This window comes from Nycticebus coucang, chromosome 11 (genome assembly GCF_027406575.1).
Source record: "Nycticebus coucang isolate mNycCou1 chromosome 11, mNycCou1.pri, whole genome shotgun sequence".
Lineage (NCBI taxonomy): Eukaryota > Metazoa > Chordata > Mammalia > Primates > Lorisidae > Nycticebus > Nycticebus coucang.
Genome location: NC_069790.1, coordinates 114,375,066 through 114,479,408, shown reverse-complemented (window position 1 = coordinate 114,479,408; position 104,343 = coordinate 114,375,066). Strand labels below are relative to the sequence as shown.

Here is a 104,343-nt window from a genome sequence, read left to right as displayed (position 1 = left end):
CCCGTATAGTCCTAGACCAAACTGTTAAAAAGAAAACAATAAGCCTTAATTAAGGCTTTGGAATTTAATCATTAGGAAACTGGCACTCTGATTCGTTAATTGGTTATTCCCAGCACTTAGAGCAGACGTAAATCTTAGGGCCTCATAGCAACCTGGAAGTAAACTATTTCAGCTGGCTAGCAAAAGCATTAAAAAAGGCAAACTGCTAACTCATGTCAGTAGTGTTAGAGTGACCTTTTGGATAAAGCCTGATGGCTCTTTAGTACTGGAGAAGGAAGAACTTTTTAATGGGATGGGGAGGGGAAATACTCTCAGGTATATCAGATAATTCCCTGAGCCAAACACCACCAGAAACATACCTACAGCTGAACAAGTTCCAACTGTTATTTGTTGTGGCTAGGGAAAATGCACACTATACATAGGGAACTGTGGGCATCTCAGTCAAAGGATGTTAGAATGAACCTATTTTAGGATTTGGGCTTTGGTTTGATAATTTTGAGAAGAGTCTAAAAAAGCAAAGCTTTTTTCTGGATTAGATGCTGTCCAGAAGAAAAGATAATTCTATGACTGAGATCTCAAATTTCATCTTTAAGGAGGGCTGACTCAAGTGAGCATAAAGCTGTAATTGGTTTTATAATGGCACCAGTTATTCATTTTAGATAAAGAGAGAAGGATCTTGCACAGTGATCTTGTTTCTGTCTCACTTTATGATGGTCTCAGAGTGACTTTGTCTGCTCTTGATGTTTTCTGAAATTGTTTATGTATAAAAGGAGAACAATATAGATGGCCTGTGAGTGCCACACAGGTTCAAGGATGTCAGGGGCTGCTTCCCCTGCAAAATAATAAAGGCAGAACCTTTAATTCTATTTAACTAACTATAACTAATTATAGGAATTACTTCAAAGTTTCACTACTTTCAATGAAGAAGTGGGCAGGAACTTGACCTTGAAGATAGGCCATACTATACTTTCAATACAAGTTACTAAAATATACTACATAATGAAATATATAATGAGTCTTTCACAAGCACCCTCAAGTTAATATCTTTGCTTTTTATTCATAGCGCAACACAATTTTAATAAGTATACTTTAGTGTTTTTTTAATATGAGGAGATATGATTATGTTAGTACGTGTGTTATTCTTGATCCTCCAAGAAGCAGAAGCCAAGACAGGATCAGATGAACAAGAGACTGGTTGAGGTAAGGCATGAGAGACAGGGGAGAGAATAGAGGGAGATAGAGGAGACTGGAAGAGCCATTATTAGACTGCAATGTAGGTCTAACCCTTGGGAAGCAGAAAACAAAGAAAAGAAGGGCTTACACGGCTGTGCAGATCTCAAAAAATTTCTTCCAGGCTTGTGGGGAGTGCTTGAGTGCAAGTCACCCACAGGAAGAGTCCCATGTGTCCCAAGAAGGGTCCTGTCTTAGAGTCCCTGCCATACTTTATCAGTGGCCTGGAGAAGACTTTGGGCAACATAGCTTCCATGTCATGGATTCCAGAGCACAACAGCTGGGGCTGTCGCAGTTACACACCCATCCCTGCAGTTGGAGAACTGACAGGAGTATGTTCATGTCCACCACAGATCTTATTCTTAAAACAGCTGTAGACACCTGTTCTGGATCATCTTAAATAGTGACTTAGTAAACCTCCGTGGTGACTCATACCAGTAGATGCACATAGGTAGATTTGTTCATCTCTTTTCCTAAATTAGAGTGTGGCTAATCCTTTCCAGATTCTTAAGGCTCCCTGGGAAAGAATATATGGGATCACATTAGGTTAAGCTCATGACTGAAAATAATTGAAGAAGAATGCCAGTGACAATACTACCCCAATCTTGAAAGCACATATATGCAATAACCCCTGCACTTGGCCTATGGATAAACTATAATTACTGAAGAAACTGCCCCTCTATTTGATAAAAATGGTCTCATGTACCAACTGTAAAAACAATTCTGATTTGTGCATGACTCTTGTATATGCTGGACAATTAAGTATAATATTGTTTATGTATATTTATAAAATATATAAATACTCTATATGTATATTTATTTTGTATAATCCAGAAAGATCCATCATGGCAACACAAAAATATGAATTGGTCTTCTTGACTTAAGCTAACACATATTTACCCTTAGAGTTGGAAATTGTTATTACTATTTTTTCTTTTTTAGACAGAGTCTCAAGCTGTCGCCCTGGGTAGAGTGCTGTGGTGTCACAGCTCACAGTAACCTCCAACTCTCGGGCTTAAGTGATTATCTTGCCTCAGCCTTCCAAGTAGCTGGAACTATAGGCACCCGCCACAATGCCTGGTTATTTTTTTGGTTGCAGTTTTCATTGCTCAGGCCAGGTTCCGTGTCTGTGGTGACCTGCAGGCTCGGTGTATGTGGCTGGCGCCCTGCCCACTGAGCTACAGGCACCACCCAAAACTGAAAATTATTTCATTTTCCCCTGAATATCAAGAAAGAAGAGATGGATTATTGGGAAAAAAATCTTGGATATGGTTGGAAAGGACAATAGAGGTAGGGTGTGTAGTAGATGTCGATGAGAAGATCGCAGTGATTACTATGTGGCATTTCTTTCTTTTTTTAATTTCTTTTTTCTTTTCTTTTTTTTTTTGAGACAGAGTCTCACTTTGTTGCCCTGTGTAGAGTGCTGTGGCGTCATAGCTCAGAGCAACCTCAAACTTTTGTGCTCAAGCGATTCTCTTGCCTCAGCCTCCAGAGTAGCTGGGACTACAGGCACCATCTGCAATGCCCAGCTATTTTTAGAGTCAGGGTCTCACTCCGGCTCAGGCTGGTCTCCAACCTGTGAGCTCAGACAATCCACCTGCCTCACCCTCCCAGAGTGCTGAGATTACAGGCAGGAGTCACGGTGCCTGGCTCCTAAGTGGCATTTCTTAAAAACTTTCCTCCAGACTGTTGAATAAAATCCAAACTCTTTAGTATGACAGCCAAAGTCTCCCAAAGCCTAGCCCAAACTTCTTTTTAGAGCGATCACTAGGCAAGTCCTGCTAAACAAGTTTTAGTCACAATAAACGTTTTGTCTTTCTCAAATCAAGCCTTTCGCATTCATAGCTGCAAGGTTTGGGATAAGATACAGCCTCACACTGTAAAGCCCTACATTCTTCTCTGCCCACAAATACATATATCTCTCATAGCTAAGTTTTTGTGTCATCTTCTCTCCAAGTTCTTCTCTGATCCCTTGATCAGAAATAATTGCTTCTTCCTTTCTTTTCCCTTGCAGTTAATTTGCAGCAAATTTTGGCACTCAGATAAATTGATCAGATATTGCAGCTGCTCTCATGTCTCCTCTCTACATTTACTGATTGTAGTTTCACTTCAATGTCCCAGAGTGCCTCACAGAATATGTTCACTCACAGAGTGCCTCCAGTAAGAACATGTTCACTTGCATGGAATAGTTTCTATTTTCTCCTAGGTGAAGAAAAGATCTAGAAGTCTGCACCTCTGTATGAGCAACGGTCCTTTTACCAAAACTTGGGCTGGTTATCATCTTTCATCTCCTACTTTTATTTTTAAGACAAAGAGTCTCACTTTGTCACCTGTGGTAGAATGCCATGATGTCACAGCTCACAGCAACCTCCAACTCCTGGGCTTAAGTGATTCTCTTGCCTTAGCCTCCCGAGTAGCTGGAACTATAGGCGCCCACCACAATGACTGGCTATTTTGTTGTTGTTGCAGTTTGGCTGGAGCCAGTTTCGAACCAGCCACCCTTGGTGTATGGGGACAGTGCCCTACTCACTGAGACACAAGCGCTGCCCTCGTCTCCTACCTTTTAAATGGGCCTTTACACTGGTCCTCTGTTCCATCCCTCAGCCAGCTCCTGCTCTCAGATACCAAGTGCTTTGGTGAAGACAGGCCTGCTTCTGCTCTCTGACCCTGGAAAGACCAACATCTTTCAGTGCCCTTCTATGATGGCAATGCCAAAATATTGTCAGGAATCTCTTTAGAACAATCATGGTACTTTACCATAAAGATTGAGGGTTATGTAGGTAGACACCAGTTAAAACCTAAGAGTACAAACATAGGGAAGAAACACTGAGCCAGATTGTGGTGTGTGGCATTACTGACCTGCTCTTCTAGCGCTCACCTCCCATTTCTGTTCCTCAAGGTCAGTGATTTCCTGGTATTAAACCTAAGAACTCAACTTACTTTCCCTCACATTGGGTTTCTATCTTGAAGTATTCTGAAATTCTGAAAAGTCTTACTCAAACTTTCTTCCTTAGGTAAGTTTCTCTTTGCTCTTTCCTTTTTAAACTTGAATTTGGTCTTCTGCCTAAAAGAATTCTACTAGTACTCCAAAAGTCAGTTATTTACTCACAAATTCAACAAACCATTTTTTGGACATTCACTTTATACTTATCTGTATACTTATTTATTCAGTATGTATTTAGATATTTATTGAGAAACCAAAACCTAACACATGTCAGAAATAAAGTAGGCATTAAGGAGCTGATGGTGGGCAAAATACAGCACTCTGCATTTGTAGCCCCAGAGCCTAATGAGACAGAACAATGTCGATCAAATGATCATACACATAAATGCAGAATTACAACCATGATAAGAACTAAGAAGCAAATGCATTTGCTATAGTCAAGAGGAGGTTTTGGTATGGTCTGGAAGTTAGGAAACTCTTTCCTAGGGAAGTAAAAATTGAACTTAGATGAAGGGAAAGGAATAGTTTTTTAGAAGAAAGAAATTCAATCTGGGTAGGAGAGAGTGCTGCATATTCCATAAACTTAAAGAAAATCCCAGGGGCTCAAGTACTGGGAGAAAAAAAGGAACTATGGTGTCAACTGAGGCTGTAGCCATCCACATGGAGGCCATACATCTGGGTCAAAATTCTAAGGTTGATGGAAAGCTTAATTTTAAGCAAGGAGCTGATATGATCAGAACCGAACTTTGGAATGAACACTAACTACAGTGTCAAGAGTGTTTCAGAAATTACTTAAGGAGGTAAAGGGAGTTCAGTTAGGGACCATTGCAGTAGGAGAGATACTGGTGGCTCTATAGAGGGCCAGGGTGTGGAGATGGAGAACAGGGGATGAGAGGTTTCAAGACATTGGTACATGGAGTAAGACTTGATGATAGTAGTTTAATACTGAGAAGCACCGATTGATAAGTGCACAGTGAAGCCAATGAGAGGACAGGATGTGACCAGAGGGTGTAGACTGACTCTATACTAGATACAAAGTGCTGTTCAGTCATATAAGCTAGGATGAAATTTGGGGACTTTAACTAGTGATATTATTAACTTTTATGAGGTAACAGTGAAAACAATTTCAGAAGTCTTCATGACTCTTCTGTAAACAAAATGCGTATGAGCATTTCTTCCTAGAAACATTTATGCTTTTCGTTGTTTTTAGTGTTTTCTCTTTATGACACAAATAATGGAGATTAAAAACTATAAAAGATGAAAAGAAAAAGACTCCTCTACGTTTCCAAACACCCTGGAGCCACTTATCACAGGTGAATGATGAGGTTACTAAATTCTTCGGAAATTTTCAAGACATTACCACATGTTACACACACACGCTCACAGGCACACACCTACAAATGTGTGTATATAAAAATCTTTTTCTGTGTTAAGAAGATCATCTATGCACTACCCAAAATACATGTTTTTTATTATTGGGGATTCATTGAGGGTACAAGAAATCAGGTTACACTGATTGCATTTGTTAGGTAAAGTCCCTCTTACAATTGTGTCTTGCCCCCAAAAGGTGTGTCACACACCAAGACCCCACCCCCTCCATCCTTCCCTCTCTCTGCTCTTCCTTTCCCCCACCTCTCTCTCCTTCTTTCTCTCTGCTCTCTCCTTCCCCCACCCCCACCATGTCATTAATTGTCATTAATTGTCCTCATATCAAAATTGAGTACATAGGATTCATGCTTCTCCATTCTTGTGATGCTTTACTAAGAACAATGTGTTCCACTTCCATCCAGGTTAATACAAAGGCTGTAAAATCTCCATTTTTTTAATGGCTGAATAGTATTTAAACATTAAAACTTGTAAACATTTCCCTATTATTACTCACAGATTTAACTCATTCCTCAGTTGGAAAATGTCCCATTGTACATTTGGCTACATACAGGGTGGCCATAAAGTTGTGTGCAACTTTATGGCCATCTTGTATAATGTATCTTAAATTAATCATTAACTTATTGATCATTTAAACTTATTAAGTCCTTTTGAGTTGTCTATTGAAACTAATTCTCCGTTGAACATCTTTTACATATAACCATGTCCCGACCCGCGGGACAGCAACGGGGGACGCAGGAACCACCTAAAGGAGAAAAACAAACAAGGGGCACGAGAAAGGGAGACAAGACAGTTTTCTGATCAAGTCTCAAACTTTATTGAAAAACTTGTGCCTTATAAGCATTACGGGGAAGGAGGGTGTGTCTTGTTGGGAGGTTCAGAGGAGTTGCCAACTGGGGTTTGGCTAGAATAAGCAAGATGGGGCATAAGGTGATTGGTTGGCTAGTTTCCGGGTAAAGTTACCCGGTAACGGTAAAACTGTTTTTTACTTAAAGAGGCAGTAAGGCCGAGCTGTGCCTTATATGGCTTTGGACATAACCATTTGAACTCTTACATGAGATAAATTTTTAAAAGTGAGTTTCTGGGATAAAGAGCAAACAGATAAGTAGATAGATAAATGGATTTACATTTGACAAATACCTTCAGTTTATCTTAGGGAAAATTTCTACCCTTTCACATTCTCATCACCAATTTTGGACATTGTCTGTTTTCTCACAGTTTTGGCAGCACTCAGTATTAGCAACATTTTAAAACTTTGAAAGTCTGAGCAATGAAAATGCTGTTTATTCTTTTAAATTTTATTTGCTTACTAATTCTGCCTGGCAATAAATTTCTTGTTGTGAAAGTGAGACTCTAAAATTTATGTTTTTACTCTAAAAACAAATCATTAAGTCAGCACAATTTTTCTTTAAAAAGTAAGGTTCTGCACCTGCACATAAACCTAGACCATGATCTTTCTATTACCTGGCTTCCCTAAGAATCATCTTTTAAAGTTCTGTACTTTCCTCACAGAAAAGGACCATGAAGCATATAGGTGTATTAATTAGCTAGGGCTGCTGTAACAAAGTACCACAGACTAGGTGGTTTAAACGGCAGACATTTATTTTCCGATAGTTCTGGACGCTGGACATCTAACATCAGGCTGCCTGCAGAGTTCATTGTCTTCAGCAGCCTCTCTCCTTGGCCTGCAGACAGCCACCTTACTGTGTCCTCACGTAGTCTTCCCTGTGGGCTTGAATCCTGGTGTCTCTTTCTCTTTCTGGAGGAACACCAGTCATACATGACCAGGACCCCACTTTAATAGCCTCATTTTAACTTACTCTCTTCTTTAAAGATCTTCTCTCCAAATACAGTTACATTCTGAGGTATTGACGATTAGGACCTCAACACGTGTGCTTCAGGGGGATACAATTCAGCCTATAACAGAAAGCACTTGACAATGTATTAAAGTATCAAGATCGTATTCCTCAAATCCCCCACCCTCAAAGGAAAAAAAACACCTGCTTTAAAGTGCTGTGATACATTCAAAACTCTAGATAAATTAAACTTAATGGATTTTGTCTGAGCAAAGAATGATTCATGAACCAGGCAGCACTCAGAACCAGAAAATGTTCAGAGAACTCTACCCAGCAATATGCACAGGCAATATTTATAGACAGAAAAGGGAAGTGCCTAGAAAAAAAAAATATAAATATATTTTTAAAAAGGAAGTGCCTTACAAAAACAGTTTGATTGGTTAAAGTTCAGCATTTGCTTTACAGGGCATGGTGTGTTGGGGCATTTGTCTTATATGGACATAGTCTGATCAGTTGGTAGTGTGAGAATGTGAGACTGGCTGGCACACACCTACTATGATTGGCTGGGACTCACTTGCTTGTTACAAGTTCTTGAGTGAAGCTGTGGCCTGTTCACATCCTAAGTCAGTTTGCTGTTGGCAACGTAGACACTCAAAGTAGGAAGGCAACCTCAGGCCACATTTTGTTTAATTTAATAGATGAAAGTATATTTTGGTAAAGTTCTAAAGAGAAATACGGTAATAATATACCATTGTGTTAGTTTAAGAGAAAAGAATAGAACTGAGGGGCCAGGCAGTGTTGCCTGCTGTGTGCTGAAGTCAAGGAAATAAGGATGGAGTCTGGATTTTGGAAGAAGTCCACTGGTGACCTGGGAAGGAATGGAAGTGGTGGAAACAAAGGCTGACTTGCTGAGGCTGCCACTCTTCCTTGGTGAACAAGGGGTGACTACAGGAAAGAAATGACCTATGTATAGAGAGGCAAAGAAAGGAGTCTAACTAAAGCATATTTTATAAAAGAAATCAGAAAGAGATGAAAAACGAAAACACAAAAAGGAGGGGCAACTTGACAGCAAGGTCCTGGAGGAGAGGTCATGAAACTCAGCTGAAGACACTACCTCTGAGAAAGAAGAAAGAATATAAAAGTCTGTAACCTGTCAAAATGCAGTGGGGGTATCTGCGGTGAAAAACTGCTGCTTTTAAATAACGCTTATAAAAAGACAGCCAGGTACCTGTTTAAAAAAAAGAAAAAGCAAACACATCTGGTAACTTTACAAACACTTCGGTGATTTACTTGTGTAATCAGGGGTAGCCCCAAAGGAGAGCTTGAAAAAAGTAAGAAAAGCTCATTCTCTACAATGGTTATGAAGTGAAGTCACTTTTCAAACTTTTCCTGTCTCAATACTGTATGTGCTATACAAAACTATGCAAAAGCAGAGTCAGAGCAAATCTCTTGTTACTCTTCCACCTTTCGAACCCCAAGCAGCAGCCGTTCTATAGTTTTAGCTTAATTTCTTCAGCCATGTGCGAACGTGTCTGTCTCCGTGACGCGACAGGCACATTTCCTTCCCAGAAATACTATCACTGAGGAAGACTCCTGTGATAATCCACAGCAAAACCTGGCGGGGGTGCATGCCCCTGGGATGACCACCAGGGGGCATTCCTCCATACAGGAGCTAGAGGGGCAGGGGTGAGATGGCAGGCGCGGACTCTGGGGCGCCACACCCCAGGATCCAAGGGGAAGGGATCCCAATTCCTTCCATACGGGGTTTCCGCCCTGGGTTATGTTGTTTGGGGGAAATTGTTCGTCCAGAATATGATCTATTGAAGTCTTGGAGTTTGCTCTTCTCGTCAAGTGCCATAGCAATCTTGAGAGCTTCCTCTTGAGTCTACTAACCCTCGAAGGGTCTGGGGGAGCCGGTTTGGGTTCTCAAAGTTCGGAAGGGAGAGGGATTCCCCCCAACCGGAAGGGTGGGGCCGCACCCCTAGAAAAGCTGCCAGAACTTGACACACCGCCCAAGGGCGGAGGGCCGGAGAATTAGAGGAGGTGGCCGCCCGCGCCCCAGCCCCACCTCGGGGACGGCCCCGCCTCCATCACACCGCTGCCCCGCCCTGTCTCTGATACAGCTCCGCCTCTGAAACCACCCCGCTTACGTCACGGCCCCGCCTCTGAGACCGCCTCGCCTTCAGGACTGTCCTGTCTTAGATACAGCCCTGCCTCTGGGATCACACCGCCTCCAGGAAGGCCCTACCACACCTCCAACACCTCTGCGACCTCCTGCCTCCGGGATGGCCCTACCCCCATATGCTGCCCAGTCCCGCCCCACCCCGCCTCACATGTAGGCCCGCCTCTGCGATCGCCCCGCCTCTGGGAGCACCTCGCCTCCAGGACCGCCCCGCCTCCGGGACTGCTCCGCCCCCGACGCTGTCCCTCCCCGCCTCCCATGCAGCCCCGCCTCTGCGAGCGCCCCGCCTCCGAGACCGCCCCGCTGCTGGGTGAAGAGCCAGCCAGTCTCCAGGGACTTCGACCACCTAGGCGTGAGTTTTCTTATCCTAGCGCGTTCGGGGGTTGGAAATGGTGGCCTAAGCAGAGGCATGCAGGGTGCCATTCCCAGCAGTCACGGTGTCCATTCCCTCCTTAGGTCTAGGGTATTTGTTTCATTTCGCCTTTTTTTAGTCTGTTGCTATTCTCTGTCTGAAAACATACTTCTCTCTGTTCTTTGAATCCCGAATTTGACAAAGATATACGTGGCGTGTGAGTTCGCGCGCGCAAGCACATTTAGTTACAGAGTGGTGGGGTCCGCATTCTGGGACATATTACTCATCCAAGGGTTTTGTTTGTTTTTTCCTGTCAGATTAGGAAGTCCCATAAATGTAAAACTCCCCTTGTCTTCTGAGAGAGAGGTAGTTTACACGAACTCGGGCTTCCTGATCTCTCTCTGCTGCCTTTTTCCTACACCCTGAATCTGAGATTACGCCCCCCACAGGCCCGATGCTCCAGCTCCGGGTGAATTGTGTTAATGAATTCACCTTCCTGGGAGCCGTATTAAGAAAAAAAGTGGTAGATGGTAAAGGAATTGAGGAAGGAGAAGGAATGCTACGGGCAATGGGCAATACAGAGCATACTCAGGGATGCCGAGTCGACTAGAGATTTTGTGGAAGAAATTAGCAGGAAAAAAGTTTAGTATCTGCAGTAAAAAACAAGGGAGACACTCAGCAAATTTTACCTTTTACAGGAAGTGGTTGAAATATGGGGAGCTAAAAGCACATTGGCTTAGTCTAGACACGATTGCTAACTAAAGAGACTGATGTTTGAGGGAGATAGTGAGGGAAGGCTAACAGAATGATGTGGCTGATGCTGACTATGCATGGAAACAAGAGGGAAGGGGAGAGGTCGGTGTTACTCAAGGGATTGGGATCCGTCTTAGTTTAGATTCTTCCTGCAGATGTTGTTTTGGGAGGTGAGCCTAGAACATCTGGAGTAAGGGAGTAGAAAGAATGAGGTAAGGAACGAGAGAAAGCCGAGAAAAGGATGTGGCTGAATTGTCTGCAGTTCACTGGCATACCTGGAGTTTGGTTCCTTGTGGGACTCTGAAAAACTCTACAGACTAGGCCTCAGGACAGCCACTGGGCATTTTTCCTTACTCCCTCTGCCACTAGGTGAAGCTCACCCAGAACGTCAACTCACTGGCTCATCAGGGCTGCACTGCACAGCTGCGGAGGTGAGACGCAGCTGAGTCCTCAGGGAAGTCTCTCACAGCAGGCTCCTCTCAGGGCACCCAGCATATCTGCTACATTGCCCTTGGCACCTGGGGAAACCAGAAAGGGCAGCCAAGGCACAGGCATTCATGTTTACACACTGCTCACTGTGCGTGTGACAACTCTGGAGAAGGCATTTTTATATGTACTCTTTTTGTTGGGAGTTGAAACCAGTAGACCTGGTTGGATTACTTGTCTGAGCTAGAATGTTCAACTGAGGCAGTGTGAGAATCAAAAGCAAAAGTGAGTGGACATTGAAAATAAAACTGGAGCAGCACAGACAGCTGCAGGGGGATGAATGTTCCTATGGGCCCTCCAGACTCCGTTATTAAGCAGGCCAGGCTTTCCTCCCATTCCCCTTGAAGCCCCTTTCTCAGTGTCCCTTATCACTTTTAGTCTTCAAAAACAATCCTCCAAGAGCCATATTATTCTTTCTATAGCTGAGGCTTAAGTCATTTGTCCAAAAGGAGCTGTTTTGAAAGGAGCTCAGTCTTAGGGACATGGAATTTTAAAAGCCCTCTAGACACTGCAGGATGCTATCCAAAGAGAGGTGGGGAGGATTTCCCCATTAGGGAATTTTCAACTCATATGGTGGAAATTCAGTTTCTGACAGGTCATGCGACCATTTTGTCCAAAGAAATCTAACACTAAGTCTTCTCACAATGTCAACTTAACTGTCACCTTTATCTACCAAGCCCTGCAGGATCTGGCCTTCCCCTCACCCCGCTGTGAGTACTGTTCCTACCTGTGCCTTGCACTATGCCAACTTGGCCCTTCTCTTGTGCTCCCCACCCCCACCCCCAGCATTTTGGGCTTCAGCTTCAATGTCACTTTCTCATAAAGGCCTTTTCTCTCCCCAAAAGTAGTCATCCAATCATTCCATATCACATCATTGGTTCATTTTTCTCAAGCAATTAATGGTTACATTTTATTTATCTGTGCATTTTCCTATTTATTCATTATCCTTCTAAAATATTTGAATCACAAAAGTGGAAACCTTTTTTGTTTTATTTTTTGCTGAATACCCAATGTTAAAAGAGTGCTTGGTTCATGGTAAGGAGCCCAGTAAAATTTATTTGTTGTTTTTTCACTCATTCCTTCATCTGTTCTGATCAACCTGAATGTTTACTTTCCCTTGCAGCAGCTGATAGAACCATGGCAACAACCCCTGATACTGCTTTTGAGGCCCTCATGGATGGAGTGACAAGCTGGGATGTCCCCAAAGGTCCCATCCCCAGCGAACTCCTTCTTATTGGAGAGGCTGCCTTCCCAGTGATGGTGAATGACAAGGGCCAGGTGCTCATTGCTGCATCTTCCTATGGCAAAGGCCGGCTGGTGATCTTACCCCATGAGGGCTACCTGGTACATGCTGGCTTGGCTCCATTTCTTCTTAATGCTGTGGGCTGGCTGCGCCCCTCCCCAGGAACTCCCATTAGAGTCCACACATCCCTGGCATCACTAGTGAACATCCTGCAGAACTCCGGGGTTGAGGCCCACATTGCACCAGAACCAGGAGAGGGCCTGGGGGTTTACTGCACGAATGCCTATGATAATAACATGACTGCCACGCTGATCCAGTTTGTGAAACATGGAGGGGGCTTGCTCATCGGGGGCCAAGCCTGGTATTGGGCCAGCAAGCATGGCCGTGACAAGGTGCTGTCCGTGTTCCCTGGGAACCAGGTGACAAGTGTGGCTGGGGTGTACTTCACTGACATCTGTGGAGACAGAGGCCGGTTCAAGGTCTCTAAGAAAGTGCCCAAGATTCCACTCCATGTCAGGTGAGTGTCTGTTCCCCATTAGGGAGTTGATGCTCTCTTCAACACACTTCCATTTCAGTTCAGATGATTTTCCATTCAGTTTTGAAACTGTCACAAATCAAAAGCAGGATAATAAAATGTACCCAGATACAAGAGGAACTGAGTCCTCACTGCCACTCCTTCCCTGAAAGTTTCTGGACCCAAGGATAAAATTATTTGGAGATGCAAGGCGAAAGGAAAATGGAGATCCAATTCATGCAGTTAATGTGGCCTTTATTCCACCTAGAAGACAGGTAGGGGTAAGACTCCTGACTAGGGAGAAATCTACACGTGGGCAATGGCATACAGGGATTTAAAGGGTTAGGGCCGCCAGGATTGGTGACATTCCTATTTCCTGGGTGGGCCATTTCCTGAACCTGACCCTGCCTGGATGGGGCAAGTTTATTTGGGCAGGTACCTGATTCTATCACTCCTTATGGCCAAAGCAATAATCAGCTGAATAGAAAAGCTTTTCTCCCTCACCATGTTATCTCCATGTTCCTGGAATACAAATCTTAAATAAATGAAGGAACATGTTTTTATGAGCACCTTCCAGTGGTCAGGCCCTGTCATGTTCTAAAAGAGATCAAAGAAGATAAATCATGCTGTCCTGAGGCTTATATTCCAGGATAGAATTAGGCAGTTATATCAGGCATTGATAAGAGCTCAGAGGGAAAACAAAGCAAGAATTAGGGTTAGGGTACAGGTTAGGGTATGGTTAGCATAAGAACAAAGAAGGGAGGGGAGGTTATTTTATTTAAAGTCTTCAGGGAAGTCCTATCCATCAGACTGAGTTAGATTTGTCAGGATTTTTAGATGTTTCAAACAGAAGGAATTTAGTACAGGGAATTGACTAATGCAGATGATGGAAGAGTTGAGAAGCCACACAGGGAGCAGTGGATAACTGAGAGATTAGCAACATAGGACTGAAAGAGGGAGGTATTACTGGAATACAGGTGCTGTGGCTGCCTGGTCAAAGCTGGAGCCATCCTGGTCTGTTTAGCAGAAGCTGGGAACACTGGTAGAAGGTCGGTCTGGTGGGAGCCAGAGTCTCAGAGACGATACCATGGTTACTAGGACACTATCTGGAGATAGAAGCACAGACTTTGGCTCCTTCGTCCTTCCTTCCCCACTTCAGTCTTGTACCTCTGCCTCTCAGTCCTGGTAGACTGAGCCACCAGTATGCAAGGGGGAAGGCAGCCTGGGAAATTTAGTTCCCTAAAACACAGAGGATGACCAAGAAAAGTGGCAGAGGAGTGAGTGAAAATAAGCAAATGACCGGTGTGGGAGGCTTCTCTGGTAGGTGACATTTAGAGACCTGAAGAAAGTGAGGGAATGAGCCAAGTATGCATTTACGAAAGAGGAGCAAGGATGAAAACCTGGAACAGAAGCCCACTTGGTATGATGCAGGAGCATCAAGGAAGCCGGAGTGACACGAGCAGAGTGAATGAGAGCTGGGGTCATCTATACCAAATCTATGCATAGTGAGATGGAAAAGCATTTTGGATTCTGTACAAAGAATGGATAAGGTATGGCTTCTACAAGAAACCTTCTGATTGATGGTAGAGAATAGACTGTAGGAGGCAAAGGTTGAAGCAAGAGAGTGAAAAGGAAGTCACCAAAATAGGCTAGATGAGAGGTGATGGTGACTGGATGAGGGTGATAGCAATGGTGCTCCTGAGAAGCTCCTGAGAAGAGATTTGATTATGGACACATGTCAAAGATAAGACACAATAGGGGAGGCACCTGTGGCTCAAAGGAGTAAGGCACTGACCCCATATGCCAAAGGTGGTGGGTTCAAACCCAGCCCCGGTTATAACTGCAAAAAAAAAAAAAAAAAGATAGACACAACAGGCTTGGCTGATGGCCTGAATATGAAGCAAGCCTGAGAAAGAGGATTTAGGATTTTTGTTCTGAAATACTTACAGATATGTGATACCATTTGTGGAGCTGTGAATGATTATGAGAAGAAGGTAGATTAGAGGAAATCAGGAATTTAATTTTGGATATTTGGGGTTTGAGATATTAGTGACTAATTGCATGTGGCCACATGTATCAGATGCATCACTGTAGTGGATAACAATGTGGGGATTGATTTTTCTTATGTAGCGTGAAGCCCATGTAAGTAGTCCAGGCCTATAACAGTCACTCAAAAACATTCCATGGTCACTGTTTTTCTGTTTCTCCCTCGCTCCATCATCCCTGCCCCCATCATGTGCTGTATTTATCCTATTGGTATAAGATGGCCATTGCTACTTCAGATACTATAACTACACCCAGACAGTGATAAGCTGGGATGGATATACCTGAGTCTGCCCCTTCTAATTTAGAAAATTATATTTTCTGGGGCGGCGCCTGTGGCTCAAAGTGGTAGGGCGCCAGTCCCATATGCCGAAGGTGGCAGGTTCAAACCCAGCCCCGGCCAAAACCCACAAAAAAAAAAAAAAAAAAAAAAAGAAAATTGTATTTTCTGGAAGCCCTAATCATTAGATTTCCATTGATATTTTAGTGGCTAAGCCTAGATCATATGGCCAACCCTAGATGCCAGGGGTCTGAGGGGCCAGATATTTTTACATGGGTACTGGCATCTCTGCAGAAGTCAAGATTCTGTTACAAGGAAGAAAGGGCATACAAATGCTAGTGAGTAGTTGGCAGTGCCCCGGACCCTTAGCCCCAAGCCCTGAGCCTCTTGGAAGTCCTAATTTTCTGGAAGGGTAAGAAAGATGATTTGCATATTCAGAGACATTAGGGTGGATGTGTGTGTGTGTGGGGTTGGACTTGTTTTTGGTTCTAGTATTAAGGAACAAACAACTTAAATCATGTCAGTGTAATCTCTCTTAATTGCCCCAAGAGACTTTCCTCTCCAGAAAACTAAACCTGTTTTTCTACATCTATACCTATATTCTCCATCACTGAATCTGGAGCTTTAAAAAAATTTTTAATTATGGAAAATTTTAAACATATACAAAAACAGAGAGAGTAGTACAATGAACCCCCATGCAGCCTTTGCCCAACCCAGTTAGTGTCAACTCCTGGTCATCTCATCGATGGCCCAACCCCTTCCCACCCAAGATTATTTTGAAGCAACTAGCAAGCACCGCATTATTTCATCTGTAATATTTTAAATATAGGGTATATCTCTAAAGATAGGAACTCCTTTGAAATCACAAGGAACCATTATAACACCTAAAAGAATAATTACTCAATGTCACTATTTCTGTGATTGTCTTATAGTATTTTTCAAAATTTGTTAGCATAGTATTTAAATAAAGCCCAAATATTTTGATTTCTTCATATGACTTTTATATCTCTTGTGGGATATGAGGTACCTTTCCAACTCTTTGTCTTGCAGTTTTGTTGTTGTTGAAGGCACCAGGTACTCTGTACTCAACAGCGCAGTACTATGTGCTGATTCCATCCACATCGTGTCATCGTGTCATAATCCTTTTTTTCTCTATATTTCCTATAAATTAAAAGTTAAATCTGGATTTTATATCAAGATTGACAAACTAAAGCCTGTAGGCTAGCCGCCTTTTTTTGTAAATAAAGTTTTATTGGAACACAGCCACTCACATTCATTTACAAATTGTGCGTAGCCGCTTTCAAGATGGTGGCAAAGCTGAATAATTCCAGGAGACACCAAATGGCCTACAAACCTAAAATGTTTGTCTGATTATTTAAGAAATGGGAGGCCAAGATGGGAGGATCCCTTGAGCTCAGGAGTTGGAAATCAGCCCGAGTAAGAGTAAGACCCTTTCTCTACTAAAAATAGAAAAACTAGTGGAGTATTATGGCATGTACCTGTAGTCCCCAGAAGAGGCTGGGGCAAAAAGATCACCTAAGCCCAAGAGATTGAAGTTGCTATGAGCTATGATGGTGCCACAGCACTCTACCCAGGGTGACAGAGTGAGGCTCTGTCTCAAAAAAAAAAAAAAAAAAAGAAAAAGAAAAAAGATTCCCAACTCCTGATCTAGAGCCTTTATGGGTAATAGTTTGTATTTCTATTAGATAGAACATAATGTCTGATTTTTCTTTTTTGCTATGGTGTTACAATCATTAATCACTGCTTAGCCCTAGATCCATTAATTCATTAGTGGTTAATAAAATGATGGCTTCAAAATTCTAGTATTCCCTTTATTATTTAGAATAGTTCTATAAAACAAATTTCTATTCATCAACGATTTACTTACCTTGTGGTATAGTTTTTATAGGAAAGGCAAGATAAATGCTTATTTATTCTTGTCTTCCATTTTTAGACCAGTTTTAAAAATATTGAGTCATTCCCCTTGTGTCTTCCAAAGGTCAACAGCGTGTTTAAATTTTTTATCGTTTTTTTAGTATCATTATTATAAGAAATTAATTCAGGGATTGAAACACAAAGTGTTTCCTTTATTATTTTTATTGATGCTGAAATTATCCCCTGCTTGGCCATTGTGAGCCAATTCAAGTTGAGTCCTGAATCTTTTAGACCCAACCTTAAGAAGATTCCTTGCTTTTTAGTATAATAAGAGGTTTTTGTCTTGTTTTCTTCATTTCCTGCTCCCGGCCAAGGATCAGACATTTCTCTAAGAAGCCCTGTTATTTTCTTAGTGGGAAATTGAGTTTAGAAACTCCAGTCCAGAGTTAGAGGTGCACATTGCTTTTAAGTTTATCATTGTTTCTAGGTTTTCTGGCTAGGCAAAAAGAAATAGCTCTTTTTTGAAAGTAAGTCCATCAAGAGTTAATACTGATACTTCAAATTTAAATTTGGGGATACGGGGTTTTTATTTAATTTCAACACTCTTATATGTGTGTCTCCTTTTTTCCTGCAAGGAAAAAAAAATCTCAGTTCTGTAAGACACCAGCATAATAACTGTTTAATTTTTCCTATGATATGCATACAACATTTTCAAAATACACATGGCAATGCTACAGCCAGCAATATGATGAGTTTATTTTTTATTTTTTTGTCCTGATAATAATTTGTTATATTAAGTCACACTACTATCCTTCAGAGTCACTCAGAATAGTTCCCCCTTTGTGGTTATACCCCTAAACAGATGAACATGTCAATTCATTTGGTTATTTTACCTTTTATTTGTGGAATTGCTTTTGTAATTCAATTTTGTTTATAATTATGTAAAGTTCACCCAGCACCATTTGTTAAATAGGGAATCAATCCCCCAGCTGACTGTGCTGATCAGTGTATAATACAAATTTGAGCATTTCCTGCAGGACAGGTCTGGACTTGATAAATTCCTTCAGCGTTTGCTTGTCTGAGAAAGTCTTTATTTCTCCCTCGTGTAAGAAACTCAGTTTTGCAGGAAATCTAGGCTGGCCATTATTCTTTTTGTGAAGACTGAAAATGGGGCCCTAGTCCCTTCTGGGTTGTAAGGTCTTATTTAAGAAGTCTGCAATTAGTCTGATGGGTTTTCCTTTGAAAGTTACCTAATACTTTTTTGCCTTACAGTTAGTAGGAGTTCCTCTTTCATATTAATTTTGACTAATGTGCTGACTATATGTCATAGTGATTGCCTCTTGGCAATGAATCTCCCAGAAGTCCATTATGCTTCTACTTCCTGAATGTCCAGATTTCTAACAAGACCTGAGAAATTTCCTTAAGTATTCCCTGAAATAGGTTTTCCAGCCCTAGTGTCTTTTCTTTCTCACTCTCAGTGATGCCTATAATTCTTATATTAGTCCTCTTTACATAATTTCATATTTCTTGTAGGCTTTGTTGTTTCTTTTATTTTTCTGTTTTTTTTCCTTTGACTGACTTGTTTCATTCAAAGGTGTTGTCTTCTGTCTCTGAGGTTCTTTTCCTGCCTGATCTAGCCTATTATTAAGGGTTTTCACTGTGCTTTAGATTCCCTTGATTGACTTTTTCATTTCTAGAAACTCTGCTTGATTTTTTTTTAATTCAATTTTTTTAGTGAATTTTTTGTTGATTTCCTGCATTGTTTTAGTGGTGTCTTCATGTTTGGTTTCTGTTTTCTTTTGTATTTTATTGAGCTTCCTAACAATCCATATTTGAAATTCTTTATCCGTCATTTCAATGTTCTCATTTTGGTTGGTTTCCATTGGTACAGTCATTGTTTTCTTTTGAGTGTTGTCCTTTCCCTCTGATTTTTTATGTATATAATATGTAAATATGCTGTAACAAATTATAAATTTAAAAATAGAAATATGAGACAGGCAGAAATAACAGGGTGGAAAGAGAATAACACTCATGCCTGCAAGAAAAATGTGGTCCAGTGAATTGAAGCAGATTTCCTGAGAATAAAATAAATGAAATCAAATAAAATGGGACAGAGTTGGGGGTGGGGAGAGGGGATTTCAGAATAAAGAGAAATTAAAAACCAAACAACTCAAGTGAAATAAGTAAATAGCCACAAAGAAATAGAATAAACAAGGCCTATATCCATCAGTGTATAGCCAGGAAAACAAACCACTTTTGCATTGGAATGTAGGGAACATTACACACAGAGTTGACTGCATAGACGGTGGAAGAACAAATGGACCTATCAGGAGATGGTGGAACAACCCAGAAATAAGCTAGAACATATTTTTATCATCTCTAAGCTGGGGAACAAAGGGAGAAAATGATGTATCCAGATCCAGAAGCCTGAGTCAGCTGGCTGAAACTAAAGACAACATTCTGAAACATACCTAACTCCTTTTCCTTCCTGAAATACCCTGCATCAAGTGCAGGTAGCCACGGACAATCCTGAACTAGTGTGGTCAGTATGTTGAGCAGGGACATCTCTGAACAATTGTGGTCAGTATGTAGCAGCATATGACCTTCATCTCCGGGGAATACATGTCTTCTGCTGATACTGGACGAAGTTCAATTAAGTTTCAAACTTTCCTTAAACAGTCCCTTGGCCTTTTATTCTCTTTCCCTTCTCAACTAAAGCATTGTTTTAATGACTCCAATCTTGTAATGGAATTTATCATCTGTCTTCTTAGCCATAGTGGTATGTTCAACAATTATTCTGTCTTGTGGTGAAGGAATATCTTGTTTAAGCACTTCTCAGTTTTATTTTACTTTCCTATTCACCTGCAAATTCAAACAAAATTAAATGTAAATATTTTTCATTAAAAATTTAGATGTTGGGACCTCACTTATTATGCATAATGCAAGGGTACATGTCAAATCTATTAAGAGGAGAGTATAAATGTATTAACACAATAATTAACTAAGAGAGGTGAAGGCCATGTTAACCAGTTTGATGTAAGCTTTCCAAATTGTATATAAAATCAGCACATTGTACCCCATTAATGCATTAATGTACACAGTTATGATTTAATAAAAAATTAAGAAGGAAAAAAAGAAAAGTGAAGCTTGAAAAAAATATTAGAAGTGAAGTCTCCATCTTCTTATGTCTGCATAGTATTCAATGGTATACATATATCACAATTTGTTAATCCATTCATTGGGTCAGTGGGCACTTGGGCTGCTTCCATGACTTGACAGTTGTGAATTGGGCTACAATAAATATTCTAGTGCAAATGGCTTTGTTGTAAAATGATTCATCTGTGGAATTGCAGGTTCGAATGGCAGGCAAGGAACGTTTAGTTCCTTGAGTATTCTCCAAACTTCTTTCCAAAAAGAATGTATTAGCTTGCATTCCCACCAGAAGTGTAGAAATGTTCCCTTCTCTCCTCATTCACTCCAACATCTGAAGTTTTGGGATTCTGTGACATGGGCTAATCTTACTGGAGTGAGATGATATCTGAAAGTAGCCTTGATTGGCATTTCTCTGATGATTAAAGATGATAAGCATTTTTTCATGTGTTTGTAGACCATGCACCTGTCTTCTTTAGAGAAGCTTCTGTTCAAGTGTCTTGCCCACAAGGAAATTGGTTATTTGTTCATTTCTTATTGATTAGTTTGAGTTCTCTGTGGATTCTAGTTATCAGACTCTTGTTGGAAGTATAATTGCAAATATCTTCAGCTATTCTGAAGGCTGTTGCTTGCTTTACTTACTGTGCTCTTGGCTTTGCAGAAGTTTTTTAGTTTGATCAAATCCCAGTAATATATTTTTGGTATTGCTTAAATTCCCAGGGGGTTCCTCCTCATAAAAAATTCTCCCAGGCCAATTTCTTCAAGCATTTTTCCCTGTGCTCTCTTCTAGTAATTTTATAGTTTCCTGTCTTAAGAGTAAATCTTTTATCCAGTGAGAATCAATTTTTGTTGATGGTGAAAAGTGAGGGTCCAGTTTCAGTTTTCTATAGGTCACCAGTTTACCCAGCACCATTAGTTAAATAGACAATCTTTCCCCCAGTGAATGCTTTTTATTTTCTTATCAAAGATCAAATGATAATAAGTGGCTGCTGAGGAGGCAGAGCATGATGGCGGACAGGACAGATGTTTAGCCTAACTCTCCTTCATCATCAGGTGAGAGTGAGAAGGCTGGATCTTCACCGGAGTGGAGTGCTGGTGTGGACAGGCAGCTAGGGGTGTGCAGCGAAATGGTGGATTTCTGAACTTGAGGTGTAACCTGGAGGTGTGGAGTCTGTTGGAGAAATTTCAGTCCTTCTGTGGAAGTGGTGCCAGCAGCCTCAGTGGTGGCTGGAGGTGGCAGGAACTTGTCCCTCCCCCACAGAGGACTGCAGTTCCCAGTTCGTGGGGAAACTAGGTGTTTTGTGAAAAGTTTGGTGAAGTGTGGACTCCTGAGGGGAATTTGGCGGCCAGAAAGGGGTGCCGTTTGGGTGGCAGGGGGCTAGGCAGCCTGATAGAAAATTAAGGGGAAAGGATCCTGCCTAGGAAAAGGACACATTTTGAAATGTCGGAAATGGCGGCTGCCACGTGCACCTTTTCCCAGAACAGCAGATGTGAATGAATGGAATGGATAATTCCTGGCAGGGAATATTGGTGTGGACTGGTAGTTTGGGGTGAGCAGCAAACTGGCAGATTGCTGGACTCAAAGGTGTAATCCTGAGCAGTGGAGACAGATGGAAAAGTCTCGGCTCTGCTGCTGAGGTGGAAGGGGCCAGCAACAACCAGCCCCTCCCCCATGGAAGATTGTGGTTCCCAGTTCAGGGGAAACTAGGAGCTGAGTGGAAAAGTTGGTGAGGCGTGGACTCCTGCCCCAAATTTGTAGGTCAGATAGGGGTGCCATCTGGAGCAGGACAGTTGATGTTAGGTGGACAGTCAGGAAACAGAAATATTTCTAAACTTCAGAAATGGCTACTGACACAGGCACCTCCTCCTATGGGCCCAGTATGATGGTAACCCTGATAACAGCTACTGTAAATTAGGTATAAGCCTGGAAACCACTCACAGTGCCAGCTGGTGTCCAGAAAGTATATTGCAATATAAATATATTCCTACTAAAGTTGACCCCTACTTTGTATAGTTGTAAGTTTATATATATATATGAATAATAATTTTGTGGTTGGTGCCTTTTTTATTTTTTAATTTTTTCTCCTCTTTTTTCATCCTTTTCTTGTAGGAGTGATTGTTAATTTTTTTTATTAATACAATTTTTTTTTTCTCTTCTTCTTCCCTTCTTATGGTTGCTGAGAGTGCCTACATTAGATTTTTAGAGGTTTTGTTGTTGTTGTTTTTTAATTATTTTATGATTATCATTTTTGTTGTTGTAGTTTTTTGTCTGTATGTTTATTTGTTTCTGATTGTTCGTGCATCTGTGTGCTTGTATGTCTGCTAGCTTTTTTGTCTGTTTATTCACCTGTTTGGTTTCAATGTGTTTTATGTTTGGCTAAATCCATGGGTTGGCTACTTTCCCTAACTCTAATTTTCACATTCAACAAGAAAAAGGAGTATGGGGGATGACGGCTGACTGGAGCCAGCTTTCAACAGAAGCTCCAGTCCAGAGGAAGAGATAACAGCCAGAAAGAACCCAACAAAGCTAAATGAGGGGAGCCAAGCTGGGAAAAGAGATAGATAATTGCACATCTTCCCTGCTGAGGCAAGCTTTGGCTCCAAGGAAACAAATTTCAGATACAGATCTCATCCCAAAGAGGACATGTGTCTGTCCCCTCCCCTAAGAGAGTTGCTTGCTTGCTGTTGGATCTCTACTAGTGAGCGATGAACTGAGGTTCTCCTCCCTCACCCCACCAGAGAGAATTTCTGGAAGCTGGGAATCCTTTTCCAGAGAGCCCCTGCTGTGAGCCCAGGAATTCCCTTCTCTGGCAGAAAGTTTGAACAAATATTTTCCTTGCCACCTTGAACTTCCAGTTTACCCTTCCCCATCGGGCCTGGTAGTTTAGAAGTCCAACCCCTGCAGAGACCAGAATGTCTGCACTTCTTGGCTAGGACTGGGCATTGCATAGACGGAGGCAGTGCAGCTGTGCTATATCTGTGAATCCAGTAGCAGTACAGAAAGACAAAGAGGGAAAGGTAAATGACCTTGCCCTGAAAAAATGTATCTCAGCAGCGGGTGGAGACTTGGGTCTCTGCACTATGGGTGGAGATTTGGGAACTGCTGAGGTGCACGAACCCAAGTGGAGATACCTCCCACCCAATATCAACATCAATAGAGTGATCCTGCTGGGGTCTAATTTTGGGGAGTCATCTCCCCAACTCTGTGGTTTGGCAGAGGGAACCAAACCTTGTCCTATAGGGATAGCAGAGCTGCAGAACAGCAGCAACAAAGGTGTGGTGGCTGAGGGCGAAATTCTTTTGCTGTCTGGATATCCTCAAGTTTAGACTTAGCTCAGGTGGAACTTTCTCCAGCTGCCATTGAGTGCCTGAAGCAGGCAGGCTTCAGCTTCCCCTGCTGGATGTTGGCAGAGGGTGGTAACCACGAGGAGGAGGCAGTGACCCTACTTTGACTTTGGCAGGCACATACCCCTGGCACATTTGCTTATTAGACAGAACTGGGCCACAGAGACTGGGTTACAGAGATTGCCGGTGGAGCTACCAGAGACTGGGGTTACCAGAGTCTGGTAGTGAAGGGTGAGCATGGTGGGGAAAGAGGCATCAATCTCCTTGCTCCAAACCTTCTACTGGACAGGCCTTTCTGACTCCTTGGAGCACCAGAGGTGCTCAAGCCACACTTAAGCTGCCAGTAGACTCCTAATATCTAGTTGCTGGAGATCTTTTAATCTCTCTAGCTAGAGAGTGGATGCTGTTTGGGACAGTTGGTTTGGAACACTTGAACAGGACAAATCACCTGAGGACCCTCCAAGGTGGTACCCCAGTTTTGTTGTAGTGGGAAGGTTTGATTTTCCTCTTCCAGGTATTACCTGTGGGGGATGGGATGTCTTAGTTGCTTGTATTTACCCAAAGCTGAGATTGCAACCCAGAGTCACTGATTCACTAGGATTGGACAGAGATCAGCTGAATACAAGACAGAGTCACCTACCACCACTACACCAAGCAGGCCTGTAGAGTCACAGACTGTAGTACTGAATAGGTCCTTTGCAAAATTGTAGACGAAAAGCTGCAGTCACCAGTCCAAGTTCCTTGGTGAAGGGCTAGTCAACTGCAACCCCAGAAGTCTCCAATCCAATTTCACCTTAACTGCTCATCAAGCTAAACAGTGAAAAAAAATCATGGGGCAGAATCAGCGGAAAATATCTGGCAATATGAATAATCAGAACAGTTCAACTCTGCCAAGGAAAGGCAAACCAGCCAAACCAGAGGATACCATCCATAAACATATGGCTGAGATGTCAGAAATCGAATTCAGAATTTGGATAGCAAATAAGATCAACAGAATGGAAGTAAAGTTGGAGGTAGAAATTCTAGGAATAATTCAAAAGATGTCTCAAGAATTCAATGAATTCAAACACAAAATCACCAAAGATTTAGACAAATTGAGAAAAGAAGTTGCAGCCTTCCAAGATATGAGAACTACAGTAGATAGAATCCCTCAGTAACAGAATGGAGCGGGCAGAAGAAAGGATTTCTTACATCAAAGATAAAGCTTTTGAATACTCCCAAATGCTCAAAGAGGAAGAGAAGTGGAGAGCAAAAGTGGATCATTCTCTCAGAGAGCTATGGGATAATTTGAAGAAAACTAATATTCACCTTATAGGGATCCCTGAAGGCAATGAAGTAGCTTTGCAAGGCACAGAGGCTCTTCTTCATAAGATTATGAAAGAGCTTTCCAGACATGCCAAAATATTCTGAAATTCAGATAGACAGTATCAGAACCCCAGCAAGATTCGACTCAACCCGAATAAGATATCCCTTAGGCACATCATAATTAACTTCACTAAAGTTAATATGAAGGAGGAAATTCTAAAAACAGCCAGACATAAAAAAAAAACATAACCTACAAGGGGAAGAATATTAGAATAACTGCAGATTTCCCCCATGAAACCTTTCAAGCTAGAAGAGTGTGGTCATCGACCTTTAATCTCCTAAAACAAAATAACTTTCAACCCAGGATCCAGTATCCAGCTAAATTGGTTTCATTTATCATGAAGAAACTAAATACTTCAATGACATTCACATGTTCAAGAAATTTGCCATAACTAAACCAGCTCTCCAGGATATTCTCAGACCAATCCTCCAAAATGACCAGCACAATCCTCCACCACAAAAGTAAACTTACTCTGAAACTTTTGATCAAATTCCAACTTCCGCAGCAGCTAAAGGATTAAAAATGAACACTGGTCTTTTGAAAAACTCAATACCCAAAATTCTACCAGTCCTATCAATATTCTCGCTTAATGTGAATAGCTTAAATTGTCCTCTAAAGAGACACAGGCTGGCTGAATGGATACAAAAACTCAGGCCAGATATCTACTGCATACAAGAATCTCATCTTACCTTAAAAGATAAATATAGACTCCAGTTGAAGGGATGGTAATCTATATTCCAGGCAAATGGAAAGCAGAAAAAAGTAGGTATTGCAATTTTATTTGCAGATACAATAGGCTTTAAGCCAACAAAAATAAGGAAGGATAAGAATGGTCACTTCATATTTGTTAAGGGCAATACTCAATATGATGATATTTCAATTATTAATATTTATGCACCCAACCAAAATGCACCTCAATATATAAAAGAAACTCTAACAGACACAAGAAACTTAATTTCCTCCAGCTCCATAAGTACTCAGAGATTTTAACACCCCTTTAGCAGTGTTGTATAGATCCTCCAATAAGAAACTAAGCAAAGAAATTTTAGAGTTAAACTTAACCATTCAACATTTGGATATAACAGACATCTACAGAACATTTCATCCTAACAAAACTGAATGCACAGTCTTCTCATCAGCCCATGGAACATACTCCAAAATTGATCACATCATAGGTCACAAATCTAACATCAGCAAATTTAAAAGAATAGAAATTTTTCCTTGCATCTTCTTGGACCATTATGGAAGAAAAGTGGAACTCAGTAACAACAAGAATCCGCATAGTCATACACAAACATGGAAGCTAAATAACCTTATGCTAAATGATAGCTGGGTCACAGACAAGATTAAGAAGGAAATTACCAAATTTGGGGGACAAAATGATAATAAAGACATGAATTATCAGAACCTCTGGGATACTGCAAAGGCAGTCCTAAGAGGGAAATTTATAGCACTGCAAGCCTTCCTCAAGAGAACCGAAAGAGAGGAAGTTAACAACTTAATGGGACATCTCAAGCAATTGGAAAAGGAAGAACATTCCAATACCAAACCCAGCAGAAGAAAAGAAATAACCAAAATTAGAGCAGAATTAAATGAAATTGAAAACAAAAAAATTATACAACAGATCAATAAATCAAAAAGTTGGTTTTTTAAAAAAGTAATAAAATAGATAAATGTTTGGCTAACGTAACCAGGAAAAAAAATAGTAAAATCTCTAATTTCATCAATCAGAAATGGTAAAGACAAAATAACAACAGACTGCTCAGAAATTAAAAAAATCCTTAATGAATATTAAAAGAAACTTTATTCTCAGAAATATAAAAATCTGAAGGAAATTGACCAATACTTGGAAGCATTCCACCTTCCAAGACTTAGCCAGAATCAAGTGGAAATGTTGAATAGGCCTATATCAAGTTCTGAAATAGCATCAACTATGCAAAATCTCCCTAAAAAGAAGAGCCCGGGACCAGAACACAGAACACAGCCCGGGTTCACAATAGAATTCTACCAAACCTTTAAAGAGTAACTAGTACCTATATTACTCAACCTTTTTCAAAATATAGAGAAAGAAGGAATACTACCCAAGACATTCTATGAAGCAAACATCACTTTGATCCCCAAAACAGGAAAAGACCCAACAAAAAAGGAAAATTATAGACCAATATCACTAATGAATATTGTTGCAAATATATTCAACAAGATCCTAGCAAACAGAATCCAGCAACACATCAAACAAATTATACACCATGACCAAGTGGGTTTTATGCCAGGGTCTCAAGGCTGGTTTAATATACTTAAATCTATAAATATAATTCATCACATAAACAAATTAAAAAACAAAGACCATATGATTCTCTCAATTGATGCAGAAAAAGCTTTTGACAATGTTCAGCATCCCTTAATGATCACAATACTTAAGAAAACGGGTATAGAAGGAACATTTCTTAAACTGATAGAGGCCATCTACAGCAAACCTACAGCCAATATCTTATTGGATGGAGTTAAATTGAAATCATTTCCACTCAGATCAGGAACCAGACAAGGTTGTCCATTGTCTCCACTGCTCTTTAACATTGTAATGGAAGTTTCAGCCATTGCATTGGGAAGAAAAGGCGATCAAGGATATCCATATAGGGTCAAAAGATATCAAACTTTCGCTCTTTGTAGATGATATGATTGTATATCTGGAAAATACCAGGGATTCTACTACAAAACTCTTAGAAGTGATCAAGAAATACAGCAGTGTCTCAGGTTACAAAATCAACATTCATAAATCTGTAGCCTTTATATATACCAACAATAGCCAAGCTGAAAAAACAGTCAAGGACTCTATTCCATTCACAGTAGTGCCAAAGAAGATGAAATATTTGGGACTTTACCTGACAAAGGACGTGAAAGATCTCTGTAATGAGAACTATGGAACGCTAAGAAAAGAAATAGCTGAAGATGTTAACAAATGGAAAAACATACCATGCACATGGCTGGGAAGAATCAACATTGTTAAAATGTCCATACTACCCAGAGCAATATATAATTTTAATGCAATTCCTATTAAAGCTCCACTGTCATACTTTAAAGATGTTGAAAAAATAATACTTCGTTTTATATGGAATCAGAAAAAACCTCCAATAGCCAAGACATTACTCAGAATAAAAACAAAGCAGGAGGAATTATGCTATGAGACCTCAGATTATACTATAAATCGATAATGATCAAAACATCATGATACTGGCACAAAAACAGAGAAGTAGATGTATGGAACAGAGTAGAGAACCAAGAGATGAACCAGCTACTTACGGTTCTTTGATCTTTGACAAGCCAATTAAAAACACTCAGTGGGGAAAAGATTCCCTATTTAACAAATGGTGCTGGGTGAACTGGCTGATGACCTGTAAAAGACTGAAACTGGACCCACACCTCTCACCATTAACTAAGATAGACTCTCACTGGATTAAAGATTTAAACTTAGACATGAAACTATAAAAATACTAGAAGAAAGTGCAGGGGAAACTCTTTAAGGAATTGGCCTGGGTGAATATTTTATGAGAAGGATCCCCTGGGCAATTGAAGCAGCATCAAAAATACACTACTGGGACCTGATCAAACTAAAAAGTTTCTGCACATCCAAGAGCATAGTAGGTAAAGCAAGCAGATAGCCCTCAGAATGGGAGTAGATATTTGCAGGTTTAATAAACAGAATCCACGGAGAACTCAAATGTATTAGCAGGAAAAGAACAAGTGATCCCATCTCAGGGTGGGCAAGGGACTTGAAGAGAAACTTCTCTGAAGAAGACAGGTGCATGACCTGTCTTCTTGAGAAATGCTCATCAGCCTTAATCATGAGAGAAATGCAAATCAAAACTACTTTGAGATGTCATCGAACTCTAGTAAGATTAGCCCATATCACAAAATCCCCAAACCAGAGATGTTGGCGTGGATGTAGAGAAAAGGGAACACTTCTACATTGCTGGTGGGAATACAAACTGATATGGTCTTTTTTGAAATATATTTTGGAGAATACTTAGAGATCTAAAAATAGACCTGCTATTCGATCCTATAATTCCTCTACTAGGTATATATCCAGAAACCAAAAATCACATTATAATAAAGATATTTGTACCAGAATGTTTATTGCAGCCCAATTCATAATTGCTAAGTCATGGAAGAAGCCCAAGTGCCCATCAACCCATGAATGGATCAATAAGTTGTTGTATATGGAGGCGGAGCAAGATGGCAGCCGAGTAACAGCTTCCTTGCATCTGGGCACCGTGAGTCTGGGGAGATAGGACTCCAGGCGTCTCTGGCTGGTGGGAACTGCCTATCATCACTCCTATGAGGATACAGGGAGTCAGGGAGAGACTTCTGGACCCCAAGAGGAGGACTAAATCCGTGGAAAACCGGCAAGTGGTCGCGTGTGTTCAATCCGTCTAAACCCGCCCACAACTGTAAGTTCAGTAGCAGCGAGACTGCAAACCAGAAAGGCCTTACCTGTGAACTGTTTTGATGTCCTTGGACTTGGCACTGAGTTGAACTGCCTTGGGGAAGGCCTGAGCGGGAGTGCGAGAACTTTGGCCGTTGTCTAGGGCCCCAGTCTGAGCCGCTGAGCCAGACGGAGCTAATAGTGTTTGGCGGTGGGTCACACGGATCCATTGTCAGCGATCTGCCCCGGCAAGCTCCACCCTCAGGGTCGCAGAGCTAGAAACGGGTGGGAGCTGGTAACCCAGCAACCAAGTAGCCTAAGGGTGGGGTCTGAGCCGCCTTGCAGCCCTAACCCTCAGGGGCAGAGTGAGACCGGTTTTGGCACACTGAGTAAGTGGATAGCCACTTCAGCAGCGATTCCAGCAAGAAAGCTGGGAAAGCTTCTGCTCAACAAGTTTACAACTTCGAAGTGCCTTTTAAGCAGGCTGAAGAGAGATTCAGGGTGTCTACCTGCTGGGGTTTGAGTAATCAGCAGCCTCCAGTCGTATCTGAACTGTGACTAACATCTCATACCCCAGAAGACCACGTGTTGCCCAGACAATATTCAATAACATATACAAACTGCTTTGTTTTTGGTTGTGTATTTTTTTCTTTCTTTTTTTTGCTTGGTTGTTTTTTTTGTTTGTTTATTTTGACGTTGCTGATATTCTTTTGTTTTTTTAATTTCAATCTTTTCCACACAGATCCCTTTTTCTTTCTCAATTTTCCTAGTTTAATTATAATTTCCCATTGCTGCTTTTTTTAATAACTTCAACTTCATTTTTGCTAGTGTTTCTACCGATATAATTTGGTTTTTCACCCAATTTTATCCCTGTAAAGTTTTCTGTTTGCTTCTTTTGGTTTGATTTATAGCATTTTTGTCTTTCCTCTCTACTTGGTGGAGGTGGGGTACTGTGTCTGATCAGGTTAGCAAAGAGCTGCTGACCTCAAGGGAACCATGCAACTGGGCACCCCCAGAAGGTGGGGTTTTTTAAGGTTGTGTCAAAGTACCCTACTGTACACCTATATTGCCCTGTCTCCCTCTTTCTGTGCCTCTCTTCTTTTTGTCAATATTCCTTATACCCACCCCCTCTCCTTTCTCTATCTTTCTTTTTTTCTTATCACTCGGTCCTCCTTTCTTTCATCCCCTTTTTTTTTGCTCTTCAACCTTCTCACACTTCTGGTCCTGTAACCTTTAGTCCACAGGCACAAGAACTTAAAGAGCAAGAGGAAGTGAAAGGAAAATTAGGGCAAGCAAACAGATAAAAGAAATCACTCATGAGGAAGAATCAGCAGAAAACTCCAGGCAACATGAAGAACCAGTCTAGAACAACCCCACCAAGGGACCATGAGGTAGCTACTGCAGATGATTCCACCAGTATAGAAATGTTAGGAATGACAGAAAGGGAATTTAGAATACACATGTTGAAAACAATGAAAGAAATGATGGAAACAATGAAGGAAATTGCTAATAAAGTGGAAAATAACCAAAAGGAAATCCAAAAACAGAATCAAATAAGAGATGAACGATATGAAGAATATAAAAAGGATATAGCAGACCTGAAGGAACTGAAACAGTCAATTAGGGAACTTAAAGATGCAATGGAAAGTATCAGCAACAGGTTAGACCATGCAGAAGAAAGAATTTCAGAGGTAGAAGACAAAGTTCTTGAGATAACTCAGACAGTAAAAGAGGCAGAAAAGAAGAGAGAGAAAGCAGAACGTTCACTGTCAGAATTATGGGACTTTATGAAGAGTTCCAACATACGAGTTATAGGAATTCCAGAAGGGGAAGAAGAATGCCCCAGAGGAATGGAAGCCATACTAGAGAATATTATAAAAGAAAATTTCCCAAACATCACCAAAGATTCTGACACACTGCTTTCAGAGGGATATCGGACCCCGGGTCGCCTCAACTCTAACCGAGCTTCTCCAAGACACATTGTGATGAACCTGTCCAAAGTCAAGACAAAAGAAAAGATTCTGCAAGCTGCCAGGAGTAAGCGCCAGTTGACCTACAGGGGCAAATCCATCAGAGTAACCACAGACTTCTCTAATGAAACTTTCCAAGCAAGAAGACAATGGTCATCTACCTTTAATCTACTTAAACAGAACAATTTTCAGCCCAGAATTCTGTACCCTGCTAAGCTAAGCTTCAAAATTGACGGAGAAATCAAATCATTTACGGATATACAAACATTGAGGAAATTCGCCACAACAAGACCAGCTCTACAGGAAATACTTCAACCTGTTCTGCACACTGACCACCACAATGGATCAGCAGCAAAGTAAGAACTCAGAAATCAAAGGACAGAACCTAACCTCCACACTGATGCAAAAGATAAAACTAACCAATGGACTCTCACCAAATAAGACGAATAGAATACTACCACACTTATCCATTATCTCAATAAATGTTAATGGCTTGAATTCCCCACTGAAGAGACATAGATTGGCTGACTGGATTAAAAAACACAAGCCATCCATTTGCTGTCTGCAAGAAACACACCTGGCTTCAAAAGACAAATTAAAGCTCCGAGTCAAGGGTTGGAAGACAATTTTTCAGGCAAATGGAATTCAGAAGAAAAGAGGAGTTGCAATCTTATTTTCAGATACATGTGGATTTAAAGCAACTAAAGTCAAAAAAGACAAAGATGGTCACTTTATATTGGTCAAGGAAAAAAATACAACAGGAAGACATTTCAATTCTAAATATTTATGCACCCAATTTAAATGCTCCCAGATTCTTGAAGCAGACCTTACTCAGTCTGAGCAATATGATATCTGATAATATCATCATAACAGGGGACTTTAACACACCTCTTACAGAGCTGGACAGATCCTCTAAACAGAAATTAAACAAAGATGTAAGAGATTTAAATGAGACCCTAGACCAACTATGCTTGATAGACGTATATAGAACACTCCACCCCAAAGATAAAGAATATACATTCTTCTCATCACCCCATGGAACATTCTCCAAAATTGATCATATCCTGGGACACAAAACAAATATCAACAGAATCAAAAGAATTGAAATTTTACCTTGTATCTTTTCAGACCATAAGGCACTAAAGGTGGAACTCAACTCTAACAAAAATGCTCAACCCCACCCAAAGGCATGGAAATTAAACAATCTTCTGTTGAATAACAGATGGGTGAAGGAAGAAATAAAACAAGAAATCATTAACTTCCTTGAACATAACAACAATGAAGACACAAGCTACCAAAACCTGTGGGATACTGCAAAAGCAGTTTTGAGAGGAAAATTCATCGCTTTAGATGCCTACATTCGAAAAACAGAAAGAGAGCACATCAACAATCTCACAAGAGATCTTATGGAATTGGAAAAAGAAGAACAATCTAAGCCTAAACCCAGTAGAAGAAAAGAAATATCCAAAATCAAATCAGAGATCAATGAAGTTGAAAACAAAAGAATCATTCAGAAAATTAATGAAACAAGGAGTTGGTTTTTTGAAAAAATAAATAAAATAGATAAACCATTGGCCAGACTAACTAGAAATAGAAAAGTAAAATCTCTAATAACCTCAATCAGAAACGATAAAGGGGAAATAACAACTGATCCCACAGAGATACAAGAGATCATCTCTGAATACTACCAGAAACTCTATGCCCAGAAATTTGACAATGTGAAGGAAATGGATCAATATTTGGAATCACACCCTCTCCCTAGACTTAGCCAGGAAGAAATAGACCTCCTGAACAGACCAATTTCAAGCACTGAGATCAAAGAAACAATAAAAAAGCTTCCAACTAAAAAATGCCCTGGTCCAGATGGCTTCACTCCAGAATTCTATCAAACCTTCAAGGAAGAGCTTATTCCTGTACTGCAGAAATTATTCCAAAAAATTGAGGAAGAAGGAATCTTCCCCAACACATTCTATGAAGCAAACATCACCCTGATACCAAAACCAGGAAAAGACCCAAGCAAAAAGGAGAATTTCAGACCAATCTCACTCATGAATATAGATGGAAAAATTCTCAACAAAATCCTAGCCAATAGATTACAGCTTATCATCAAAAAAGTCATTCATCATGATCAAGTAGGCTTCATCCCAGGGATGCAAGGCTGGTTTAACATATGCAAGTCCATAAACGTTATCCACCATATTAACAGAGGCAAAAATAAAGATCACATGATCCTCTCAATAGATGCAGAAAAAGCATTTGATAAAATCCAGCATCCTTTTCTAATTAGAACACTGAAGAGTATAGGCATAGGTGGCACATTTCTAAAACCGATTCAAGCTATCTATGACAAACCCACAGCCAATATTTTACTGAATGGAGTAAAACTGAAAGCTTTTCCTCTTAGAACTGGAACCAGACAAGGTTGTCCTCTGTCACCTTTACTATTCAACATAGTGCTGGAAGTTCTAGCCAATACAATTAGGCAAGACAAGGAAATAAAGGGAATCCAAATGGGAGCAGAGGAGGTCAAACTCTCCCTCTTTGCTGACGACATGATCTTATACTTAGAGGACCCCAAAGAGTCAACCACAAGACTCCTAGAAGTCATCAGAAAATACAGTAATGTTTCAGGATATAAAATCAATGTCCACAAGTCAGTAGCCTTTGTGTACACCAATAACAGTCAAGATGAGAAGCTAATTAAGGACACAACTCCCTTCACCATAGTTTCAAAGAAAATGAAATACCTAGGAATATACCTAACGAAGGAGGTGAAGGACCTCTATAAAGAAAACTATGAAATCCTCAGAAAGGAAATAGCAGAGGATATTAACAAATGGAAGAACATACCATGCTCATGGATGGGAAGAATCAACATTGTTAAAATGTCTATACTTCCCAAAGCAATCTACCTATTCAATGCCATTCCTATCAAAGTACCTACATCGTACTTTCAAGATTTGGAAAAAATGATTCTGCGTTTTGTATGGAACCGGAAAAAACCCCGTATAGCTAAGGCAGTTCTTAGTAACAAAAATAAAGCTGGGGGCATCAGCATACCAGATTTTAGTCTGTACTACAAAGCCATAGTGCTCAAGACAGCATGGTACTGGCACAAAAACAGAGACATAGACACTTGGAATCGAATTGAACACCAAGAAATGAAACTAACATCTTACAACCACCTAATCTTTGATAAACCAAACAAGAACTTACCTTGGGGGAAAGACTCCCTATTCAATAAATGGTGTTGGGAGAACTGGATGTCTACATGTAAAAGACTGAAACTGGACCCACACCTTTCCCCACTCACAAAAATTGATTCAAGATGGATAAAGGACTTAAATTTAAGGCATGAAACAATAAAAATCCTCAAAGAAAGCATAGGAAAAACACTGGAAGATATTGGCCTGGGGGAAGACTTCATGAAGAAGACTGCCATGACAATGGCAACAACAACAAAAATAAACAAATGGGACCTCATTAAACTGAAAAGCTTCTGTACAGCTAAGGAGACAGTAACCAAAGCAAAGAGACAACCTACACAATGGGAAAGGATATTTGCATATTTTCAATCAGACAAAAGCTTGATAACCAGGATCTATAGAGAACTCAAATTAATCCACATGAAAAAAGCCAACAATCCCTTATATCAATGGGCAAGAGACATGAATAGAACTTTCTCTAAAGACGACAGACGAATGGCTAACAAACACATGAAAAAATGTTCATCATCTCTATATATTAGAGAAATGCAAATCAAAACAACCCTGAGATATCATCTAACCCCAGTGAGAATGGCCCACATCACAAAATCTCAAAACTGCAGATGCTGGCGTGGATGTGGAGAGAAGGGAACACTTTTACACTGCTGGTGGGACTGCAAACTAGTACAACCTTTCTGGAAGGAAGTATGGAGAAACCTCAAAGCACTCAACCTAGACCTCCCATTCGATCCTGCAATCCCATTACTGGGCATCTACCCAGAAGGAAAAAAATCCTTTTATCATAAGGACACTTGTACTAGACTGTTTATTGCAGCTCAATTTACCATTGCCAAAATGTGGAAACAGCCTAAATGCCCACCAACCCAGGAATGGATTAACAAGCTGTGGTATATGTATACCATGGAATACTATTCAGCCATTAAAAAAAACGGAGACTTTACATCCTTCGTATTAACCTGGATGGAAGTGGAAGACATTATTCTTAGTAAAGCATCACAAAAATGGAGAAGCATGAATCCTATGTACTCAATCTTGATATGAGGACAATTAATGACAATTAAGGTTATGGGGGGGGAAGCAGAAAGAAGGATGGAGGGAGGAGGGTGGGGCCTTAGTGTGTGTCACATTTTATGGGGGCAAGACATGATTGCAAGAGGGACTTTACCTAACAATTGCAATCAGTGTAACTTGCTTATTGTACCCTCAATGAATCCCCAACAATAAAAAAATAAATAAATAAATAAAAAAAAATAAGTTGTTGTATATGTACACCATGGAATACTATGCAGCTTTAAAGAAAGATGGAGACTTTACCTCTTTCATGTTTACATGGATGAAGCTGTAAAATATTCTTCTTAGCAAAGTATCTTAAGAATAGAAGAAAAAGTATTCAATGTACTCAGCCCTAGTATGAAACTAATTTATAGCTTTCATATGAAAGCTATTACCCTATTATAGCACAAAAATATGGGGAAAGGGTCAAAGGACAGGAGGGGAGTAGGGAGGATGGGTGGAGGGAGGGTTAATGGTGGGACCACACCTACAGTGTATCTTAGAAGGGTACAGGTGAAACTTACTAAATGCAGAATATAAATGTCTAAACACAATAACTAAGAAAATGCCATGAAGGCTATGTTAACCATTTCAATGAAAATATTTCAAATTGTATATAAAACCAGCACATTGTACTCCATGATTGCATTAATGTATATAGCTATGATTTAATAAAAAAAATAAATAAGTGGCTGGGTTCATCTCTTGGTTCTCTGTTCTGTTCCATATATCTACCTCTCTGTTTTTATGCCAGTACCATGCTATTTTGATCAGTATAGATTTATAGTATAGCCTGAAGTCTGGTAACGTGATGCCTCCTGATTTGTTTTTATTTTTGAGTAATGTCTTGGCTATACGAGGTTTTTTCTCATTCCATATAAAGTCACATCTTTTATGTTTATGTAGCTGGAGCTGTAACATATTCTTCTAGTAAAGTATCTCAAGAATGGAAGAAAAAGTATCCAATGTACTCAATCCTATTATGAAACCATATTGGTTTCATAATACAATATATTTATACAAATGATAAAACAAAACTATAGTCCAGAAAGAAAGAGGGAAGAGGAGAGGGGAGGGAGGAGGTGGAAAGAAGGGAGGGTATTTGGTGCGATCTCATTTATTGTGCATAATGCAATGGTACACTTTAAAACTATTAAATGCAGAGTATAAATGTCTTACCAGAACAAATAAGTGAGGTGATGGTTATGTTAACAAGTTTGATGTAAGCTTTCCACATTGTATCATAAATTAGCACATTGTACCCCATACATGTATTAATGTACATAGTTATGATTTATTTTAAGAAATTTAAAAAAGGAAACAAACCAGTCACAAAATGACAAAAAAAAAAAATTTAGAAGTGCATCATGGTCCCATTCTTATACAATTTCTGCCTATTTATCTAGCTATATAGCTAAAAAGGTCTCTTTTTATTTATATCTAAATATGTCTGGTTATTAATAAGGAATGAAAGTTTGAGTGTGGATGTTTTAAAATTTTTTTCTATGCACTGATTTGTGTTACTTGAACAATTAATAATACACATCTACCATGTTTATAAAAACACAATTCATTACTTTCCATTCATTGCCCTAGAGCAGTGGTTCTCAACCTTCCTAATGCCATGACTCTTTAATACAGTTCCTCATGTTGTGGAACTGTAAAATTATTTTCGTTGCTACTTCATAACTGTAATTTTGCTACTGCTTTCTGATGGTATTAGGCGACCCCTGTGAAGGGGTCATTCAACCCCCAAAGGGGTCACAACCCACAGGTTGAGAACTGCTGCCCTAGAGTTATAGTAGTACTCAAATTAAAAATATATTCTGGCCCTCCTCTGTTGTATATTTTATACTCAAATTAGTTTTATATAAACTATATAAACTTTACCTTTTCTGGTGGTACTTATCTGATAAACTTTACTTCTTTTTAAAATTTATAATCATACATATACTTCTTTTCTCTCTGAAAATTTCAAAATTAGTCACCTTAAAAACTAAAACAGGTACACAAATATAAATGAGCACATTTTAAAAATGCCTACTATGTGCCTACACATGCTTTCCCATATACAGGTTGAGCACCTCTAGGGCAAAAATTCAAAACCTAAAATGTTCCTATTCCAGAATTTCTCTTTATGCTGAGTCCTTGGTCTTGGGGGTCAAAGAAATAACCAAAATTAAATCAGAAATAAATGAAATTGAAAACAAAATAATTATTCAGAAAATTAATGAAATAAAAAGTTGCTTCTTTAAAAAGATAAAAAAAAATCAATAAACCTTTGGCCAGATTAACCAGAAACAGAAAAGTAAAATCCCTAATCACCTCAATCAGAAATGAAAAAGGGGAAATAAAAGTGAATATCGCAGAGATACAAGGGGTGTTTGGAGGGACCAAACAAACCAACTTCTATTGTGGCAGAAGATTTTTTTCTCTTTAATTCCATGGTTCCTACAACTGCTATCAACCATCCCAGACATTTCCTTGGTTTCCAGTGATGGTCTGGTTGGGTGTGTGTGTCCATGTTGACATAGATGAATGTATTGAATCATTAAAGCATATATTGAGAAGGTATCTTCACATAACTGCAATTCTGTGTATGGAAGATTTTCTGTCATTACTATGATTTTGCCAGGTACCTGTTAGAAACTGGGAGAACATGCAGAGTAGAATGTTTTAGTATTAAGTCTTCATATTTTAATAATAAGTATTAAGTCAACATCATTACCCAGCCCCCCCCCCAAAAGTCTTGAGTCTCAACAGGTGGAAAAAAGCCACAGGCAAAACTGATACCTAAACCCTCTGACATTTGCCGTATTAACTTGAAGTGAGATAAAAAAACAAAGACATGACAACTCATTTGTGCTGAAAAGAAATTATAGAGAAACTATTTGTACAAGAGTTACTTTTTTCAATCATATTTTACTACCAAAATGAATAAACTGCTTTTTTTGTCTTCAAAAATCACATTTGACCTTTTATTATAAAATAAATAGATACTAACTTTAAAATTAAGGTGATAAAGGTTTATAAAGATGATTAAATTGACTTATAATCTCAATAGCTACGATGATCACTGAAGACATTCTGGTAAATATGCTTCAGATCCTGTTTCTACATCTGGTTTTGTGTTTATTTTTCCCTTAAATTTGACTTACTTAAAATTTATTAATTTTTTTTCCATTAAGAGGGAATGGAATGACACTTTTCAAATTATCTTAACGATTATTTTAATTACTATATGCTATGTTATCTACATTTAAGCATAACTTATTTTATCAGTTTTCTATTGTTTGGCATTTAGAGCTCCTAAAAGTTGGCTAAATAGTAATTCTAGAAATGCAAAACCTTTTCTGAGTTTTGACATTTTCCCATTTCTTAATAAAAAGTAGTAAATACCATCACTAAATTTGTGTCATTTTTTATCTTTGAGTATAGTGTCAAACAATTTACTTGTGATGTGTTTGTAGATCAGAGCTACCTTTGAGGAGTACAAATTTGATGTTTTTAAAGCTTTCTTTTATATAAACTTAGCTCTGAGAAATTTACAAACAGCACTACATATAAGGATAATAGACTAGTTTTTCTAAGTTCATTTATATGTTTGTTTATTTTATTTTATTTTATTTATTTATTTTTATTAAATCATAGCTGTGTACATTAGTATGATCATGGGGCACCATACGCTTGGTTCATAGATCATTTGACACATTTTCATCACACTAGTTAACATAGCTTTCGTAGCATTTTCTTAGTTATTTTGCTAAGACCTTTACATTCCACATTTACTAGGATTCACATATACCCTTGTAAGATGCACCGCAGGTGTAATCCCATTAATCCCTCTCCCTCCACCTACCTCCCCCTTCCCTTTCCCCCTTCTCCCTATTCTTAGGTTGTAACTGGGTTATAGCTTTCATGTGAAGGTCCTACATTAGTTTCATAATAAGGGTGAGTACATTCGGTACTTTTTCTTCCATTCTTGAGACACTTTACTAAGAAGAATATGTTCCAGCTCCATCCATGTAAACATGAAAGAGGTAAAGTCTCCATCTTTTTTTAAGGCTGCATAATATTCCATGGTGTACATATACCACAATTTATTAATCCATTCATGGATCGATGGGCTTTTTCCATGACTTAGCAATTATGAATAGGGCTGCAATAAATATTCTGATACAAATATTTTTGTCATGGTGTGATTTTTGGTCTTCTGGGTATATGTCCAGTAGAGGGATTACAGGATTGAATGGCAGATCTATTTTTAGATCTCTAAGTGTTCTCCATATCTCTTTCCAAAAGGAATGTATTCATTTGCATTCCCACCAGCAGTGCAAAAGTGTTCCCTTTTCTCCACATCCACGCCAACATCTCTGGTCTTGGGATTTTATGATATAGGCTAGTCTCACTGAAGTTAGATGATATCTCAAAGTAGTTTTGATTTGCATTTCTCTGATGATTAAAGATGATGAGCATTTTTTCATATGTCTGAAGGCCGTGCACCTGTCTTCTTCAGAGAAGTTTCAGAGAAGTCCCTTGCCCAGCCTGAGATGGGATCCCTTGTTCTTTTCTTGCTAATGCGTTTGAGTTCTCTGTGGATTCTGGTTATTAAACCTTTGTTGGAGACATAACCTGCAAATATCTTCTCCCATTCTGAGGGCTGTTTGTTTGCTTTACTTACTGTGTTCTTGGCTGTGCAGAAGCTTTTTAGTTCGATCAAGTCCCAATAGTGTATTTTTGAAGCAGCTTCAATTGCCTGGGGGTCCTTCTCATAAAAAACTCGCCCAACCCAATTTCTTCAAGGGTTTTCCCTGCACTCTCTTCTAGTATTTTTATAGTTTCATGTCTTAGGTTTAAATCTTTAATCCAGTGAGAGTCTATCTTGGTTAATGGTGAGAGGTGTGGGTCCGGTTTCAGTTTTCTACAGGTTGCCAGCCAGTTCACCCAGCACCATTTGTTAAATAGGGAATCTTTTCCCCACTGAATGTTTTTAATTGGCTTGTCAAAGATTAAATAACGGTAATTAGCTGGATTCATCTCTTGGTTCTCTATTCTGTTCCAGACATCTACTTCTCTGTTTTTGTGCCAGTACCATGCTGTTTTGATCACTATCGATTTGTAGTATAGTCTGAGGTCTGGTAGCGTGATTCCTCCTGCTTTGTTTTTATTTTTGAGTAATGTCTTGGCTATTCGAGGTTTTTTCTGATTCCATATAAAACGAAGTATTGTTTTTTTAAGATCTTTAAAGTATGACAGTGGAGCTTTAATGGGGATTGTGTTGAAATTGTATATTGCTTTGGGTAGTATGGACACTTTAACAATGTTGATTCTTCCCAACCATGAGCATGGTATATTTTTCCATTTGTTAACATTCTCAGCTATCTCTTTTCTTAGAGTTTCATAGTTCTCTTTATATAGATCTTTCACGTCCTTTGTTAGATAAACTCCCAAGTATTTCATCTTCTTTGGCACTACTGTGAATGGGATAGAGTCCTTAATTGTTTTTTCAACTTGACTATTTTTGGTATATATAAAGGCTACTGATTTATGAATGTTGATTTTGTAACCTGAGACACTGCTGTATTCCTTGATCACTTCTAAGAGTTTTGTAGTAGAGTCCCTAGTATTCTCCAGATATACAATCATATCATCTGCGAAGAGTGAAAGTTTGATCTCTTCTGACCCTATGTGGATACCCTTGATCGCCTTTTCTTCCCTAATTGCGGTGGCTAAAACTTCCATTACAATTTTGAAAAGCAATGGAGACAATGGGCAGCCTTGTCTGGTTCCTGATCTGAGTGGAAATGATTCCAATTTAACTCCATTCAATATGATATTGACTGTGGGTTTGCTGTAGATGGTCTCTATCAGTTTAAGAAATGTCCCTTCTATACCAATTTTCTTAAGTGTTCTGATCATGAAGGGATGTTGGATGTTATCAAATGCTTTTTCTGCATTGATTGAGAGGATCATATGGTCTTTGTTTTTTAATTTGTTTATGGGCTGAATTACGTTTATAGAGTTAAGTATATTGAACCAGCCTTGAGACCCTGGGATAAAACTGACTTGGTCATGATGTATGATTTGTTTGATATGTTGCTGGATTCTGTTTTTTAGAATCTTGTTGAATATTTTTGCATCTATGTTCATTAGTGATATTGGTCTATAATTTTCTTTTCTTGTTGGGTCTTTTCCTGGTTTGGGGATCAGGGTGATGTTTGCTTCATAGAACGTGTTGGGTATTCTTCCTTCTTTTTCTACCTTTTGGAACAGGTTGAGTAATATAGGTACTAGTTCCTCTTTAAAGGTTTGGTAGAATTCTGACATAAACCATCTGGTCTTGGGCTTTTCTTTTTGGGGAGATTTTGTATGGTTGATGTTATTTCCAAACTTGATATGGGCCTGTTCAACATTTCCACTTTATTTTGGTTAAGTCTTGGAAGGTGACGTGCTTCCAAGTAACGGTCAATTTCCTTCAGATTTTCGTATTTCTGAGAGTAAAGTTTCTTGTAATATTCATTAAGGATTTTTTGGATTTCTGAGGAGTCTGTTGTTATTTTGTCTTTGTTATTTCTGATTGATGAGATTAGAGATTTTATTCTTTTTTTCCTGATTAGGTTGGCCAAAGGTTTATCTATTTTATTGACCTTTTCAGCTTTTTCATTTATTGATCTGTTGTATTATTCTTTTGTTTTCAGTTTCATTTAATTCTGCTCTAATTTTGGTTATTTCTTTTCTTCTACTGGGTTTGGGGTTGGACTGTTCTTCCTTTTCCAGTTGCTTGAGATGTCCCATTAAGTTGTTAACTTCCTCTTTTTCCATTCTTTTGAGGAAGGCTTGCAGTGCTATAAATTTCCCTCTTAGAACTGCCTTTGCGGTGTCCCAGAGGTTCTGATAGTTTGTGTCTTCATTGTTGTTTTGTTCCAAAAAATTGGCGATTTCTTTCTTAATCTCATCTCTGACCCAGCTATCATTCAGCATAAGGTTATTTAACTTCCATGTTTTTGTATGAGTATGCAGATTCCTGTTGTTACTCAGCTCAAGTTTTATTCCATGGTGGTCCGAGAAGATGCATGGAATAATTTCTATTCCTTTAAATTTACTGAGGTTAGACTTGTGACCTAAGATGTGATCAATTCTGGAGTAAGTTCCGTGGTCTGATGAGAAGTATGTGTATTCAGTTTTGTTGGGATGAAATGTTCTGTAGATGTCTGCTAAATCTAAATGCTGGATGGTTAGATTTAAATCTAGAATTTCTTTACTCAGTTTTTTGTTGGAGGATCGTTCCATCACTGCCAAAGGACTGTTAAAATCTCCGACTATTATAGAGTTGAAGGAAATCAAGTTGCTCATGTCTGTTAGAGTTTCTCTTATAAATTGAGGTGCATTCTGGTTGCATACATAGATATTAATAATTGAAATCTCATCATATTGAGTCTTACCCTTAACAAATATGAAGTGACCATTTTTGTCCTTCCTTACTTTTGTTGGTTTAAAGCCTACTGTATCGGCAAATAAAATTGCAACTCCTGCTTTTTTCTGGTTACCATTTGCCTGAAATATGGATGACCATCCTTTCACCCTGAGTCTGTATTTGTCTTTTAGGTTAAGATGTGACTCTTGTATGCAACCAATATCTGCCTTGAGTTTTTGTATCCAGTTAGCTAAGCTATGCCTCTTTAGAGGACAGTTTAAGCCATTCACATTAATGGAGAGTATTGATAAGTCTGGTGGAATTTTGGGTATCGAGTTTTTCAAAGGTCCAGTGGACATTTTTAATCCTTTCACCAGTGTGGAAGTTGGAGTTTGATCCAAAGTTTCTGAGTGAGTTTACTTTTATGGTATAGGATTGGGTTGGCCATTGTGGAGGATAGGTCTGAGAATATCCTGAAGAGCTGGTTTACTTATGGGAAATTTTTTCAACATATGAATGTCATGGAAGTATTTAATTTCTCCATCATAAATGAAACTCAGTTTAGCTGGATACAAGATCCTGGGTTGAATGTTATTTTGCTTTAGGAGATTAAAAGTCGATGACCACCCTCTTCTGGCTTGAAAAGTTTCAGCAGAGAGATCTGCAGTTATTCTAATATTCTTTCCTTTGTACGTAATAGCTCTCTTTCGCCGGGCTGCTTTGAGAATCTTCTGTTTCATGTTAACTTTAGTGAAGCTAATTATGATATGCCTGGGGGATGACTTATTGGGGTTGAATTGTGCTGGGGTTCTGAAGCTGTCTGCTATCTGAATTTCAGATTCTCTAGGCATGTCTGGAAAATTTTCTTTTATAATTTCATGCAGAAGGGCCTCTGTGCCCTTTGAGGCCACTTCATCATTCTCCGAAATCCCAATTATTCGTATGTTGCTTTTCTTCGAATTATCTGAGAGTTCTATGAGTGAGTGATTCATTTTTGCTCTCCATTTCTCTTCCTGTTTGAGAGTTTGGGAGCGTTCAAAGGCTTTATCTTCGATGTCGGAGATCCTTTCTTCTGCTTGGTCCATTCTGTTGCTAAGGGATTCTACTGTATTTTTCATATCTTTGAGGGCTGCAAATTCTTGTTTCAGTGTGTCTAAGTCTTTGGTGGTTTTGTCTTTAAATTCATTAAATTCTTGAGAAAGCTTTTGAATTTCTCCATGAATTCCTAATTCCATTTTGTTAATCTTGTTTGCCATCCAAATTCTGAATTCGATTTCTGACATCTCAGCCAGTTTGTGAATGGGATCTTCAATTACATCTGCCGTATCTTTCCTTGGGAGGGTTGATCTATTCTGGTTATTCATGTTACCGAAGGTTTCTGCTGATTCCGCCCCATGATTGTTTTACTCCCTTTGATTTTCCTCTGGTGTTTTGTTGAGGACCCGTACAGTGCTGTGGCCTGAGAAACTGGGGCCCTGTTTGGTGTAGAGGGGCTAAATGGTTCTGTCTTGTTTTCAGCTGGTTTCTATGTTACCCTAGTGAAACAGTTACTCTGGGTTGAAGTCTCAGCTGTGGAGAAATACCAGCAATTAAGTCACCCCACCCACCACAGGCAACAAATGGAAAAGGAAAATCAAACCTTCCTACAACCACACACCCAGGGTACCACCTAGATAGTCCCCAGGTGAGTGACTCAGTTCAAAATGTCCAAGTCAATTGTCTCAGTCAGCAGCTGCCTCGGGTGGGAGAGTTCAAGAGGTCCCTGGGAACTAGATCACAGGGGTCTGGTGACTGCTCTAAAATGGCTTGCTCCAGTGCTGCGTGGAGTCAGTAAGAGCCACCAGTAAATAGATCAGTCTGGGAAGATTGATGCCTCCTTCCCCACCTTGAAGCTCTGTCACACCCAGTCGCTGCTAGCCCCACAGGGCTGTGACCCAGTCCGTTGTCTGCAGTAAGCATATTCTCCAGGGGTTTGCACCTGCCTAAGTCACAGGGTAGTCTGTGTCTGCTCAACTAGCCTGCTATCCTCTGTCTTTATCCAACAGGGGATGGTGTGGCCTGTCAACCTCGGGCACTTGATGGAGCCTGGAGGTGTTCACTCAGTTCCAGCCCCACCCTTAGTTTATGTTACTGGGTGAAGGGAACAACCCTGTGGGAGCTTGCTTCTGACCTTGCCAGATTCCTCTGCAGAGGAGAGGCTGATTTGAGTTCCCAGAACCTGTGCCTCAGGCCCTGTCTTTAGTCCTACGGGTTTGTATTCGCAGCACAATCAGTTGTTCACTGTAGCCTCTTGGCCTCCTTTGTCTATAGGCTGGTGATCCCCTAAGGGCCAGTTGCATCTTAAGCTCAGTAGAGTGGTCCTCTGGATCAGCCATACCCTGGGAGTTTCCTGGCTCTGCGGGTGTGTTTTCTAGTCCCCGTGTTCCACCCAGGTTGGTACCATCTCAGGTAAACCCTTTACTCACGGGGCCTGTGTTTCAGTCCCAGGTCTTCTCCATCTGAGAAGATGCTTGGCCTCATCTGGTTGCCCAGGAAGACAGGAGGAGAGGCTAAGGGATATCTGGGGGTGGGCTTTGTTATTGCTGAAGACGGCTGTTGCTCTGCACCTCGGGGCACCACCGCTCCAGTGTAATTCCCTCTCAGCCGACCGTCGTCTTCTCGCTCCTTTGCTACAGAGTCGGCACTGGCCAGCTGCAGTCCAGGTCCTGTCTACACCTCTTGAGAGTTCACCCAAGAATCTGGACTCCTGCGGGGGCAGGTCTCCAGATCACAGAGTGAGAGTGGAGGGGAGTGTTAGGAGCTCAGAGTTGCAGGTCGTAACACCAAGCTCATTGAGACCAAATGAACAAATAAACAGATACAAAGGTTACCAGGCACATGGGCCCATAGATACAGAGACAGACGGAAACACATAGACATACAGGCAACAGCCATGACAACAGCAATATAAGAACAACTGCAATAAAAATAGTGATAATCGTAAAATAATTGAAAGAAAGGAAAAAAAAGAGAGAAAAAAGTGGTGTTAGAAGGAATGTTAAATGAGAAGAAAGAAGAAATTAAAATTAGAAGACATAGAAATAAAAAATATATCTATATAAAAAGTAATAATAAAAAATTATCGAAATCTCCTCTAAGAAAATGGTGAGGAAAAAACAGACAAAAACAAAACAACAACAACAAAAAACCCCACAAAAACAAAAACAGAACAAAACAAAACAAAAAAAAAGGCACAACTACAAAAATATTCTTGTGTGTAGAAATATACCTATAAATATCTATATGTCTGCTGTAGGGATCAACTTTCGTAGGAATATATTCATAGTGCAATATACTTTCTGACACCAGGTGGCGCTGTGAGTGGTTCCGAGACACATACCTGATTTACAGTTTATACTGTTACCATAGTAACCACCTTCCATGGCCAATTGCCATTTTGGAGTTTCCGTAAAAGTTTGTCGCCTAAGAATTGTGCAACCTCAGTTGTTCTTTTCCAGACAGCACTTGCGACCGACCTTCCCACTCAGTGCAGGTATCCACGCTTCCTAAGTCCCTCCACTCTGTTCCCAGGTTCCCCCGCAAACTGGCGACTGAATCGGCCATAAGGGGAGCGGTGCTGAGTTTGCGCGGTCATTGGCGGGCTCGCGGCTCTATCTCCTGTAGCTGGTTCCCGCGGCTTCAGCAGCCAAAGCCGGTCCACAGCTTCAGTAGCTTCGCGGCTCCAGAAGCCAAAGCCGGGTCCTAGGCTTCAAGCCGGTTCCCGTATTTGTAGCACTCGGGGGACTTATTCTGAGTTTTATGGTTCAGAGTTTCCCTTTTGGATGGGTGCCTGCCAGTTCGCTGCACAGCCTGAACCGCCAGCCCCCTCCAACACCTGGGGGAATGGTGCCCGCCCTTTTCGGTAGCTCAAAATGTCTGTTTCCTGGGCAGGATCCCTTCCCTTCAATTGTCCAACAGTTTGCCCAGCTCCCCGTGGTTTTGAGTGGCTCTCCTTTCAGATGCCTCCCTCAGTTCAGGAATAAATATTTTTCAATTGGGTTTTGTCAGCATTTACAAGCTGCTGACCTCTGTAGGGGAGGGGCCTGCTGGCTGGCACAGCTGAGCAGGGAAGAATCTCTATAACAGAGTCTGTGATTTTAAATTACCCCTCATATATAGCAAACCGCCAGTTTGCTGGGTGTCTACAGCTGTCTGTCCACTCCACTAATCCACACACAGGGAAGGTCCAGACTGCCTTTCCTCTCACCTGGTGGCTTGGGAGAGGTGGGCTACACGTCCATCCGTCCTGTCCGCCATCATGCTCTGCCTCCTGTTTGTTTACTTTAAAAGAAAATAAATTCAAATGAGAACATTCAGCATTTAGTTAACTAAGTGGGAAGACTTCCTGAAAGTGCTTATTTAGAAAATATAGGTTGTAAGATATGCACGTAAGGCCACTGCCACCCCCTATCCTGTTTCATCAAGTCTATGATAACATCAACAGTAAGATGCGCTGTTATTTTATGTATCACTAAATTGAGCACACGCTACTAATTAATTAATATGCCATCACTTGTAAAAAGGTGAAAAAAATGCACTTTGAACTAGATAAAATAGGTGGTATTACAATCAGACATCTTAAATATCCTTAGTAAGAATGAGAAGAAGGCTGTGAAACATGTAATCCTTTTCCCCACATGTACATTTCTCTGATCAATGAGCTCATTTCAGTGTTTCAATAACTGGCTGACTGTAGCCTCCTTGTCCCTCATGTCTCTTTTCTAGGTGTGGGGAGGATCTCAGGCAGGACCAGCAGCAGCTCCTGGAAGGGATCTCAGAGCTGGACATCAGGACAGGGGGCATTCCCTCTCAGCTGCTGGTGCATGGGGCCCTGGCCTTCCCCCTTGGGCTCGATGCTTCACTCTGCTGCTTTCTGGCAGCTGCCCGCTATGGCCGTGGCCGGGTGGTCCTGGCTGCCCATGAAGGCATGCTCTGTGCTCCCAAGATGGGGCCCTTTATGCTGAATGCTATACAGTGGTTGGCTAGAGGCCAGACTGGCATAGTTGGGGTTAACACAAGTCTGAAAAATCTATGTTCCCTACTGTTGGAGCATGGCCTGCAGTGCAGCCTGGAGCCCCATCTAACCAGTGGCGTGTGTGTCTACTGCTGCGTGGCTTACAGCGGAAAGGAGGCTAAGAAGCTGCAGGAGTTCGTGGCTGAGGGTGGGGGGCTGCTGATTGGCGGCCAGGCTTGGTGGTGGGCCTCCCAGAACCCAGGCTGCTCTGCTTTGGCTTATTTCCCTGGCAATGTCATCCTCAACTGCTTTGGCCTCAGCATCATGCCTCGGACGCTCAGCCCAGGCTGTTTCCCTGTTCCCTCTTTTGGGACTAGGAGCTACCACTTCCGCAAGGCACTGTCTGAGTTTCAGACTGTACTGTGTCATGGGAGCGGAAATTTGGAAAAGAACTGTCTGTCAAAGTTGCAGGTAGATGGTGCAGCCTTTCTACAGATTCCAGCAGAGGGGGTCCCTGCTTATGTATCCCTACACCGGCTCCTGAGAAAGATGCTGCGGCAGGCGGGCCTCCCAACTGTGAGCAGAGAAAACCCAGTGGCCAGTGACTCCTGTGAGGCCGTGGTGCTCTGCCTGGCCACAGAGCTGGCACACTCTGGAACTGACTGCTCCCAACTGGCCCAGGGCCTTGTCACTCGGACCTGCTCCTCCAGTTTGTACCCCTCAGAACACCCCATCACCGTGGACATTGATGCAACCAACTCAGGTATGGGATAAGCAGAGAGCACCCAGAGCCTTAAAGTAGTGGGGGATGAGGGGAAATGGATTGGCTGACCCCACAGCATGTTACAGGTACTGACCCTCAGGAAGTCCATAGGCCTCCTGTGCTTTCTTAGATGCTTTCAAGAAGATGGGGGTTGGAGTTCTGCTTAATTACGTTTTAGGAGGAATGAGTCCAAGGATTGTGGATGACTTGAGGAACACAGGGAAGAAGCTGCACTTCTGAGAGTGGCTGGGAGGCTCCCAGGTGGAGGTGGAGTCACATAGGAGTAAAACACTCAGCCTTCTCTCTGACTTTTGTCAGGCAGGGGTGACTCCTGGGTGAGTACAGGGCTCTACCTCCTGGAAGGACAAAATGCAGAAGTCTCACTATCAGAAGCTGCTGCCTCTGCTGACCTCAAGGTAAGGCCTAAATGCCCACAGTCTCCACCTCTAAAAGCCCTAGAGTTGTAATGGAAAATTAAACACCTCATGTGCTCCAATAATTTAGAAGTAATTGATGGGCACACATGGGCACAGAGAGAGGGGAAGTCATTGGAAACCAAGAAACCAAGAAAGGGGTAGGATGGAAAAGAAGAGGAGGAAAAACCTACCTAACAAGTACAATGAACACTATTCAAGTAATGGACACTCTAAAAGCCCTGATGTAAGTTTTATAAAGGCTATCCATTTGCCAGAAATATTTATTTGCACCCCTTAATATTATAAAACTTAAAAAAAAAATAGAGCTGTGTCATCCTTAACCATTGTCTAGCTCCAGATCACAGCAACATTGCCAAGAATATAAATGAATGAGTCTGCCAACTTTACAGATTTCACAGACAAAACTAAAAATTTCAGGGAAACTAAGTGAGTGACTAAAGTCCCCAACTATTAATATCAGGTCCAGTGCTCAAACCTAAGCCTTCTGATGTCCAGATGTGATAACTTTTACCTACCAGCAGAGATGTGAAGAGATGCTAAATGTGAAAAGAACATTACAAATGAGTCCTTCACCCATTTCCCTAATCACAGGAGGCTTTTCTGAGTTTTACCTTTTTACTGGGACACCTAAAGGGTGTGTTTAATCTCATTACTTCCATAAATGTGCCCGAGGTGCAGAATTTAAATTTGTTCTGCTTCCTCAACTCTCAGAGTCCCTTCTTACTATAATTAGGGTGTTTTGTTGTGTCAGCATCATTTTTGGTGCTTGCTTACTTCAAAGAAGCTACTACCTCAGAAAGTAACCCAGGACTCCAGACAAAACAGGTCTCTATCTATCTGGCAAAGAAGAGGGCACTCTAGATGGGGGAGAGGGAGAATTAGTTCTCTCACCATCAGGCCACTTTGCTTCCTCTGAACAGACCTCCGGTGTGCTCACAGTGACGGACTGGAATCAATCTGCCCAGGAGCAGCCTTGGGATGGTGCCTGGGTACTCCCCAACCCATGTCTGATGGAGACCCACTGTGGAGTCAATTATCTCTGGAAAAGTGATTTCACATACTTTTTAGTCTCCATGACTTTGGGGTGCTAAAACTTCATAGGTTTCAGTGCATAGCTCATAGAAAAGGAAAGCTGGTTTCATGGGCATGTTTTTCTAATTCCCTCCATCCTCACAATCCCACACACACATCATGGGCACTTTAGTCTTTCTGACACATGATGGAATCACCTGTCCAGATACAGATTGGTTGCCACACCGATGACTTGACCAAGGCCAGGAAGCTCTCTCGAGCCCCCGTGGTGACACACCAGTGCTATATGGACAGAACCAAACGGTCAGTCTCCTGCCTCTGGGGTGGCCTTGTCTACATCGTTGTGCCTGAAGGCAGTCAACTCGGCCCTGTATCTGTCACCATCAAGAGGGCTGTGCCTGCCCCCTACTATAAGCAGGGTGAGTGGATGGAAAGTTGAGGGAGGAGGGAGAGCTGAGGATACCTTGTGGACTATGGGCTGGTTGCTAAACAGAAACAGAGTGAGGGCCAGGGAGAGAAGGGGGAAGAGCTATTAGAGGCAATGTGGATGCAGGAAATACAGAACACCCAGGGCTGACAGAGAGAAATGTCTGGAAGCCTGTCCTTCTCATAATGGCCTGTAGAATCTCGTGGTAGTCATTTGTTATTACAGTGATCCCCTTCTGGAGGTCAAAGGAAGTTGGGAAAACAGATGAAAGGTTCCATGATATTTATTCCTAGGTGAGACATCCCTGGAAGAGTGGAGAAGCTGTGTCCAGGAGAACCTGGCACCATGGGGAGAGCTGGCCACAGACAACATCATCCTGACGGTACCAACCACAAGCCTCCAGGCCCTGGAAGACCCCGAGCCTGTGCTCCACCTCTGGGATGAGATGATGCAGGCTGTGGCCAGGCTGGGGGCACAGCCCTTCCCCTTCTGCCGGCCAGAGAGGATCGTTGCTGATGTACAGATCTCAGCTGGTGGGTGCCACTATTCAGTGGGCAACAAGAGGTTATTATATCGCCTTTTACTATGTCCAAGATGTGTAAACATAGTTTTGCTGGTAAAGGAAGAAGAAAAAGACATAAAAGACATGGACTGTAATGGGATGAGAAAATATTTACATGTGAGAAAATAAATCCTTAACTTCTACAAGGTGAGATTTCTCAGGGTGGCAGAACATTCTCAGAAAAATGTCTGAGGAATTTGTAGATGGCAGCAACAGTTATTTCAAGAATAGCATGAAAATTGAAGTGCTTGCTTCCAATACACATCCAAGGAGAAGAGAGAAAGTGAGATAAGTAAAGAGATTTATGTTCCATACTGAGTAGATTCCAGAAAAAAGGAACATGGAAAGAAAGAACATGGTCCCTCATGGGGAAAATTCTTTTGGACCTCAATTTTCTCATCTATATAAAAGGACAAAATTTTCTGTGTCATACACTAGAAATCTGGATAATAGTGGTTTACTGGGAGAAAGAATGTCACCATGCTAGCCTCAAGGATCTCAAATTTTAAACATGGGACATAATGTCACAGACTTGCACACAAAAGAAACAGGCAAACAAGTGAATAGTCGGATTCCTGCAGGAATAAGGATATACAGAATGTCCAGATCCCATGAGAGAAGGAGGAGGGCACAGCTCAGGGGTGAGATGGGAAGAGGACTGTATGCATTCAGTATCTGCCCAAGCTGGGGAAATCAGCAACAAGAGTTGAGAGTTACTGGGGAGAACTGGGATAGTGAAGAAAGTTCCAGAGGGGCAACGGAGAGTTGAGTGGCTCTTTTCCAGCCAGCATCTTCCTTCTGTGTTCCCAGGCTGGATGCACTCAGGGTATCCCATCATGTGTCATCTGGAGTCGGTGCAGGAGCTAATCAGCGAGGCAGGCATGAGGAGCAGAGGGCTGTGGGGCCCCATTCATGAGCTGGGCCACAACCAGCAATGCCAGGGATGGGAGTTCCCCCCACACACCACTGAGGCCACCTGCAACCTGTGGTCAGTCTATGTACATGAAACAGTGCTGGGCATCCCGCGGGCGCGGGCCCACCCTGCTCTGAGCCCTCCAAAAAGAGAGAAGAGACTCAAAGCCCATCTGGGGAAAGGAGCCCCCCTGCATGACTGGAGTGTGTGGACAGCTCTGGAAACATATCTACAGGTAGGGAGCAGAAATACTGAGCAATGGGGGCTTCCAGGCACCCAGCCAGGTAGCATCCTGGATGCTGGGAGCTTTCCAACTTCTTTGCCATCCCCAGCCTGGGCCACCACCTTCCCTGGAGAGACCAGGGCTATGTAGCTATGGTGCTCAGGTCATATCATGCTAAGTTGGAGAGAATGACCCCTGTCCCATTAGTTGCCTGAATTTTATGATGGAGAAGAAATAAAAAGTATTAAGGAAGAATAGGCAGAAATATAGTATATAGGTCAAGGAGACAAAATCTGCTAGACATTCCTGAGACTCAATCACGGCTCTTCCATTTATTGGTTTTGTTATGGGTTCACTAATAAGTGTTCCATAAATCATCATTGTTTTGTTTTGTCTTTTTTATGGGTCAAGAAAGTGGTATATGCCTTTATGTTAGCAGTAACATGTCTACGTATCATAAGAGGACATTTAGGAGATAGATCTGGTAAAAAGGTTCTCAGACATCCATCACCCCACTTGAACCCAAACTGCTTTAAAATCAATCAATAAATATCCAACTAACCCAACAGGATAAAACTAAACTCATAAAGCAAGTCTACTTCCAGTGAAATTAGCGGGAAGCCCTGTCTATCCCCTGTCCTGATTTACATTTTTAAGCTATTGAGTTGTCGAAGCTGTGCCCAATATGAGATCCCTGTGATGTCTCCAAAAACCCCACAGTTAGGAGCTGTATGGCCCATTTTCCATGGAGGTACATAGTAAGTTAAAGAATTTAAGCACTCTGTCCAATAGCACCTATTTAAGGGTAGGACCTAGAACTTAAAACAAGAATAATAAGACCTTGTCTTATTGATTAATTTGAGTTTTCTGTAGTTTCGAGTTATCAGGAATTTGTCAGATTCCTAATGTGCAAAAATCTTCTCCCACTCCGAAGGCTGTCTGTTTACTTTGGTTGTTGTACCCTCAGCTGTGGAAAAGCTTTGTAGTTTGATCAAATCCCAGTTATTTATTTTTGGTGTTGCTGCAATTGCCAGGGGGGGGTCTCCTCATGAAATATTTTCCCAGGCCAATATTTTCAAGTGTTTCCTTGCACTGTCTTCTAGAATTTTTATTGTGTTGTGTCTTAAATTTAAATCTTTTATACAGCAAGAATCAATTTTTGTTGATGGAGAGAGGTGTGTTCCTAGTTTCAATCTTCTACAAGTAGTGAATGAGATCTCCCAGCACCATTTGTTAAATAGGGATTCTTTTTCCCAGTGCATTAACAATGGGTGGGTAATCAGCATGCCTCCCTGGGTGAGGGGCTCTCCTACAACTTGAACTTTACCTTGGAAGTGAGAACAAGGTAACCTAAAAATTTGTTCCCATATATTAATTAGAAATAAAAAAAATTAAAAAAATAATAATAAGTCTCAGGCTTTTGCACTTCCATACTCTTGCTTTGATGTTTTTTTTACTACCTTCATTAATTTTTCTAAAGAATGAACGTGAGCGAGCCCCAATCAAGGAGAAAAATTAGCTTTGCATCAGTTTCCATATTCTTATAAGGGTGTGCAGGACCACAGACGTTAATGGTAGGTGGCCACCAGTGTGTGAATTAAAACCCAAATTCTGATCTTACATGCAGCAAAAGCTTTGGAGAGAACCATCACCTCGTTTCTGAGAGCTAGTGTCAGTGCTGGCAGTCACCTTCTGATTGCTCTGCCTGGTAGAAGTCACCTCCTGGGGGTTCATACCACTGGCCCCTCATTTTCCTTCCCTTTCTCTATTTCAGTAGCCTCCTAAATTGTTACAGCATCTTGCCTCAATCCCCTGCGATCCATCTTGCACACTACTCAAGTGTGTTATCCCTCAGTCTTTAAAATGCTTAGAGGCTTGTCTTTTATGCACAGGATAATCAAAGCTGCGTGGCGGGGTGCAGAAGCAGCTCCAGCCCCATCTCCTCATTTCCTCACCTCCTTATGGATCCTCCTGTGCACCAAACTGCATACAGCTGTGAACACATCTGGCTGTGTCAGGCATCTGTGCCTCTCCATTTTTCCTTCCTGCTGCTCCAACAGACTTGGGCACATTGTCTATTACCCATGTTTCCTATCACAATTCAGCTCTATTGCACCCTTCCTCTGCATATCCTCTGGATATCATCTGCTTGATAAACCAATTTTTTCTTAGTAATTTGTTTACATGTCTTTCTCTCCCCCAGTCCTTAGCTCTCCAAGGATAAGAGCTCCTAATCACTTGTGCCTAGCAGAGTATCTGGCCTATTGTGGCTGTCTAAGGAATGTTATATATATATAGTATTAGATAAATATTTAATTTATTGATATATTAATGCATAAGCGAAAGGCAGGAGGACTGTCAGAGACTGAGTTAGTGCGAGTAGATGAGCATGGTGGGAGTGCAATGGTTAGGCTCCCAGGAGGCCCGACCTCTACAGTGTCATCTGTCTTTGGGAGTTGATACGTCAGAGTCAGAAGACCCTCATTCATAAAGACAGACTTTCCTGCTAATTACAAATTTCTATAATCTTAGTAAACAAGGGGCTCCTGCCAAGGGTTTTCATCTGGGTTTCCTTTTTGTATAGTGTAAATCACTCTCACCTTGAGCCCCTTGCAACATACTTTATTCTTTCCCCAAACCCAGTGTTCTGCAGAGCAGTAGCCTTGCAGGTAGTCACAGGCATGAGATGGCTGCAGAAAACTAAGGATCAGAATGATGTCTGGACGGCAGTACTGGAGGTTCTCAGCCTTTGGGGTTCAATGGGCCAAGTCTGTAGGACGTCAAGGTTTCTCACCTCAGTTAGGCACAAACATGTCCTGATGCTGAGAAAAGTGCTTAAGATCTGGACATATTTGAAAAAAAAAAAAAGATAATAATAATGGTCATTAGTTGAGTATTTACTTTGTAGACATTAGGTTTCCCCATGAGCGCCTTACTGGATTCGGGGTTATAATTTTGTGGCCCGGAGGTAGATTTGGCCAATGAGGTGGGGTGGGACAGGGAGGGCAGACACCAGGAGGGAAGCCAGCACCTGAGGGAGATAGACCTCGAGAGTAGTAAGATATTGGTATGCGCGCCCAGCTTGAATGTGCCCCCTCACTGTGCCTCTTCCTTTTCTTTCCAGCTCCAGGAGGGCTTCGGGTGGGAGCCATTCACCCAGCTCTTTGCTGAGTACCAGACCCTGTCTGGCGTCCCCAACGACAACACTGCCAAGATGAATCTATGGGTGAAGAAGTTCTCTGAAAAAGTGCAGAAGAATCTGGTTCCTTTCTTTAAGGCCTGGGGTTGGCCTGTGCAGAAGGAAGTGGCTGACAGCCTGTCCTCCTTGCCAGAGTGGAAGGAAAACCCCCTGACAGCCTACACCTGATCTGAGGGAAAGGAACACCCAGCTGGGGCGGGGGAGAGCAGGGAGGACTCTGCCAGCTCCTCTGCTGTGGCTCTGGCCTGGTGTGATCATGCCTGGAGCCCGAATCCCACTTCCCAGCATGTCTTCCCGTGGCCGTCCAGGTCATGAGACAACGTAGAACCGACTTTGTCAGGAATGTGCCTTCCTACTGCTTCCTAACGTTTCCCAGCTGATTTTCTGGTTCTCACCCAGACATTTGCTTTCCCTTCATAGTCCTGCAGCTTCTCATTTTACCATCTGAGGTTCCATTTATGAGCAATGCGTTCTAAAACCATGGGTTCCCATAATAACCTGATCTCAGTCCCTTGTCCTTGCTGCCCCTGAACAAGGCTTCTAATTCTTTTTGCTCTGAGAAGTTTCTATAGCTTGAGAGACAGGCTGCTAGGGTGGAGGGGGCCCTGAGCCAGCCTTGGTTCTCTGTGTTCTGCCTTCTCATCCACGACATGGGGACACACAGCCCTTCCTCACGGGGCTGTTGTTTAGCAAGGGTGAGGTCTGAGCACCACAGTGTGCACAGACATGTGGGGGTGTCTGGGAGTCCTCTCCTGGCCCACAGTGGCCCGACACAGTGTGCAGTGTGCGTGGATTTCTGAGCACCCAGCTATGGCTTCGTGTTTACCCTGGAGGTCAGCATCCTATCCTTGTGTGAGAGTGTTTAGAGAGTATCAGTGTTGCTCCCAGACATGGTCCCTGTTAGGAGAGCTGTCCTCAGTGTCCTAGGCCATGTTGCATTTTTCTTTGAGTATAACATAACTCTGACAAAAAAAGACCTGCAATCAAACTGAGTGTTACAGAGCAGTTGGAGTTCGGTCCTTTATGATGTTCCATCTTCCAGAACTTTCGTGTCAACCAAGGGATATGTGACTTTAGCAACTGCTACCAAGTCTGTAAGCCTATTTGTTCTTATTAGAAAACAGGCGTCTGACCCCTCTAGTCCCAGTGAGTAGGCATTGCCAGTTGTGAGAGGATCACGGACACAGTGGGCCTCCCTCTGGGAATGCATGACTGGGAGCAGCAAACCAAATCTTCCCTTACTTAACTCAGATCCCAATGTCCCAAGCTTATTCATACTTTCTTTCTAACCGATCTTGACACTCTGGGTCAGGTAAGGAGCAACTGAAGATTTGTCTCTAGGATGAATGGGGTAGTGAATGGATGAATAATACCTAGCCATTATTGTCTAGCTCACTTTTACACCATATTTTTGTTTGTTTGGATGTCATTCCATAATCTTTGTGGGAGATACAGTGGATCCTCATAAGGAGAACAAACCTGGGAATGTCATTTTCTGTATCCTGACAGCACTTCTCTCAACTCCATTAATAAAGTAATTTCTTTTCATGTCAATGGTTTCCTCTACCAAGTGCTTTGTACTTCAGGGTCAAGAAATATTTTTTGAGGCAGCGCCTATAGCTCAGTGGGTACGGTGCCAGCCATGTACACCCAGGTTGGCCGGTTCGAACATAGCCCCAGCCATCTAATGACAAGTACTTGTCATCCAATGACAAGTACCCCAAATAAGTAGCTGGGCATTGTGCCAGGCACCTCTAGTCCTAGCTACTTGGAAGGCTGAGACAAGACAATCACTTAAAGCCAAGAGTTTGAGGTTGCTGGGTTTTTAAAAAATTTATTAGTAATATCTAGTTTTATTAAATTTGCTATCAGAGCATTTGTATTATTTTTCTTCATGGAATATGCTCTTGCTTTTTTTATATACATTGATGCCTTTATGGGGTACAATGTGCTGATTTTATATACAATTAGGAATGCTTACATCAAACTAATTCATAAAACCTTTGCTTCGTTTACTCAATTATTGTGTTAAGATATTTATACTCTATACTTAATATATTTGACACATACCCTTAGAATATGAACCATAGAAATGATACCACTGTTTATCCTCCTTCCATCAACTCTGCCCCCCTCCCCTCCCATTCATAATAGTACTGAGTACATTGGATACTTTTTCTTCCATTCTTGAGATACTTTACTAAAAGGAATATGTTCCAGCTTCATCCACGTAAACATAAAAGAGGTAAAGTCTCCATATTTTTTAAGGCTGCATAATATTTTGTGGTATGTATATACCACAATTTATTAATCCATTCACAGGTCGATGGGCACTTGGGCTTCTTCCATGACTTGGCAATTATGAATTGGGCTGCAATGAACAATCTGGTACAAATATCTTCATTGTAAAGTAATTTGTGGTCTTTTGTATATATACCTAGTAGAGGAATTGCAGGGTTGAACAGCAAGTCTACTTTTAGATCCTATGTTTTGTACACACAACTCTTTGTATTGATTCATATTTTGTTGAAGATAGCTATAAAAACATTTTTGTAGTTAAGTGCAACTTTATTTTCAAATATTCATTACCAAATTTTTGAAAGGGATGGCTGACATGAAAAATATTTTGCAAATATTTTCTACATTTTTTTTTTCGCAGTTTTGGCCAGGGCTGGGTTTGAACCCACCACCTCTGGCATATGTGACCAGCACCCTACTCCTTTGAGCTACAGGCACCGCCCTTCTACAATTTTTTTGCATTTTTACTTTTTTAATTTAAATTAATATGATGTTACAATTTTTAGGTTACATTTTTCTCACTTCCAAGGTAAAGTTCAAGTTGTAGAAAAGCATCTCACCTAGGGGGTGTGCTGAACACTCTCTCATTATGTACATTAGGTGAGATCCTACCAATCACCTTGCCCCCTGCTCCCTTCCTCCTCACCCCTCCCCCTTGCTGCCTATATTAGTGTTTTATCATTCATATGGGTGTGTAATTTTTTATATATCGGTATCATATTAGTATTGAATACACTGGATAATTTTTTCCATTTTTTTTTTTTGAGACAGTCTCATTTATGTGGCCCTGGGTAGAATGCTATAGTGTCACAGATCACAGTACCTCCAACTCTTGGGCTCAAGTGATTCTCTTGTCTCAGCCTCCCAAGTAGCTGGGACTACAGGCACCCACCACAATGCCTGGCTATTTTTTGGTTGCAATTATCACTGTTGTTTAGCAGGCCCAGGCTGGATTCAAACCTGCCAGCACTAGTGTATGTGGCTGGCACCCTAGCTCTGAGCTACAGGTGCTAAGCCAAATTTTTTCCATTCTTGAGATACTTTACTAAGAAGAATGTATTCCAACTCCACCCAAGTAAACCAAAGATTTAAAGTCTCTCTCTTTTTATGGCTGAATAGTATTCCATAGTATACATATACCACAATTCGTTATCCATTCATTGGTTGATGGGCATTTGGGCTGCTTCCACAACTTAGCAATTATGAATTGAGCTGCAATAAACATTCTGGTGCAAATGTCTTTTGTGCAAAATGATTTTTATTCTTCTGGGTACATACCTAGGATTGCAAGATCAAAAAGAAGTTCAACTTTTAGTTGTTTGAGAATTCTCCATACTTCTTTCCATAATGGTTGTATTAGTTTGCAATCCCACCAGCAGAGTAGAAGTCTTCCCTTCTCTCCACATCCATGCCAGCATGTGCAGCTTTGGGACTTTGTGGTGTGGCCTGATCTTTCTAGAGTTAGGCGATATCTCAGAATAGTTTTGAGTTGCATTTCTCTGATGATTAAAGACAATGAACATTTTTTTGTGTGTTTGTTAGCCATTCATCTGTCTTCAGAAAAGTCTCTTGCCAGCTTAGAAATGGGGTTGTTTGCTCTTTTCTTATTGATTAATTTGAGTTCTCTGTAGATTCTAGTTATCAGACCTTTGTGAGATTCACAATGTGCAAAAATGATCTCCCATTCCAAAGGCTGTCTGTTTGCTTTGGTTGTTGTACCCTTAGCTGTGCAGAGGCTTTTAACTTGATCAAATCTGTTATTTATTTTTGGTATTGCTGCCGTTGCAGGGAACAGGGGTCTTCCTGTTAAAATCATTTTCCAATATTTTCAAGTGTTTTCTTGACACTCTCTTGTAGAATTTATATTGCTTTGTGTCTTAAATTTAAATCTTTTATATAGCAAGAATCAATTTTTTGTCAATGATGATAGGTGTGGACTCAGTTTCAGGCATCTAAATGTGGCTAATCAGTTCTCACAGCACCATTTATTCAACAGGGATTCTTTTTCCCAGTGCATGCCTTTGTTAGGCTTATCCAAGATGAAGTGATGATATGTGGCAGGGTTTTCTAGATTTTCTATTCTATTCCATAGATCTACAGCTCTATTTTTGTGCCAGTATCATGGTGTTTTGATCACTACAGCCCTGCAATGTAACCTGAAGCCTGATAATGTGATGCCTCGAGATTTGTTTTTATTTCTAAGAATTGGTTTAGCTATTCATGTTTTTTTCTGGTTCCATATGAAACAAAGTACCTTCTCAAGTTCTTCAAACTATGAGCTTGGTCCTTTGATGGAGATTGCATTATGTCTGTAGATTGCTTTGGGTAGTATGGACATTTTATCAATTCGTCCCAGCCATGAGTTTTTCCATTTGTTGATCTCTTTTGCTATTATTTTCCTCAAGGTTTTCATAGTTCTTTATAGAGATCTTTCACATCCTTTGTTACATATATTCCAAGATATTTCATCTTGTTTGGAGCTACTATAAAAGGTATAGAGTCTTTGATTATATTCTCAGCTCTACTATTGTTAGCATATATGAAGGCTACTGATTTGTTAGTACTGATTTTGTATTCTGAGATGCTACTGTATTCCTTGATCACTTTTAAGAGCTTTTTATTTGAATCCCTGGTGTTTTCAGGTATTAAATTATATCATTGGCAAAGAGCAAGAATTTAACCTACCCTGCCCCCATTTGAATACCCTTAATCTTCTTCTTCTGCCTGATGGCACTGGCTAGGACTTCCAGCACTATGTTTAATAGCTGTGGTGACAGGGTGCATCCTTGTCTAGGTTCAGGTCTGAGTGGAAAAGTTTTCAGTTTTACTCCATTCAATATCATATTGGCTGTGGGTTTGTTGTAGAAGGCCTCTATAAGTTTAAGAAATGTCTTATGTAAGCCTAAGATATTTTACTGAATAGCCTTTGAGTTTAATAAAAGGTATTTATTCAACTATTGATATAGTCATGCATTTTTTTCTTTATTCATCTTTTATCATACATGGATTCATTGACTGAATTTTTAATGCTTTACCAGTATTGAGTCAGGACTCAATATTGATCCAACTAGTTATGTTTGATGACACATAGAAGTCATTGTTTATAAGTTCACCATTGTTCTTGGGTTTACTATATCTATCTTTACAGGTTAGATTGGCCTGTTACTTTCCTTTTTAGTTTTCTTGTCTTATCTTGATATCAAAATTACATCTTTCTTTGTTAAATAAGTTATTGAATGTTCTCTCTTTGCTTTCTTTGGAACAGTTTCATAAGATTAGAGTTATTTATTCTCTGAATAGTAAAAATAACTCACCAGATATTATGTCTAGAAATTTCTTCCTAAGTTTCTTACCTACTATTTCCTTGATAGTCAAAGAATTATTTGTCAACTTTCTTCTCAAATCAGTGTTGAAAGTTATAATTTTCAATAATTATAGATACATTTTCTTGCAGATACATTTTCTTAAAGTTTTTTATATATCTTTGTATTATTTAGTCACTGCATCGTCTGTCATTTCCTTCCATTCCTGATACTACTTTTTTTTGCTGTCTCTCATTTTTCTTTCCTCCTTAGTCAGTCTCACTAGAGACAGGTGTTTTCAAAGAACCAACTCTGAGTTTCATTACTTCCATTTTCCTTTTATTGAATAATATTTGCTCTTAGTTTGACTCCCATTCTTGTGCTATTCTGGAGATTATAAAGTAACAATCATTTTATAACTTCTGAAGTTGATGTTTAGTTCAATTTTCTTTCAGGCATTTTCTTCTCTAATATTAACCTTTAAAGAGATCTATTTTCAGTGGTAACACTTCACTCCACCTTTTCCCAAGCAAGGAGAACATTGTCCTTGTTCTATCTCCCTCTAGCTATATTACCATGTCTTTGGAGAAAAGAGCAGTTACAAATTGTTTTACATGCTGTCATAAATTAAAATACAAACTACCTAAAACTTCAATTAGACCAATATCTTCATAATCCAATTAAAAGATATCTCTCATTCAGTATGAAGTTCTGCCCATTATACAAATAGCAGCTAAAAGGAACAAATAAATTCAGCACAATGATCACTGGGCACACTAGTCAATAAACTGGTGAATGGATCCTAGTGAGTGAACTTTTTAAATATTATTTGCTGGTGGCTCAGCTTTCAGACCCATAGCACTTTCTAAACTTTCAGCACTAAACTAGGAACACTGTGCAGGATCACAGCAGTTGCTGATCATGCCCGATACCCAAGTGTATTGCTTTGTGCCTCTAACCAGAGGGCAATCACCTATCTCAGAACATCCAATCTGGTTAGTAGTGGCATTCCAATTTCCTAATCCAGGAACAAAGCATAGATGAAAGCTGAAAGAACAAGCCTCGACAGGATGTATGCCCAAAGCAATCACAGACCTCAGTGCTTTTGCTCATTTTTTTAAAGGCTTTACCTCAGCCAGCCACTATTTCCTGTAATATTTATCTGTGTTTCTTCATGAAATGTAACAGAAGCTTTGCAGAGACTCTTTTGCTCACCACAGGGAAATACTGTTATGCAGAGAGTGACACTGACAACATGAGCACAGTTGAAGGGGCTGGGAAAATCTCAGAGGCTGAATCACCTTAGTGTGGGCTATAGACCCCAGACTCCAAGGAAGTGGCCCAGGGATTTACATTCCTAGAGTGGCTTTCCAGGTGTTCAAGGAAGTCTCAAGATGTTCAAGGAAGGTGGTGCCAAGCGCCACCCTCCTAAAAGGAAGCAGGAAGAAAGATACGCCAAAGATAATCACTGTCTTCACCATATATAGCACCCCCAGTAGACCTGGGCTATAGTCTGCCGGGTGACATCCAGACATCAGGTAAGCTTCTCACACTGTCTCTGGAATGTGAATTTCCCGCTGCCCAGGCATGAGGGAGGGTAGAAGGTGTTATCAACTTCATGTGTTGCAACTGGGGTCACTCCTCTGGGTCCTTTGGGGGCACTGAGAGGATGTCAGCCACTGGGCTCTTGTATCAGTGAAAGGCATACATGCATGTGTTTGAATCAGACCTTCCAGGTGCTCAAAGTGCACGGGAGAAGTTCCCCTGAGATTTGTCACTTTTCTGTTTCTGATTTTCTTGGCTCTCTGATTCTCTTTCTTCGGCTGACACCACATTTACTCTTCTCAGGTCGTGTTATACAAGAGTCTGATTTTTTCTGTTTAGCATCAGGACTGAGGGGGACTTAGAAACTATGTCTTATTGTTCTGCCAATGAGAAAGCTATGGCTCTGAGAGGTGATGAACTTGCTCTGTCACCAGAGATCCAGTGGGTGAGCTCCAGCAGCATAAAAAACAGTTATTTCCAAAGGAAAGTGTACATTTGATATTGCAAAAAGAATTAGAAGTATTCACCAAAGGTACAATCAGAATTTTGTTTGTTTTTCTTTTCTTTTATAGTTCAGTATACGGCTTTGTTCTTGGTTACATATGGAATGCATGAAGGAGACTGCATTGTCTAGTCAGTGTTTTAGGCTCTAAGGTTTTCAGTGGGTTCAGAGATCATACAGGTGGTGACAGAGCACAGTCTGTTCTTATTCTCATGATCCTTATTCTACAACATGAACATGGGGAGAAATGTCATCTTCTCTACTCATTCGAATTAAATTCTACTACACCTAGATAACTTCATCTTAATTAGCAGGTTAAGCACTGGGGGTCTTTCAATTGAAGCTCAGAATTTTACAAATATGCTTAATTTAAGAAAAACTATATATGAAGGCTCTATAGGTTTTTGGTCCTCATTGGCTAAAGTGAAGAAGCCTGTTGTTTAAAAGCCCATGGTTTCTTGAAATCTTTGGTTCTGCTGTTTCCTTAAGCTAGAGCATCTTCACAAAGACAGAGATCCCTAGTAACTGTGTACAGTTTCTCCAGATGTACAAGAAAACTCTTCTTCCATCCTTCTTTGAACACTCAGCCTCCAGATCCTTCCACTCCTCTGAGGACACTTCATAGAGGCCAGTCACACCCTCCTGATCCTACAGACCCCTTCTTACTCTCAGATAATCTCTCCCTTTAGTCTCACTGCTTCCACTCATATTGCTCCCTCCTCTCCCTACTGGGGAGCTCAAAATCATAGAAAATACCCAACATAGGGGCTGTTTACAGACAATTTCATTTTGGGGGTTTTGTGACTAGCCCTCCTCTTAGCGGTAAGGCAGCCACATTATAGCTCATGTCTGAACAGGAATGCGTACCATCCCCCCAAGGTGAATCTCCACTCTCGTTGCTTCATCTTGAGTGTCAGACATGGTCAGGCTGACATGTTGAGTGGGAAAATTCCTACCACATGTGTGGCTGGCCCTATTATCCAACTGGGACCTATCACCAGCTTGGTGATCTAGCATATTTCCCCTCTCCTTTCTGGATTCTGAGTTCCTGGAGTAAAAGAGAAACAGATGCCAACTATACAGTTGTGTACAACTATACAATCTCGGATGAAACCGTAATGACCATTCTTCCCTGTCACTTTCTATGCTCACAAATTTCCCTCTGACTTTTCTCAAGCCAAGTCAGATGTTTCTTGTTTTTGTTTTTGTTCCTTTCTCTAAATATATAACTATCATCTCTAACATAGTTCTTTCTGGGCTGAACAGTACTCTTCCAGGATTTGTTTGGCAAAACAGTTGATTGCTTTACCCAAATAAAAGTGTGTGTGCATATTCCTCTGGCCACCTCAGTGATAATGAATTGAAGACAAACATGCTAAACAGAGATTTAGCTAATTAGAATTGCAGGCACTCACTATAGGTTGTCATCAAACTTATAGGGGGATAAGCTGGTCTTTTAACTCTTTGAAAACTATTTACCTCCAAGCACTCACAGAGTTTGGCCTGTGTTGAAATTGAATGAAAATGATAAAGAATAGGGTAAAAGTTCAGGAATTGACTTTTGAAATCATAATGTTCCTGGCTCTGAGCACACCTTGGCATATGTTAATTCCATCAATCTCTACATCAAAACCCTTTGAGGTTATATTCTCTTGTCTATACAGATTGGAAAAGGAAGTCTAAGTGTTTTATCTAAGAGTAACCAAATAACACAAGTTGAGTTTCCTACTACATCTAGAGTCTGAGCTGATCACTGTGATTCTGCTCACACTGATCAGTATAAAAGAATTTTTCCCACTGTGGGAAGCCAGGGTAGGTGTAAGGGATGGAGATTATTGACAGCTGTTGTCATGAGGATGACCACAAATGTAAATTATTATGGGCACATGAATTTAGTAAAGAGAAGGGTTGGTTATTCCAAACTATATAAAATCAGCACTTTGTAACCCATAAATGCATTAATGTATTTAAAAAAAAAAAAGGAGGGTTGGGTCAGTGGAGCCATGGAGAACATCTAAGTTGGTGGAGGTAAGGAAGGCATAAAAGGTAATATCTGAATAATAAAAACAGATCAAATGAGTACAGTTCCATATACATATATTCAAGAGCCTGGGAAATCACCGGACAAGACATCACATGTAACTACATGAGTCTAGCTATGGGGTCTATGGGTTACAACAGTGGGAAAGAAGGTAACTGTCATTTTTAAATATTTAGGGATTTTTTATTTTGGGTTATTTGTTTGTTTAATTCATTCGCCATACTTTTCCCCATAGCAGTTGATACAGCCATGGCCACAAGCCCTCTTGCTGCTTTCAAGGTCCTCATGGATGGAGTGACAAGCTGGGATGTCCCCAAAGACATCATCCCCAATGAACTCCTTCTTATTGGACAGGGTGCCTTCCCAGTGATGGTGAATGACAAGGGCCAGGTGCTCATTGCTGGGTCCTTCTACCGCAAGGGGCGTCTGGTGGTTTTGCCCCATGAGGACTACCTGCTACATGCTGGTCTAACTCCATTTCTTCTCAATGCTGTGCGCTGGCTGCGCTGCTCCTCCGAGGCTCCTGTTAGAGTCCACCCATCCCTGGCACCCCTTGTGAACATCCTGCAGGACTCCAAGGTTGAGGCCCAGAGTGGGCCAGAACCAGAAGAGGGCCCAGGGGTTTACTGTACTGGTGCCTATGATGACATGAAGACTGTGCAGCTGATCCGGTTTATGAAACATGGAGGTGGCTTACTCATTGGGGGCCAAGCCTCTTCTTGGGCTGGCAAGCACGGCCATGACAAGGTTCTGTCCATGTTCCCCGGAAACCAGGTGACAGGTGTCACTGGGGTGTACTTCACTGATATCTATGGAGACAGAGGGCAGATCAAAGTCTCTGAGAAAGTGCCCACAATCCCGCTCCATGTCAGGTGAGTGATGCTTGCCTATCAAGACTCTGATCTATGGGAAGTAGCAGTCCTCCTCCCCACTTTTAGGGGGCTTTCAGTGTAGCAGAGGAGAAATTGGCCACTGTAAATTGGAATCATTTCGAATTACTATTGTAAGCATAGAAATGACCTGTGATAAATAAGGGATAACAACATCTTTATTTTTTCTCTACTGTGATCTGATATTAAATGTCTTAAGAGCAGATTTTTTTTTGTCTTATTTACTACTATGCCTCCAGATTTTGAAGAGTTAAAAAGAGATAGTTTATAAGTGGAGAAAATATCTATAAAGTTCCTGGGAGACAGTCTATTAGGCTTAACATCATATCACTAGTATCTAGTGTAGTATCTGACACACAGTAGATCATAAATAAACATGAAATGAATGCAATTGAAGGTCAATGTAATTCATGAATAGCAGGGAGAATGCAAAATGCCACAGTCCTTATCATGTATTTAAGAATTTTTCTCCCCAGGACCCAAGGGGAACCCCTGAGGGATGGTCATGTCTACGTTAAAAGTGGTGCAGCAGAAAAAAAAAAGGGTAGCATCAGAATGGTGATAAAGCTAGGGGAAGTCCTGCAGTCTGTAGGACTAGACAAAAACTGGATAAATGGTAGGCTTTCCTAGTAACATAAGATTGTCCTATAATTTATGCCCAAGAATTAGATGAATCAAAGTTCTTCCTCACTTGCCTAATTTCCCTGTATGTATGTATGTATGACATATATATATAGACATATATATATATATATATATATATCATTCTTTGGCACAGATGAGTAGAGTTCCATGGAGTATCTAAAGAATACTTATTTAACCATGGAAATTTGGATTGGATCTAATATTTGCGGTTACTCAGCGTTTAGAAATGTACAGGTCACTGCGTTCAGACAAGTGCAAGTACTTGTTTGGCATACAGTGTAAGAAGGTGAATTGCCAGTTCAAAAATATTTGGGCTTGAACTGTTGATTTGAGCCATTTAAAAAGACTGTATGAATTTTCACTCATAACAAAAATAGAGCCCCAGACCACGTCTAGTATTGGATATTACAAATCTTTGATATTATTGTCAGTATGAAATGTCAAACATGTTGCTTCAATTTGTGTTTCTCTGATTACATGTGAAGATTACAGGTTTCTCTGATTACATATGCATTTTTATATATTTATGATCACTTTTATTTCTTCTTTAAATTGTTCATGTCCTTTATCTATTTTCTTATTAGTTTTTGTCACTTCCTTATTGATTATGAAACATTTTCCTGTATCCTCATCTGGTACTTTTATGATTACATGTTTTACATTTAGATGTTGAATTTATAGGACTTTTCATCTTATGTCACATATGTTCATTCTAAATGTATGGCCAGTTATGATAGCACCATTTATCGAAAAGTCAATATTTATCAACTGATTGTAAAGACTGCCTTTTCATATAACAAGCTTCCGTATATATTAATTTGTTTTTCAACTCTAACCACTAGACAACCATACTGCCTTTGTTACTGTAGCTTTGGAGTGAGTTTTTATATCTGTAAAACTAATTGTCTTTCATATCCCTATATGAAAAGTGAATATTTTCAAGAATTTCATGTGTTTTAGGACGCTTACATTTACAGAGTTAACTATAGAATCAATTCATTAATTTCCTTTAGGATACATTGTGCTTTTTGAGCAAAATTATACTCAAGTTAGAGTTCATTTGGGCATAATTAATATTTGGAAATATTGAATTTTTCATTTACAAATTATGTATGTGTCCTGATTTATTCTAGCATTTCTTCATATTGTTAACTAGTTTTGAAGATTTCATCAGAAAGGTTTTGCAAATTTTTAATGGGACTGTTCTTGGTCCTCACATGCTTTTTGGCAGTGTAAATTATAAAATTATCCATTTTATAAATATTTCTGAATTAATGGTATAATAATTAAATTTTGCATTTTTTTGAATTTAAATGCCTTCCTAAATTCTTTCATTTGTTATCATGGTTTGTCAGTTAAGACTCTTAAATTTTCTGGCAGAGTCAATCTTACCAGCAAATAAGAGCAATTTTTGCTCATTCCATTGTAACGTTTCTTTCATTAGGTAGGACATTCATTAAATTATGACTAGTAGTAGTAACACAGGGCAGACTTGCCTTTTTGTTCCTGATTTGAAGGGAAAGCTTCTAATATTTGCATATTATATGTCATAATAGATACTTTATTCAAGTAAGCAACTTTTACTTCTAGTAGGATTCATTTTTAATTTTATTTTTTAATGAGAAATAACTTTTGTCAAGTGATTTCTTATTATCTAACAGAATGTGAAAATTGTTAAATTTATTAGTGCTCCGACTGACATTATCTCCAGCGTGAGAAATTGTAACCACTAAGCTGTATTGATACACAGCAGAGCTTCCAGAGCTGACTACCTCCCTATGTAGACCACCTCATTAAGTTGACCTAATTTTATGGCCATGATATACACCACATGTATGGACCAGTATAATAGGGCTAGTTTGTTAAGTTGACCAATTTGCCACAGTCCCTTGAATGGCCCCTTACAGAGGTTCTACTAAAATCAAGAGTTGAAATGAAAGAGATATTTTCACTTATGCATCGGTACACTTAACATTTTGTTAGCTACAACACCTCTTTGTCTAGATACTTGTAGCTTGATATCTGTTGTTTCAATGTGTCTAAAGAGTTTTTCTTATTAAGTTTTCTATTTCAAAGACACCAACTTGAAAATTAGTTTTGAGACCTCTGTACAGAGATATATAGCCAGAACTGATGATTAAACTAAAATGTTATTCACTGATTTGAGAATGAAACAAAAAACTGTCAAGGTATGTTCTGAGATTTATGCTGAAAATTAATTAAGAAGTTATCTACAGAGATTATTGTGACAGTATTTGGTGAAATCAATAAATACATAATTTAAAATAGATAGCAATTATTACTGGTTATGACAATAAATTAAGAAAAATGTAGAAAAGTATAAAAAGAAAATAAAGTCACCTACTGTGATTTTATTGAAAGCTAGTCACTAATAGCATTCTACTGTGTTCTTCTTGTAATTTTCATACTTCCATTGACATTTTCAATATTATTTTGAATTTTCTGTTCATGCTATCTTTATAAGTTGAGTTCTCACTCATTTTCACTCACTGAATTTCAATATGTCTGTACTAAAATGTATTTACTCAATCAAGTCCCAAGATTTGAATAACTACGTGGAAGGCAATTAATACAGAAACATTTCTTCTGAGAGTTTGAAACAGTGGTGATACTTTCTTAGGTAGCTTCATTAATAAAAACGAATGAAATAAATATTTTTCTCAATATAACAATTCTAGAGATTTTATGTTAAAGCTACAAAAAGTAAATATGGGACAACATAGTCCACAGCTCTATCAAGGATAGTTTGAGAATTTAATAATGTTTTAAATTTGTGTATGTCCAAATGTGTAAAATATAAATCTTCTGAATGTATAAGCAAGACTACTTTCTTTTTTTTTTTTTTTTTATTGTTGGGGATTCATTGAGGGTACAATAAGCCAGTTACACTGGCAAGACTACTTTCTAAAAGAATGATAGATTATGTTTCAAATTTTACCTCATGTTTTTAGCTAGTCCAATAAACAACCTAGAAATCAGAATAGCCAGAGGAATGTGACTGAGATAACAGTTTATCCTGGAAGATTTCACTAGGAGAATTTATGTGCACATGTCAAGGTCTATTGTATCTACAAATATGAAATCTCGTAGTTATATGATATTAATTACTCTTTGTGAAAAGTGATTTGAAGATGTACAACAAAAGATTAAAGTAGCATTTCTTCTTTTTCCTCTTAAAGACTTTGTATCAAAATAGCCCAAGTCTTGGGTTTCCCCTCTGTTCTATTTTGCACCACTTGCCCCCCTGGCTCTAATGTGGGCATTGTCTCTTTTCCAGGTGTGGGGAGGATTTCAGCCAGGACCAGAAGAAGCTTCTGGAAGGGATCTCAGAGGTGGACATCAGGACAGGAGTCATACCCTCTAGGCTGCTGGTGCATGGGGCCATGGCCTTCCCCCTGGTATTAGATAGGTCACTGGGCTGTATTCTTGCAGCTGCCTGCTATGGCCAGGGGCGAGTGGTGTTGAGTGGCCATGAAGGCTTGCTGACTGATGAGAAGATGGGCCCATTTGTGATCAATGCCCTGGGCTGGCTCTCACGGAACCAGAAAGTGGTAGTTGGGTTGAGCCCACAACTGCGAAGTCTGGGCCCCATGTTGTCAAAAAATAACTTGGAATGGATCAATGTAGACCATCTGAGCAGTGAGGTGGGTGTCTATTGCTGTCACACACTTGAAGACATGTCAGTTATCAAGGTGGTGGAATTCGTTGCAGAAGGTGGAGGGCTGCTGATTGGCACACAGGCCTCATGGTGGGCCTCCAGCAATCCAAATTCTCACTTTATGTCTCAGTATCCAAACAATAAGTACCTTGAATGCTTTGGCCTTGGCATCCTAAACCAGACAGCTGATAGAGGCCTCTTGCCAGTCCTCAAGTCTGGAGAGAATCACTACCACTTCCGCAGAGCTCTGGTGCAATTCCAGTCTATGCTTCATGACAAGGGAAGAAGCTTAGAAAAGAGCTGGCTGGACAGGCTAAGAACAGACTGTTCCTATGTGTTTCAAATCCCATACGAGGGGCTTCCCCTCTATGAGTCTCTGCGCAGGAATGTCCTGGAAATGATCCAAGAAAAGGGCTTACCGTTTGTGAAGAACAAAAAACCAATTGGCAAGGACAGCCCTGAGGCCTACCTGATAACCTTGGCTGAAGAATTGTTCAAAGTGGGCACTGACAGCAAACTGTTTCTCAAAGATCAGATCCCCTGGACTTCCTATGCCACGGACTCTCCTGTCACCATTGAGATCAGCAGAGGTATGCCATGGAGAAAAGGGCTAGGGCAGTGAGGGGATTGGGGTGACCATGTTCTGAAAGGCTGTGCCCATTCTTCCCCATAGACTTTTAAGAAAGTGGAGGCTGGGAACTCTAAGTGGGGTATGGGAAGCCTGAGACAGGACACCTGGGAGGAGGCAAGGTGTGTGTGGGAGATGTAACAGCTCTGGGAGGGACTGTGGGAATTCTGCACAAGGGTGGGGCCATGGGAATAGGAGGATCCCAGTCTTTCCTGTGATTCCTATCAGACAACAGAAATTCCTGGGTGAGTACTGGACTCTACTTACCCGAAGGACAAACAGCACATGTCACATTGCCAGAAGATGCTGTGGCTGCCAATTTGAAGGTAACCTCTTCTGCCCCAGTAAGTTAACTTGTGACCTTTCCGTATAACACTTTTACTTTTTGCTTTCAATATGTTTTGGAATTCTCTGAAAAGCCCCTCTGGGCATACAAGGCAGGATTCTGGTCAGCTTATCCCAGGTAGTGCTACACAGAGGAGCGAGGACCACACTCCCCCATTTTGTAGAGCAAGAAAGTAGTCACGGAGATGTCACTGGGTGTTGTGAGCAATGGAGAAGGACAGAATATGAACTCCCTGGGAGAACTTGACACATAGAGATGGTCAAAAACCCTGTGCTTCTTCATTTCCTCTTTCTCTCTCACTCTTTCCTGTAGCATCTGAAACATCATTCAAATGATGTCCTATGTCCACCCTACCCTGGATACAAGAATCACTTCTGCAGATACAGATTAAGGGTGCAGACCCTGTCCTCTCCTATCTGAGGCCTGTGACAAATAACAGGACCATAGTAGCTTTGATTCACTCTGCACCTTGGGATTGGTTTTGATGAAATCAAGGGGAAAAATATTCCAAATCTCTGAAGAGAACAAAGAATAATTTTGAGCAGGGCGGGGGGATGGGGAGAAAGTGGATATATAGAAGCCAGCTTCCACTTGTTCAAAAGCCCTGTCTTTCCGAGATGCCTTTCTCTCTAGCTGTGCCCTGGATTAGGCAGGCCAGAATCCTGCCAGGCCTCGAACACACACACGCACATGCATGTACACACACAGATACTCAATCATTCCCATGATAGCTCACTTCATCCACTCCTGGGGGACGCTTCTTGTCACAGGTACAGATTGGCTGCCACACGGATAACATAAGCCATTTTGAAACTTATCACCGCCCCCCGGTTGTGACACACCGGTACAACTTAGACAGGACAAAGCGCTCCATCTCCTGGCTCTGGGGGGGCCTCCTCTACATCATTGTCCCTTTTAACTACAACCTGGGCCGCATGCCTGTCACCATCAGTGGGGCTGTGAAGGCTCCATACTTCAAGCTGGGTAAGTAGGGGATTCAGGGTCAGGTTGGAACCCAGAGCAGATGTAAGTTTGGAGGTGTGGAGAGGGCAGGTTGTAAGGTTGGTGCAGCGGGGTAAGAGCTGAATGAGGGAAAGCTGTGAGGTGAGACGTGAAGGCTGAAGGTGGGCTGAGAGGTGTGGAGCCCTGAGACAAAGGTGGGAGAGAAACAGGGATTTCCATTTTGTTCCATAGGAAAAAAAAGACTGTCAGTTACCAGGTTATCTCTCAGTGTGGTCAAAGCTAACATTTAAGTGTCAGGAAAGATGTGTGGGGTGGGCTATGCAACCTTTATATCCAGGTCAGACATCTCGGGAGGAGTGGAATGGCCTTCTGTACCAATATTTGGTGCCCTGGGGAGAGCTCGCCACGGACAACATCATCCTGACAGTGCGAACCACAAGCTTGCAGCCCATGGAGGACACCGTGCCCCTGCTCCGGCTCTGGGATGAGATAATGCAGGCTGTAGCCAGGCTGGGGGCACAGCCCTTTCCTTTCCACCGGCCAGAGAGGATCGTTGCTGATGTGCAGATTTCATTTGGTGGGTACCCCTGCTCAGCAGGCAACAGGGCGTTATTATATTGCCTTTTACTGTGTCTAAGATGTGTAAGCATAATTCTGTTAGTAAAGTAAGAGGAAAGAGACACAAAAGACATGGACTGGAATGAGATGAGAAAATATTTACATGTTAGAAAATAAATCCATAACTTCTACAAGGTGAGATTTCTCAGGGCGGCTGAACAATCTCCGAAAAATGTCTGAGGAATTTGTAGGTGGCCGTAAGGGTCATTTCAAGGACAGCATGCAAAATGAAGTGCTTCCTTCCAACATACATCCAAGGAGAAGGAGAGAAGGGGAGATGAGTAATGGGATTTATGTTCCGTACTGACTGGATTTCAGAAAAAAGGAACATGGGGAAGGAATTCTGGTCCCTCATGGGGAAAATGCTTTTGAACATCAATTTTCTCAAATATACAAAAGGACAAAATTATCTGTGTGATAGACTAGAAATCTGGAAAATAGTGGTACACTGGGGAAAGAAAGAATGTCACCATGCTAGCCTCAAGGATCTCAAATTTAGACATGGTACATAATATCACAGACTTACACAAAAAGAAAGCTGGCGAACAAATGAACATTTGGATTCCTGCAGGGATAAGGATATGTAGTGTGTCCAGAACCTCCAGCAGGAGGGATAAGGTACATCTCAGCGGTGAAATGGGAGGAGGACTGGGGGCTATTCAGTATCTGCTCAACCTGGGGAAATGCGCACTGAGAGTTGGGGATTACTGAGGAGAACCAGATGGTGACAGAATGTTCCACAATGAGAAGTGGAGGTGGTGTTTGGGTGGCCACTATTCAAGGCAGCCTCTTCCTTCTGTGTTTCCAGGAGCATTGCACTCGGGATACCCCATCATGAGCCATGAGGCTTTTCTACGTGAACTAACAGATGAGGTGACAATGAGGAGCAGAGGGATGTGGGGCCCCATCCACGAGCTGGGCCACAACCAGCAGCGCCTTGCTTGGGAATTCATCCCACACACCACTGATGCCACCTGCAACCTGTGGTCCGTCTATGTGCATGAGACGGTGCTGGGCATCCCCAGAGCCCATGCCCACCCTGCTCTGAGTCCCCCAGAAAGAGAGAATAGAATCAAAGACTATCTAAGAAGAGGAGCGCACTTGAACAACTGGAGTGTGTGGACAGCTCTGGAAACATATCTACAGGTACAGAGGAAAAATTCTGCAAGATGGGGGCTGTCAGGTCACCAGCCAGGTAGCATCTGGATGCCCCAAGCTCTCTGGCTCTTTCTCCATCCATAGCCTGGGCCACCAAATCTTGTGGACATTGGAGAGACAGGGCTGTGTAACTGTGGTTCTCAGGCGGAGAGCATGACTCTGTCCCATTAGCTGCCTGAGACTTTGCAATGTTAGAGGAAATGAAAAGTGTTAGTAAAACAAATAGGTAGAAATAGAGTATATTGTTGAAGGATTAAAAACCCTTTAAACATTCCAGAGACTGGTTTTGTTCTTGTCCCCTAATAAGTTCCATAAATATTCATTGTTTTGTTTTGTTTTCTCTCCCCTTATTTTGTGGGTCAAAAAAGTAGTCTGTCCCTTTATATGAGCAGGAACGTGTCTACACATCACAAAAGGACATTGTAGGAGATAAATCTGCTAACAAGATTTTCAGACAACTATCACCCTACTTGAACCCGGAGTGGTTTAAAATCAATCAATAAATAACCAACCAGCCCAGCAAAAGAACATGGGAGTCATGAAGCAAGTCCGTTTCCTGTGAATTAGCAGGAAGCCCTGCCCTCCTCCTGCTTTGAATTCTGATGCTTTTGAGTTGTGGAACCTCTGCCCCATGTGAGAGCCCTGTGGTGTCTCCGTAGCGCCGCAGTTACGAACTCTATGGCTTATGTTGCACAGAGGTGCACACTAAGTTAAAGAATTTAAGCAGCCTGTCCACTAGCACCCATTGAAGTGCAGGACCTTGAAGTTAAAACAAGAATAACAAGCTTTGGGCTAGTGTACTTACCAGCTCTCGCGTTCATTTTTTTACCTTCATTTGTTTTTCTAAACACTGAACATGACCTTATCCCACTCAAGGAGATCAATTTGCTTTGCATCAGTTTCCATATTGTGATATAGCCAGTCTGAGGGTGTGCAGGACCAGAGACCTAAATGGTAGGTGGCCACTAGTGTGTGAGTTAAAACCCAAATTCTGCCTCTATGCAGCAAAAACTCTGGAGAGAACCATCACCTTGTGTCTGACAGCAGATCTCAGGGCCGGCTGCGCCTTCTGATTACTCTGCCTGCTAGAAGTCACCTCCCTGGGGTTCATACCACTGATGCCTCAGCTTGGCCCCTCATTTTCCTTCCCTTTCTCTATTCCAGTAGCCCTCTACATTGCCAGCATCTTGACTCAATCCCCTGTAATCCATCTTGCACACTACTCCCAAAATGGTGTTAACACTCAGTCTTTAAAATGCTTAGAGCCTTCTCTTTTATGCACAGGATAATCAAAGCTACGTGGCAGGCTGTAGAAGCAACTCCAACCCCATGTCCTCATTTCCTCACCTCCTTACGCGTCCTCCTGTGCACCAAGCTGCATACAGCTGTGAACACATCTGGCTGTGTCAGACATCTGTGCCTCTCCATTTTTCCTTCCTGTTGATCCAACAGGCTTGGGCACATCCATGTTTCCCATCACAATTCAGCTCTATTGCCCCCTTCCTCTGGATGTCCTCTGCATATCATCTGCTGGATAAGCGAATTTTTTCTTAGTAATTTCTTTACATGTCTGTCTCTCCCCCCTGGTCCTCAGCTCTCCAAGAATAAGAGCTCATAATCACTTGTGTCTAGCCCTGTATCTGGCATATTGTGGCTGTCTAAGGAATGTTATATATGTAGTATTAGATAAATGTTTAATTTATTGATATATTAATGAATAACTGATGGTCAGGAGGACTGTCAGAGGCTGAGATAGTGAGAGCGTATGAGTGATAGTGAGGGTACATTAGTGCGACTACAGGAAGGCCCGACCTCTACAGTGTCATCTGTACTTGGGGCTTGACACCTCAGAGTCAGAAGACCCTCATCCATAAAGCCAGAATTTCCTGCTACTTCTAAATTTCTATACTCTTAGTAAGCAAGGGGCTCCTGCCAAGGGTTTTCAGTTGGGCTTCCCCTCCATATAGTGTAAGTAACTCTCACCCTGAGCCCCTTGCAACATGCTTCATTCTATCTTATTTTGCCCCAAACACAGTGCTCTGCAGAGCAACAGGGTAACTTTGCATGGAGTCACAGGGGCGAGATGACTACAGAAAACTAAGGATCAGAATGATGTCTGGACGGCAGTATTAGAGGTTCCAAGCCTTTGGGGTTCAATAGGCCACATATATATAGGATGTGAGGGTTTCTCACCTCAGTCAAGCACAAGCACCTCCTGATGCTAAGGAAATGCTTAAGATCTGGACGTATTTTTTTAAAAAAAAAACAAAGATAATAACAATGGTCATTAGTTGAGTATTTACTTTGCAGACATTAGGTTCCCCGTGAGCCCCCAACTGGACTCTGGGGTATAATTTTGTGGCACAGAGGTAGATTTGGCCAATGAGGTGGGGTGGGGCAAGGAGGTGGGGCAGACAGCAGGAGGGAAGCCAGCACCTGAGGGAGACAGACCCCGAGAGTAGTAAGATATTCTTATGCGCACCCAGCTTGAATGTGCCCCCTCACTGTGCCTCTTCCTTTTCTTTCCAGCTCCAGGAGGGCTTCGGGTGGGAGCCATTCACCCAGCTCTTTGCTGAGTACCAGACCCTGTCTGGCGTCCCCAACGACAAGGCTGCCAAGATGAATCTATGGTTGAAGAAGTTCTCTGAAAAAGTGCAGAAGAATCTGGTTCCTTTCTTTAAGGCCTGGGGTTGGCCTGTGCAGAAGGAAGTGGCTGACAGCCTGTCCTCCTTGCCAGAGTGGAAGGAAAACCCCCTGACAGCCTACACCTGATCTGAGGGAAAGGAACACCCAGCTGGGGAGGGGGAGAGCAGGGAGGACTCTGCCAGCTCCTCTGCTGTGGCTCTGGCCTGGTGTGATCATGCCTGGAGCCCGAATCCCACTTCCCAGCATGTCTTCCCATGGCCGTCCAGGTCATGAGACAAAGTAGAACCAACTTTGTCAGGAATGTGCTTTCCTACTGCTTCCTACAATTTTCCAGCTCTCACCCAGACACTTGCTGCCCTATCATAGTCCTGCAGCTTCTCATTTTGCCTTCTGAGGTTCCATTTTTGAGCAATGGGTTCTAAAGATCATGGGTTCCCATAATAACCCAATTTCAGTTCCTCCCCTCTGTGCCCCAGAACAAGGCTTCTAACTCCTTTTCCCTTGAGAAGTTTCTATATCTTGAGGGGCAGGCTGCTATGGTGGAGAGGCCCCTGTGTGTTTCTGCCTTCTCATCCATAACATGGGGACACACAGCCCTTCCTCACAGGGCTGTTGTTTAGCAATAGTGAGGTCTGAGCACCATAATGTGCACAGACATGTGGGGGTATCTGGGAGTCCTCCTCTGTGCCCACAGTGTGGGCCCCGCCTAACACTGTGTGCAATGTGCGTGGATTTTTAAGCACCCAGGTATGGCTTTGTGTTGACTTTGGAGGTCAGCATCCTGTCCTTGTGTGATAGTGTTTAGAGAGTATGGGTGTTGTTCCCAGACATGGTCCCTGTTAGGTGAGCTGTCCTCAATGTCTCAGGACATTCTGCATTTCCCCCCCGCCCCTTGGGTATAAAATAATCCTGACAAAAATGGCCTATAATCAAACTGAGTGTTACAGAGGGGTTGGAGTTTGGTCCTTTTTGATGGCTCCATCTTCCAGAACATTTATTTCAACCACAGGGAAATGTGACTTCAGCAATTGCTACCAAGTCTGTAAGAATATTTGTTCTTAGTAGAAAATAGGTGTCTGACCCCTCTAGTCCCAGTGAGTAGGCACTGCCAGTTGTGAGAGGATCATGGACACACTGGGCCTCCCTGTGGGACAGCATGACTGGGTGCATGAGATCAAATACTCCCTTACTTAACTCTGAACCCAATGTCCCAAGCTTATTCATACTTTGTTTCTAACCAATCCTGATACTCTGGGTCCGGTGAAGACCAACTGAAGATTTGTCTCTAGGGTGAATGGGGTACATGCCTAACTATTATTCTCTAGCTAACTTTTACACCATATTTTTGTTTGTATGGATGTTATTCCATAAGATTTTGGGAGGTACACTGGATCCTCATGAGGAATTCAACCTGGGGAATGTCATTTTCTGTATGCTTCCAGCATGTCTCTCAACTCTATTAATAAAATAATTCCTTTTCGTGTCACTGGTTTCCTCTGCCAATTGCTTTGTACTTTGAGGGTGCTTAAGAAATATTTTTTGAATGAAAGTACCGTCATGCCACCCACCCCTACTGAGCAGTTAGTGTGTCCCCAGCACTGTGGGTGTGATTTTCTGTGCGTCACCTCATGTCATCTTCCCAGCAGCCCTCAGAGTGCCACTCTGTGAATTAGCAAGAGCATCTCTTGCAGCCCTGACATCATCGCTTCAAACCCTTATTGTTTTAAAGAACTAGTGGTGGCCTTGGGGAAGGGGCAGGACTTCTCTGTATTAATTTGGTGTGGTGTATTAACTCAGAATTGTGTCCAAGAGTTTGAAAGGATTCCTTCTCATTCTTTAGCTCTTATCCTAAGGATTATGTCCCCATGTCGCTGCTTCCATTAAAACTGTAATTTCAGTTATAGGTCAGTCATCACATTGGTAATTCTGTTTCTGAACTCTCTCCTTCCCACTACATGCAAACTTGTTAGGAACAGGGACCATGCCTGTCTTACTCACAGCTTCATCTGTAGCCCCAAGTGCAGGTCCTGTCACACACCAGTTTTCCTGCAGGTGTTTATTGCATTAATACTTTCCTAAGCAAGACTGTATAATGCTGGGAAAAGACTAGATGAGAAATGCAAATTGCTATACCTGTTTGCCATCATAAAATGAGCTCTCTTATTTATCCTTATTAATGCAAATGTTGTCGTTACTCCAGAAAGAAATTTTAGCTGATGCTATTTCCATGTAAGCGTAAGTTTATTTCCCACATTTTCAGAGTACTTTTTTAAAGTATGGTTTCTGTAGTCTTTGGTATCATGCCTAGATTCCATCTTGACAGTCTTCTTGTACAAATAGGAAAATAGTCTGGATCCATATATGGCTTCAGAAGATCATACGTTTTTTACACACAACTCTTTGTACTTATTCATATTTTGTTTAAGAAAGCTATAAAAACATTTTTGTAGTTAAATGCAATTTTATTTTCAAGTATTTGTTACCGAACAGTTGAAAGGGATGGCCAACATGAAAAATAATTTGCATTTATTTTCTAATTTTTTTTTGTATTTTTATTTTTTTAATTTCAAATTAATAGGAGGTTACAATTTTTTAGGTTACATTGTTCTCACTTCCAAGGTAAAGTTCAAGTTGCAGAAGAGTGCCTCACCTAGGGGGCCTGCTGAACAGTCTCATATTATGCACATTAGGTGAGATCCTGCCAATCATCTTGTCCCCTCCTCCTTCCTCGCCCCTCCCCCTTGCTAGGCTATATATTAGCCAATTTTTTATATATTGGTTTCATATTAGTATTGAATACATTGGATAATTTTTTTCCTCTTGGATACTTTACTAAGAAGAATGTGATCCAGCTCCATCCAAGTAAACATAAAAGATGTAAAGTCTCCCGCTTTTTATGGCTTAATAGTATTTCATGGTATATGTATGCCACAGTTTCTTTATCCATTCATTGGTTGATGGGCATTTGGGCTGCCTCCACAACTTGGCAATTATTAATTGAGCTATAATAAACATTCTGATGCAAATGTCTTTGTTGTAAAATGATTTTTATTCTTCTGGGTACATATCTAGTAATGGGATTCCAGGATCAAAAAGAAGGTCAACTTTTTGTTTGAAAATTCTCCATAGTTCTTTCCATAAAGATTGTATTAGTCTGCAATCCCACCAGCAGTGTAGAAGTCTTCCTTTCTCTCACATCCATGCCATCATCCATCCATTTGGGATTTTGTGATGTGGGCTAATCTTTCTAGAGTTAGGTGATATCTCAGAGTGGTTTTGATTTGCATTTCTCTTATAAGTAAAGACAATGAACATTTTTTCTTGAGTTTGGTAACCATTTGTCTGTTCAGAGTAGTTTCTGTTCAAGTCCACCATTTGTCTGTTCAGAGTATTTTCTGTTCAAGTCCTTTGCCCACTTAGTAATGGGGTTGTTTGCTCTTTTCTTGTTGATTAATTTGAGTTCTCTGTTGATTCTAGTTATCAATCAGCCCTTTATGAGATTTATAATGTGCAAAAATCTTCTTCTGTTCCGAAGGCTGTCTGTTTCCTTTGGTTGTTGTACCCTTAGCTGTACAGAAGGGTTGTAGCTTGATCAAATCTGTTATTTATTTTTGATGTTGCTGAAGTTGCCAGTTTGGGGTATCTTCCTATTAAAATCATTTCCCAAGCCAATATATTCAAGTGTTTTCTTGACACTGTTTTGTAGAATTTATGTTGGTTTGTGTCTTAAATTTAAATCTTTTATATGGCAAGAATCAATTTTTGTCAATGATGATAGGTGTGAGTTCAGTTTCAGGCTTCTACATTTTGGCTAACCAGTTCTCCCAGCACCATTTATTAAATAGGGATTCTTTTTCCCAGTGCATGCCTTTGTTAGGCTTATCCAAGATGAAGTGATGATATGTGGCAAGGTTTTATAGATTTTCTATCCTATTCCACAGATCTATGACTCTTTGTTTGTGCCAGTATCATGCTGTTTTGATCACTATAGCCCTGTAATATAACCTCAAATCTGAAAACGTAATGCCTCCAGATTTGTTTTTATGTCTAATAGTTGTATTTGTATTAGCTATTCAGCTTTTATCCTGGCTCCATATGAAACAAAGTACCATTTTTTCAAGTTCTTCAAAGTATGAGCTTGGTCCTTTGATGGAGATTGTGTTAAGTCTGTAGGTTGCTTTGGGTAGTATGGACATTTTATCAATTCTTCCCAGCCACAAGCATGGTATGTTCTTCCATTTGTTAATGTCTTTTGCTATTATTTTCTTCAATATTTCATATTTCTTTACAGAGTTTTTTCACATCCTTTATTACATATATTCCAAGGTATTTCATATTCTTTGGAGCTACTGTAAAAGGTATAGAGTCTTCTATTTTATTCTCAGCTTTACTATTTTGGCATATATGAAGGCTACTAATTTGTTGGTATTTATTTTATATTCTAAGATGATGCTGTATTCTTTGATCACTATAAGAGCTTTGAATTTGCATCCCTGGGGTTTTCCAGGTATTAAATCATGTCATCAGCGAAGAGCAAGAATTTAACCTACTCTGTCACCATTTGAATACCTTTAATCTCCTTCTCTTGCCTGATGGCACTGGCTAGGACTTCCAGCACCATGTTTAATAGCAGTGGTGACAGTGTGCATCCTTGTCTAGTTTCAGATCTGAGTGGAAATGTTTCCAGTTCAATATGATTCAATATGATATTTGGCAGTGGGTTTGGTCTCTATCAGTTTAAGAAATGTCATATCTAAGCCTATTTTCTTAAGTGTTATGTCTAGAAAGGATGCTGGATATTATAAAAAAGCCTTTTCTGTGTATACTATGGAATATTATGCAGACTTAAAGAAAGATGGAGACTTTACCTCTTTCATGCTTACATGGATGGAGCTGGAACATATTCTTCTTAGCAAAGCATCTCAAGAATGGAAGAAAAAGTATCCAATGTACACAGCCCTACTATGAAGCTAATTTATAGCTTTCATATGAAGGCTATAACCCAACTATAGCACAAGAATATGGGGAAAGGGCCAAGGGAGGGGAAGGGAGGGGGCAAATCAGGGTGGAGGGAGGGTAATGGGTGGGGCCACACCTATGGTGCATCTTAGAATGGGTACAGGCAAAACTTACTTAATGCAGAATACAAATGTCTACATACAATAACTAAGAAAATGCCATGAAGGCTATGTTGAACAGTTTGATGAGAATATTTCAGCTTGTATATGAAACCAGCACATTGTACTCCTTTATTGCACAAATGCACACAGCTATGATTTAATAATAAAAAAATAAACTTAAAAAAATAAATAATAAATAAAAAATGCCTTTTTTGCAACAATGAAGAGAATTATTTGTTTTTTGTTTTTGACTTTATTTATGTGATGAATTATATATATTTATGGATTTTTGTATATTTAACCCATTTACATCTCTGGGATAAAATTCACTTGACCATACTGTAAAATTTTTTAATGTGTCACTGTGTTCTGCTTGGTAAGATCTTCTTAAATATTTTTGCATTGGCATTCATTAATGATATTGGTCTATAGTTTTCATTTTTTGTTGGCTCCTTTCCTGATTTGGTATCAGAGTGATAGTAGCTTTGTAGAACATGTTGGGGAGGATTCTTTCCTTCTCTGTTTTACAATAGTTTATTCAATATAGGAACTAGTTTCTCTTTGAAGGTTTGGTAAAATAATCATATAAAACTGTATGGTCCAGGGCTTTTGTTTTTCAGGAAATTTTGTATAGTTGATGCTACTTCAGTGCTTGATATAGATCTATTCAAAATTTCTAATTCTTTCTGGTTGAGTTTAGGGAGGTAGTGTGTGTGCTTTTAGGTGTTAGTCCTCTTCCTCTATATTCATATTTCTGGGAATAGAGTATTTTGTAGAAATCAATAAGGGTCTTTTACTAATTTTGTTTTATAGTAAAAAGCTGGGCTTTTTCTTTAATTTCTATATTTCTGTAGTATCCATTGTAACTTCCTCCTTTTCACTTTTGCTTGAATTTAATTAGAGATCTTACATTTCTGTTTCTTGTTAGTCTGCCCAAGGGTATATCAGTTTTATTAATGTTTTCTAAGAACCACCTTTTTTTCACTGATCTTCTAAATAATTTTTTTGTTTTCCATATCAGTTAATTCTGTTCTAATTTTTGTTTTATCTTTTCTTCTGCTGGGTTTGGAGTTAGTTGCTTGAGATGGTCCATTAGGCTGCTGACTTGCCCTCTTTCTGGTTTCTTGACAAAGGCTTCTAATGTTGTAAACTTCCCTCTTAGGGCTACCTTTGAAGAATCCCATGGTTTTTCATAGTTTCTGGCATCATTATCATTTTGTTCCAGAAATCCTAGGATTTCCATTTTAATCTCATCTATGACCCAGCTGTCATTAGTATAAGGTTATTGAGCTTCCATGACTTGATTTGACTATGAAGATTTCTGTTGCCATTGAGTTCAATGTTCATTCAATGATAAGACAAGAAGATACAAGGAATAATTTCTGTTCTTCTGAATTTGTTGATGTTAGATTTGTGGCCTAAGATATAATCAATTTTAGAAGATGATTCATGGGCTGATGAGAAGAATGTGTATTCAGTTTTGTTAGAATGAAATCTTTTATATATGTCTTTTAAGTCTGTTTTTTCTAGGATCATGTTTAAGTCCACAATTTCTTCATTTAGTTTCTGCTTAGAAGACCTACCCCAAACAGAAAAAGCATTGTAAAAATCTCCTACTATTATAGTGCAAGAAAATATCATATTGATCAGGTCAGTTAGAGTTTGTTTTGTAAATAGAGGAGCATTCAGTAGGGTGCATAAATGTTATTTACTGACATCTACTCATGTTTTGTGCTTCCCTTGACAAGTATGTAGTGCCCATCATTTGCTTTTCCTTATTTTTGTTGGTTTAAATCCAATTGTATCTGCAAATAAGATTGCAACCCCTGCTTTTTTGTGCTTTCCATTTGCCTGGATTACTATTTTCCATCCCTTCATCCTCAGTCTTGTTTTATCCTTTGAGATTAGGTTTGTTTCTTAGAGATAAAAGATGTCTAGCCTGAGCTTTTTTATCTAGTCAGCTAGTCTGTGCCTCTTTAGAGAATTCAAGCCTTTCACATCGATTGAGAGAATTCATGGGTATGGTGGAGTTTTGGTCATCTAATTTTTCAGAGGTCCAGAGCTTATTTTTATCCTGCTCACGATTCTGGAAGCTAGGCATTTTTTCTTTTTTTCATTTCTGGGTGTGTTTACTTTGGTGGTGGACCATCATGCCAGTCATTATGAAGGATGGGTCTGAGTACTTCCTATAGAGCTGCTCTAGTTATGTCAAAGTTCCTCAACATATGGATGTAAGTAAAGTATTTGATTTCTCCATCACCAATGAAAATTGATGAAAATTGTTTTGTTTAAAAAGGTTTAAGATCACACCTGGAGAAAGATGGCAGCTGAGTAGCAGCTTCTGTGCAGTTGGGCGCAGTGAGAGTGGCAAGAGAAGACTCTAAGCATCTCTGGCCAGTGGATTTTGCCCAGAGGCTGCCCTTTGGTGACACAAGAAGCTGGTGAGAGACTTCTGGACCCCATGAGGAGGACAGAAGTGGCAGAAAACTGGCAAGTGGTAGGTGCGTTTGTTTGGTTGGAGGCTGCCTGCAGCTCTACCCATAGCAACAGCAAGACTGCAAGCAGGAAAAGCCCTATGTGGGTGGCTGTTTTGGTTTTCTTGGACTTGGGCACTCCTTTGAACTGCCTTGGGAGATCTTCAGCCACTATGTGCAGATTACTTTGGGCATTGTCTGGGGCTCCAGTATGAGCCGCTGAGCCAGAAAGGAGCTAATATCATTCAGCTGTGGGCTACCTGCACAGCTGCTGTGGGTGAGCTGCCCCTGTGTGTTGAAGTATGGAGATCAGCTGGGAGACATTGGGCAAGCAAACTAGTGACTGAGCTGCCCAAAGGCAAGTACTGAGATGCTGGGGAAGTGCAGAGATCCAAGTGGGGCAGATTAACAGTGTTGGCCCTCAGGGGGCATTGTGGGAGACTGGACTTGGTGCACTGGATAAGCATACAGCCACACCAGGAGAGATCCCAGAGATAAGTGCTTTCCTTGGAAAACTTATGCTTGGCCAAGGTTCATGGTTTGGAGTGTCCTTTAAGTGGGCTGAGAAGACTTTTGAGCTCCCAAGCCTGCGGAGTCTGAGAGATCAGCAGAGGCCTCCAGTCTCCATCTCATACAGCTGTTATCAACATTGTGATTAACATCTTATACCTCAGAAGATCACCTGATACCCGGACAACATTCAGCAAGATTTATATACTATTTGGTTCTTTTTTTTTTTTTTAATTTCAACATTTTTTCTTTGGCATTTTTTTCCTTTTTTTTTTCTTTTTTCCTCCCACTATTCTACTTTAAATGCAATTTTCCATTTTTGCCTTCTTTAACAATTAGAATTAAATTTTGGACAATGTTTCGGCCCCTATTATTTGTTTGTATTTTTTCCCCAATGATATCCCATAAGGGTTTTTGCTTGTTTGTTTTGGTTTGATTTATAGTATTTTGGCTTTCTTCTCTACCTGGTGAAGGTGGGGTACTGTGTCTGATCTGACTGGAAAGAGCTGTTGACCTCAAGAGAATCACTCAACCCAGCACCCCCAGAGGTTGTGGGTCTTCAAGGTTGGGTCATAGTACCCTACTATACACCTATATTACTTCTTTTTCTTAATTTCGGTGCCTTTCTTCTTTTTGTCAATATTTCATTTTACTCACCCTCTCTTCTTTCTTTTTTTTCTTTCTTTTTAAAATCTTTTTTTCCCTTCTTGCTCTTCAGTTTGCTCATCTTTCTGGTTCCATACCAAAAGAACTCATTAAAATGTTAGGCCAGCAGTACAGTAACTTAAAGAGCAAGAAGTGAAAGGATAATTAGGGTAAGGAAACAGATACAAGAAAGCACTCATGAAGAAGAATAAGCAGAAAAATCCTGGTAACATGAAATACCAGTCCAGAGTAACCCCTTCTAGGGATCATGAGGTAGCTACAGCAGAGGATTCCTCTTATAAAGAAATGTTAAAAATGACAGAAGGGGAATTGCAAATACAGATGATGAAAACAATGAAGGAAATTGCTGAGAAAGTGGAAAACAATCAAAAAACAATGAAGGAAATTGCTGAGAAAGTGGAAAATAACCAAAAGGAAATCCAAAAACAGAATCAAATAAGAGATGAATGATACGAAGAATATAGAAAGGATATACCAAAGCTGAAGAAACTAAATCAGTCAATTAGGGAACTTAAGGATGCAACAGAAAGTATCAAAAACATATTAGATCATGCAGAAGAAAGAATCTCAGAGGTAGAGGACAAAGCTCTGGCAATAACTCAGATAGTTAAAGAGGCAGAAAAGAAGAGAGAGAAGGCAGAACATTCACTGACAGAATTATGGGACTCTATGAAGCATTCAAACATACAAGTTATAGGTATCCAAGAAGGGGAAGAAGAATGCCTCAGAGGAATGGAAGCCATTCTAGAGACTATTATAAATGAAAAATTTTCAAATATCGCGAAAGATTCTGACATACTCCTTTCAGAGGAATATTGGTCCCCTGGTCACCTCAATTCAAATAGAGCTTTTCCAAGGCACATTGTGATGAATCTATCTAAAGTCAAGACAAAAGTAAAGATTTTGCAAGCTGCCCAGAGTAAGTGCCAACAGGGGCAAATCTATCAGGGTGATCATGGACTTCTCTAATGAAACTTTTCAAGCCAGAAGACAATGGTCATCTGTCTTTAATCTACTTAAACAGAACAATTTCCAGCCCAGAATTCTATATCCCTCTAAGCTAAACTTTAAAATTGACAGAGAAATCAAATCTTTTATTGATATGCAAACATTGAGGAAATTTGCTGCAAGACCATCTTTACAGGAAATATTTCAACCTATTCTACACACTGACCATTACAATGGATCAACAGCAAAGTAAACACCTGGAAATTAAAGGACAGAACCTAGTTTCCACAATGATTCAAAAGACAAAACTAGGCAATGGACTTTCACAAAATAAGATGGATATAATGCTACCACACTTATCAATTATCTCAATAAATGTAAATGGCTTGAATTCCCCACTGAAGAGGCATAGATTGGCTGATTGAATTAAAAAACATAAGCCATCTATTTGCTGTCTGCAGGAAACACACTTCACATCAAAAGACAAATTGAAACTCAGAGTTAAGGGTTGGAAGTCAATTTTTCAGGCAAACAGAATTCAGAAAAGAGGGGTTGCAATCTTATTTTCAGATACATGTGGATTTAAAGCAACTAAAGTCAAAAAAGACAATGATGGTCACTTCATATTGGTCAAGGGAAAAATACAACAAGAAGACATTTCAATTCTAAATATTTATGCACCCAATTTAAATGCTCTCAGATTCTGGAAACAGACCTTGCTTAGTCTGAACAATATACCCTATAACACCATAATAACTGAGGACTTCAACACACCTCTCTGAGAGTTGGACAGAGCCTCATAACAGAAATTAAATAAAGATATTAGAGATTTAAATGAGACCCTAGAACAATTGTGCTTGATAGACGTATATAGGACACTTTATCCCAAAGATAAAGAATATACACATTCTTCTCATCATCCCATGAAACATTCTCCAAAATTGATCATATCCTAGGGCACAAAACAAACCTCAACGGAATCAAAAGAATTGAAATTCTACTGTGCATCTTCTCAGACCAAAAGGCATTATAAGTGGAATTAAACTCCAACAAAAATGCTCAACCTCACACAAAGGCATGGAAGTTAAACAACTGTATGCTGAATGACATTTGAGTGTGGGAAGACATAAAAAAAGAAATCATTAACTTTTTTGAGTATAACAACAATGAAGACACAAGTTACCAAAACCTATGGGATACAGCAAAAGCAATCCTGAGAGGAAAATTTATCACTTTAGAAGCCTACATTTGAAAAACAGAAAGAGAGTGTATCAACAAACTCACAAGCCATCTGATGGAATTGGAAAAAGAAGAACAATCTAAGCCTAAACCCAGCAGAAGAAATATCCAAAATCAGAGATTAATGACATTGAAAACAAAAGAATCATTCAGAAAATTAATGAAACAAGCAGTTGGATATTTGAAAAATAAATAAAATAGATAAACCTTGGCCAGACTAACTAGAAATAAAAGAGTAAAATCTCTAGTAACCTCAATCAGAAATGACAAAGGGGAAATAACAACTGATGCCACAGAGATACAAGAGATTATCTTTGAATACTACCAGAAACGTTATGCCCAGAAATTTGACAATGTGAAGGAAAGGATCAATATTTGGAATCACACACTCTTCCTAGACTTACCCCAGATGAAATAGATCTCCTGAACAGACCAATTTCAAGCACTGAGATCAAAGAAACAATAAAAAGGTTTCCAACAAAAAAATGCCCTGGTCCAGATGGCTTCGTACCAGAATTTTATCAAACTTTCAAAGAAGAGTTTATTCCTGTACTGCAGAAATTATTCCAAAAAATTGAGAAGGAAGGACTCTTCCCCAACATCACCCTGATACTAAAACCAGGAAAAGACCCAACTAAAAAGAAGAATTTCAGACCACTTTCACTAATGAATATAGATGCAAAAATTCTCAAGAAAATCTTAGCCAATAGATTACAGCTTATCATCAAAAAAGTCATACATCATGATTAAGTAAGTTTCATCCCAGGGATGCAATGCTAGTTTAATATATGCAAGTCTATAAACATTATTTACCATATCAACAGTAGCAAAACCAAAGACTATCTGATCCTCTTGATAGATGCAGAAAAAGCATTTGATAAAATCCAGCATCCGTTTCTAATTAGAACACTGAGGAGTATAGGCATAGGTGGCACATTTCTGAAACTGATTGAAGCTATCTATGACAAACCCATAGCTAATATTTTACTGAATGGAGTAAAACTGAAAGCTTTTCCTCTTAGAACTGGAACCAGACAAGGTTGTCCTCTGTCACCATTACTATTCAACATAGTCCTGGAAGTTCTAGCCAATACAATTAGACAAAACAAGAAAATAAAGGGTATTCAAATGGGAGCAGAGGAGGTTAAACTCTCCCTTTTTGCTGATGATATCATCTTATACTTAGAGAACCCTAAAGACTCAGTAACAAGACTCTTGGAAGTCATCAAAAAATACAGTAATGTCTCAGGATATAAAATCAACGTCCACAAGTCAGATGCCTTTCTATACACCTACAACAGCCAAGATGAGAGGTTAATTAAGGACTCAACTCCCTTCACCATAGCCCCAAAGAAAATGAAATACTTAGGAATATACCTAACAAAAGAGGTGAAGGACCTCTATTAAAAAAAATTATGAAACCCTCAGAAAGGAAATAGCAGAGGACATTAACAAATGGAAGAACATACCAGGCTCATGGCTGGGAAGAATCAACATTGTTAAAATGTCTATACTTCCCAGACCAATTTACTGATTCAATGACATCCCTATTAAAATACCAACATCCTACTTTCAAGTCTTGGAAAAAATGATTCTGCATTTTGTATGGAACCAGAAAAAAACCCACATAGCTAAGGCAGTTCTTAGTAATAAAAACAAAGCTGGGGGTATCATAATACCAGATTTCAGGCTGTATTACAAGGCCATAGTGGTCAAGACACCATGGTATTAGCATAAAAATAGACATACACATTTGGAATTTAATAGAAAACCAGGAAATGAAACCAACAACTTACAGCCACCTAATCTTCGATAAACCAAACAAGAGTATCCACTGGGGGAAAGACTCCCTATTCAATAAATGGTGCTGGGAGAACTGGATATCCACTTGTAAAAGATTGAAACTGGACCCACACCTTTCTCCACTCACTAAAATTGATTGAAGATGGATAAAGGACTTAAATTTAAGGCATGAAACAATAAAAATTCTCAAAGAAAGAATAAGAAAACACTGGAAGATATTGGCCTGGGGAAAGACTTTATGAGGAAGACTGCCATGGCAATAGCAAAAACAGCAATAATAAACAAATGGGATTTAATTAAACTGAAAATTTTCTGTACAGCCAAGGAGACAACAACCAAAGCAAATAGACAACCTACCCAATGGGAAAGGATATTTGCATATTTTCAATCAGACAAATGCTTAATAACCAGGATCTATATAGAACTTCAATTAATCCACAAGAAAAAGACAAACAATCCCATACATCAATGGGGAAGAGAGATGAATAGAATATTCTCTAAAGATGACAGATGAATGGCCAGCAAACATGAAAAAATGTTCATTGTCCCTAATTATTAGAGAAATGCAAATTAAAACCACCCTGAGATATCATCTAACCCCAGTGAAAATGGCCTATATCACAAAATCTCAAAACTGCAGATGCTGGTGCAGATGTGGAGAGAAAGGAACACTTTTATACTGCTGGTGGGACTGCAAACTAATACAATGTTTTTGGAAGGAAGTAGGGAGAAACCTCAAAGAACTCAACCTAGACCTCCAGTTTGATCCTGCAATCTATTACTGGGCATCTATCCAGGAAAAAAACCCTTTTATTATAAAGATACTTGTAGTAGGCTGTTTATCGCAGCACAATTTACAATTGATAAAATGTGGAAACAACCTAATGTGCAGCATTTGTACTAACCTGGATGGAGGTGGAACACATTATTCTTAGTGAAGCATCCCAGGAATGGAGAAGTATGAATCCTATGTATTCAATTTTGATATGAGGACAATTAATGACAATTAATGACACAATGGGGCATGGGGAAAGGGGAGACCAGACAGACAAGGAGGAAGTGGGTGAGGGAAAGAAAAAGAAGAAGAAGAAGAAGAAGAAAAAGATAAGAAAAGAAAATAGTGACTAATTCTCACATAAATTGGATTTAATTTTGACCACAGTACATTACTTAAACATTAATTTTTAATTCAACTTGTTAATATGTTGTTTGGGATATTGCATACTCATTTATAAGTGAAATATGTTTGTAATTTCCCCTTTACAATAATATATTCTCTCCAATTTTAATATCAGATGTACCCAGATCAAGTAGAATAATTTTGAAGTATTTCTTCTTTTTCTATTGTCTATAAGATTTGGCATGATCTGTTTTTTGAAATTATCTTTTACGTTTATTTATAAATATTAGTTGTCTATTTTTTGAGACTTAAAATTAAAAAAAAAGAAAAAGAAGAAGTTACCTGATGACTCCATACTGAATCTCAGAGTCAAAGCATTCTATAATAGACATACTCTTAATTGACGATGTGAACATTACTTTTTTTGCATTATTATTATTATTGCTTAATATTTCAATACAGCAATTTACTGATTTCTTTTCTGAATGTATTTATGTTCGTTCATTCTTTATGAGGTTTTGTTTCTAGTCCTTATCTTAAACATTGTTATTGTTATTAAATTTTAAGCCTCTTTAATTTTGTGAAGGCAAAAAATGGAAACCTAATAAATAAATGTATATGTAAAAATGAAAAAAAAGGTTAAAGGTCAATGATCATGCTCTTCTGGCTTGAAAAGTTTTTGCTGAAAGATCTGTGGTTATCCTAATATTTGTTACTTTCTACGTAAGACTTTTCTTATGCCTGGCTGCTTGCAGGATTTTCTTCTTCATATTAACTATGGCAGATTTAATTACAAATTGTCTATGTGATGCTTTGGATTTAGTTGTGCTGGGATTCTGAAACTATCTACTATCTGAATTTCTGTGTCTCTCACACTACTCGGGAAATTCTCCACCACGATGTCTAGGAGTAGAGCATCCGCACTTTTAGAACTACCCTTTTCTCCTTCAGGAATTCCTATTATTTGGAAGTTTGATCTTTTAGAATAATCCCATAACTTGCTCAGGGAATGTTCTGTTTTAGTTCTCCTTTTTTCCTGCCTCTTTGAATGCTTGGAGTAGTTTGAAACTCTTATTCTAAATTTCTGAAATTCTTTCTTCCTCCTGTTCAATGCTATTAATTAGGGTCTCTACTGTGTTTTGAAGCTCCTTCAATGCCTTTTTCAATTCCTTAATCTCTGCTATATCTTTCCTCATTATATTCATATCCTTGGTGACTTTGTCTTTGAATTCATTAATTTCCTAACAAAACATTTGAACCCTCTTTTGGATTTGCATCTTTTTCTTCATTGCAATCATCTTATTTGCCATCTTCAGTCTAAATTCTGTTTCTTACATTTCAGTAACTTCTCTATGGATGGTATTTTCTGTGGTATCCCCTGTAATCTCTTGGGGGAGATGACGTGCTGTAATTTTTCATCTTGCCAGAGTTCTTGTGCTGGTTTCTCTCCATGAGTATTTTCAGCTTTTTAAAAATATATATATGAATTATACTTTTTAGTTGAAATGATAGGGTGTCCCTGAATAATTATTGAGAGATAATCTAATTGGGAAATTTAGGCAACACTGTACTAACTAATTTTGGAATTAAAACTAGTGGGGTGAGACTGTATTGCAAGGTGCTAGGAACTGGGGCTAACTACCCCTTCTCCAGTGAGCTGGAAATTGTGGTTTGGGATTTTCTCCCGAAGTCTCCCAAAGGTTCCTTTCAAGGCTGCAGGAAGAAATTCTGAAGGCCAGCTGGTGAAGTAGTGCAACTTGGCTCTCTCTTGATGTCAGCCTGCCCTCTACCCAATCCTAAGGAGTTGCAGTGCTTTTCCGGAATCTCTGCTGGACAACGATGCAAACACCTGTGGCTTTGCATACTGCCAGTAATAGCTGGAAGAGGAGACTCCACAGAGAAACCTGCTGAATGTGCCCCCCACTGCTACAAAGAAAAAAAAAAGAGCCTCTCAGACAAAGAAAAACAAATGATGAACCTCTAGCCTCAGACAGCAGTGGCAGAAGAACAAGAATTCATGGATGGCTCTGGCTGAGAGTTCTAGTGAAACTACTTCAGGCAATGTGAACAACACCCACTCAAAGGAGTTCAGAGGGTGACCAGGTGGCCAGAAAACAAAATTCTTGGTTAGCTTTGTCTGAGAGTTCTGAATGGACTAGAGAAGAGTCTTTTCTAGTAGGAAAGGGAGTCAGGAAAGTTCACCCCTCTCCCCGCCAAAGTTAGAACTGTGATGCCACTGTTCCCACACTGGTGTTCAGTGGCCTACACAATGCCTGGCCTCTCAGTGAATTTGCCAAACAGTCCAGCCTCTGCAGAACACAGCCCATCAGGCAACAAGGATATGGCGAAGGGTGACATATGGGGTTGGGATTGCAGAGACAATATTTCTTCACTTTTCTACTAGGCAGAATGGCGCCTGGGCTCAGAAGTGTGATCTCCCTGATGTAGGCAGACTGGGATTTATTGGTTTTTCCCTGTGAGGTGAGGTGAGAGATCCGTTGTTCCCTGCTCACTTGCAGAAAGTCCACTGTAGATCTCTCAGTTGGGGGATGGGTCTTTCACTCCCTTGGCAATGGGTGTCTCTGACTGGTCACTGCCTACCTGGTCTTTGTTACCTTTCTTCCTCTTTCTTGGCCTTGCAGCTTGACTCAGCAGGAATGATGTGCACCTCACTTTATTCTCCCCGTGCTGAACTCCCCACCTTCAGCTTCTCTGAATTCACTTCATTCCAAAATATCTTCCTCTGAACAGGAGCCTCTGGCAAAAGGTGCTTCTCATTGGCCATCTTGACTCCTCCTGAAAAACATTTTTATATAAAATGTTTTTAAATGTTATAAAATGTTTTATATAAAATTTGATATAAAAAATATCAATGTCACTTCTATAAACTCCTAAGGACAATGAGAGTAGAGAGCATTACTTAAAACTTCCAAGTGTAGATTGGAAATTATGAAATTGGGAGAAAAGGAAAAAAATTGGAATTGAAATTATAAACTATCTCTCAAGCCAGAGACTAGAGAACAAAGAATTTGAGTGAGTAGGCACCATAAAGAAATAGAGATAAAAATGTCCTCACCTAGGGGAGTAACCAAGAGCTTAATTTGAGCTACAGCCTCCCAGTTCCCACTTCAAATGTTGTCCTGACTCATGACAATGGGCTAAAACCCAAAGCCAGCCTCCATGGAGCAGTTTGAGGAGCCATTTCCATCTTAGAATTCATTAAGAAGAACCCTTATTTTCTTTTATCTTTTGAGAAATTTATGAAAGTTGCTTGAATTTATTATTTTTTCCTCAAGGATTACCTGAATAAAGAAAATCCTTCTTGTTGATGGTTAAATGTGGAAAAAAAGAATGAAACAATTGTAACAAACCATTATTCTTATTCCTGGTCCCTTAATAGTCTCTAAGATAACTAATTCTCTATGATTGAATTAACAAAACTTAGATCAAGATTTCGCAATTAAGGCCCAACACAACTGGCCTCACTATGGAAAGCCACACTACACAAGGTCACTCACAATCATTACAAACAAACCATCGGCACTCTGGTATAACATTCAGGCGAAGTATAATTTGCTGGGTGTGCAGACACTGGACCCTAAAGAGCTGTGTGCTTCACTTTGAAGAATACGAGCTGAACACACAAGCCTGAGACACCCTCACAAATGGTACTTCCTTTCCTACGATCATACAGTCTCTCCTCCTTCAGTTACATAGTTTTTGTTTATCTTGCATAATCCTAAATTTAAACATGTGGTTGAAATTCATGACCATTGGAATAATTTGGAATTGAATTAGAGAAGTTATATGTGGGAAGGGTCAGTGAACTATTTAAGCTAACAAAACTGTACTGTGCCTTTATACAATCTTGTTCAAAGAAATGAACTTAAAATCTTTCTTCGTTTGTTCCCCAGGAAATCAATGTAGATGAATTACTGCTGAACCTCTGTTTGCCAGAAACCATTTTAAATGCTTTATATTTATTTATGGTTACAAGAATCCTACAAGTACGTACTATTCCTATCCCCATTTTGCAGTCAAGAAAATATATACATATAAAGTTCGTAAGTAGTGAAGCCACATTTCTAACCCTGGAAGTTGAAGGCCACACTCTTAGAATACTCTACTATACAGATAGTAGATCTGTCACAGACTGCAACTGTACTTGCATTAAACTGTTTATAGCTACTGAATCACAAAATGATTGGATTCAAGGTGCTAAAAACTAAGTAGATTATTTCTTTTTACTCATAAAGCATTTAATTACTCATAAAGGTCATTCAGGACACATAAATGAATATAAATGATTTCCTTTCTGATACTGAGACTCTCCCCCACCTGGACAAGAGGATTTTATTTATTTATTTATTTATTTAGTTAGTTAATTATATATTTTTTGAGACAGAGTCTCACTTTGCCTGTTACCTCAGGAGAGTGCTGTGGCATCAAAGCACACAGCTACTTCAAACTCTTAGGTTCAAGTGATACTCTTGCCTCAGTCTTCCAAGTAGCTTGAATTACATTCACCTGCCCCAATGCCCAGCTATTTTTAGAGACAGGGGTCTCACTCTTGCTCACGTTGGTCTGAACTCATGAGCTCAAGCAATCCCCTGGCCTCGGCCTCCTGGAGTGCTAGGATTACAGGCTGGAGCAACGATGGCCCCACCAGACTGGAGGATTTTAAATCTCCAATGCTTTAAAGTAACAGTTCAGGTGTGATCCCACCGATCACCCTCCCTTCGCCCACCTCTGCCCTCCCTCCCCTCCCTTTCTCCCTACCCCCTATTCTTGGGTTATAACTAGGTTATAGCTTTCTTGTGAAAGCCATAAATTAGTTTCATAGTAGGGCTGAGTACATTGGATACCTTTTCTTCCATTCTTGAGACACTTTACTAAGAAGAATATGTTCTAGCTCCATCCATGTAAACATGAAAGAGGTAAAGTCTCCATCTTTAAGACTGCATAATATTCCATGGTGTACATATGTGAAACTTAGTAAATGTAGTATGTAAATGTCTTAACACAATAACTAAGAAAATGCCAGGAAGGTTATGTTAACCAGTGTGATGAAAATCTGTCAAACCGTCTATAAAACCAGTGTATGGTGCCCCATGATCACATTAATGTACACAGCTATGATTTAATAAAAAAAAAACTTAAAAAAAATAAAATAACAGTTCAGTGCAGCTGAAGAGGATGTTTATCATAAATTCAGGTCTTTCTCATACTTTTTCTTTTTTTGAGACAGAGCCTCAAGCTGTCACCCTGGGTAGAGTGCTGTGGCATCACAGCTCACAGCAACCTCCAATTCCTGGGCTTAAGTGATTCTCCTGCCTCTGCCTCCCAAGTAGCTGGGACTACAGGCACATGCCACAATGCCTAGCTATTTTTTTGGTTGCAGCTGTCATTGTTGTTTTGGCGGGCCCAGCTCAGGTGTATGTGGCTGGCACCTTAGCTGCTTGAGCCATAGGCACCGAGCCAAAACTTTTTTTTTTTTTTTTTTTGCAGTTTTTGGCTGGGGCCAGGTTTGAACCTGCTGCCTCTGGTATCTGGGGTCAGCGCCCTACTCCTTGAACCACAGGCGTCACCCAGGTTTTTCTCATTCTTAAGGATACGCCAGCTCACATCATGTCTGAGATCCCTGGGTAATATATACCACATACACTTTCACAGATTAATATTATATCCATTCTCTGAAAAACTTAAATTCCCAGCAAATTAGATAATAAGAAATCATTTTAGCATACTTTAGGAAGTAATAATCGTTAGTTTTAGGCCTTAAAAAGGAGGGAAGAAAAGACCTATTTTCTTTCCTGAGTGCCATATAGCCACTGACTTATTAGAAGAATGAACTTTATGAGATAATTAGTTTCAAAAAAGAAATAGGAGCATTGTTGCTTAGTCATATTAAACAGGATCATCAAAGCTCTTACTGAGGACAAATATTGTTAAAAATGTAATGACAAGCCCAGCTACAAGGAATTAAATTAATTGCTACCCCAGATTAACTCCAGACAGTATAGACTCTGTGGTGAATATGTTCTTTGTCTCTCCCTCGTGGCCACTAAGCATACCTTACTACCCCCCCCCATCATCAACTGCGACAGTGAAATTGTTCCCATCAAAGTACTTGCCATAGCTTTAGTTAAACATGATGCTTATGAAAGTCTTCCCACTGACAGGTCCTTCAGGACAAGGATGTCACCTAATGCTTGGTTCCCATGCTCAAGAATGAGCACAGATGCCTAGCCAATGAAGGAGTGATCAAAAGCACAGAGCCGGTTGCCAGCCAGTTCACCCAGCACCATTTGAAGACTGAAACTGGACCCACACCTTTCACCATTAACTAAGATGGACTCTCACTGGATCAAAGATTTAAACTTAAGACATGAAACTATAAAAATACTAGAAGAGAGTGCAGGGAAAATCCTTGAAGAAATCAGTCTGGGCGAGTATTTTATGAGGAGGAACCCCGAGCAATTGAAGCAACTTCAAAAATACACTACTGGGACCTGATCAAACTAAAAAGCTTCTGCACAGCCAAGAACACAGTAAGTAAAGCAAGCAGACAGCCCTCAGAATGGGAGAATATATTTGCAGGTAATGTCTCCGACAAAGGTTTAATAACCAGAATCCACAGAAAACTCAAACGTATAAGCAAGAAAAGAACAAGTGATCCCACCACAGGCTGGGCAAGGGATTTGAAGAGAAACTTCTCTGAAGAAGACAGGCGCGCAGCCTACAGACCTATGAAAAAATGCTCATCATCCTTAATCATGAGAGAAATGCAAATCAAAACTACTTTGAGATATCATCTAACTCCAGTAAGATTAGCCTATATCACAAAATCCCAAGATCAGAGATGGTGGTGTGGATGTGGAGAAAAGGGAACACTTCTACACTGCTGGTGGGAATGCAAATTAATACACTCCTTTTGGAAAGATATATGGAGAACACTTAGAAATCTAAAATTAGATCTGCCATTCAATCCTATAATTCCTCTACTAGGCATATACCCAGAAGACCAAAAATCACATCATAACAAAGATATTTGTACCAGAATGTTTATTGCAGCCCTGTTCATAATTGCTAAGTCATGGAAAAAACCCAAGTGCCCATCGATCCACGAATGGATTAATAAATTGTGGTATATGTACACCATGGAATATTATGCAGCCTTAAAGAAAGATGGAGACTTTACCTCTTTCATGTTTACGTGGATGGAGCTGGAACATATTCTTCTTAGTAAAGTATCTCAAGAATGGAAGAAAAAGTATCCCATGTACTCAGCCCTACTATGAAACTAATTTATGGCTTTTGCATGAAAGCTATAACCCAGATACAACCTAAGAATAGGGGGAAGGGGGAAAGTGAGGGGAGGGAGGGGGGAGGTGGGCAGAGGAAGGGAGATTGGTGGGATTACACCTGCGGTGCATCTTACAAGGGTATATGTGAAATTTAGTAAATGTGGAATGTAAATGTCTTAGCACAATAACTAAGAAAATGCCAGGAAGGCTATGTTAACCAGTGTGATGAAAATGTGTCAAACGGTCTATGAAACTAGTGTATGGTGCCCCGTGATCACATTAATGTACACAGCCTTGAAAAAAGCACAGAGCCATCATCAGCTTATACTTTTTGTTTTTGTTTTTTTTTTTTTTTTAATTTTTTTATTAATTCATAACTGTATACAATGATATGATTATGGGGCATCATACACTCACTTCATAAACCATTTGACACATTTTTATCACAGTGGTTAACATAGCCTTTCCGGCGTTAGAGCAAAGCACAAACACCGCAGGAAAATACATCTCCAATTGCCAGAACGGTACCTCTCCCTGAGTGGGATAGAGACCCTGAGTCTGAGCACATAGTGTGACTGTAGGCTAAACTGTACAGTTTTTCCTGCCTTTAGGCTGTAAGATTGGCTTCCCACCTTGGGGTAACTGGCAGGTTGGGGTTACATAACATATGTCTTAACAGGCATGGGTCTTCCCCATAAACCTCCTCAGAGGAGTCTTTGGGGTCAAAATTGGCAAACATGATGACATGATAATGGATCCACTAGTCCCAGGTCAGTGTAAGGTTACTAAGGTCTCCTCACTGTCTGTTCCAACAGAGGAATAGTTTGTAGCTTAAATGGTGCCTTTTCTCTGCCCCTAGCCACACATCTTAGTTTTCTGCCTATGAAGAAGAGAAGCTGTGGGGAGTCAGGGCAGAACACCTCTGTTCAGGCCCAGCAGCTCCTGCCCTACCTGTTGGAGACAGAAGCTGGGGTGAGACTGCATGTCTTCATCTCTCAAGCACAGCAGGCCCAAAGGCCAGGAAAAACCCTGTGCTGAGTGGCTGCCCTGATGGAGCTCCTCCTCTTACTTGCAGTGGATCCTGCCACCAAGGCCTCAGCACACCTGGACACTGATTAGGGAGGCACCTTGACTGGCTGCCTCTGCTCTAGCCAGTCCAGGGCCTGTGGAGCATGATCCTGGCCATGTTCCTGTGCAGGACACCACCCAACACCATGAAGCAATGGGTAGATCAACATACCCTTCACTTTTGCTCTCCATAAAAATCACATAAATCAATTTACCTTTAGAGAGAGAGAAGCAAATTTACCTGCTCTTGAGTTCATAATGTTGTGCTAACATGCACTTCAACTCTTGGCATACACCAATTTTGTCTTCACTGATTACATATGCAATGTTTCAATTAACATCTCTTTAAATTGATGACTTCCATGAATGGATTCATAAACTGTAGTATGTATATACCATGGAATACTATTCATCCATAAATAATATGGAGAGTTTATATTTTTAATATTAATCTGGATGGGGTTAAAGAATATTCGTCTTAGTAAAGTATCACAGTAATGGAAAAGCAAATATCCAATGTATGCAACACTAATATGAAACCAATAGGCAAACAATTCTATGCCCACAGTGGAGAAAAACACAATTAAATTAAAGGAGGAGAGGAGGAAAATGGGACAAAAGATGAGAGAGATTAGTATACTTTCACCTAATGAGTACAAAGTAGGATTTTATAGCACATCCGATGACTGAAGGCTCAGCTACAATTTGAACTTTACCTAACAAATGTAAACAATGTAAACTAATCATTAGTAACCTCATATTACTCTGAAATTAAAAAAAAAAAATGTATAAAGCTGAGAAGGCTTCCCAGGCTGATCCTTTTTGCCCATAGAGATGTCTAAACTGCACAGAAATATCCTCCCAAATAAACATTACCTTTCTCCTACAACCTCTCTTCTACAAAAAAATGATACAGAGATTAGCAAGCTCTCTTGATTATTAGTGGTACCTTATTCCGTATTTGGATTGGTTTCCCCAACCCAATCCTTTACAGGGGTCCTCAAACTGCAACCCATGGACCACATGAGGCAGTGTGGTTGTATTTGTTCCCGTTTTGTTTTTTTAATTCAAAACAAGATATGTGCAGTGTGCATAGGAATTTGTTCATAGTTTTGTTTTTTAAACTATAGTCCGGCCCTCCAGCTGTTTGAGGGACAGTGAATTGGCCCCTTGTTTAAAAAGTTTGAGGATGCCTGCTTTGGGAGATGCATAAGGGCCGCACAGAGAAGGAGTCTTACCACTTGGGCCTACCTCTTGGGCTGAACCACATGCCTCAGACCCTGGTTAAAGAAACACAAAGTAAAACAGCTCAGTAGTCTATGGCTAGTAGAAAATTGGTTTATGAATATGAATAAGCATATTCTCTTAGATATGAGCCAATGCAACCACCCATTTAATTATACACAAATTCTATATTCAATTGGAAAAGGACAAAAAAAGTAATAATAGATGGGGGGGTATCTCACTTGACTTTTATTTGCCTTTACTTGAAATAGAACTCCATGGTCTAGACAGTTCTGAGTGGAAAGACTTAAATTATTTCAATTAATTTGACTGAGATATTATAATATCCTGCTACAATTACCTGGGATAAGGGTATGGAGTTCAGATACAGATTTTTATTTTTTTTATATTTTTTATGATGTACTTTTAAAAATTCATTGATTTTATAATTATTTTTTATTTATTATTAACTTTACACATTGATGCATTTATGGGGTTCAGTGTACTGCTTTGATATACAGTGTGAAATGCTTACATTGAACTAAGTAACGCATCCATGACAATTATACTCATTTCTTAATAGTTTTGAAATGTACCATTGCATCATGCACATTAGGTAAAGTCCTACCAAATACCCTTCCTCCTTCTATACCCCTCATCCCTTCCCCTTTCTCTCCTCTTCTTCTTCTTTCTGAACAATAGTTATGTTTTGCCAATCATATAAATGTGTAGGTGAGTATATATTGATTTCATAGTAGTATTGAGTACATTGGACACTTTCCCCCCCATTCTTGAGATACTTTACTAAAAAGAATATGTTCCAGCTCCATCCAGGTAAATGTAAAAGATATGAAGTCTCCATCCCTTTTATGGCTGCATAGTATTCCATGGTGTACATATACCACAATTTGTTAATCTATTCATGGGTTGATGGGCACTTGGGCTGTTTCCACGTCATGGCTATTATGAATTGGGCTGCAATAAACATTCTGTTTCAAATGTCTTTGTTATAAAATAATTTTCAATCATCTGGGTATATACCAAGTAGAGGAATTGCAGCATCAAACGGTAGGTCTACTTTTAGTTCCTTGAGTGTTCTCCAAACTTCTTTCCAAAAGGTCACATTAGCTGGCATTCCCACCAGCCGTGTAGAAGTGTTCCATTCTTTCCACATCCATGTCAACATTTGTAGTTTTGGGATTTTGTGATGTGGGCTAATCTTAGTGGAGTTATATGATGTCTCAAAGTGGTTTTAATTTGCATTTCTCTGATGATTAAGGATGATGAGCATTTCTTCATGTGTTTGTAGGCCATGCACCTGTCTTCATTAGAGAAGTTTCTGTTCAAGACTCTTGCCCATATAGAATGGGGTTATTTGTTCTTTTTTTATTGATTTGTTTTAGTCTCTGTAGATTCTAGTGATCAGACTTTTGTCAGAAGCATAACCTGCAAAAAGTCTTCTCCCATTTTGAAGGTTATCTGTTTGCTTTACTTACTGTGCTCTTGGCTGTGCAAAAGCTTTTTAGTTTGATCAGATCCCAGTAATATATTTTTGGTGTTGCTTAAATTCCCAGGGGAGTCCTCCTCATAAAATATTTTCCCAGGCCAATTTCTTCAAGTGTTTTACCTGCACCTCTTCTAGTATTTTTAGTTTCCTGTCTTAAGTTTAAATCTTTTATCCAGTGAGAATCAATTTTTGTTAATGGTGAAAGGTGAGGGTCCAGTTTCAGTCTTCTATAGTTTGCCAGCCAGTTCACCAAGCACCATTTGTTAAATAGGGAGGCTTTCCCCCACTGAATATTTTTGATAGGCTTGTCGAAGATCAAATGATGATAGGTAGCTGGGTTGTTCTCTTGGCCCTCTATTCTGTTCCATAAATCTACCACTCTATTTTTGTGCCAGTACCATGCTGTTTTGATCACTATAGATTTATAGTATAGCCTAAAGTCTGGTAACATGATACCTCCTGATTTGTTCTTATTTCTGAGTAATTTATTTGCTATTTGAGTCTTTTCTGATTCCATATAAAATGAAGTACTATTTTTTCAAGTTTTTTAAAATATGACAGTGGTGCTTTAATAGGGATCGCATTAAATCTGTAGATTGCTTTGGGTATGGACATGTTAACAATGTTGATTCTTCCCAGCCATGAGCATGGTATGTTTTTCCATTTGTTAAGGTCTTCAGCTATTTCTTTTCTGAGAGTTTCATAGTTCTCTTTATAGAGATCTTTCACGTCCTGTGTTAGGTAAATTCCCAAATATTTCATCTTCTTTGGCACTAGTGTAAAAGGAATAGAGTCCTTGACTACATTTTCAGTTTGACTATTATTGGCATATAAAAAGCTACTGGTTTGTAAGTACTGATTTTGTATCCTGAGACGCTGCAGTATTCCTTAATTCCTTCTAAGCATTTTGAAGTTGAGTCCTTGGGAATTTCCAGGTATAGGATCATGTCATCAGTGAAGAGCAAGAATTTGATCTCCTCTGACCCTATTTGGATATCCTTGATCACCTTCTCTTGCTTGATTGTGATGGCTAAGACTTCCACTATTATGTTGAATAGCAGTGGAGACAGTGGGCATCCTTGCCTCATTCCTGATCTGAGTGGAAATATTTTCAATTTTACACCATTCAATATAATATTAGTTGTGTGTTTGCTGTAAATGGCCTCTATCAGTTTAAGAAATGTTCCTTTTATGTCTATTTTCTAAAGTGTTCTGATCATGAAAGGATGATGGATATTATCAAAAGTTTTTTCTACATTAATTGAGAGAATCATATGGTCTTGTTTTTTATTTTATTGATGTGATGTATTATATTTATAGATTTGTGTATGTTGACCCAACCTTGTAACCCTGAAATAAAACCAACTTGATCATGGTGTATAATATTTTTTGATGTGTTGTTGAATTCTGTTTGCTTAAGATCTTATTGAATATTTTTGCATCGATATTCACTAATCATATTGGTCTATAATTTTCTTTCTTTGTTGGATCCTTTTCTGATTTGGGTATCAAGGTGATATTTGCTTCATAGAATGTGTTAGGAAGTGTTTCTTCTTTTTCTATGCCTTGAGAAAGGTTGTATAATATAGGTACTAGTTCCTCTTGAAAGGTTTGATAGAATTTGGATGCAAAGCCATCTGGTCTCAGACTTTTCTTATTTGGGAGATTTCGTATTGTCAGTGCTATTTCAGTGACTGATATAGTTTTATTCAAGATTTCTGATTCTTTCTGGTTGAGTCTAGGAAGGTAATGTGCTTTCAGGTATTGGTACATTTCCTTCAGATTTTCATATCTCTGGGAATAGAGATTTTTGTAGTAATCATTGAGGATTTTTTGAATTTCTGAGGTGCCTGTTGTTATTTCTCCTTTATTGCTTCTGATAGACAATATTAGAGAATTTACTTTTCTGTTTCTGGTTAGGTTGGCCAAAGGTTAATCTATTTTATTAATCTTTTCAAAAAACCAACTTTTTCTTTCACTGATCTTCTGAATGATTCTTTTGTTTTCAATTTAATTTAATCCTGCCCTAATTTTGGTTATTTCTTTTCTTCTGCTGGGTTTGGGGTTGGAATGTTCTTCCTTTTCCAGTTGCTTGAGATGATTTATTAAGTTGTTGGCTTTCTCTCTTTGTATTTTCTTGATGAAGGCTTCCAATGCTATAAATTTCCTCTTAGGACTGCCTTTGCAGTATCCCACAGGTTTTGATAATTTGTGTCTTCATTATCATTTTGTTCCAAAAATTTGGTGATTTCCTTCTTAATTTCTTCTTTGACCCAGCTATCATTCAACCTAACATTATTTAGTTTCCATGACTTTCATCTTGAGTATGAAGATTCCTGTTGCTGTTGAGTTCAACTTTTATTCCATAGTGGTCTGAGAAGATACTGGAATAATTTCTATTCTTTTAAATTTGCTGAGGTTAGACTTATGTCCTATTTTGGAGGATGACCTGTGGGCTGATAAGAAGAAGGTATATTCAGGGCGGCGCCTGTGGCTCAGCGGGTAGGGCGCCGGTCCC

The 104,343-nt window shown here is 40.1% G+C and overlaps 2 protein-coding genes across 9 annotated transcripts; both read left to right on the top strand.

The window, feature by feature from the left end:
* The first annotated feature begins 9,814 nt into the window (after positions 1–9,814).
* Positions 9,815–78,298, top strand: LOC128560148 (TRPM8 channel-associated factor 2-like). 8 transcript variants are annotated; one of them, XR_008372893.1, is made up of 9 exons: positions 9,842–9,890; positions 12,253–12,889; positions 47,794–48,785; positions 49,104–49,201; positions 50,460–50,673; positions 50,975–51,214; positions 52,054–52,391; positions 55,504–55,965; positions 77,174–78,298. XR_008372893.1 is itself a non-coding variant. In XM_053553675.1 (8 exons), exons 2-8 carry the CDS (start codon positions 12,267–12,269, stop codon positions 55,744–55,746), a joined length of 2,748 nt encoding a protein of 915 aa, XP_053409650.1. In that variant the 5' UTR covers positions 9,842–9,890; positions 12,253–12,266; the 3' UTR covers positions 55,747–57,132. The 8 variants fall into 8 exon arrangements, 7 of the variants coding, with proteins under 7 accessions (XP_053409654.1, XP_053409650.1, XP_053409653.1 ...); XM_053553675.1 differs by lacking the exon at positions 77,174–78,298 and having other exon boundaries at positions 55,504–57,132; XM_053553676.1 differs by lacking the exon at positions 77,174–78,298 and having other exon boundaries at positions 9,873–9,890; positions 12,256–12,889; positions 55,504–57,132.
* LOC128560150 (TRPM8 channel-associated factor 2-like) lies at positions 64,803–77,165 on the top strand. Its single transcript, XM_053553682.1, has 7 exons — positions 64,803–66,138; positions 70,100–71,070; positions 71,337–71,434; positions 72,225–72,438; positions 72,755–72,994; positions 73,844–74,181; positions 76,723–77,165. The coding sequence occupies exons 1-7, from the start codon at positions 65,516–65,518 to the stop codon at positions 76,963–76,965; spliced, it is 2,727 nt and encodes a 908-aa protein (XP_053409657.1). The 5' UTR covers positions 64,803–65,515; the 3' UTR covers positions 76,966–77,165.
* Positions 78,299–104,343: the final 26,045 nt, after the last annotated feature.

Excerpts from the sequence above, each read along its gene's own strand:
- LOC128560148 (XM_053553675.1), top strand. The coding sequence starts at position 12,267 with ATGGCAACAACCCCTGATACTGCTTTTGAGGCCCTCATGGATGGAGTG. Across the intron at positions 12,890-47,793 it reads AAGATTCCACTCCATGTCAG|GTGTGGGGAGGATCTCAGGC; the intron begins GTGAGTGTCTGT and ends TCTCTTTTCTAG. Across the intron at positions 48,786-49,103 it reads CATTGATGCAACCAACTCAG|GCAGGGGTGACTCCTGGGTG; the intron begins GTATGGGATAAG and ends GACTTTTGTCAG.
- LOC128560150 (XM_053553682.1), top strand. The coding sequence starts at position 65,516 with ATGGCCACAAGCCCTCTTGCTGCTTTCAAGGTCCTCATGGATGGAGTG. Across the intron at positions 66,139-70,099 it reads ACAATCCCGCTCCATGTCAG|GTGTGGGGAGGATTTCAGCC; the intron begins GTGAGTGATGCT and ends TCTCTTTTCCAG. Across the intron at positions 72,439-72,754 it reads GGCTCCATACTTCAAGCTGG|GTCAGACATCTCGGGAGGAG; the intron begins GTAAGTAGGGGA and ends CTTTATATCCAG.